This window comes from Limanda limanda, chromosome 3 (assembly GCF_963576545.1).
Source record: "Limanda limanda chromosome 3, fLimLim1.1, whole genome shotgun sequence".
Lineage (NCBI taxonomy): Eukaryota > Metazoa > Chordata > Actinopteri > Pleuronectiformes > Pleuronectidae > Limanda > Limanda limanda.
The window spans coordinates 15,359,487-15,503,665 of record NC_083638.1 but is presented as its reverse complement, the minus strand read 5'-3'; the positions used below and the strand labels follow the sequence as shown (position 1 = coordinate 15,503,665).

At 41.1% G+C, this 144,179-nt stretch overlaps 3 protein-coding genes across 5 annotated transcripts; 1 reads left to right on the top strand and 2 right to left on the bottom strand.

Annotated features, from left to right (window-relative positions):
• Positions 1-23,441: 23,441 nt before the first annotated feature.
• igdcc4 (immunoglobulin superfamily, DCC subclass, member 4) lies at positions 23,442-84,993 on the bottom strand. Of its 2 annotated transcripts, XM_061067551.1 has the most exons (20): positions 84,675-84,993; positions 62,042-62,353; positions 55,577-55,718; positions 53,719-53,852; positions 48,590-48,724; positions 47,555-47,707; positions 43,233-43,643; positions 42,991-43,155; positions 42,116-42,253; positions 41,393-41,575; positions 40,180-40,395; positions 39,343-39,444; positions 39,047-39,233; positions 37,729-37,856; positions 35,222-35,392; positions 34,982-35,116; positions 33,399-33,501; positions 32,455-32,686; positions 32,200-32,328; positions 23,442-31,196 (listed from the first exon to the last, which is right to left on the bottom strand). In XM_061067551.1, the coding sequence occupies exons 1-20, from the start codon at positions 84,820-84,822 to the stop codon at positions 30,675-30,677; spliced, it is 3,846 nt and encodes a 1,281-aa protein (XP_060923534.1). In that variant the 5' UTR covers positions 84,823-84,993; the 3' UTR covers positions 23,442-30,674. The 2 variants fall into 2 exon arrangements, with proteins under 2 accessions (XP_060923534.1, XP_060923535.1); XM_061067552.1 differs by lacking the exon at positions 42,116-42,253.
• A 10,787-nt stretch (positions 84,994-95,780) lies between these two features.
• scamp5b (secretory carrier membrane protein 5b) lies at positions 95,781-100,215 on the top strand. The gene is made up of 6 exons (XM_061068640.1): positions 95,781-95,787; positions 96,144-96,263; positions 97,907-98,063; positions 98,678-98,779; positions 99,576-99,693; positions 100,033-100,215. Exons 1-6 carry the CDS (start codon positions 95,781-95,783, stop codon positions 100,213-100,215), a joined length of 687 nt encoding a protein of 228 aa, XP_060924623.1.
• A 14,703-nt stretch (positions 100,216-114,918) lies between these two features.
• Positions 114,919-130,040, bottom strand: loxl1 (lysyl oxidase-like 1). 2 transcript variants are annotated; one of them, XM_061068652.1, is made up of 7 exons: positions 129,956-130,040; positions 128,825-129,847; positions 124,214-124,322; positions 122,600-122,737; positions 115,914-116,070; positions 115,415-115,510; positions 114,919-115,038 (listed from the first exon to the last, which is right to left on the bottom strand). In XM_061068652.1, the coding sequence occupies exons 1-7, from the start codon at positions 130,038-130,040 to the stop codon at positions 114,919-114,921; spliced, it is 1,728 nt and encodes a 575-aa protein (XP_060924635.1). The 2 variants fall into 2 exon arrangements, with proteins under 2 accessions (XP_060924635.1, XP_060924634.1); XM_061068651.1 differs by having other exon boundaries at positions 128,825-129,872; positions 129,975-130,040.
• Positions 130,041-144,179: the final 14,139 nt, after the last annotated feature.

Genomic DNA, 144,179 nt, shown 5'->3' with positions numbered 1-144,179 from the left:
TAAGTCGCCACAGTCTGGCCCTGTTTCCGTTTTATGTGCAGCGGGCAGCGGAGTAAAGAGTGAAACCCGGTGGCAGATGGTTACAGAGTGCACTTTCATTGCTTTCCACCAAATAGCTTAAGTGTTGTTCTCTAAATGGACATGTGGCGTTACAGCGTCCCGAGCGGCACTCTAAAATCTACATTTCATCCAAAAAAGAAAAAGCGATTGTTGCTCTGACGGTAGGTCTGTGATCCGTCATTAAGTGAAATATCTGGACAACTACAGGATGCATTGACACAAAATGTAATTAAAATGTAATAAAAAATGAAATGTCACATTATGTTATTATTCAGAACTGAGCTGTTGCTTCTCTTTTCCCCATTTTTCATCTCTCTGGTTTAATTCACAGGACTGCCTCATGAAGCCAAATTATTATGAAAATTTTAATCTGAATGAACCTTGGGCACATTTTCACATCAGGTGTGTTACCATGGAAACTTATCCTGCTCAAATAACCTTCTCCACTGCGGATTATCTCTAAGCTATGGGATCCAGATGTATAGAAGTATAAATCTAAATTAATCAACTCTGGGGTCAACTTGGACTCATATGGAAAAAAAATTAAAATTATTTTCCTGGAAAGAAATCAGACACTCTGCAATAAAAATGTCTGTCACAGTGGCTACGACACCAAGTGTAAACAGCTTACAGTACATTAGTTGACAATGGCTCTCATGCTGATGTGTACTTTACTCTATGTAGTGCACTGAAATTCATTTTCCTGACTGATGCAGTAGATTGCATCCGGTTTCCCATCCACCACAGGTCTGGCGAGCCTGAGGCCAAGTCCGGGAACTGAGAGTAATGTCAGTCCTAATATGAAATGATAGGACAGTATTTTATCAACAGGAAGTATCTCTAACTGTGCCTGGGGAGCTACACACCTATTTACTTATGCGTTTACACTATCTGAACTTTACCACCAGTAATTCTCTGTAGGCCTCTGCTCTAACAGTATTACCACTGACTGTCAGTAATGTTTGTGTTGCACTTGTATTGGATTCCTCTTGAGAGAAAGACATGGGTATTTAATAAAATCATGCTTTTCCTCTAGAGGATTCCAATACAAGTACAATACAAACATTACTTCATTTCATATTCTCCTCTGAATAATTTTAATTTAAATGCAGTAATGACCCCATTACTACCTCCACCAGGGAGGGTATGTTTTCATCAGGGTTTGACTTGTTAGCAGGATTTCACAAAAAACGAATTCCAAGGGTCAGGGAAAAACCCATACATTTTGGTAAGACCCAAGTCAGGGGATAGAACCAGGATTTTTTTTACACCTCTTTAACATGCTGAGATGAGAGGGTGCTTTTCAACATTTTCGTTGATTTCTCAAACAATGATTCATGGATCTTGATAAAAAACAACCCGACATACTTACGCAACTGATATTAATGAGTGTATTAAATTTGTGGCAGATCCAAACTAAAATCTAGACCTAGTGAGTTCAAATGTGGTTTCGTAATGGGACTTAGCAGAGGTTTGCACTCTGACTGTCATTCTGCTATATTTACTAAATTTTTTTGCTTTGCATCAGCGAAACTACTTCTCACATGTTTTTGTTCAATAGGAAAACTCTTTGCCAGAATGGAGGTAATGTACATATTTAAAGGTTGAATGTGAACTATTTATAATGCACATTTGTCAGGCCTGGACTGAAATGAGGACTCAGATGCAGAAGATTACACGTACCAGCACACTTTATTGAATTCAGATCCTCTATGAAGAGTGACAAACAATTGGGCTATGAAAAACTCCCTAATAAATTCAAAACACACTAGAAAAAGAAAAAGGTTCAAAACATAAATAGCTCCGGAAGGATGACAAACAAAAGGCTAGAGCAAGAAATCAAAAGTGCTCCCGAAGGAGGAAAACCAAACTACTATGAAACGGGACAAAAGAAAAAGCTCACCTAAACAGGAGGCTCAACAAACTAACTAAAACTCTCTAAACATAAATCGCTCCAAAAGGGAGGAAGAAAAACAGATTACAAACACAAAACGAAGCTAAACCCGAAAACTTTAACAAACGAAAAATCACTCTCAAGGAGGAAACAGAAAACAACTTACGTGGCGTAGCAAAGCTCTTAAGGCCAATTTATGCTTCTACGTTTTTTCTAAAACGGATAGATAAGACCGCCCTATCCATCATGGAACGCCCTCTCCGAGCGCCTCGGACAGCTTTTCGTACACCTCTGATTTTTCTAACTGTCCGTCTTTATTTCGGAGACCCCACGGACAGCTCTTGGCTGTGATTGGTCCGCGAACGACATCATTTCCCTACGACGTCATTTCCGGATTTCACATTTCCGGACCTCTAACTTCCTGATTCACAATAAACACATACACAACTACGATTCTACGATTAATGTGACGTGTGTGTTAAGCCAACGGAGTTGTCCAGCTGACGGTGGCTCGTTAGAGCACTGACGGCATGTGTGCACGGTCACATACGGTTATAACGAGCTTTCAAAACGGCGCTAGCGGGCTAGCCACCATGCTAACTGCGGTGGTAACAGTGCAAAAACCCGCCGTCACGACTTTAATTCCACTTCTATCATGACACTGTTTCTATAATACTGCCAGGTTAGAAGCAAACACTGGATAGTAGTTAGTGCCGGGAGTCCTGCTGACTGTGTGTGGAAGCTGGGGATGAGCTCGCTAGCTGCGTGTAGCTTCAAGCTACACGGAGCTTTAAGCTGTGGAATTAGCAACAGAGTTCGGAAACAAGACCGGGGAACCGCTTCGCTAAGAAACGATAACATCAGCATTTTGACCCGCTGGGTGTCACTTTATTTAGTTCTGTTAGTTGCCATGGTTCATTGTGTGGGAGACCAGCCGACAGAGGTAAACAGACACACGTGGACTTCTTCTTCCCAGAATTGGGGTAGGCTTCTCTGAGCTCGTCTTCCGTTGCGCCACCTATGGGTTTGGCGGTGAATTGTTTTCAACGTACAGTCGGAGGAGGAGTAAAAATCAAAAAAACTCTCTGCTCTCGGTGCAACCCTCTCCGAGAAACGGATACGTAGAAGCATAATGGAGCCTTTAGGCAAAAACACGACAATGACTGTGGAAAAGGGCTTAGGTGCACGGACAAGGACGAAACACTTTGGCACAAGACAAAGGGGAGACGCAGACTATAAGCACATGAGGGTGAAGGGAACAGGTGGAAACAATCTGGGATCAGGGGAGACAATCAGACCGGTGACACATGAGGAAGGGCAAGTGACCTGAAACGAGAGGAGAGTAAGGATTTCAAAATAAAACAGGAAGTTACGTGACAGAAACCCAAGGCAAGACAAACCTCACCGCGGTGTGACACATTTCTAGTGTGAACACCCTCTCTAATCACTCTGTAGTAGAGCATCCACCCAGTCATGCACACATTCACACGGCACTAATCTTATCTAGCACTTTTGTCTATCAGTCATTCACATTCTGCCGGCAGCATGACTGAAAGACTGAATCAACAGACAAATGTGGGATTCAGTGTCTTGCCCAAGGACACTTCAGCATGTAGATGCTACCCCAAAGCCACCAATTGCCAGCAATTGCCAAGATACCGTAATCTCTATAAACAGATTGTGCATGTAAATATACAGAATCTGTAGGAGAGGGACAAGATGTTGGTGGCAGGACCCTTCTGGTTTCTGTTTCTATTCGACCAAGGGTACGAAAGAGAGAGAGAAACAGAGGTGGAACATATTGACTGAAAAGCATCAGCTGTCGGCTTTTTTATTTATTTGCATTCATTTACAGATAGCTGTTAATAGAGGCACTGTCTGGACCTAAAACACCAACCAAAAGTGTCACTGTTTGTGTCTTCGACTTGAAAGAAACACGTGGGACTGTAAACAGTGTGAATTGAAGACAGTCTTGGCCTGGATATCCACTGTCTACACTGTAAGACGATGGCTGATGGGCTCTGGGACTGAACATACCCTAACTTAACCAAAGATAATTACTCAGGTTTCCTTAAATGTTGAATTTGCAGTATAAATAGTTGACTGCAACATTATACAGTATATTATGACATACTAATATATAATGATGCTAAGCAAGCTGAAAAAGTTTGGCAAGGCAGAAATACCATAAGAATATATCTTTGCATTAAATAAAATACGAAAAACTCTGCGCTCTATTAGAAAGCTGTATACACCCCAGTATAAGTGTGTCCCAGTCACACAGCGTTATGATGTAGGGGTCACATGTCATTAAGTTGATCCACATTACACTGTCTAAAGAATGAGGATGAGTTGCCTTTACCTGCAGTGAAAGGCTTGATGATTTGTGGCACGCTGTAGTCCAGGCTCGTCCATTGGCTTAAATGGATGTCTGGGTCATTAATCTCGATGAGGAGAGGAGATGGCGCTGGTACACTGGCTACGTTAAGGAGCTTCCCTCCTCGGACGATGTACCATCACCATTACCCCAGCTATCTGCTGACTCATCTTAGTTTTCACATGTGACAGGATCCCTGACAGTGGAACACATGCACAGCCTCAGGAAACCAGAGAAGGTATAAAGTACAAAAATGCAGAAGTCACTCTTTGGCTGATTAATTCCTGTGAAGACAGATGACAGCTTCCAGGATCGTTAGTTTTTATTGCATATGTAGTGAGTAATATCTCCAAGGAGAAGATAAGTAAATTGTCTCGAAGTGATTATAAGATTGTCTTCTTCCACTTTGCTTTATTGAATTGACAGAAAAATCAATGATCAACAAAGATCAGACTGTCGAATGCAGCCGCTGTCAGCAATTTTCAACGCTCTCAACTTATAGGAATACCGAATGCCCATTTTGAAATGGAAATATGCTTTTCTTTAGTGTTATTGCTGAGAGTTACATTACCCTGACTTCTGGTTTATATTTCTCTTGAGTGTTTATGCTGTTTTCCCTCCCTGCCTGAAGGTGGTGCTGCTCTATGTGTTTCAACTGGTATGTTGGGTGCTGGGAGAGGGCTGGTGGTTGGACTTGGAGACTGATGCAATTTCTTTAAAATTAACAAAAGCTAGTGTTTTGCCCCATTCTCTTCTTCAGAGTAGGTCTGTTACCATCAAAAAACCCATTTGTTCTAGCCTAATACCAGAGGACTCCTTACTATGGTTCAGGAAAGAGTTTGCTGTCTTCACTCTGCCCTCCCATGGTAAAATCCGACAGAACTACTTGCTCAATTTGTGCTAAGCAAAATGAAAACAAGCAGAAGTCCACCATAGCTGGACGGACATGTAGACTTCATGACAGCTTCAAAGGTACAGAGTCAGCACCATTTACTTGCTGATTTACGATGCCAGTAAATCTGATTTAATCCTACTTTAATGCTTATGGTCTCTTTAAATTTAAATGAATTGTTGAATATACCAGTTAAATTGAACTGATATAATGTTTTGTAACATGTCAACATCGATGAAGTAAATGCCGCCTTGCCACACTGCTTCTTGATACCAGGTAGGTTTTAAAAGATGTTTTATTGTTCCATCAACTTGGAGCTTTTTAACAGCTTATAACTTATACAGCTTCCCATCTTGGAAAAGTCAAACCAATTTTGATTCTCGCCTCATCTCTTTCATTGTCGGAGGCCCTTGAGTCAATCAATATGGTTTGTTTGGTGGAGAAGATCCTGTAAGGTTAGTTTCACCTGAATGTTTCCTAGTACACCATGGTTTACTCACACAGAGGGAGTGTAATTGTACTTTCCTCTTAGGTCAAGATGTTATTATTACACTAGTAAATTGAAAATAGCTGTTTGCCGTTATATTAATGTTTAAAATCTAATCTAACCTGTAAAGTCTTACTGTTAGCTGCCAGTGTAACCTTAAAGTGGTACTAATAATTCCGAGAATAAATAAATAAAATATAAAATTATTTCTCTATAACTCAAGTCATCAAACCAGCACACATCCAACAGAAAAAAAAAGTTTTAACTTCTTTTGTATTTGTTGATTCGAATGCCAACATATCTTTACTTCAGAAGGACCTGTTCATTTTGTTCATGCCTCCTTTGTTTGTTCACCTTGAACTGCACAGAATTCAATTTTAGGTATTGGCTGAGTTATGCAAAGAGGAAAACAATTGAGATAATGGAGTCTTTGAGGTTGTTACATCTTGAGCATTTAGAGAGAAATTGTCTCTGCTAATTCAGGAATAATACATCTAAAATCATTAACTCCCACTTTTCGAATTTGGGCTTTAAAGACGAGTAATTACAAAGGTGTTCAATGTCTTCTCACTAGATTCACTGTCACATTCTAAACCACCTAAAGAGCAGGCAGTGAAAAGGGAGGAAGTTAAATGTCTGCTGATTATTCCTTACAAGGAGAAAGAAATAGAATAGTTAACCGGAGCTGGGATCTATTTAATGTCTTTAGTGAATATGGAAAACAGCGAGCCCTGATGGAAAGAGTGAAATCAGGTTTAGGGAGGGACCAGGCTGTTCTGACGATAGATGTGTTTAAATATGGTCCACATGAAAGCCCGAAAATCAAGCCAAAGCTTTTTGATTCCCCCTTGGTGGCTAACTGCAATATAGGTCATAACCCCTAATTCATGTTAGTGAATGGGACATTGGTACACAATCAGACAATTCATCAATCTCAATGATGGTTACTGTCATTTGAGGTTTGTTTCACACTGATGTATGATTTAGTTCTAATTGTAATGTTAGGTTTGGTTTTAATGAGTTATTTAAGGCCATAACAATGGGGTCATAATTAACAGGCAAGACTTACCCGTGATTGGTCAATTGTGTGTGTCAGACATCGATCACTCCTCAGCAGAATCTGTCTTTAAATGATGTTGTCGGCAAAGTATGGCAGTGTTCATATTCTGGGATATTTAAGCTTAATTTCTGGATAGTGGGAGGATGTGGAGACTCGTCATCCATCTTAATATAAAGTCTATGTTTCTGACATACAGTAAATGCCGGAAGGTTATAGAGTTCCCTTGAAAACTTATTTTCATCTGTGTAATATACATTTTCTGGAGAAAGACATTGGCAGAAATGTCGCCATATTACAGATAAAAGCACAATCTGCTGTAACAGGACAATTAAGGTTTACGTAGGGCTGTAATATACTGACAAATAATAGATGATTAGGTAGACTCTCATATTATTCTGTCATTTCAATTTTTCACTGTAAGTGCTAAGTCATTGCTACTGATTGAGAATCTATCAGGAGGGTTTAAAATGTTTTATGGTTCATAAAAATAATATTTTAATAGCATAATGGGGGTGACTGTCCTTGATGTAGTCTGTGCTCTGGTGTGACGAAAAAGGACTCCTCTGGGCTCCTTGTTAGTGGTGAGTCAGCATCTCATTTGTGTTTTGTGTTGGTGAAATTTGCATTCATTTAATGTTAAGTTGAACGTAAGCATATGGCCTTAAAAAGGATGTGTTTGATGTTGGAATTTAGGACGGGAATAAAGCAGTGGTTAATGGCATAATAAAGGACAGACTGGTCTTAATGTGACTGCAACAATTACACCATTTACACCTGGTATTACCATATGTTTTAGGTGATCAGATTGCAGTTGGATAGTGCGTGACCACATGAATGTACAAGTGTAAATGAACGGCTGGGACACTGGAGAAACAAAATAATACTAGACTGGCACTGACTAGAGCGCATACCTCTGCCAGGGCCCAACATGGCCCTTCAATTCGATCAAGCTGCAACAAATTTCACACAGTCATGGATATCAGTTCCCTAAATATATCTGATTGTTTTCGTCAAGATCCGTGAATTATTTACTGGCAGGACTGTGAAAACTCCCTGCAACGTTGAAAAGATAAGTGAAATTAATATCCTGGATCTGTGCATTGATCTGGAGCCACACTAAAATTCTAAATTTTTTTTCCTGACCCCTTATGAATCCTTCCACGGAGTATCGTTGAAATCCATTCTATTGTAATTGTGACATTTTACGTATACACCAACAAACATACAAAATCTGTGACAGGGGTGAAATCATAACCTCCTTGGTAAGTGTGTCATGGCGAAAATTGTATCAGGTTAAAATCATATGCAGTGTCTGGATAAGAGAAACGGTTCAATCCCTGGTGCAAATGGAATCAATGAAGCTATTCATATAAATATTAAATCGGTGGAAGCAAACCAGACATTTAGACTTTTTAAAAAGCCTCTAGTGCACTCTGTTGCTTGTATGCATAACCAAGGTCCTTGCTACGAATATAATCTTAACTGTCTGATTCCATTAAAAGGCAGCCAGGGAGCTTTACGCAGGTTCGAGTCCATATCCAAACAGATGGGACCCTAAAGAGAGTAGGCCGGGTAGGCAACCTCACCATCTGTCAGGGTTAGGCTGCCTTCTCCTTGTGTTTTCATCTCACTCTACCGCCCCTAGTGGTTTATGTGGTTTGTCTTTGTTCCAGTATAGGTGTGTGAATAGATGTGTGTGAGGGCCAGATGGGTGTGGCTACGTGATGCATCCCCTCGCACCCCCCCCCCCCCCCATTAGAGCTGCAAGTCTTCACCTATCAACTCCACCACGACATCCATTTTTTCAATACCACAATACCGCGACCAGTTGGTCTGTTCCACTAGCCTCTATCCTCTGATGGTGCAGCATATACAGCATTACAATGTGAATTGAGCTTCCGGGTGTTGGCACATAAACAGCCATGAATGTTCGTCCACTTATTGTTTTTCACAACTCGCAATCGGTTTTTTTGCATTGTGCAAGATGCAAAACTGACATGATGCAAGTGTTTTTGTAAAGTTGAACACGTCTCATCATGGGAGAAAAATACTTAAAATCAAAACCATCTACTAGTAATGGGAAAGGAGTCAATCACTTTTTTTTGCAGGTTTACAATATATATATATTATATGTTATACATTAGCCTGTCTATTTTGGTGTATAGAGGTATTTGTGATCATATGCTCCATCCTATTTACCTACCTTTACGCAAGTTAAATTTGACACCCACTACTTTTCCCCCTTTTTCATGTTTTGAAACCCAAACTATTGGCTGTAGTTCATCCGATCCTAAGACTCCATCATCTACCCCACTAGACCACACCTGCTACTCCGAAGCTTCACCAAGCCACCTCCCTTTCTCCATCTCTCTCAAGAGCATAACTTCCTGACTCTTGTCTACGTTCTACGTTCTGGGTCCAAACATGTATTTGACTATAACACCATCAGAAATGGTATTCAACAGAATTACAAATGAGAGAAACTGCTTAGAAAAACCTTCAGAAATCTCTATTGTAGTTAATGCTAAGAAATGCTGATGTGTTCTTAGTGGGAAATGAACCCTGGCACAGTAAATCCAGGCTCATTGCAGAGAAGAGTTATGTTCTGCTTAGCCAACAGGAAATGTCAGCTTGAATTGTTAATGAGGGCTGATTGTTTGTTTCAGCTGGTGAAGTGACGACACATTAGAATGTCGTTAGAGATATCGGCCGTATTCAGCTGGGGCTGCAACTGCTGTGCACTAATAAAATGTTTTGAAATGAGGCCATGATGAGTTGAAGAAGGTTAGCCCGAGGGAGGACAGCTGGAATATCTCACTCTGATGTTGTTGTGCTTTCGGAGGAGCTGTTGTCAAGTAAATCTCACGGATAGACGCCTAGTTATCGATTACCCCCCCATGTTTATGGGTAATAAATTGATCCAACATTACAAAGTATACAGAGCCAAAAAGAACGCGGTAACGTGTTCTTTAATTTTCCGTAATGTTCACATATTGCTTTCAGGGTCATAAGGTGACAAGATCATTCGAAGCACCAGGTGGAATAAGTAAATTCAAGTCCATAATGATATGAGTGGTGAGTCTCTGGTTCACCTGATTTACAGTCTTGAGACTCTGGGAGCAAATGGCCGACATTCACAGTCAGATTTCATCCTTTCAAACAAATTTTGTGGTAATTCATGGAGTAGTTTCGGACAAACAGGGACACAAATCTCGAAAACATAATCTTCTTGGGGGAGGTAATAATGCCAGTGATTACTGACATTACATAACCTCACAACAAGACCAAATTCAGTCTTTTTTGAAACCCCTATTTCTGATCTTAACTGTCCACATTTGTGATTGCATGTTAGGTTCACCAAATAGTTGCGGACAGGGCACAGAGGTTGTTCAGATAGAGATTCATTGCCCCTTAGCCTTTGGTCATTTGTCTCCCAAATGAAGATTCCTTTAACGCGCAATTGCGAATTCCTCTTGACTTATTGGTCCAGGCTGACCAGCAGTGGGCTGCACTCCCTATAAACACCGACATGGCAAAGAAAACGACTTTACATGTCTGAACCAGGGAGGATCAGTGAGAAGGAGAGAGAGTCAATCCCGTATCGATTTCCCTCCGTCTCCAGAGGCCCTGCACACAGTTCTTTGGCGAGAGCTACTCAGATTCTTGGTGGGAACCACATATATGGGCTGATAGTGGCTGCGCTGTGAAAAGGCAAAGCTCAGGCTGAGATTAGAAACTTGTATAAGAGAATGTGAAAGTGTTTGTGCTGTATTGAATTCTGCTGACTGGCCGTATAGAAGTGATCCCGACCCCTTCTGAGGGATTGGCTCCACAATACGGCACTTAAAATCTCATCTGTCCACGGTCTCTTCCATATGGCTGCGTGTGGAGTGTTGGAGCACCTCTAATAACCTTTATGGTGCCGCTCGGGTCCCAGGGAGCTGCCTGCATAATCATCTCAGCTCAGGGAGGGCGCTGAAATCGTACAGGGCTGTATAGTGTCTTTCTGGCCTGATTCATCTGCTTGGTTCTGTGTGTCTTCTGTCTAGGACAATGACAATATCAATTTCCCCAGCCGGAAAACTCAGTCTGAGATGGGATGCTCCTAAAAGAAATGAAATATAAATAGATCCCTTCAACATGTCGTCGTGTCCTCCCGAGCAAAGTCAAATAGTTTTCATAAATACATCATATGACTTTGCTCATTCTGTACAGAGAAATGAAAATGGTGTATCATCTTAAAACATTTTTTTAATTCATAATACAAAAATGAAGTGAAAGGACACTCTGAGAGTTTGTACCTCTGCCAAGGCTAATACCCTATCTTGACATGTCAGAGCAGTGTTTTCCATTAACTATCGCTGTGGCGGCGGCCAACTATGATCTAATTTGTCCTGGTTCAGTTTCATAATGAAACAAAAAATGTTGTACGCTTCTGATAATAAGAAACAAGATCTCGAATGTGGTGTTTTGCTCCACTCCTGCATTGTTTATCTGTGTGCAGTACTATTCAGTGTCCATATAGTTGTTACTCTCCATACAGACAGTCAGATCTCATAGTTTCAGCTGCACTTGTACCTGCAAGTGGCAGTTCTCTCTGTGATACAAGAATTGGTCTTACACTCTTTAGTCTGTGTACCTGTCACTTGGAATCTGTTGCGTGTGAGAGTGACGTTTGTGTGCATTTGTGTGACATTTGAGAAACGCTGACTAGAAAGTTAAAGAAAAATTCCTCCCATTTTTTCAGATCAACAACAAAATGTAATGTGTTCTTTTCTGAGCCTTTCGCACTCTTCCCCTAAGTTTCATGTTGATCTGTCCAGTCGTTTTTTTGTAATCCTGCTAACCAACAGACAAACCAACAAAGCAAAAGCATAATCTTCTTGACAGAGGTGATAGTAGGTGAAGTTTATTCGACTTGACATTAACAAGTTATGTTAACACAGCTGGAAATGTTTGTTTGAAAAATACAATTAATTTTTGTGTTACCAACTTATGTAATGCTTTTTAAAGTAGGTCAACAGTTTTCTCTGTTTCATCCTAAATGAGCAGGGACCTCTTCACATAGCAGGGTAAAGGTTCAATCAATATTATTTTAAAGCAAATTCCATGACTGTCAACTGGCAGCACTGACCTGACACACATTACTAACGCCGCTTTTGGCGGTTTGACACAAACTTTGCTCTGGTTGTTTATGTTTCCTATCAGGACTGTGTGTGCAGTGTGTTGCAGCAGCCTTTAGAAATATGCTTGCTCTTGTTTAGTGCTCATATCAGCAGTGACAGCGATAAATCTGCAGTGAAAACCAGCTGAGGCAGTGATTTATGCTTCAAATTGGCCAGCGATGCACCACGGAGCACATTTTGCACCTTTAGATTGTGTATTCATATCTTCAACTAGACCATAAACTTTCATTCTTCTCTGACTTGAAGCAGAAACACAGATTGCTATTTACCCACAATAGCAACCGGTGTTGATGCTTTCAAATGAGACAATTATTATTCTAAAATAGAGGGAAAAAAAGAAAAGAGGGGCGTGTATGTTCCGTCAGTAATAGAAACACCTCTGATCTGCATATTCCGGCCTCAGATCCCTGTTTCTTGCGACGCTGGAACCTGGAATTGACATCTAGAGGATGTGTAAAGCTACCTCCCTAGTAGATCCGTTGATAAAAAGGTGCAGGAGATTTCTCCAAAGGGCTGGGCAGGATCCAAACCTTGGCTTTACAATGCAAACAGAAAATGAGGGTCAAGCCCGGGCTGCTCCTGCAGCAAGCCTCAGTGAGATTGCAGGCAGACGAAATCTGATGAAGAAAGAAAAACAGCGTAGCAGTTTTCTGTTTTCTTTTAATTGTTCTGCTCTTCAGATGCTTCCAACTTGACCCAATAACCAGCAACCTATTATTGGCTGAATTAGAATGTGAAATAATGGAATTGAAAATGACGTCTGAAGGCTCACGTGTGCACTTTCTTCAAGGTTTCCCCCAAGATTGCAAAGATCTCAAATTGATCAGAGAGTTGCAGAATGACTCAGAGCTGGCAATGAATCTCAAACAGGTTATTAACCTCTGCCCCTTGTTTTCTGTATCTTTCCTCACAATGTACCAGCTGTTCCTCTCAGGCGAGTGGAGGGGAAGAGGTGCGAGACCCATTCTTTTCCCATTTGCTGTGCTCTGTTGTCCACACGTTACCTCTTGACTGTGCATTTTGATATCCCATATTGAGAAGCTTTTTTCATGCTTGCACTATTATTGATTTGTTTTGAACTTCATCTACTTGCACAGTACGTCTCTGCATCTGACTTTCAAGCATGATGAAGTGCTGTCAAGGTCTCCTGTTGAAGTGACTGCTTCGTGGTGAAATACTTAGAGAAGACCTCATCTCGATATTCCCAGTTTAAGAGCCTCCGGTGTAAACTCCACAAGGTGGGGGCTTCGCATGGACCCTCTCGATGAGTGATAAGCCTTTAGTCAGCATGGATACATATGTCATACTCCGTCCTGACAGTCATTTGCATTAGCAATGTAAACCATATTAGTGATGCACTCTGTATATCACACTAATGAGCTGTTTTCACTGCAGCAGTTTCCATCTCATACATCAAAACCTGCAAGCTGTGATTTTTTATTTTTACTATAGCCGTTATGGCTGCCATTATCGCCAGTGACGGATGCAATGACACACAGAGGTTGCCGAGTAACGAGACTCTCCTATGCTGTTCCTACAACAATGCTCACTCATAAGCCTTGTGTCTGAAGCGTATGGCTATAACAATAAAGGGTCGGAGAGCGCTGCAATCCCACAACACATTTTACAGGAATGTGGGCCCAAAAGCACCTCAAGTATAAATAACCCTGGCAATAAACAAAGCATGCATAACTCTGAACAATGTTCTTTACTGCTTTGTGCGAAACCCTGGGGTCACTGCTGGTTCAGTGCTGCTTACAAATTGAAATGTAAATGTGAAGTTTACTGTATAGTTACATAATATGCTGCAGCTTGACAATGAGAATGATAATGATAATGCAGAGGTGATGCAGGGAGAATTAAAACAGGTGGCTGAGTTTGCAGGTGGGAAGCCAGCGAGGGTCCACAGCATACTTGTCATTGGCTCTGCTCCTGAGCCTCCTGCCTCATGGAGGAAGCATCTGGCTAAAGGTGGAGTCAATGTAGCAAAGAACTGCACTGCACAGTGAGGCAGTCATTACTGAGTGGGGAGAACTGGAACAAAAATGACTGTATATTGTGTTTAAAAAACACTACAAACAGTCACTGTTCCTTGTTAGAGGAGATAAGATCATATCAAATGAGACATCAGTAAAAAATCATATTTAAGTAAGCACAAGTTATAAAAATAGAAAAAATAATAATACAATGCAAACTGAATATGAAAGGATTGCTCATATAAGATATTGAAACTGCACAGAGAGGAAATTAATATTACACAGTTGAACCTGAGTGAGATATATTTGGTGCCTGTGGGCGTCTGGGAGCAGGGATAGTTGTAAAGACTTACAGCAGCAGGAAGGAACGACCTGTGATGCTTCACAATTAGGGTAACACTTAAATTGACAATGACAATTTTACTTTTAGTACTTGACTGTTCTTTAGCCTCTTTCCCTCTTGAGGCTAGTCCTCTGGAGCACACTTACTATGGCTGATTACAATTTAAACAAACTTATGGTGCAAAAATTTTTCACCACTTTCTATTTTTTGAGTCTGTAAACGGATGTGTGTGGGGGATCTTGTGTATTTACACTGTCCCAGTCTATGTGATTTGTGTATGTGAAGATCAGGATTTTTAAACAATACTGATAAGAAAATTAGAGTAACAAGCATGGAGCTCAAAAGTGTAGCATTATATTTTTTGATGACCTATATTTAGCTGGCCACTCACTTTTTCAAGATTCACTATGACTTTTTTTGTAAAGCTACAGACTGATAGTCGATCCCCATTCTTGTTTGCCAGTAGCACCAGCAGTATTATTTTGCTGTATGTCGAGAGTTTCTATTGAGATCCAGAGTTTGACTTCTTATTTCAAGATAATAACTAGATTGTATGAATGTATACAAAATAAAGAATATGAAAATATGGACAAAGCCAGGGTTTGAGTTTTAGGACTGTCACTATATGGTCATTGACGTGTAGGGGCTGATTATCATCACATGTAGTTGTCTAAAGTTTTCAACTACATGTTGTACACAGTGATAGCCAATGGATTTAGGGGAGGGAGCTGTCAATCAAATCTAGCCTATGCCTACCCAGCCCTGATAAGAAAGTTAATAAAGCCACGTAAGGGAAAACGTGTGCATGGACCTTTGCTGGATTCAGGCTTTAACAGCCCTGAACTACTTGTTGTAATGAAGAGTCCTCATTATATGACATCATGATGAATTGAACTTAATGAAGAACAACTGTAAAGACGAATATGTAATTTATCTATCTATATCTGCTACTTAATATATGTACGTCCTGAGCTAAATGAGGACAGATATAGGTGAACTAACATGTTCCAGGTTCATATAATTTCTGCCCTCTGCTGTCCCCTTAGGTTAACACAACTTAATTCATTTTGTTGATTGAACTCAATTAAATCTAAAAAATACAACATAATCAATTAAAAGTTATGCAATTGAATTCATATTTATTCATTTTTTTAGTTGTTTTATATTTTAATGAATTTATAACAAAGCATTTTAACCCTTTTTAATGCTTTTGAATTTGCCTTTACATACTACTTGAACATGTTTACCATTACATTGTTTGTTATCATTTTTCAGCTTAAATTACCAGACAAATATTTTTCACATGTAAGACACAAAACATATACAGTAAACATAAAATCAAATATAGAATATTATGTTGTACTTTAAAAACTACAAACATGCTCTACGAATAATTTTTACAGTTGAATTTGAAATAAAAAGCATCTGTGGCCATAGAAATTTTTTTCTTAATGGGTTTACAACTCTTCAAAACTGTTTATGTACATATTTAGGTACATCACCGCCTGGGCATTACCAGAGGGAGTGGAGTTCCCCAGTAATGCAAATATAACATTTGTAGAGTCAAATTTACCCAATTAATTCAACTTACTAAATAAGTTCCTTCAATAGTTATATTGTCTTAATGGGTTTTTTCTTGTTGTTGAATTGAATGAATGCCCCCAGCTGCCCGTTGTTCCCCTGAGCCTCTCTCTGTCCACAGCACTGTTGTCCTCTGCTCCTCTCTGGAGTAATAAGGTGCAGATGTCAGTCGGTTCTTAGTGGAATGTCACACCTCAGTCCACAAACGCCGGGCTCATGTTGTTCACTTCAGGGTCCGTGAGCAGGAGGATGATTATAGTGACCAAAAACAATTTCACTTCATGTAAGCATTAAAGTCTTGAAAAACAATAAAAGTTTGTTAATTACTTGGCAATATGTGAACACACAACATTTTGCATGGTTTTTAGTTAAGCTCCTTATGGACACTATTGCCTCAGTTGTTCCCACATATCTGACGTAACCACCATTCGGCCAACACTAACAAACCTTCTTCAGCAGGATTGTGATGGCTGAACTACAGCGACAGTCTATGTAAATTGTACAACACATTATTTTTAATCACATTCTTGATGCTCCTTGGGACATGACGTGAATGGCTGGCATGCCTCGCTGTCCTCTCCGCCTTTTGCCATGCTGGCAGTGACTCGTCAGGGAATCTAGATAACGGCCGAATGCTGTCTGATGTACGGAACACTTGCACATTCTTGACGAAAAGTGGGTCACCCAGCCCACTGAGATTCAGCTTGTACCATTCACTGATGTGGAAATAAGTCTCCTGAATTAAGCCCAGCTAGTGAGGCTGCACTTTGGTCCATACAAACCTCAATAGAGAATGAGTCATGTTTTATAACATCATTGTTTATAATGCAGGACTACCTTTATTATTTGTTACTTTTCACACAGGCTTAACTACATGTTGTGTTGAGAAATATGCATGCTGCATACATTCTCCTCAACATATATATGATATAGCCAACGTGCTCTGCAGACATTTCACTGGTAAGTGCTGACAGGTTGGTGAAAGAATCTTGTTTCTCAATCATATACTTAATTATATTTTAACTATTTTTTCATGAGCAGAAAAAAAGGAAAATATTTTATTTTATTAAAAAATTTTGTCCATCTGTCTGTCTGTCCCCACAAAAAAATACGGACAGACAGACTGATGAAAAAATAAATAAATAAAATCTGTCCGTCTGTCCGTACTTATAATTTGTTTTATTTCTTTGGTCCATATGTCTATTTCTTTTGTCTTCCTCATGTTCGTCTCGCCAGTGTTTTATCAGTTTAGCCTCTTTTTTTTGTTTCCAGTGTTTTCCTGTTTTTTGGACCCTGCGTTTTTGAAGTACCTTAGCATTAATTAAAGAATTTTTGTTGTTTTACTTTGCTTCTGCATTTTGGGTCCACCTACTCACCACAACTCCGACACTAATAGTGTCTTACAATATCGGTGTGTCAATGCAAGATGATAAATAGAGGTCTTAGGTCCCAATGTCCCTCCACCTGATGCTGTCAATTATTGTTTATTTGTTGTTTTCTGCTCCTGTGATACACTTAGCAATAGTGAATTTCTACAAAGTCTCTGTGTGAATACTGCTGAGTATTAAGTATTTGCTTGAGTGTAGACACTCCACTTTATGTTAATACCTCTACAATGTAGAGGTATTAAATTAAAGTGGTGAGTAAGTCAGAGATGTGCTACTGTGTTTAACTTTCTTTTTAAGATTTTGAAAGGTTTCCTTTTTCTAACTTGAGAGTGGGATCATCTGTGGCCTGTTTTGAAAGTGTTCATTCTGAACCATTAGTCATTCGATTAAAAAAACGTATATTGTAGTTCCTCTTTTATGGCTTGAGCCTTTGAAACCAGTGACTTGTTTAATATTCTGCCAGGTGAAATGAAAGCAGTGGTCTGTGCTCCTGCAGCAGTTGAATAAATGTAATGAAAGGTAAAACCCTTGTAGGACGAGTGATGGCCAGGAGCCACCACTTTAAACTGAGTGTGCCTCACTGGCAGGCACCATGCAGGCTTTAATCCACGTGCACAGGCCAAAGCTGAAGGCTTTCATGGCCATGGTTGGCTCACAGACAGAGATGGGCAAAAGTACATCAAAATGTATTTTGATACAAAATACAAATTACCCCTCAAATAAATGTATTAAAATAAAATACAAAATACTGGTGCCAGAAAATGTAACAAAATACAATACATGTATTTTAAAATATAGGAAATACTTTTTCTGGATTTCCCACGCTTTCTCACAATTTGGTATAGCAGAGCATTCAGGTTTGGGTAAATGTCTTTGTATTTATATAGCGCTTTTCTAGTCTTGATGACCACTCAAAGCGCTTTACAGCACAGTTCTACATTCACCCATTCACACACACATTCATACAGTGCATCTATTTGCAGCACTTAGTTATTCTATGGGGGGCCATTCGAGGTTCAGCATCTTGCCCAATGACACTTCGGCATGCAGATGGGTCAGACTGGGGATCGAACTGCCGACCTTCAGGTTGGAGGACGACCACTCTACCCCTCAGCCACAGCCGCCCACGCATTACAGTGTCTCCTACAGATTCACACTGACATCTTTATGACATAATAATCCTTCCATTTTGGTTCTTGAGACCCAACAACTGAGTAGCCAATTTAGTTGCCTTTAAGAACAACTAACTTTTCAAATATTTCTGGTGTTAACTGCCTCCTGTGCGGATGGAATATTATTCCTGCAAAGTGCAAACGAGAACAGCCTCTCAACTGGAGCTGAAGAGGGGAGGGTTGTGTTAAAATGAACAAAAAGGAGCTTGATGAGTGGTTACTACTGAAGAGAAAGCAGGTATTTTCTGGTGACCTCCAGAAAATGAAGGGTCTCTAACTCCGCTTTGCTGTGGCGTGTGATCTCCTGTCTCTCCTGGACTTAAGTTTCTTCAGCTGAGAAAGCAAAGAAGACATCTTCCTCATCATCTTGGAGGTTGGAGGAAGCCGTTTCACTCTCTGCCACCAGGCCAGATCTTCAGCTGAGTGGAGCATAAGCTGTCTCCTTTCTCCTGACAATCGTGGTGGTAGCCAGCGCATTTTGAAGAATGGGTGTGCTTGTGAACTGTTTTTTGATTCGTGGAGAAAGTATTTTGAGTATTTTAAATACAAAATTACTCCACTCTAAAGTATTGTTACAAATTAGGCTAGATTTTTTATCAGCCCTATCAAATACAAATTACTTAATACTCAAAAGTAATGAAATACGTATTTCAAATACAAGTAATAGAAAAACTGCCCATCTCTTCTCACAGCTATAGTTGGATCAACTCACTGTTGGCCCATTGTTAAGCCATGTTGTCAGTCCATTAAACATTGAAAGGCATCCCCCATAACTAAAATCATAATGTTTATTTAGTGTAGCACGGAGTAAACAGCAATGTTAAAAAAAGGTTTTAAAAAATTCTGAGATTTTGAGCATAAAGTTGTAAATTTAGGTGTTTATGTGTAATTTCAAAGGGTTAAAATCAGATGATTAGTCTGTCGCCTGTATTGAAATCAGGAATATGGATTATGTTAAATTTTAGTATAGGGTTGGCCTCACAAATAACTCAATATATTGTCTCATCAACTCCACTTTATGATAGGTAGACAGTTTTCTTTAGAATTATGACTTAATTCTCGTAGTAATAACATCTCAAAATGCCATAATGTAATTCAGTCAGACAACTCATTCACATTCAAACTTTTATTGCAGCAGTAGAACAGGTTAAGTGTTTGGCATCTAGGCTCCAATTGAATCACTCCTCCATATGATTTCACAAGAATGGAGTGATGAGCAAATACTTGTAACCACCAGTTGAAGCCTACAGCTGGATGCTAGGGTGGCGGAGGGGCTGAAGCAACTGGAGCTGCAGTGCGAGCAAGAGGGGATGATGTTAAATTTCTCTCTTGAATAGACCACCTGATAATGTGGGTGTGTATTAAAGATTGTCGCGGAGAATGATATATGTCACATGATGTATGTCACATGATTGGAGCAGCAGAGCTCGAGTTGGCTGCCTGAACTATAGCTTGCAGGCGTCGCTCCATTAGGTACAACAACAACAACAATAGTCTTAAAAACTTGAAACCTCAACCTAAAAATCTTTATAAAGGAAAATGAAGGAATGATTAGTAAAATTAGTAAAGTAGAGTGCATCTGGTTGTACAGGGACTTTTAAGGCTGCTCTGCCTCTGGGTTCCAATTGATGCCATAAAAAAGTGAAAGGAAAGCACCACCATTGATTTTCCTGTATTTTTTTGCTATCTATTGGGTATTTTTCCAATAATTTGGGGTCATTTTCAGGTATTTCACTGGTAACCTTTTAGAAATTTTTCAGGCAATTCCTCAGTGATTTTCCAGGATTTTTCCCAGATATATACTGATTATAGTAATTATCCGTATAAAGGTTTTTTTTAGGATAATTTACAGCTATATTTCATTTTTGGGGATTTTTCTGTAATATTCTAGTAATTTTTCAATAATATTTATTACAATAAATTAAAATATATTTCTTCTGAAGACATTTGGGTCAACTTATGATAATTTTCCCAAAGCTTTTGTTTTCTAGGAATGTTAATGGCTTTTGCACTAAGAAAATTCCCATTTACACTTGAATAGTTTAAACAACAAAATGAAATTCATGCCTCCTTCATGAACCCTCCCTCTTGCCCATGGAGAAAGGAGTGAGAGATGCATTATTTCTTCACTTGTAATAAGAGTAAAACACCGTGCCTCTGCTCTGGTTGTAGTGGTATACAGTGAGTTTTAAAGCTGCTCTGCCTCTCGGGTCCTATTGTGGCCAGCGACCGGTGAATGGAGAGCGGCACACGGGACCCAGGGGAGAGAAGAAGCTGGGGCAAACACTCCACAGCCATTACAGCTCCCTGGTTTCTCTGGCAGCTATTCCCCATGTGAGCTCACCATTTACCGCCTCTTCGTCTGGTATATTAAAGCTTATTGTTAAGCACACAGGATTTAATATAATTCCAGATATACACAGTCCAAATAAAGCTGATGACTTCCTCCACATTCATCCTTTTTCTCAAATCCCCCTCTCCCTGACTTCATTCATTTATCTCCCACCTTATCCTGCTCCACTCTCCCTCTCCTCAGGCTCCCTCTGTTTAGTTTGGGGAGCATTAGATAGGCAGGTATGGCCGACATTGAGAAAATGTCTTATCTGCAAGCAGGTTTATTCCCTATAGTCATCTCAGAATTTTGAATGTGGGCAAAAACAGTGGATTTCATTCAGATAAAGGATAAAATTGTTTGAATATCAAGTTTATATAGAGCAGAATATTGTACATTTTACAAATCCATTGTTTCATCAGTTTTTTCAGGAAAGACGAATAAGATGAAATGACATTCAGTTATGGTCATGCACCAGACCTGTACGCATGAGGTCATCACCACATACTGTGTAAGACACCAGCAGCTTTTTCGCCTCAGTGCTCCTGTATTATCTCTGTATCCCCCCCCCTTATCTCGATCACCTCGTTTTTAAGATAAGAATTTTATTTTCAAAATTCTCAGAAAAGTATAATAATTGGAAAAAAGGGAGATTTGGTCAATATAATGCTTTTATTGCAAGGGACACATATCCAAATACAAACTCTGGCATTTAATGCACATAGCATTTGTCTCCAAAGAAGCCAGGAAGGATTTTACGCTTCCACGCTGGGCTGACATTTGCAGAAATGTAGGATATTGTTTTTAACGTGTGTAAACTGGATGATGAAAGAAACAGAAGACAGCGCCGGAATATAGCTGTGATGACCTCTGACATTAATAACAACTTCATCCTCCTCTTCCTACAAACACAAAGATCGATTTGCAAATACTTGCCAGTCCAGGGGCTCCACTACTGTACACTGTGAACTGTCAAAGGGCACATGCAGGGAATCGAGCAGGGCTGAAGGCGGAGACTGTAGTGTGGTAGTAGTAGTAGTAGTAGTAGCGGTAGTAGCAGGTGCAGGAAGAGGCTGAATGAATGGGCTGATTCAAAAGCTCTACACCGTTATTTCCCCACCGGCAGGGAGATTTTCCTCATTAGCACAATCCTCACCTGGCTCCGTGCTCCACCTGCGTTTCCAATGATATATGAGGCACGCCAGACGAGACCTCCTCCTGCTGGAGGAAGGAAACACCATATACACACACTAACAGAACACATTATGCATTCAGACAGGCACAATGTGTGCACATTTGTTTCTATGCTTGGGCATGGTTTCCTTTTCTTTTTTTTCTTCTCAGACCTCTGCAGAGGAGCCTCGCCCTCTGATTAACAGTGATGAGTGGCTGGAGATAGGGAGGCCAACCCCCCCGTCGCTCAGCAGGAGCTTTTATCTGACTCTTCAGGGGATTCTGTCATGTGATGTCGCCTCAGTGCTCCTGTCTTAACTCTGTGCCCTCATCTCCCCGTCTCATCTCCATCACCTCCTTTTTTCAATATGTCTGTCTCACTCCCCTGTGCACGTACACACACACATAACACAAACGTACACTATACAATTCCCCATTCATCCAAGATACTGAAACGCAGACAGGCAGATGTATGCAAACCAACACATGTGTTATTTTATATTGAAAATGTGCATCACATGTGTTAACTAAATATGTAAAAAATATTAAAAAGACTGCGAGTACACAGCTATCTATACATCAGCACACACTTCTACATCTGAGCAGATATGAGGTCGAAGCACTCCAACACTCAGCAGCAGTCTTTTCTGATGGGAGTGGCATCAGGTTACTGTGCTCCACTTTTTGAAACACTGGGAATGACCACACTGCCCTCGAGTGGTCAGAACAAGAACAAGAACGGTGTCGTTAAGTATGAGGGATGATTGTCCTAAGGCTGTGCTGGAATGGAAAGGGTGGGGCATGAAGCAGCTGAGGACACGGCTCCCACAGGGAAGCTGGGAGGCCTGTTTATTAGCAGGATTTATTTAACTGTAACTTGCCCTGGACAAATCAAATAATGTGTATATAACCACTATCCTACAGTGAAGCTGGGACTTTCAGAGTGACTCCATTCATTCATTGCATTTTATATCTTTTTAAGAAATTAATACGATTATGTTAATAGCTGTATTATGTAAAATTCCAAACGGTCCCTTGTAAAATTTTTTACAAATCCAGTATAAAGCCAATAAATGTGCTTGACTCAGAAATAAAATTGTTGCCAAGAGTTAGATGAGAATGTTGATATCACTGGGCGTCCACTTACCAGAAAGGTTGTTGGTTCGATCACTGGCTTCTCAATTCCATTTCCAAAGTGTCCTTGGCAATAACTTTAAGTGACAGCCTGAATGTATGGGGGAATAGGTGAATGGCAGAGCGGCACTCAGAAGTGCTATATACATTCTGACCATTAACATTCTCCTCATGAAGCTAGAGCAGCTGGTTATCTATAGCTTAGTTCGTTAGCCAAGTGTTAAGCCCTGGGGAGCAAGGAGGGGCGCAGCCATTCAGGCATAAACAAAGGATAATACAGTCAAATTCTTTAATTGAATCAATGTTTTGTTGAATAAAGTTGTGCATTGCATGCTTGAGAGTGAAAGCACGATGAAAATGAGTTTGATGGAGAAAGAATCACACTCTTGCTTTTCTTTGATGTTTATTTACAGAAGAGTAGTTTCCACAGACATCTTGAGAGTCGCTGTGAGAGTTTTGACATTTTCAACACAATGGAAATATTTCTACAAACCACGAGTTCTACCTGTACCGTGACAAAGCAATGTTATATGGTGAATCATGGCCACAGCCGCAATGACTAACACTGAGTACTCCATCTGTCGGTTTACAGACAGAGAAAATTGCACTTCTATAAATGTAAAGATGAGAGCTCATGGCCCAAGAAGAAGTGCTAATCTATTACTCGCTCCTACAGTAGTGTCTGACATGAATGAGGGGTTGTTTGGCACACAACATTAATTACAAAGGTATCTGAGGAGCTGCAGAGCGCCTGCTGGTGGCACACGACTGCAGAGTCCTATAAGTCTGTGTGTACACATTCTGAGAAGCACAGCTGAGCTGGTAACACACATAACCAGAGGAAAAGAGACGTACAAAAAAAGCACAACAGCGTGACATCACCGGACAAAGCAGCTCACCACAAAGCACCTGAATGTACAGAGAAGAGCCAGAGAGACAGAAAATACACTGAGCGATTTGTACAAAAGAAAAATATCATCTGAGCATAAGAGTTTCCTTGATTTGCTTTTCCAAAAAGGACAAAATGAGGCTTTGTTTGACGACAAATGACATGTATCTGAGTCAGATATGCTGGCATGATGCTCTACAAAGTTGGGGCACCTGAGTTGAGAGACAATTATTTCTAAATGGCTGCATTGAGAGGTATGATCTGCTTGGTGAGGTCGCCCTTCAGCCCTTCTCCCTGCTTCGTACTTCAGTCACTTGGGTTAAAGTTGTAAAATTGGCCTTAAGCCTGTTAATCAGGTGTATTCTTGTTTTTTCCATCGGATTTTTATTTAAAACAAAAACTGAAATATGTACCTACTCATTAAAAAATGTGCAGAATCAAGAAACCAAACAGAATGAAATCAATTTACCGACATGAGGTATATTGTTTTAATCAAACCCTTACAAAAGAGGATGAAATAAACATAACAATTGAAGTAATCATCATCTCTATGGAATAAAAACATGAAAAAAATAAAAAGGTATTAAAGAGACAGTGGTTTCAAGAGTTAAAAGAGCTCCTATAAGGAGATCGTACATCCTCTGTGCTGGAGGCAGGCCTCATGAGAACTCTCCTCTCAGCTTCGCCCACCATAATAACCCACTACTGCATCAGGACTGATAACACAGGCAAAATCACACGATTTAAATTAATCTGTGGGAAAACTGCAAGAAATCCTTAATTTTAAATGTTGTATACTACTCATTTTAACAGATTATGTTATATTAGATAACTGTAGCTATAAACGTGCATCACAGATGTAATAGTGTTTTTGTTACAACCAAAAACTGAAACTTGCTGGCACAAATCAACCAATTTCCAAATGTGTTGAACGTCCATTAGAGCAAATGTGTGCACTGGTGTAGATAATTTATTCATTCAGCTTTTACTGCAGACAGAGTAGAAAAGCATCAGCAGAATATGTGCTGTCTAAATCTTCTGAAGTGCCAATTGGCTGTGGTCTGTATCCACCAAATCTTCCATAGTGGAAAAATAAAACCGGCTGCTATGTGCAAAGCAAATTTGCTTTTGGTTGTTTAAAAAAACAAACAAACATATTAAATAAAATCTAAACACTATGTAGTATTTATTATTAGCAATAATTTGTAATAATAATTTTACAATCTTGGATGTGAGACTTCACAAAAGACAGTACTATGTGAAAAGCCTCTAAAGCGTTGCCTCAACTGCCCTCTTGAGTGATTGTTATTTACTTGATAGCAAACACTGAAGTTTTGGCTCCACTATGCTGATCTTGATGTGAAAGGAGGAGCTGAACCGTGTTCCAGAGCAGCCGGAACACAGTTCGGGGCGTTTGAGCACTTAAGGTAGCATGGCTAATCAAGGCTGACCCACCTGGACTGAGAGAGAGGTATGTTTAAGATATCAAACTGGAATGTTTTTGAGAATATTATGCTTCCTTCTGGACTCAGGACGTACAAGCGTCTGATGATGATGACAATGATGAGAGATATAGAACAGTATCAATAAAGAACCTGGGTCATTGAACAGACATAGTTTTGGTGGTTTGCTCAGAGCAAGTGATAATCAAACCACACCACACTGCTCTGTATCCAGTTAAACAGTCACCAGAATCAATGATGGCTCAACAGGTGCTTCACTTTCACAGTGATGGAAACCTGAAGTGACATCACTGATTTGTCCGTGGCCACAAATAAAACATGAAGCCACTTCAGATGGGCGACTCGAGTGGTGCAGCAGCAGTTTGCTTCCTCATTTGAGCCTGCTCTTAACTTACATTTTTAAGTGTGGCTTACCAAATAGAGCAGTGTGCTGACTGCTGTACATATCAAAAATCATTCACAAAACAATTTGAACATTTCTGTAAGTGACCCAGCACAGCCTCCTGTCCCTGTATGGCTGCTACTGCAGTGAAGGAACGTAACAACCTTTCCTGTTAAACACTAGACATGCAGGGTCAAGAAAACATCCTATGAGGTACCATACATACATGCATTTTTGATTAGTAGACCAAGAACAATAAAGGCTGCAAAGCAAACACAATCACGAAGATCTTGAGATGTGATACATGTGACGTGGAAGCGTTTACATTCCTGTTTGCTGATGTTCTGAGTAAAGCTGGTGAGATTTTTGACAGTTTCATGGGCATGGGTAGAAAATACAGGCAGGATGGAAGAGGGTTCGTCCTGCCCTTTACACTGATGGATGACTAGAAGAGAACCACCTGAGAGATGAGACATCATAAACAACAGGGCCTGAATTCCATGCTCTAATGAGTTGTGTGTATATACACTCATAAGAGCAACACTTTGCTTTCCATCATAAGTGAAACTAGTTAATAGTATTAGCATCCTTAAAATAGTCTTTGATGTGAAACAGCTTGTAACTAACTGCCAGTTTTAGTGTTGAAGCTGCTGTAATTTAAATATATGTGCCACCTGCAGGTCAAAACAGTTATGGTTCCATAACTTGTGAGCTTGTGGTTACAAAGTTGGAAATGTGCTTGAGGTTGAAGTGTTAAGTCATGAGAACGATCTGAGGTAACAGATTCCTGGATGCTAATATTAACAGCACTGTTGGTGCTCAGAAGCCACAGAGGCTAATGATAGCTAGCCATTATTCACTCAACTTAATGCATTCAAACCACAGACGTACAGGATGATATATTTGGGAATATCACCATTTTCCTTGGATGCGTAGTCAAATCTTAAAGGAAAACTCTGCATGACAAAAATTGTAATATATTCAATTATTCCAGTGACCTGCCATGGTCCAAAGTCGTGAACGCCACACATGGGGGTGTTCATATGGACTCATGGTGAAAACAATAAACACAACCCCATTTGTCGGCAGCAACAGTGAATTATTGCACGGCTACTTGTTGAACCGATTGAGGAAGATGATGACATGGTGTGTCTCATGCTGTGTTTGTTTTTCCTTGTCCAAGCATGGACATTCAGAACTGTTAGATCAAATAGGATAGTTTGCAATATTTTTGCCTTTAATCTCACTTTGATGTTTGTGAAATTGTTGGACTAACACATTCAGCAGGAAAGAAAAACTGGAAAGAAGAAAGAAGAGCTGGTCCACAAAGACCCTGGGGACACTGTTTATATGAAGTTACATTCTGTCTGTGATTTGCTTTCCTTTTTTAATCTCCCATACTGATGGTTGCAGAGATCCCTCCTAAAGTCGGGTCTACAGCTGATTCTTAGCAGCTTTCTGTCCATGTTATGGAGATTTAAGACAGCCGTTTAATTTTGATATTGCGTGATTCCCTTTTAGCTTAAGCATTGGGTATAGATAGGAAATATTAAGCTACTTGGGGTGAAGAATACTCAAACAGTGTTTTGTGTTATTTCATGGGTGTTTCATACTGCAGGGAGAGCTCCCTTTGGGGAATCGGACCTGAACGCTGTTTTTCTGATTCCCTAGTATTATCAGAGCCTGTAAGCCATGAAACCCTGCAGGATAGGACCCTCCCTGAGTGATGGATATTCTGAGACATGTTTCAACGGACATTGAAGGAGTCAAATAGTGATCTGGCAAGATTCAATTCAATTGTCAATTCTTTTTAAGACATCTATAAAAAATATGTGTCATATCTAGAAATGGCAGACTGCAGTTTTATAGAGCAGCAATGGAGGGAATCCTAACTCAAACAATAACTGAGTGGTTTGGCAACATGACAGTTGAGGACAGCAAACAGCTGGGCAAAGTTGTGCATACTGCATCCAGAGCTAGTGGACGTGATCTCCGACCCCTAGCAGAAATCAATAGGTTCTAAAGCACCCATCACACCCGACTAACAGCCTTTTCAATTTCCTCCTTTCTCACAGAAGACTAAAAACCATTAAATTCCAGAGTGGCACAAATCCCTGTGGGCCTCCTTAACGCTCTAAACTCTGCATGCCACTCGGCAGGTTTAAATTGTGCAATAAGGCAGATGCTTTAAATGCACCTGACACACTTAATCTAGTGGGGTGTTGGATGACCCTACTGGTGACAGGCCCAGGTTTTAACTGCAGGATTTTTACGTCTGCCACTGAAGTTATGTTTTTTTTTTTTATCAGTGTTTGTTCATAAGGTTGTTAGCCGGATTACACAAAAACGACTGAAACAATTTCCAGGATTTTTTTTAGATAAATAGGTGGATTCAGATTTTTTTTTTCACTTTCATCAATTTTATTTAGTTTAATATTTATTATACATAAGTGAATTTTTGTACATTTTTTTTCTGTCCTTGTTTAAGCTAACTGTTTATTGGTGCGAGCTGATTGGCCATTCAAACACGAGTCAGTTCCCTCAGCTTCTGTCTCTATCTTTTTGTTTAATATTGCACAATACATTGCTCCTTGTGTTGCTAAGGAGACAATAAGGTCACTCAGTTTATTCAAAAGACGTATTTAGACCATAAACTCCAGTTTTATAGCTGTCATCAAACCACTGCTCAGTTTTTTACTCTTGACAGAGGGGGTCAAATAAAAGTTAATGGGGCGAAACAGCTAATATGTGATTATAGCTTCCTCTCTGTCCTGACAGGCCCACACTGCAGAGAAAGCTAGCCATCAGTCATCTGTGTAAAAGTTCACCCGAGATGAACTCTTTAAAGAACATTTTGGGATGGAATTTACTGCTTTTGTCTCCAAAAGGTTTAAATGCTGCTGTGAGCATACATTTTTTTCTTTGTTGTTGCTCTTTTCTTTGTGGTTGTGCATTTTATGTATATATTCCATAAAACATCCATTAATCCATTAGGGCGCACAAGTGGCACATGTGTCAAATGGCAGCAGCTTTTTATTTCCTTGTCTGTTGTTGGCGTCAGTGTTACAGCAAATGAAACTGGATGAAATCGGCTCCAACTAGTTTCACAGGATTTGCCTGTTCTCTGAATGGGTTCGACCGTAACATAATACTGAGTGAGACAATCTTTCAATCTGACAAGAGGCTGCGATGCATAAAGCGACATGATATCCTGTTGAACGTAACATGAGAACATTACAGTCAGTGTATAGACCAGTAGTTCTGCAAGGAGGAAAGGCTGACAAATCAGACATATTGAGAAAAAAATATCTTAAAAGGTGCTAATTACATCAACACTAATAAAACCACACTGGAAAGCATCCTGAAAAGAAATGAGGTAGTGCTGTTGATAAGGAGAAGGGATGCACCAGTTCCCCCTTTTAAACCGAAAAGCATACATCTTCAATTGTATATATTGATCCAATACGTACTAAAGAGTACTAAAGTATGGGGTCAAAGTAAAACAAAAAAATGGCAAATTGACTTATTTTTCCTGATCAAACTCTTTTTTATATGTGGGCAGACTAAAGCATTGTGGAAATTTTCCATACACCTGAATCAGGTCAGTAAAATCAAGATTCACTTTAAAACCTTTAAAAACACATTGAATTTCCTTTGAAAAATACATTCAATTCTTATACTGAGCTGAAAAAGACAACTGGCTCTAATTAACGGCAGAGTATCTCAACAACAGTGGGGACAGTGGTGCATACCTAACTGGGATCCAAACCTGTAGAGTGGTCTGTAGATTGGTTGTTGTTACATCTTGTCTAATCCTCCCGCCACCGTACTTAAACCAACATGGTGACTAACGTTTCAACATGAACGTGTAAATACTACTGATTCCAGAATGAGATATCCACCATCTTTACGACGAAAACATCACTTCACTTTTCAACTGAGGGTCCCTGGTTTACAAATTCACAACACCTGGATACATACAATTTTGGCCTGGAAAACTTAATGTGTACCAAATCTGTATACTCAATATCTTTTTATATTTTGTTGTTTGTTTTCTTCCTTAGTGTTGACATGTTTTTTGAACTTGTTCTGAATACAATAATCTATATAAATATACAGAGACTATAAACGCACCAACAATAAGTAGGCCCCTGAGACCCCCACACTCCAGTCAGGAAATGTGTGTGTAAATGTATGTGACCAACTGAGTTTCTGTGAAATACCGCACAACCAGCCATGCTTTTTAGCTTTGTGTGTGCTTCCGTGTATGTGTGTGTGTGGACCCTGAGACAGCAGGAGGCTGGAGACAGACACAGGTGTTCTGCACTCTGTGTGTACGGATATATACTCTTCAAGGCTTATTCCTCAGTGCCACAGTAGAGCAGCATCCACGTGACGAAACCCAGGGAGACCCACCGAGCCTCCACTTGTGATCCTCCCATCCACGATAACAGCCTGTTCAAGTGCTCGCTCACTCGCTCAGGGAACGTTCCAAGCCTTTTCTCATTCCTGAGTGGAACAGAACGATGTGTGACACAGTGGGAATAGCCTCTTTCATTCCACTCCCATCTGGTTGGCGAAATATTTCTTTTCTCTCCTATGGACAGAAACGAAACCCAGAGGACCGCACGGTTGCAATACTAGAGAAAGCAAATATACAGTACTCTACCACAAAAAATATACTGTATATGTATACTGAATACACACGTATGAAACAATGGATTCAAAGTACTTATAAAACTTTGCAGGGAAGAGAAAGAAATCCAATAATGAGGTGCATAAAAATAATCCTTCAACAATCTTGCTGGGTACATTCGTACTTTCGAAAGGGAATCAGTCTGGTGTCTCTGTGTTTGACAAGGGGCCGATGCCCCCTATGCAAGCGCTACGGGCACAGATAACTGTGTGCTGCTGAGGTAGAGTGTACAAGGCCGGAGCTGACAAAGGGGGAAGGGGACAGCCCGACAGAGATGACCTTCACCGGTGCAGGAGGGCGGTGTCTGGAGTCGCCGTTCTCCAAATGCTCTGACCTCAGCACAGACCTCACAGTCTTCGGGGAGTGGAAGCCATTGGTTTGCCCCGTGTCCTGCTGGGGCTGCATGTTCACAATCGGCTGGTCTCCTGTGGCTTCCAGCTCCCCGTTGTGATTACCCACCAACTTGATTGAGGGAAAACTCGAGGGTCTTTGGGCCAGCGATAGTTTTTCTAGAGGTACCTCCTCTGCTGGCAGACTTGGCTGGCTCACAGGGTAATGTCTGTCCTCTGATAATGAGGGTCCCCTGGTGGTGTTTGAGTCCCCCTCCCTCTCGCTGCCCTCCTCCCCTCTCTCCCTCCCGGGATCTGACAGCTCTGAGTGAACAATCACCCTTGCCTCGACCTGGTTACTGCACAGATGACCGTCTGAGCCCTGCAACAAAACAATGTCTCAGTTACTTCAAGCATTTCAGGAATGAACAGTCATCACACAGACTATTCACCAAACCCCCTACCCTGAACAGCAAACATCCAATCATAGCTTTAGAAACTGTAAGTGGCCTGGCCACCCTTGGGTTTTCCCACAAGCTGCAGAGGTGTGCATGGGGCAGTGGTATAAGTGTATTAAATATATACATTAAATATATACACTCATACTAGAGCCCTATATTATATACTATACTATATTAAAAATAACTTTATTTGTATAGCACTTATCTAAACATGCTTAAATAGTGCTTTACAAAATACATGGCAATAAAAACAAATGAATAAAAAAATAAAGATAAGGAGATATTTGGGATATTTTCAATTAAATTAAATTACATTTTAAGCACCAAATCAAAGCATATTAATGTCAAGACCTTAAAAATAAATTCTTGATCATGATGTAACATTTCTGTCTTGTTTTACCACAAATCAGTAACTTTCATGAAGTGACCTGCAATATGTGTGCCCTTGTATGCCAAACACAGATGATGCTTTGGTCTTGTAATATCAAATGTGAAAAGATAATGCGATCATGAACATAAGTATCAGCACTCAAACAGTGTTGCGTTGTTCGGATCTTACACATTTCCTATAATACATATTGTGCAAGGACTAACAACCTCTACACTTCAAAAACAAGAGTCTTGCTCTTTCTTAATTTACGTGTTTTCTACTTAAAATGTCCTGCTTGTAAAATAACTTACAGGAATGTCAATGCTAAACATGCCATCATTATCATTGTCAAAGATGTGCTGTGCATAACAAAGAGCTTGACTGGCGTAGTGATAGTTACTATACTGAATTTCTGTGGGGTGAGAGATTGACTAGCAAGCATCAATTCAAAATGTCATTTGGCTCAGTTCAGCTAAAGCTAAAGCTGCTTATTCAGACAGACTGGTACCTAAAATCATTTCAGTACAAAGTCATGGTTTAGTTCATTCTTTTACCGTGCCGTTATCAGTAATCAGCATGTTGACAGCTCCATTAATGAGTGCTGGACAGTCCTCTGCTATGGTGTCTCTGTATCTAGTGATTCTGTTGGCCCAGTTATGACTCACAGAGCCGTTCCAAGCCGCCTGCAAGATTAACAACACAGCAGATGCATCAGAATTATAACTTTTATCCCTCTATCAACACTTGAAATAATAAAAGAGTATTCAAGGCCCATCTGGAAAAGAGTTTCCCCCCTTGCAGGTTTTGACCTTGGGCTCAGGTGCAGGGGCATCCTCCCCTTCCACAGGATTAGCACTTGCCATCAGGCTCTGCTCCTCTGGGGCGTCTGCGAGTGGTTGACCAGACTCTTGGCTGCCTGGGGGCATCAGTGTCTCCAGCTCGTGGCTATCGCTGCACTCTGGCAAGTTGGAGGGTATGGGGAAACCTCCTCTCCTGTACTGAGGGGACACAGCTGTGGAGTCCAGCCGCCCAGATATCTCCCTATGTAGAGCAGAGATCGAAGCATGCAGTTCATTACAGTCGCTTCCTGTATGCTGTTTGTGTTAAGATCACGGCGATCTAAGACTTTTTACCTTGTGCCTCCTGCATGTGTTTTGTTATTCCATGTGTTTCCCCCTGTTTATTTATGTTGTCATGTGCTTGTTGTGTTTATGTTATCAGGCCATGTGTGTTCTGTTATTGTCCGGAGACTCCGCCCTCTGCTGCTTCCCGCTCTTTTTCCCCCTCATCTATTCCCTATCATCAACCTGAGTGTTTGCCTGATTTGTTCACCTGTGTCTTGTCTTTGTTCCCCCTTCTATATAAGCCCAGTCTTGCTGGTGTCCCCTGTCGGATTGTATCGTTTTTGCCTGTGAGAAGCCATGCCAGGATTCTGAGTTTTTGAGGTCTGTTTATCTGGTATGATATTTGACATTCTGATTTTTGATCCTCTTTGTTTTTTCCCTTTTTCGGAATTCTGTTTTGCCAACTATTGGATTTTTCTGTTCTTTGCTCCTGTCATTTTTGCCTTTTTGGCTCCTTGGTTTTTTCCTATTTTTGAAATAAATAAGTATTTTTTGCATCTTGGTCTGCGATTGGGTCCTTACTCTGAGAAAGCCTAACAGTTTGTGTAAGTGAAACAAGTGGGATGGACCTGGAAGGTAGATGAGCTTGTAGGTACTAAACAGGCCCTGACACGGTGGTGTTAACATACCTGGATTTGCCGTTACGAAAGCTGAAGCACATGCAGAGGAGGATGCATATCAGTCCCAGACACACGCCTACGATGATGCCTGTGACCGCGTGGATGTCCAGCTCTGTTACAATATGAAAGAACAGAGTTTACACAGAGCAGAAACATGGCCAATCTCAGAAATACATTGATTTTCATATTTGATCGAGTGCCAATAACTTGACACTAAGAAAATATGAATTATTATGACACATGGGGGTTAAAATGTTACTTGGCTCGGGCATGATGTCAAAAGACTGTGGGAATGTATTGATTTCTTCATTTACGACAAAGTTCCTTGAGCAAAGTGATATTAGGAAATGTTCGACTAGGGAGAGCAAAGCTTCATTGGTATTCATTTATGCTGGTATCTTTGGCTGCCTGGCCATGGAGAGGAAACAGATGCCTGCAGCTCTCACCACCCACCAGCCACCTCAGTCCCACTCACACTGCATACTGGCAAAACTGTTAATGCCCATGTGCACAAAATAAAACTGACTGACTTTCTGAAGGGCTTAAAATAGTCATTTAAATGGTTTTTGCATCAGGTAAGTTTTACGTTCATATATTTTGGTGGGGAAAAAGTCTGCCGTCAGTTATCCATTTAGTGTGTCAGACCTTTGGATCTGTGTGTGTGTGAATACTATGTATGGATATGTAGGTTGACGGATAATCATCTCATGGGGGAATAAATGGCTCTGAATTTATGTTGCCCTTTGTTTAAAGAAAAAAAGGTCTCTTAATTATTACAGGTAAAAGCTATACTGCTGACTGATGGAATTAAAATGTGAATAATGAGGTTGCATGCTTAAACACAAAATGACACGAGAGTCAAGAAAGTGCTTTTCACAGCAATTCTGCGAGGCACAGAGCAGTAATTCAAAGAGGTCCCCTGAGGGTCAGTGATGACGCCGCCCCTTTGATATCACCATGATCCTTATTGTGCACCAGGACAGAAGAGTGGTAATACCAGTGTTGTGCAAAGCTGCACTTTCAGGACAAATTACTAACATTATAGGTGATACAAGGTGTGTGATTAGTGCACAAGTACGTGCGTACACAAGGTATGTGGGTCCTTGTTTTGGTATCTTGGTGAGGACCATATTTAGTATTATTATTATTAGAGTGGTTTCTTTTGAAATGAAGATGTATCAATGTGAGTGTGTATTTTGTGTGTGTGCAAATATTTTTTGTACGTGTGTTTTTGTGTGTGTGTATATATGTGTACATGTGTGCAGGCGTTTCTGTGTTTTTACATGTGTAGGTGTGTCTGTGTGTGTGTAGGTTGCGTGAATGTGTATGTATGGGTGTGTGAGTTGGTGTATGCGCGTGTGTTTTGCTTATGACAATGTGAGATAGTCTAATGAAAATAAAGACTAAAAAAATGTTTTTGTATGTACTGACATAATTAGCACTTAATTAACTATCAATAAAGATTTTCTTAATGCACATAGAGGTTAGATAAAACATTTAGCTTTCCCACAATGTTAAATATCCTCTCGTACTGACTTCCTAAACATAATATAACTTATTTTCCACGTATATATGTACTTCATGATATGTACCATATTTCTGAAGGGCAGTGTGAACATCCTTTACAGGTGAATAAGGCCCTGACCCCACCACAGTAGAGGCTCCCAGCTTAAAAAAGTAGTGGGTGCCACTTGACAAACCCTGGACCTCCATGCTGGTAATGCTCCCTAAGAAAGACAGTGACACAGAAAAATGTTGTCAGAATACACCATCAATCATACCGACCGTACTGTGTCCAACACACAAGTCATGTCACGCCTGCCGACACCCACCGTCCTGAGAGAGATTGTTCCACAGGTGCTCAGGCTGGCTGAGGTTGCCACTGTACAAGACCACGTAGCTGATGATGACACCATTAGGCTCCAGTGGAGGGCGCCAGCTCACCAGCACAGAGGACGAGTCCAGAGCACTCAGCTGCAGCTCCTCCGGAGCTGTGGAGGGCCCTGGAGGAGAGAGGAGGGCCAGGTCAGTAATTAGAACCCAGAGATGAGGCCACCCAGCTGGGGAATGTATATTGCCTTTGTGAAGGATTTGACATGTTGTGCGACAACCATCTGCGTCCTCATGTCCCCGCCACCTGGGTACAGGAGAGAGGGGAGGAGCAGGGCAATGGGGGAATGGTCTGGGGCTCAGGTGATAATACGAGGTAGCAGAGAGCATGAAAGGGTGACGGGTGGTAATAATGTAATTTAAAGCTTCCCACTCTACACTCACCAGCCAGACTTGGCTGCCAAACAGAGCTGCCGGCCAACATGAGAGCACTACTACACCTGGGTGTCTAGTCCAGCCAGTTAGAAGTGCTCCATGCCAACCACTAATACTCATGTTCCCTGGCCACTGGCCAGCCTACACTCTGATCAGCATGAGTGAGCATACATTAACATGCACAAATTGTATTACAGTATTTGGAGTCAGAAATTGAGCACCTTGCTAGCTAGTGAACATGATTTAAAAATGCATATGTAAAACTGGTATAATGAGCCCTGAGCTCATCAGTAAACAATTTGTCAAAGAATGAATGTGCACTATAAGAAAAAGATGAAACTCGAAACTGAAGAAATCGTGGTGGGATTGCTGTCGTCTTCACTAGCTAAAGAATAAAGTTGAGTGAAGATCTGGTTATAAAATAAGGATGAAGAATGTAAACTGGTTTAAGCAGTGTATGGGGTCAAAAATGGGTCCTTAATATTTTATTGTAAAGATTTTTCTGAATTCAAATTTGTGAATGTTCAGAAAAGTTTTCCAGCTGTAGAAATGCTTTGTTAAAAATAAAAACTAAAAGAAAAGCCGACTTTTTTTTATCCAATCAAAACTAAACTCCTCAAGCACCACCTGTTCACTTAAGCCTCTGGCCTCAGTTAATGCTCTGCCCTGCTTCTTATTTCTATCCTGTTTTGTGCTAATTACTTTTTTTCTTTTCTCTTCTGTTCTGTCCTCACAGACATATGTAAAGCGCCCTTGGGTCTCTTGAAAGGCTCTACATAAATGCACGCTATTATTTTTATTCTTATTATTACCATAAAATGTCTTTACCCACAGGGCGGCTGTGGCTGAGTGGTAGAGCGGTCGGCCTCCAACCTGAATGTGTGTGCGAATGTAAAACTGTACTGTAAAGAGCTTTGAGTGGTCATCAAGACTAGAAAAGCGTTATATGAATACAAAACCATTTACCATTAGTTATCAATAGTGACTCTTGCATTGTTCGGTAATCATACAACATGCAGCACATTTTTATATTATACACACTCTTTTTCAGTTTCTAGCAGGACCCTAACTACTGAAACTTAGGGACAAACAAACTTTGCCTTAAATCATACAAAAAAAATTGAATGAGAAACATAAATGTCGTTATATTTTTGTGCAAAGTAACTGCAACAACCTTGTGTATTTGTACTTGTTTACAGGCAAGTCTCAACTTTAATGTAAAATCCAGCAGCCAAAGTAGTGTGGATGTCTCTATTTATGCCTGAGCTGACTAACCAGTCAGCTAAGGACACTGACCATCCAATTAGACAGAGTTGAAAGCCTCATCCTGTCTTTAATTGGACCAGGAGGGAAGCAGAAGAGAGCAGCTCAGCCCCGGAAGTATGTTAATGTTAACTCCCCCATACTTCAAGCAATCGGGTCCAAAAAGTCGAGTCAAGTCCAGTCAAGTCAAGTAAAGTCAATTCATGGCAGCTAGCTGCGTCCCGCCTGGAGCTAGTATGAGGATCGGCACACGGCCAAGCGGAAGCATCCAGCTTCAGAATGTGATGTCTCTCACTCTTACCTGCTGTAGACCACAATTATAAAGTCAAAACCGATCAAAAAAGATATTTAACCATCAAATTATCTCCATGGCAAAAATTAGAAGGACCAAGAAATACTATAACATTTGATTTGTAATGCTTTTTTCCTTTGACCCTAATTCTAACAGAATAGCCTGTACCCCATTTGCCATTTCCAGAAATGTGTTTGAACACATTTAAACTGACATTTAAATATTTCAAGTTCCTGTATTTTTTGGCACAGTGAAGTTTCTTTTCATTAGCTTACGTGACTTATTCAAGGACACCCTGCAAAGGATGTAATGGAAACAAGTGTTTCAATTCAACCCAAGTCCCTATGATTCAATTGTTTATTTTTGAATTTACACTGAATGAATTCTCCAACCATGTAATTTCAAGAAAGCTCTCCCCTACTGTGAGTAGATTGCTGATTAGTGAGCATGTTCTCAAACCTGGAGGGAAACCAGGAGGCGTTTTAAAGGTTGGGTCAATGAACAGGGGCAAATACTCACGGTCCGACAAGGTGGACTCTTCAACCGTGCCGCTGAAGGGTCCCACCACGTCCACTGCATTAGACTGCACGGCCAGCTCATAACGGGTGAAGGGCTTCAGGGCCCCGAGCAGCATCTCCTGAGCAGAACTGGATCACATGAAGAGGAGAGACGCATGTTAAACTCTGTCATAATTCTACAGTTCGTATTTCCTTTTAAATTGTTACCTCTTATCCCACTGCAAGACCGTTAGACTTAGAATAATTATTGAATAAATCTGACACAAGTACAGAGAATAGGATGATAAAGTTTATCCCTTGATATAAAGTAATAAGCCCTGTGTAAGTGTACAAGGCCACATCAACACAGAGACAAAATGATGTGCTTGTTGTTGCCTCGTAGACTCTTCACATTGAACACAATGGCGGTACTCAGCACTATAGGGATATAGTGTAGAATTCACATGGGAAATTAATTCATTAGTTTGTTCAGAGTTGAACATATAAGGTGCTCTTAAAGATGAAAAACAGCAAACGTCTGGCCCTGTGAAGCAGAATAAGAAAAAACGCTGACATTTACTGGAGCAATTTAATGAAAACAACAGATTAGTGTGAGAAAATGAACACTGAACTACACTATGGCCTTAAATCATACACTGTGTATAAAAATGGGGGACATGACAGCTCCCCAAAAGTGAGGCCAAATCATTTTGATCACCCCCTGGTGGCTGTCTGCAGTGTAGGTCATAGACACGGCTTTGGACATGGACTCAACGAAAGAGTCAAATAACACAATCCAATTTTTAAGTAAACTAAAGTAACTTAAGTAAAATCTGTGGGATAAGAGTTAAGTAACAGATTTTTGTCCAAGGGGTAATTTTCTGTTAAGTTTGGTTTTAATTAATTATGTGATGTTGTAAAAATAGGGTACGACGTTATGATTGACGGCTGAGTCTGACTGGTCGAGTGCCTGCATCGGCAAGACCTCAACCCTGCGACTCCACACCAGGATCATTCCTGCACAGAGTCTGGCTCCAAATTATGTCAAAAGCACAAGATGGCTGCACTTGTATTCTGGATAAGTTGGCTTCATGTTTGAGCAGTGGGAGGATGTGGAGATGTATTGCCCCTCTTTATATTCAGTCTATGCATGAATTACACAAGCTGTGAAACATTTCGATTTGTTGACCGTTTTTAAAGGGTAAAATCAGAATTTGTAAGTTGTCTATTTCCTCAATGTTTGGGTTTGTATTATTAATGAAGATATGTTTGCTCTAAAACACTGTGGAGCTGAGCCTTGCAATGCTGTCCTTATTCCACGGAGGGTTGTGAGCTCTGACCTGGTGTGATAGGAGACCAGGGAGGCGTTGGTGGTTCCCGCTGGGCTGCACCTCACTGTGTAGTTGATGATTCGTACATTGCTGAAACGAGGTTTCTCCCAGCGCATCCAGATGGAGGTGGAGCTGTTGGCTTTGGCCTGGATGCTGCTCGGGGGCATTGGAGGGGGGCGCATAGGAGGCGAAGATGCTTTGACATACACAGAATATGATTTGTTATTATTTATTACCAAATGATTGTGGAAGACATCCATTCATTCTCTCATGTGTACATTCCCACATGCATGGAGATATCTCACTTCTGTCATGGGCCTTGTCTGTTCTTCCCTTCCACATCGCAGCTGCTCCATCGATGTGCTTGTTGAATGCCCAGAGCCTCACCTCATACTGCCGGTCAGGGGCTGTCTCACACACACACACACACACAAACACACAAACACACACACACACACACACACACACATACACACACACACACACACACACACACACACATAGAGAGAAGAAAACCGAGTGAGAGGAAGAGAGGGTGGAGGCTACATGCAGAACATTTGAACATGTAAACCCAGGCAGCCTCTTGCAAAGTCAGACAATTGAGGTCTGTTTAGATTTGGTATTCCAGTCGGCTCATTCATCCTTTTATTCATTCACTGATTGTGGACACATACTCTAACTCTGCTCTCACTCCTTCCTGATATCTCCTTCCTCCAGTCACCTGACCTGCCCCTCATCCCAACTCACCTACTCCCGCTGCTGAGTCCCTCATTAGCTCCCCAGTACATATACCTGTCCATTTCCACTTGCTCTCTGCCAGTCTTTGAACCTTGGCCTATGTACCTTTTTTACGGCTTGTATATTTGAATCTTATTCACTTGTACATCTCCCTCCTGACTCATCATCCTGGGTCCATTTTCTGACTATCATGACAATGCAAGACAGTTTTTGACTAAGATGCTAAATTATTAATGATAATCTTTAATGAGAGAAGCCCTATTTTGTCTCAAAGAAATATAAAACCATGAATAGTGTCTGTGTTGTTATTGCATTTATCTGGAATTTTTCTACATCTTGAAATTTTTTAATTGGAATATACTAAGGCAAATTACATTCAGATGGCCGTTATGGTAACAACTCACCCAGTCCAGTGAGCAGATGATACCTCGCCTTCTTTCGGAGCCTGATGGTGTGGGTTTGTGTCGTCCTCTTCTCACCAGTGGCTGACTCCTCAGTCTCGACTTCTCGGCAGGACAGCTTGTAGCCAGACACCAGGGTGTGATTGGGTGAGGGATGCCATGTCACATTGAGTGTGTTCACTCTGGCTCTGATTTTCAGCTCAGTGGGGGCAAAGATCACTAAAAAAAAGGATTGGAAAAGAGTTAGATAAAAAAAAAAAAAGTTGAAGTTTAACGTTCACTTACTGTCTAAATATATACTGTACTGCAGGCTGATTAATTGAAATGCCAGTTATATCATAAAGTACTGTATACCTGCATTTTATAGTAATAGCAGTAGCTAATAGTGGCAGTAATTCATTTGTGAGTTGCCATCTAGGTAAAAATGTATTAGATTATACATTGGAATTTACAAAATCTGTAGATCAGGGACAAGATTTTGAGTCCGAAACCTTCTGGTTTCAAATTCTAGTTTGAGGAGGCTTTAGTCTCCCATGGGTAAACAGTTAGTGAGGAGAGCCAAAGAGGTGGAACTTTGACTGATACGCATCAACTGAGTTTTTTAAAAGGTATCTGCATTCACATGAAATCGGCTGTTAATACAGATTAGACAGAGTGTTGCCTTGACCTAAAAAACAAACAAAAAGTAAGAGAAATTGTGTTCTGTGTGTTGAAATGGGTAAAAACTTGTTTAATAAAAGGAAGAAATGAGACTGTAAAGGCAAATGAAAGACAGAATCCTGGCCCAGATATCCACTGTCAACACCACAAGCTCCAAATGTTTGGCTGTTGCCCCAAGAGACCAATTTTTAGTTACATGATAACTGAAACTGCAATGGAGGTAACCCCAGTACTTGGGGCTAAACGTACTATTGTTTACAAACTAATACTGTCTAATAAAGTTTCTGTAGAGGCTTTATAGTTACTATTAAATAAACATTCAAAAACTATTCTTTAAAATGTCATAATTTGAGTCACAGATATATATATATATATATATATATATATATATATATATATATAGACATTATAGTGTTAAATAAAGGTATTTTCATGTCCATTAGTCTAAACTGCACTGGATCATACACAGGACACAAATATTATGGGTCGGACCTGACAAAAATGAACCACAACAAAAGAAAAAACAAACATTTCAGAACGTGGTTGAGTTTCTTACCCATGCTGTGGTCACTGTGGTTGAAGTGAGCTAATGTCTGGTGTTGGGCCCACTCTGATGGGACCCCGAAGCCAACGCCTGTTCCAGCTGCAATCCTCAGTTGGTACGCCTGGTTGGGCTGCAGCTCTCTCAGTGTAAACTGAGTCTCATTACCCCCCACCTCCACTGAGAATACAGTTTCCACTGTGGGAACACACAACAAAAACATAAATATATTCTTTAATTAAACTTTCTTTGATTTTTTCTAATGTGATGATTCAACAGATAATATGTATCACACAGGGGGAAACTGTGCTCTGTACTGAGATGTGTTTGCAATAACTCCATTAAATTGCTGTTTCTCAAGGACAACCTGTTATGACGCAGCTCCTCTCACAGTGAGCTGGATCTCTCCATACGTTACAGAGAGATGGGTCTTCAGAATAGATGTTTCTAGACTGCTAGCGCACAAAGCGTATTTAACCCTTTCATACACATCTGCAAAAACACCTGTACTCCTAAACCAGTGTAAACCCTGTTCAGAAACAGAATATAACATTCATATTAAATAATAATATTTCATAGAGTAATGGAGACTGTCAATACATTTTTACACTTGTTTACCAATCACTTGTGTCAAGACACAAATTGATCTGAAAGTGCTCAGTGTGTGTCACAGAGATGTTTTTTCCCTGGCAGCTGAAATCAGCTTGTTGTCAGCTGTGTGCAGCAGGGATGACTAACCCTGATCCAGAGAGCTGTACTCGATGCGGTAGCGGGTGACGGCTCCTCGACTGTACTGTGAGGACAGTGGGTGCCACATCAGCCTGATGTCTGTAGGGGAGGTGCTGGCTATGGAGAGCTGGGGGGGTGCACTCGGCACTGCAGGAGGGAATGAAAACAGAGACTGTCTGTTGATGCATATTCAAGCCAAATCCTACAGATCTTCGCCGTTGCTGGACAGCTGTAAAACACACTGTATCTGTCATTAATCTATCAAAGACTGTAAATAAATGTGGACGACACGACAGCTCCAAAAAAGTAAAATGAAAAAAGTCATAGTAAACATTAATATAAGTTTGGTGTTTATTCGTTATTTGAAGGTATTACAACAGGATGAAATGTCGAAATTGACAACTGATTCGCGTTTGGTCAAGTTTGGTCAAGACGTCGCTACAACGGCTCCATCCCCTGATCTCTACTCCACAAGCACAAGATGGCAGCTTTCATATGCACAAAATCCTCCATGTCCAGATAGTGGGAGGAAGAGTAGGAAATGGGAGACGTGTCGTCCATCTTCATATACAGTCTATATAATCTATCCATAAATCTTTCAAATGTGCATTACATCAGGGTATTTCTACAATAAAATGTTGGCCAGCTTTTAGAAAACCGCTGAACGTAAATACTCTTGTGTTATGTGTTCACTTAACGACTACTAGCTTTTAAATTGCGACAAAAAACCCTGAATGGGTGACAGTGGTGATTCATGAGTACTTAAATTAATTTACAAGGTCATGAAGCCAACAATGTGTGTTTTGTGAGGTAGGGAAGTATCCAAGCCTGGCCTGATTTTACCTGTGTGGCCTGATTTTACCTGTGTTCCTTTGATAACTCACCATCCTCCAGCATCTCTACAGTTATAGGCAGAGATCGTGAACTGGCCCCCATGGGAGAGTAGGCCACCACAAAGAATCTGTAGGCAGTATGCGGGAGGAGCTCTTTGACGTGATACTCTGTGGTGTCATTGTTCATCGCAAACTGGTACTCCACATTATCTGAGCCTGGAACGAATAAAAAAAGTATTCAAATCAAATACTTGTTTAGAAACTGAAATGCCTGCTGCGTGATAGAGGCATACCTGCAGCACGTTGGCAGTGCACAGAGTAGCCTATGATTTGGTCCGCGTTGTACTCCGGTTTCTCCCAGGTGAGCAGGGCAGATGTGCTGGAGTAGGGTGTGGCAGACAGGTGACCTGGAGGGCTAGGCAGACCTTCCCTCACAATTACAGTGAGCTTGGCAGTGGCACAGGCCGTGCCCAGCCCGTTGTCTGCTATGCACTGGTAGTAGCCTGAATCATCCGGTGCCAGCTGGTTGATGAGCAGGACTCCAGGGCTTTGGGTCTTCACTTGTCTGAATGGCTTGATGGGTTTGCCATTCTTCAGCCAGTGCAACACAGGGGGAGGCTCCCCTGAGCTGTTGCACACAAACCGGGCTGTGTTCCCCCGGGACAGGGACGCTGTCTCTGGGGGTTGGAGAATCACTGGAGGGGCTAATGGAAAAAAAAGTATTTTTAATTATTCAATATAATAATTAAAGGTCCTATATTGCAGAAGATGAAAATACACAAAGCTCCTTTTCATAAACTGTGTCTAGGGTTGCAAAGGGGCGGAAAGTTTCCGGTAAATTTCCGGAAACTTTCCGGAAACTTTCTGGAAACTTTCCATGGGAAGTTAAGCTCTAGAATTTTGGTATTTAAAATACGCAAATTAAACGCTGAGCAACAAAAACATCATTCAAAACTCTATTTTAAAGATGTATGGAATGCAGCACACGCTGCATGTTGAATTTCAACCCTCCACTGTGCATTCTTCCATCACATGCACAGATAATTCCCAGCATCCTGCACTCTACAGCAGGGCTATTTAGGCCTGTTGCAGAACTAGTCAGGTAAGTTATGATATTACTGGGGGAAATATATTAGCATGCTTATTGAGTTCATCTGTTCATCTAGCCTATTTCTATTCATTTATCCATCAATTGTAAAATATTTTTACAGACGATTCCAATTGTTTGGCTAACTATTTATATATCTAGCATTGCATTAGTGTTTTTTTACAAACTTTTTTCTCATCTCATTCTACAGAACAATGCCACGTGCATTGTTGTCATGTTCTCAAGTGTGGAGACATTTCACCCCAAACAATGTAGAAGGAAAGGCTTTGTACATTTGCAAATACTGTGCAAAGACCTATGTTAAGAATGACACAACAATGCAGAAGCGTATAGTCAAGTGCCCAAAGTTTCCTCAGGGCTCAAATCAGCCTTTAACAAAACAAAATGTTTAAATTTATGACTGTTTATGACAAGGTAAATACAGTTAGTATAAATTATCCACAAAATTTCCAGTTTATTCCTGTTAATTCCCGTTAATTCCCGTATATTCCCGTATATTCCCGTATATTCCCGTTAATTCCCTTTAATTCCCATGGAAAGTTTCCAACTTTGAATATTCCCGGAATTTTGAAACCCTAGTCTTAACCCTAAAATGTCGACGATGTCATACACGACAGCAAAGGACATGAGAGGCTTTTATTTTTTAACTTGTCTTCTCAGACGGATTGTGCCGATCCATTAAGGGCTTCATGAGGATCATAGCCCTTTCAGAACATTTTTAAACCAGCCTTGAACTGTACTGTCTTTTTGGAGACATATCCAATACTGGATGTTGTCTGTGACTATTTATCCTTTTCTCTGTGTTTTGTTAAAGCAGTTATTGTTGTTGTTGTTAGCATGGTTGTTTGCTGCCAACCGGTTATCCCACAATGTCTTGGGTTAAGTCTGTCAACCAATCAAAGGCTTTATTCCTGACTTGTCGAAGAATAAGAGGCTGTGTTTCTAACTGGGCATGTGTGTGGTAGCTCTGTATTCAAACACATGGTACAATGGAAGAACATGAGATTGAACCCATCCTGGTGTCTATAGTTTAGTTGTCGTAGAGTTGGTGCAGCTGTGATGTCTGTGACGTGGCCCTTTGTCTCATTGCAAACAGAAACATGGCATGGCACAACTGTTTGAATATGAACAGATTTTTTGATGCGTGTGGGTTAGAATGCTTTTTTTCTTTTCTCCTGACTACCCAGACTTGGAACAATTTTTCAAAAGCCGAAAACCTTGTTCATTATTGTTCTCTCTGTTATTTGAGTAAATGTTTGTGAGATACAATTTCAGGTTTTTTTCTCTGTTTTTATGGTCATATAACTATCAACATATTCTGACAGCCCTGTCCTATGCATTACAGGGTTGAGGTTATACAAGCTATATTACACAAGGAGACAAAGGGGATTTTGAAAGTAGACAGAAGTAGGTTAAAGTTACTAGAAGGCATTTTAAACCTTAAAATTACAGCTTTTTTGGATGGAACACAAAATTATAATAGCCACGGCTCTCCCTTGAGGCCTGGAACTGCTACCACTTGCTTTACAGGTGTCACACACCAAAAACCAGAGCTAGCAGCTAGATATAGGAGAAAACAAGCAAATCATGGCAGAGACACCGTAGAAACCGAAGTGGACATTGTCAGAGGAAGCGAAGGAGAGGAAAAGAGAAAGTAACCAAGTAAAAAAACAAGTTAATATCTGATCATATTTTACTCGGTGGGAACTAAAATAGGCCAAAGGATCCAAAGGATGCAGGAGAGATGGCAACCTGGTGTTGCTGTTACTGGACAAGTCAGGTCATAACGTTTGCTTGTTTGCTATGTATTGCACTGTTTTGCTTGCTTGCAATGGAATGTGAAGTTGTCGACTAGCAAGTTTATCAACAGATCCAGGTAAATTAATTTCGATGGAGGCTTAGAGAGTTAGCCAAACAAGCCCATTATGTTTGTGTACAGCTCTGTGCATGCAACTCGTATTTACAACAGTGAATTACGCATCCAACATGTAGGGGGATCCCAAGTATGGCCAAGAGCAAATCAATAATGTCATGATGTCGCAACTATACTCCGCCTCCAGCCATGTGCCCAGCGAGGCCCACCTGGACTCACCATTTGCAATGAATCATTGCCCAGCCTTTCCAAGGATAGTAAACTTAGAGACCAATGACCAAGTAAATGGAAGGGACTGCATTTATATGGAACCTTTCTAGTCTTAACGACCACTTTAAGTGCTTTACAGGTCACATTCAGCCACTCACACACACACATTCACAAAGCACTTTCCTATCACATAGACACTGACTTTGAGATTCAGTGCCTTGCCCAAGGTCACTTTGTCCTGCACACACCTTGTTCTTGTTGACATGCAGACTGGAGGAGTCAGGGGGATCAAACGACAGACCTTCTGGTTAGTGGGTGACCCACGCAACCTCCCGTGCCACAGCCGCTGTTAATCCTTCGAACATTTTGATATGTCTTTTCAGCTCATTTCAGCGCTGACTCACCATCTTTTGAAATACCACTGAGGTTTACCAAGCTACATTAGTAGGTGATAAACTATCAACTGTGATTGGCCTGGCTGTGTCTTGCCTCGAAAAATGTTCAACCAATCAAACCACCAGAGAAGTGTAAAATAAAGTGTGGCCTTCGCAGAAAGATTTATCATTGAACTTGAATTAATGGTGAAGCTTGTGAGAGAGATTTTAAAAGAAGGTGTCCAAACCGATGTAGTAAAGGAAAAGCCTTGATATCGTCTTAACATAAATCTCAAGTACCATTTTGATATGAAGCATTATACCATCAAATTGACATGAAAAAAAGGAGCAACTCCCAGGACCTGATCAGTATTTATCCCATCACAAAGGTTTATCAGAGAACCTGGTGAGATCAGAACACGAGAAAAAATACACACAAGGGAGATGGTGTGAAAAGATCAATCAAGCTCATTCTACAACAAAAGACAATGTCACACACACACACACACACACACACACACACACACACACACAAACACACACACACACACACACACAGTCATATCCCCAGGACTTCAAAGGAAATTACATTGATTCATATTAATCTCCTGGAGACTGACTCTAACCTCAACAATAGTTACTACTTAACTAACCCTAACTCCAACCTTACCTAAACTAAACCTACCCTAACCTAACCTAACCTAACCAAACATAAACTAAACCTAACCTTCAAACATGTGTGAACCTTAAAATGTAATGATTTATGTTATGTGAACTTGCTTTTTGTCCCCACAATGTGACTGTGAACAAATGTAAGTCTCGACAACATGAGTAATACCTGGACCACACAGATACACACACACACATACACACACACACACACACACACACATACACACACATACACACTCTCCCAAACTCTCAGATAGCAGACTCATAAATTATGCTGTAGACCAAGACTGATTTGGAGTCTGGTGTCCTCCTCCTTTCAACACGTGTCTAAAATAACCAGAAAAGATCTGTTCAGTAATCCTGCTACTTGACTCTTACCAGGAACGTGCAGCTCAGCGGCAGCAATGACAAACTCTCTGGTCTTAGGCTTGTTGGCTCGGCAGACATAGACGCCGGCATGGTGACGTCTCGTGTCCCTAATCACCAGGTTTGTTGCAAGGACGACCACATCAGTGGAAATGGGCTTTCCATCTGATCAAAGGGCAGAGTGAAAAAAAAAAACACAAGTACCAGATCATTCAGTTAAATAAAGGACAGAAATATACATTCGCCCTGAAAAATCTGGAGATCCTTCCTCAGGCTTTCAACTGCCCGAGAAAAACAGCAAAAAGAGACAAGCATGTCTTTTAGCAGAAGTGGGGTTTGGCTTGTATTTACTCAAGCTGACCAACAGGTGGCTCTGTGCTTTTTCAGTCTGGGTTCACTGAGCCATCTTCAGCTGTGGGGGAAATCACTCACTGTTCACCCTATACAGTAGATCACTATTTAGCTGATCCGCCATTTAGAAGTCTTTGTTGTAGGATTTTCTACAGACAATGATCACATCCTGCAAATTGAATTATCTCACCACAGCATGAAAATAGTGAATAACATGATAACTATAGAAGCACCAATTAGAACTTGGTGATGGGCAGTTTTTGACATCTGACATAATAAATCTATCCTCTTCTAACGCAGATGAATAACAGTATGGAGAAGAAATTCCAAAAGTTTCCCAAAAGTATTCACACCAGGACTTAACAAGTCCATATGTTTGCATCTATGTGTGTGTATATATGTGTGTGTTTGGTGAATCAGAGTTGTGGAGGAGGGGATTAATCAACGTGAAAAATTATTTGATGCAAAGCGCGGCTCAATGTACAATAGAACAAGAGACAGCAATTATAGCTGAGAGCAAAACTCCACAGCCACAGGTAAGCAGTTATGACTTATCACTGTGTGTATATTGTGTGTGAAAAGACAGATCAACACACAGATAATGAAAACACAGAAGTTGCAGTTAAAAAAAACAGAAAACAAATATGATTGAACTGGGTAAGGATGAAGAATGAGTGAGAGCATTTGAACTGTTACCTTGTCTGCTCCAGGACACCAGAGGCTTCGGCTGGCCTTGTGCCATGCACTCCATCACTGCGGGGCGGCCCAGCACCACCGTGGCATTCTGAGGTGGTGCAACTATCACAACTCTGTTCAGGGCTTCAGTAGAACCTACGACAACAACAGAAGTTAATACTTAAAGGTTCAGTGTGTAGAATTTAGTGAAATCTAGTGACGAAGTTGCATGTTGCAGCTGAATACCCCTTGACTCACCCTCCCCTTCCAAACATGAAAAAGAACCTGCGGTAGCTTCAGTTGTCATAAAAACTCAAAAGATGTTTAGCTTGTTCAGTTTGGCCTCCGTAGAGAGGACCCACTCCTGAGTTAAATATAAAGTATTTTTATATAAATGGCTATATCTAAGGCAAAGGAAATACAAATTCTGAAAACTTAGATGAAACACACTAGTGAAAACATGACTAGGATAAATTCATATTCAATTTCTACCTCTGCCAAAAGTTCCCTTTAAGCTAAATCCATTTCTTACACACTGGATCTTACACAACAAAAGACAGGAATGAAAACATAATCTCAAATGGCAGGGTGATTAAATGTACACTATATATACCAATTTCAGAATATAATACTGTAAATACACACACATATATATGCACATCCATAATATATATAATATCTATATAATTATATTATAGACATTACATATATATATCATTTCTATAATATTGCAGCTGGTATACATGGGATTAATTTGACAGATTTATACACTGCTAGATAGCTTTATGATATAAAATAATTTAGAACATTTTTGGATTGTATTTACAAGTACCACACATTTGTATTTTCATGAAGTACTTGAGTAAATGTACTTGGTTAAAAAGCTCCCAGTTCTCAAACTCAGCAAAACATTGCTGACAAATGATTAGGTTAAAAAGAGAGAGATAAATAAAGGAGGACGGTCAGCGTGATGATACTGCTCCACAAATATCCCTCACAGAGTTGTGGTGAGAGTTGTTAGAACTCATTGCCCACTTGGTGAACACATTTAAATTCTATTTTTGTATGCACACTTCAGGTTTAAGTTACGCAGCTCCACACCAGACTGAGGATCTGAACACACTCGTGCCCAGTGGGTGTTGGCATACACATCTTGTGATGGCTGACTGCCAACACAGAGTATTCAAGTTGTGTATTTGGTAAGATGGACAAACAAGGCGCTGATATTTATGTGTGCCTTTATTTTAGCTGATACAAATCCTATAAAGAATTAAATGCTGATTACATTGTACTACATACTTACACATTTTCCAACCAAAAAAAGATCTGTTCATTGAAAACTGTTTATTTGTTGCATTAGCATTTGCAAGCCTTTCCTACACAACTGAGCGGTAGTCAGTATTTATATACCATATCGTCAAAATCAATGTACTGTATCGTATTTGCAATTCAAGCTGAAGATCGGACAGGATTTAGAGCGCTATGTGAGGATTCTTTAGTGACTGAGATTGACTTAATTTCTAACACAGTGAGTCACTTCATCATCAAAACTGTCTCCATAGCCTGCTGATTGGTATCTGGTCGAGGTTTCATCAATTCTTATTAGATAGCTGATGTGGCTAGGACCTGAATGTAACAGGGAGTCTTGATTAGAGAGGATTCTCATGCGAGAGGATTTGCCAGGAGGCAATGTAAGCTCTTACATCACAAAATGATTATTTACTGGCAGTGGTGCAGGGTCTTTCACTGAAACACACTGTACAAAACATACTGTAGAAAACCATCAGCAACAGAATCGGCTGAGGTGAGGTGGAGAGACAGAGAGAGGAGGTGGTTTTCTATCTAATGAAAAAAACACCTGATAGTGCAGAGAGGGCTTTTGGAAATGAGAGCGAGAGGGAGCAACAGAGAGAATCCTTTTGTGTGAGGAAAGGTATAAAGCATTAATTCAGTTGACAGAATGGCCTCAAATTATGTAAATAAGGTGCATCACTGACAGGATCGTAGGGAACAGACATTTATTTCTCGAGTGTGTGTATCAAGGTACTGCTGGTGTGAGAGGTCCTTACTTCTGTGCATTTCTGCTCAGCCCAGGCAGTCTCAGCAGCACGTAATGCTAATGCTCGCCAGGAAGCAATATGTACATACACGCTTGGCATTCTGTAAACACATTATAAATTAATCATGGAGATTAGATACAGCAGCCCTGGCTGATGCATATGGCTTTAAGTGTGTCTGTCTGCCTCTGCGAGGACTGCACTGCAGGGTGCGCCTTTGTAGGGGTCTTGTTTGTGGAAGAGATGGGTGTGTTGCAGCGTGTGAATAAAAAAGGAGAGGGTAAAGAAAATGGAGGACACTAGATAATGTAAGGTTAAGGCAGGTGAATGTCTCATATTTTCTCCAGCCTTGCAAGTTAAGTACATGAACTCGATGACACCGACGTCAAAGCTGTCAAAGAGATACGAAGAAAAGAGTGCAAGCGAGTGAAGTGATAGCATTAGATGTAACAAGTGAATCATGTAGTAGCCAGAGACTGTATGGTAATAGCTGACAATAGAGACTCAAGCCGTTTCCTCCAAGATCAGCAGGACTAACATAGATAGATGATAGAGAAGGAGAGATAGACAGAGAGGGAGATGGATAGATGGATAGATGTATAGATGGATAAATGGATAGATGGATAGATAGATATTCTGAAGCCAAACTGATAACTTTATCACAAACAACACTGTATTTCATCCAAATATACTGTATATTTTGAACACAATCCAAATAATAACTACATCAGAGCACACAAATGTCCTATATTTATCTATAATTATTGTTCTAAACATTTTTTTTCACCTGCACTATAAGTACTATTAAATCATTACAATTCATCCTCAAGATTGTTCCACACATTCAGCAATTAACTTTATAAATTGCTCCTCCATCCATCTGTTCTCTGTAGCATTGCACTTATCCTTTGAGGGTTGATAGGGAAACTGGAGCTAATTTCAGATGGCGTTGCACAAAGAGGAAAGGTTCACCCTGGTCAGGTCGCTAGCGTTGCACCGGCCAATCAGTCACACCTTCGGTCGATTTAGAGTCTCCCTGTACCTCATTCTGCATGTCTTTGGACATCAGGAGCATAGATATATATAAAGACTAGATATCTCGCTCGACGGAGCCGGACGTCACCACATGGCGGCCATCTTGTTGCGGGAGGCTCTCTCACCCATAACATTGTGTTGGTAGTTGTAAATAACCATAACTTGCTCAATTTTCAACCGATTTTGAAACGGTCTGGTTTGTTATAAACGTCAGAGATGTAGTTATGACACTGCATAAATTATTATTTTTTTTTAGAAAATAACATAATTATTCATAAGTACACAGTGTCATATCTACATCTCTGACGTTTATAACAAACCAGACCGTTTCAAAATCGGTTGAAAATTGAGCAAGTTATGGTTATTTACCATTACCAACACAATGTTATGGGTGAGAGAGCCTCCCGCAACAAGATGGCCGCCATGTGGTGACGTTCGTCTCTGTTGGCCGGCAACGCGGCCGAGATATCTAGTGTTCATATCTGTGATCAGGAGGACACCCACACACAAACAAGCAGCACATGCAAACTCCACACAAAAAGATCCGGGCCAAACCAGGGGCCTTCTTGATGTGAGGCGTCAGTGCTAACCCCCATGCTCACCTGTTTAAACAGTGGGGAAGCTGCTGTGGAAATTAGAGAGGATATTTGTTCTCTCTTTTGCATTTTGGAGCAGCCATGTCGTTACACTGAGCTTCAAATTGAGGTGAATTTTAATCTTGCAAATGTGCAGTTGAGGACTTGAAAAGTGACAACAACTGTGTGAAAACCTTGAATGTAGTTCTATCGCATCTGACTCAACCCCTGTCTCCCTCTCCCCTTCCCATTTGTTTTTCTTTTTTGTCCTGCTTTTGAAGGACACAAAAGCTGTGATTCAAAAAGAACACAACAGGTTTCCACGGAGCTGCCAATTAAAGTTGACCGATCTCTCGCGAGCTGGTGGCAGAGGCGCATTATGCGGCATGGCTCTACCGTGGGCAGCCTAATGGTGAAATCTCTGACCTCACAATGCTGATGAAAGATGCAATGTGTCATGTCGATCGGCCTCAGCAATATGCGCCCTGACAGTGATGACTGTAGTGCTTGAGTACTTCTATGCGGTTCTATTAGTGCAATATTTTGATCACATTAGAGTTACTCTGTTCTCCTGTGTGTGGTTATATTGTGAGAGAATGAAAAGGGAGGCTGGTCTGGATACTGTACGATCCCCATTCAGCTACAGCTGCTGCTGTGCATGTGAAGCATTGTGTATTTGTACAGCTGAAGTGACTACAGTCCAGGAATAATCAGAGTAAACACATCCCTTCTAAACAAATTCTCAACTACAACAGATTCAACATATTCTTTTGTATTCTACTATAACGTATCTCTAATCACCTGTGACCAGAAACCCATGATTAGGTATCTACTATTTCCAGAAATCTCTGTCGGTGTGTATGTGGCTTGCAGATCTCGGGAACCGCTCATCTAATAAGCTTCTCACTCGCCATTAGTATTGTACAAGGCATACGGAAGTGCAGTGTCGAATTTAAGTAAAACGTTTAATATTAATAACCCCTGAATAAAAACCTTGGGACTCAATGGGACAATGTGAGCGACGTTGCTGATCTCTGGTTCTCCAGTTCAGAGTTGTGCGTCCTGAGTTGAGCTGAACTTTGCAGCTCCTTTACTGCGGGTCAATTTTAGAGTTTCAGAAAGAAAGCTGCACCACAGGACAAGTAAACAGCCCATTCCAACCCCTATGTTTTGAATAGGGACTTCACTGGTTATAACAAATAATCAGTCACATATTTTTTGCAAAACTGTTTAACTCATACTTAAAATAATGATGGTGAACTATTTCTTTGCAACAATTTTCTTCAGATTTCAATTAGATGAGTCAGGACAGTTTCAAACCCACAAAGTGCAATACAAACACAACATGAGGGAGAGACACCTTTTGTTAGCACCAGTTGTTGTTGTCCTAAGACTGAAATTAGATTTTTCAGACTGGTGTGGCAGCTCCCAGTGGAGCCCGGCCGCCTATTCAGACGTTACAAAGCACTGCAGCAGACATCACCTGTGGTGACAGTGAGTAGAGCGTCATGACTGATGTCCTTCCGGGCAGAGTTGGAGGCGACACAGCGGTAGGCACCCTCATCTTCCTCGGTCACCTCAAGGATCTGGAGCACCCCGTTAGGAAGGGAAATGAACCTGTTGCACGCAGGGAAAAAACAGAGAGGAAGAGATTGGGCGAGAGAACCAAATAAATGGCTTAGAGTCCTGTAACATGGATCAAAAATATATATCTTTGTCTTTGTTCTACTTGCACTGTTGATATTATGTTGACTTGAATGTTCCAGACACATTGAAGTCCAGCACACTCTTATTGCCTACTATATGACATATGACCAATGTTCTGAGAGGAGGAAGGGGAAGGCACTGGAGGGAAAGAAGAAGAAGCAGTGGATGGGGGGGAAAAAACAATAAGAAGAGAAAGAGATAATGAAAGGCCGGCTGTGAAGAAAGCGTGGATCAGGAAAGACACATAAATAGAGGTGGAAAGGGCATAATGGCGAAGAAAAAGAGCAAGACATGACTGCAAAGGGGCCGACAGAAAGGAAGAGGCAAATTAGAGTAAAGAGAGAGAACAGAGGAAAAAAAAGCCGGTGATGTATCATCTGCCTTTATGGTTCATCTTTGTGAGAGGCCATTAACGGCGCCTGAGGTGGGAGAGCCACATCCCGCCAATGAGACCTTATAAGCAGCGAGTTGTTTGCGGGTCACACAGGGCTACAAAAGCCATTAGCGCTTAGTCCTGTGCAATACGGCTTCAGCTTGAAACAAATTTCAAGGCGACGGGGCCAGTGGAGCCACAGTGAAATGTCAATACTGTTAAGTGGCTGAGTAAATGAGAATAATGACAGCAAAAGAGAGAGAGCGTGAGAGAGAGGGGATATGAAATTTTATTTTTTGGAATTTATAAAAGTGCAGAAGGTTTTCAATTGAGATCTTGTTTAAAACTCAAGGTGATTTTCAAGTGCTCTTTTTATAGTTGCTAAAGTCCTTAATATTGACTTTGAGAATAGTTCGAATAATTTGAACATGTGCTCCAACCTCACTGACAAGGGCATTATTAATTGTTATTTGTGTAGTAGTACGTGGATTATAAGCTCGTTGACGGATCATTGTTTTTCGTTATCACTGACCTCTGACCTCTTCACTGCAGTGTGCTATTACATGCAGTATATCTTCCGGGGAGAATATACGATGAAATGATGAGGTGAAAGTGAGGCTGCAATTAAAAGACATTGTAAAGATTTGCATCTCCATGTATGTTTCACATCTTGAATGAATGTCGAAGTGATGTTTAGCTGTCAAACTTGGCAAAACTATTTTTCTGAGTTTGTAGCTACAGCGACGTAACGTTCAAAATTTTGTTGCAGGATAAAGTTTGTGTCATGATGTGATGGACTGAACAAGTTTGTTTATAAGGGAACACAAAAAGAGAAAAGTATCAGTTACTGCGAAGATTCTACACTGAAAATAGTTGAATGTTGAACTCCTGAAATCAACCAGATGTTTTGAACTGGTGGTGTCAAATTATTAAAAATTAACGATCATAAATAAACATTGGTGGCCGGCTGGGTGACACCAGGGCCACGTCACTGCAGATTCCGGTGCGTCTCGGCCAGTCAGAGGTGGGAGTTTAAATTCAACTCAAACTTCTCACGTTGCTGATGATGGTGGGATTTGGGCAAATTTCACAAATTATCCCAGAAACATCTACGAACCCTGATTCAGGCTCTATTGATCTCAGGATTTGGCAGGAGAGCCACAGAAAAATCATACTGCTTATTCATCAGAAGTAATGAATAGACAAGAGAAGATGGAAAAAGAAGAGATGAGAGGCAACAACACAAAGAGAGAAGGGTCACCTGGTCTCCTCAGGGACAGCCACTTGGTTCTTTTCCCAGGTTATAACAGGTGTGGGTACACCCTCAATCTGGCACTCGAAGCGGGCAGCGCCCCCTGCAGGGACTGTCTGGGGTGACGGCTCTTGGTGGAACTTAGACAGACCTGGAGGCATAAAGCAGAGTTAGAGATATAACAGTGAACAGACAAAGCATAAAATACAGCCCACATCCAACTAGCATGATCTGATAGTCTGCAATAGTATTGACGCCATTGTCCACAACCGGTCTACCGCTCTCGTAAGATGATGCCGACAAGGACGGTGTTTGAGCAGTAACGTCCCAGTTACAGTTCAGGGGATGAAGTGAATCAAAATAAGAAGAAAATCTGTCTTTCTGTAAATAAAGAAACTTGGCTAAAGTAAAACACAAATCAGGAAACAACAACTACAATAAACACTTTCCCTTCCAAAAAAGGGGAGTATTGATCTCGGTACATTATAACTCTAGTTGACAACACACAGCCTGCAAGTTGCCAAATGCCCCCCTGGCACTGCCTGCATCGCCTCTCCCTGATTGTGCTCCCGACAGCAAACACTCAACCACCCGCTGCAGGAAGAGTGAGTGGGGGGGGGGTTACCTGCAGGAGAACACAACAACAACAAACACGCAGCACTAAGGCTGTAACTTTAACACATATCAGATACACTAAATAACACTGACCACCAATGAATCACGGCTTTGGTTTAAACAATGAAATTAAAGTGAGTTTATTCAACTTACGTCTCGAGGAGAACGCTCAGAATACGTGCATCACATTGCCATAGTCTCTATTTCAGACTTCTAATAACTGTATTCAAACCGTTTTGAGGCTTTTAAACGCACCATTCTAAACTTGTAATTTAATTACAATCCTACTCAGACCATTTGAATACCCTTGAATGTCCTGATTAAGGGAAATCTGGGGACATAATCAGGCTTGGCTTGGATTATTCCTCTCTCCAGGTTGATTCTTGGCAGGCCTCCAGACTTCATCGCGGCCTCAACACATTTCGCACACAGACAGGGGGGCTTCCGACTGTAGGTAACGCCGAGCACCAGGGGCCAGCACTGAGCACTATCTGAGGGCCTCTAACCTCTGACCCCCTGAGCAGGCTGCAGGAGACGAGAACAAAAGTGGTTGGCTGTCCCAGCCACACACGCCTGCAGCTCTGACTAAAGGAGCAGAGAGCTGGTAGGGGAGGGGAGGAATCAAAGAGAGAGAGAGAGACCGAGAGGAGAGAGAGAGAGAGAGAAGGCAACCAGAGACAGGACGAAAGCGGGAAGGTAGACAGAAAGAAGCATTCGAAATTTAAAGAGCTGGACCAAAAAACACAGTGCATGCTGCATGGAGTAAAGCAAGTAAACTAACATTAACCACATCGTAACTTGTAAAGTATAGTTGAATGAATCTGAACACAAAATGATTAAGTAATGAGCCATTCCTCAGTGTTCTGTAACATCCCCATGATCCACAGATAATTGCACAACTGAGATCAGCACAGTGTGACAACGTTTAAAGATTAACATGCAGTGCTACATATCATACATCCTCCATGCAGCAGAGACAAAGCTGGTTCAGAGAGGTGCTTCCCCTATAGATAGATGTCCACATGTACTTTCTTTATGTCAAAGATCCCGGATGGTAATTGCATCAGTGAGACACTGCTCCCCCCACGTTATGATATAGTATCGGTAAGATCTGACCATACTCCATGCTTGATATTTAGGACTTACAGTTTCATATTTGAATGACTGCTGTTTCAAAACTTAACGAACTGTGTTGTATTGTGAATTTGATTTATCAAACTGAGTTTTAACACAGGGCATATTCTAAGTGCTGATGCCAAAATACAGCAGAGGCTGCAGTAAATGTAAAATGTAGATATTACCTGATAATGGCACCAGTTGATATTAAATGATACATCCTACTTGTACTGATTTTAATTTCAGCAAATGGACAATAGTTTTAAGAACAAGATGATATAAAACAAATGTCAATCCAATTGTGTAGCTATGCAGATAAATCATTAGATCTTAAAAAATATTGGGGAATCATTAGTGTCTTTAAACAATTGTGTTTAGTAGTTAATGGGGTACTACACTGGATAAGTGGAAACTTTGATTGGCTGGTGGCAATGGATGAAAAATCTTGAAATCAATCCATGATTCATCCTCTGGAAACCATGATTGTACCAAATATTTTATGGTTACCAATCCTGCACCTGTTGAGACATTTCACTAAAAAATCTAAATGTTAACCTACTGGCAGTACGGCCACGTACTCACCATGCTTCATCCTCTGGAACAATTCCTTTCTGTACATAATAACATCGATCCCCTCAATCTCACATTTCAGTCACAAAAAGATTAATAACAATGACAACGTCGTCCATAGAGTTGGAGTCACTACTAGCATTAAAGTGGACACATGTTATCAGACTTTAAACAAACAGAACTGTTGAAAGGAGAACTGACTCTAGCTTGTAGACTGAAGCCATTTTCAGATTTGGGTGTTTCCAAACTTGCATTCTATCAAATATCTGCGTAAAGATTTCCAAAGTTGAAAACTTCCAAAGTCTCACAATCTATTCCCTCCAAGCCACAGTGGGCTGGAGGAGTCACGGCGACTAACCCCTATCACACCAACTGTTAGTCATGGCAACAAACCGACCATCTGTGTTTTCCTTCTGTACGGAGGGAACAGAGTTTCTCAATGGGCACACAGAGCCTGACACACAAGCCTGGCCATAGTAACAGAAAGCATTTGATTCATTTCAGGAGAAAAAAAAAAATCTTGGAATGACTTGCACAGGCAGCTTTGCAGGAGGAGTTGATGATTAACCCTTGCCTCTTCCAGCCATTACACACTGTGATGCCCTCATGTAAACACACCACCTGTACCACTGCCAGCGAGTGGAGCGCCTGACTGGGTGCCAGACTCGCTCAGAGTGTGAACCTGAGTTTGAGAGCGTGCGTGCCGAGCTACTTGGACCTCAGTGATTATACGGTGTGTCTCGATGCCTCCACACAGGCATCTTGTGATCACGTTACTGGATCAGCGTGTGAATTTATGTGCACGTCTGTAAATGGGAAAGTGGGAGCGTCCACATGTTTGTAGCGGACAACAGCTGATCAACGACGCAGACGTTAATGAAAGGGGGCAAGGGGAAGGGGGGGGGCTGCTCAGAGAACACACTTTGCCCATGCTGCGATGGAACAAAGGCAAATGGCCAGGCTTTCACCTCGGCTCTGTCAAAGCATAATCATATTAGTCTTTTCCCAGGACTCTGTGAGTGTCCCCCTGGCCCGCAATGAAATTCCACGGCAGATCCGTCCAGCACCACGCCGAGCACACACTCAGATTTGAAAAAAGTTGACACTGTTCTGCCCGCCATTGTGCTGAGACGCCACTGGCTCTCCCAGGAAAGGTGACATATCCAGCCACAGGTTCACACATAAGTCCAATTGTTTCCTAGCAACAGGGTCTTCCCATGATTTAAAGGAACATTTTCAGGCGGCTCCTCGGGCACTTCTCTGTGTAGAGAGTGTAACCTTTCCCTTCCCCTTCCTCCATATCTTGTCTTTCTTTGCTACACATCTCGTTTTTCTTTTCTCTCTCTCTCTCTCTCTTTCTCCCTCTCTCTCTCTCCTGCCCTTGACTTTACCCCAACTCTTTCTCTGTGTGTTTGTCCGTCCCTCTATCTATGCCCCACTCTTTGGCCCCAGAGCTATCAGATTGCAGTGTTTTTCCCCTCCCCTTGTGCGAGCAGATGATTTTACCCGTGACCTCTTTGCTACCCAGCTTTCAGGCAGAGTATCAGTGTGAAAAACCAATCAGGCTTGCCCCCCCCCCAGCACCAACACATATTTGTAATAGCTGCTGGATAATAATTGGGCTGCGTTTAATTTTGCCCGTTTTTACAGTATTTCACCCCTTCTAACTTTCAATTGTGTCAGTGATCATTGACAAAGAAAAGGCCATTTAAGGCACATCCAGATACAATTCCCCTCATCCTGTTCCCACACCATTTAACTGTGTAATTTGAGACCAGAGTGATTTTACCTATCAGAGTAGATAGATAGAGTGGCATAAAAAGACTATTATGTTGTTGTGAAAGCACCAATTATAAAAAGAAAATCAGTTTGACCTAAACAATTCATAAAACTGCAATGAAGAGAAAGCAGCTCTGACATCACTTCCTTTATTGAATTTGCGTTGCGAAAGCTGCTAGGAATTAGGAAATATTGACATTCACTTCAGCAGGCTCATAATCAGAAAGGTTAATTGGTTTAATTAACACTAAAAGCTGCGTTTTTTACCCCGGCATCATCATTTACACATGGATGTATTTGGGTAATGTGATGTGCACGCTCTGTGCCGCTTTGGCATTCATCCGAGAGAAGAGTGACTTAGAGGCTGTAAACCTAATTACATTTATTTTGCTTTGCATTTCAAAAAGGTTCAGAAACTCTCTCTCTCTCTCTCTCTCTCTCTCTCTCTCTCTCTCTCTCTCTCTCTCTCTCTCTCTCTCTCTCTCTCTCTCTCTCTCTCTCTCTCTCTCTCTCTCTCTCTCTCTCTCTCGTGCCGAATCTTCCACATGCTTTTAACAAGGCAACGTGCATCATACACCGAGACAAACCACTTGGACTGGACCAGGTGGCTTTCACAACATGTCTTCCCAAATGGGATCTCGCCTGTGTTCTCGCTTCCGTCTCATTTCTGGTGGTAAGGACACGCTCGGAAATCAGAACACCCGCTCAATGTCAATGTCGAGGCGCTTCGGCTCCGACCTCGTACACACGGGCCACATCTATCTCATAGCCTCTCACTGCTGATTTAATTCAAATCCTGCACACAACCACAGCACACAGACACACACAAACTGAAGGTCATTCCTAATGGTCTCTGAAGCCTTTCCTTTCACCATCACCGCAAACTCTCTTCAGCCTTTTCCGCCCTTCCCACCATTCATCTAACATCCTCCCTCCCTCCCCTCGATTCCTTATTGTCCCTCAAACAAGAGCTCCTCATAAATAGGCATGTGACAGCAGACAAAAGTGGGGGCATCCAAAGAGGATACTGTCTCATTTTACACAAAGCTAATGACTAAATAAAGACTACCACTTAGGAGTGTGAGAGAAAGAGGGCTCCTTGGAGGGGGCGACTAAAGAGCTGCAGCCCGTCCCTCACATCCACGTCTTCCTTTTTGCGTCTTTCATATCCGCCCACTCTTTCTACTTCACTCTAAATAACTCTGAACAGAAGACTGTTGTTAAAGCATGTACCTGTTCCCAAGACACTTGTTAGCGCTCCACCAGAGGATGAGTCTCTAATCTGCAGCAGAGGAGGAACCAAGTTCATCTCCATCCATGCGAAGAAAACCCCCACCCGGCAAACCTGACGATTCACACTGCTCCGTGTGATGAGCACACACGACTGAATGTTTAAAATCATAACAAACAATGTTTTGATAACCCAAACACAAACAGACGCATTGAAATGACGTTGAGGTAATTATGCCAGATGCGGAATATTCATAATTGTCAAATCATCACCTTTGAGGCAATGGAACAGTTCGGTGAGCAGATTGATTCCACTCTCAGGCTACATCCATACTTGTAAGAAAATGGCATTTTGAAACTGAAACAATTTCTGTCCACACTAACATTTTGGCTCTGTATTACGGTATCGTTCAGAAAAATACACCTGAAACACATATCAAGGTGCTGGTGTCACCATGGAGACACGTGCTGGACAATAACTTTTGTATTTCAGATTTCTGACATAATACCTCTTTTCATTGCCACACATTATTTACAGAATTTAGGCACAACAGCTGGAAGCAAAGACAACAACAACTCCTGTAGTTGTTGCTTCTAGGCTGGTAGCCAAGTCTAATGTCAGTTAGTCCCAGAAGGGGGTCATGTGATCGGAGCATGACGAATCAATGAAGCATAAGTCGTGAATGAAAAGATCCAATCAGCAAGTGGTTGTGAGTCTCTACGTCAGTGTTTCCAAACATCTGTGTTTCTGCCCGGCCAGACATAAGTTTCTAAATTCTGGAGTAGGGAGGAAATCGTGCGTATTTGTAGCAGAGTTGATGAGTTTTCAAACAAACGTATAAATATGGATGTAGCCTCAGTAGCTTAGCTATAGTATATATGCTGGAAAGGGGGAAGCAGCTAGCCTGTCTCTGTCTAATGCTAAAAAAAAATTTTTAATCATCTTACACATTATGTCTTCTAAGCTTGACCCAAATAAAAAATGTAATCTTTGTTAAACCTTCTCATCAATCTATCGGTGAACTTTCTATTCATCCAGTTCACGGTCATGAAGACAGTCATTGGCAGCCCCAGTTCAAACCTAAACTGCATGTGTTATAACTGTGGTAGAAAACAAAGCAGCCAAAATAAACCAGTGTGCTCTGGGTGTTGCTGGACACCCACCTGCCAAGAGTACATTCACGGTCCTGCTGGTGAGGGCTCCAGCGGCACTGGCACTCACGCAGCTGTAGCCCCCCTCCAGCCTCTGGGCAGGCTGGCCGTCCTTGGAGGCCGGCAGCAGGAGGAGGGATCCGTTGCCCAAATACTGCAGCTGATCCCCCTCCGGAGGCAGGGTCCGGCCATCCTGGAGCCAGGTGACATTGAAAGGAGTCTCGCTGGCCCCCAGATTGCAGTCCAGCAGGAGGGGCGAACCTGGTTCCAACACTACATGGCTGGGCCCAGCCCCACAGCTCAGCTCCACGGAAACAGGCTTTTCTGTGCGGGAGAAAGGAAGGAGAGTTTGTTAGCTGTGCCACAGTGTAGGTTCGGTTAGGGTCATCTTCACTCTTAAACATATGGCCCTCTAATTTCACCATCTCTGTGTTTGTCAATATCATTTGATTATGATATGAATGCACTGATCGTCAAAGTAACCCTTTTTTTTTATAACTCTATAAACACTATCACAGTTCAACTTTAAATGTAACATTACATGCTTCTAATACATAGCTCTGATTATTGTCTCTTCCTAACACCTGTTTCATTTGTCATATTTGGCTTTTTTGCCAACTTTATCCGTTTCAGGCTTTGGCAATTTGTCATTTTGCAGCAGAAATTCCATAGAGTCAATAGCACTGGCAGCACAGATGGACAGGGGTGGTGCATTCCAGGCGCAGGGTGTTTTGGGGACAGAGAGAGGAGGCCAGAGGAGGAGGAGGAGGAGGAGGAGGTGGAGGAGGAGCTCTGCAGATGAAATGAGTGCAGAAGCATGAAGGGATTTGTGTGTCAGCAGCAGGACATTAAAGTCAGAGGGAGAGGGGAAGTCCTGGGGTGAGTGATTGATGAGCTGGTGTGAGATGAGCAACAGCGTGCTACATAAACTGCAGTCCAAGGAGACCACAGCAATTTAACCCTGCACATACTTGAAGGTGGCTTATTGATTTAATGGTTAATGTTTTTTTTTAAATCCTATTTAATTGAATGCAAAGATAACCTTGAAATAAAGATGCAGATAAATTAATGGAAATAAATGCACTTGCAGTGGTATCAGACAACACACGATCACATTATTATTCCTTCCGCACGGTGCATCCAGATGTTTTAATACGCTCCCAGTTCTCTTGATCTCCTGTCTTTATCTTCACATGTACCTCACCCTCACCCTTTCTGTTTCCCCCCCTATTTTGAAACAGTAAATGCTGTGAAAAGTCTGTTTTAATGTGTTTCTGTGAAGAAAAAGATGGAGAGATCTTAGGAAAGAGAGGATTAAGGAAAAACAAAGAAGGAAAAGATCAAGACAGAACCAGAGATGGGAGATAAAAGGACTGGACTTCAAATCTTTACTGACATGATGGTAGTTTATCCTTCATGAGGCGAACGGACAGAATTAGAGTCATTAATCATTTCCTTACTCTTGTTGAGGGTTAAGGGAAGAGGATGTCACACCATGTTTAAGCCCTATGAGACAAATTGTGATTTGTGAATATGGGCTAAACAAATAAAATTTGATTGATTGATTAGGAAGCATGAACGTGTTAAGGCCAATTTATGCTTGTACGTATTTTTTAAAACGTATAGATAAGACCAGCCTATCCGTCGTGGAACGCCCTCTCCGAGCGCCTCAGAGAGCTTTTCGTACACGTCTGATTTTTCTAACTGTCCGTGTTTATGTCGGAGAGCCCACGGACAGCTATTGGCTGTGATTGGTCCGCGAACGACATCATTTCCCTACGACGTCATTTTCCTACGACGTCATTTCCGGACCTCAAACTTCCTGTTTCCTTCCCTGTAGCATCAAACCCATCACAACTACGATTCTACGATTAATGTGACGTGTGTGTTAAGCCAGCGGAGTTGTCCGGCTGACGGTGGCTCGTTAGAGCACTGACGGCATGTGTGCACGGTCACATACGGTTATAACAAGCTTTCAAAACGGCGCTAGCAGGCTAGGCTAGCGGGCTAGCCACCATGCTAACTGCGGTGGTAACAGTGCAAGAACCCGCCGTCACGACTATAATTCCACTTCTATCATGACACTGTTTCTATAATACCGCCAGGAAAGAAGCAAACACTGGGTAATAGTTAGTGCCGGGAGTCCCTGCTGACTGTGTGTGGAAGCTGGGAGGGGAGCTAGCTCCGTCTAGCTTCAAGCTACAAGCTGTGGAATCAGCAACACAGTTCGGAAACAAGACCGGAGAACCGCTGCGCTAAGAAACGATAACATCAGCATTTTGACCCGCTGGGTGTCACTTTATTTAGTTCTGTTAGTTGCCATGGTTCAGTGTGTGGGAGACAGAGATAAACAGACACACGTGGACTTCTTCTTCCCAAAATTGGGGTAGGCTTCTCTGAGCTCGTCTTCCGTTGCGCCACCTATGGGTTTGGTGGTAAATTTTTTTCGACGTACAGTGGTCGGTAAGTAAAAATCAAAAAGACTCTTCGCCCCCGTGGAGCCCTCTCCGAGAAACGGATACGTAGAAGCATATAAGAGCCTTTAGGGTCCAGTAGACTACCAATATTATTCTACATATGAATTTTATTTTTAATGTTTTAATGTGCACATATTTCATTACACATGATGCAGTAACAATCGTTTTGTATAGTGGCTCGGACGTCTCACATAAAAAACGGAAAAGTTGAATTCTGAAGCCAACACACAACTGCAAGTGACAACCAAAGGGGAAAAGTTTCAATACAACTGCAAATCCACAACACAACTACCAGTGACAACACAACTGAAAAAAATCCACAACACAACTGCAAACGCTACAACACAATTGCTTAGGGCCACATTGAGCAAAGTGCAAAGGTGACAAAAAACAAAAACAACACAAACACAGACGATGAAAGAAGATGATAACGAGGATCCCGGAGTGAAAGAATTGGATCTAAACTCAGATGTTAGCTGTGTTGTTTTTTTGTGTGGTGGAAAACCAATTGAAACTTTTATTTGATATTTGAATTTTATTTGACTTTTTGCATTTTGAAGGTTTTTTAGGTTCTCTTAGTAAAAGTTCTCATTAGTGTAATATGTTGCAAAACATACCGTGTAATACATGGGTTTATAAATTAGTTGCAGCAGCAGAAATGGCCGCTTGTTTATTTCCTCCTGCAAAAGCGGATTTTACTCTAGCTGACAAATAGTGTGAATTGAAGTTAAAGGAGACCTATTATGCCCATTTTACCACAAGTTGATATGGTTCCTTGGGGTCTTAATGAAATGTCTGTAACATTTTTTGGTCAAAATACCACAAGGATCATTTAAAACAGCAGCCTTTTTACCCTGTCTAAAACAGCCCTCTTCAGATTGACCTGTTTTGAGTCCCCCCGCCCCCCCCCCTCTCCTCGCCCCGCCCCCTCTCACCACCCCGCCCCCCCTGCCAATCACACACACACACACATCCACTTTCACGTCTTAAATCTCTCCTTAGCATATTTAAGGTTGTTAAAATAATTTTAAGTCACTGTCCTACACATATATTTCTGTATTTGTTTGTTGTGTTTCTTCATTGAAGCTACAATTTTAAAACTACAACACCTGATAAGGATGTACATTTATTTAAATACATGCATTAGATATGTGTGTATACAGTATTTAATTGTATGTGTATATTTATTCATACAGGGCATATATACACGCACACACACAGACACACACACAGATAGACACAGACACACACACAGACACACACGCACACACACAGACACACAGGCAAAGGGATGTGGGGGCTAGCTTTGGAAGCTAACACTGCTGCAACTTTTGCGGCGAAATGCACTTAAAACCCCGGGTATGAGTCTATTATAAAGCGAGCGACGGAGGCGGCAACGAGCTGCTGGTGACCAGCACCGGTTCGTGCAGCTGGGGCGGCGTGGAGCAAATCTGTAAGAGCCACAAAAGTTATAAGGCTCAGCTCTCCCCCCCCCCCCCCCTCCTCCTCCTCCTCCTCCTCCGCTTCGCCACCCGGGCGCTGAACGAGCCCCCCGGCACCGGTACAATGCAACCGGAGACCGGGGGGGCCCTCCGGTGGTGGCGCCAGGCTCCGGGCTACGCGATGGCTCCGGGCTACGGTGGTGCGAGGCAGCTAGTGGAGGCAGCTAGTACGAGGCAGCTAGTGGAGGCAGCTAGTACGAGGCAGCTAGTGGAGGCAGCTAGTGCGAGCCGGAGCGCGGAGCGGAGGTCCAGTCGGAGCTCCGGCCGGCGGAGCTCCCCGGCGTAAACAAACACATCCACCAGAAGCGAGCAGCCGACATGGATCCAGCAGCAACTCAGCGAGCCCGAGCTGAGGAGGGAGCTGTGGCAGGTAACTCACCCCGACCGCAGGCTCTGTTTCCTCCGCCTCCCACCCAGCTGATCGTGAGATCGCGGCTTCTGCGCCGGCAGCCTCCTCCGTGATCACGGAGCAGGAGCCGCGGAGCAGGAGCTCCGGCTCCGTGAACGCGGAGCAGGAGCCGGAGCCCGAGCTGAGGAGGGAGCTGTGGCAGGTAACTCAGCCCTAACGCAGGCTCTGTTTCCTCTGCCTCTCACCCAGCTCCCTGGCTGGTTAGCTCTGTCTTCTGAAGCTGGACTCACATGAAGACATTTGTGCTGATTTGTGCAGCCCAGCACTGAGCATCTTGGGTGTGTCGACTCATGCTGCAGTTAGCTTATCCGAGTGTTTCCAAGGCTTGCAAGACTTTAATGGCGGCCGGCCGAACTCCGATGGACTGAAAAAGTGGGTGGGTCGAGGGGTGGTTCCAGTGGTGGTTCGAGTGGTGGGGGGGGGCGTACTACATGGGCATTTTTGACTAATACGTATTAGTTTGGTGTATTCCCATTCGAGGACATCTAGAGTATAGTTTCTGACATAGAGGAACCACAACAAATCGCGGGAGTTGTTTTTTTCCAGAGTTTCTGGGACGTTAGACATGCCAGATACCCAAATTAACATGTAGAAGCACAACAAAAGTGAAATTTTCATAATATGTCCCCTTTAAGTCATATCAAATGTCTTTTGCATGAAGTCATTACATGATTTCACATGCGCCCGTGTAAAGACATCGCATTTAATCTACCCACTCTACACTTCATTTGACAAACCGCTTTGTGAATCCAGCTTAGGAAACACTATTTTCTCACAGAGACAGACACACACACACACAGACACACACACACACACACACACACACACACACACACACACACACAGGTTTCTTTCAGCTTCTCTCTCTCTCTCTGGCGTTGGATTAATTGAGTTAATGGGAGATGGAATTTTTCCCTTGATTAAATGAGGCCTGACCCCCCACCATCACTTCCTGATGAAGAGGCTGGTTAATGCTGAGAAAAGCTGCTGCACTTTTCTCTGGGCACACACAAAAACACACACACATACACGCACAGACCCATGCAAGTAAAGGACTCTCAAATATGCACGCAATCTTGTAGGAGCAGAAACACCCAAAATCACACACACTAACACACATCACCGCCATGGCTCCTCTCTTCCTCTCTCCTTATTTCAACTAATTAGCTTTCATTAACTCATTAAACCGTTAGCAGCCATTTCCCAGCCCCCTGTCAATGGTTTCACTTAGCAAGAGGTGGGGAGCATTCTGTGTTGGATATGGGAGCCATTATGTTTCTGAAAATTGGAAAAAGATGTGATCATGTAAAAGCAAAACAGGGGGAAAAACGCAGGAAAGCATTGATTTTCTTTTTATTGAGACAAAGAAGCATGATTAGAAGCAAATGGTGGCATCACTATCCTTAATAAGAGTTAAGGCAAGCACATGGTATCACATATTTCAAGCTGTGGTCTTTTCATATGGGAATATGATATTCACACACATTTGCACCGGGAGCCTCGACGTGCCCTAGATTTGCGGCAGCACACACAGTAAATTACATACAGGCGGATGTGTACACACACAAACACCCATTTCACAAAGGCAGACACATTCACAAGCGCACCGTGACTGCCGGTGTCTCATGAGGACACGGTGTGGTGAAGAGGAGGGGATGTGTGAAGTGGCCATTTTGCCATTTAACTGTACAAGTGGGAGCCGATGGAAGGACAGGGTACACACTCCGGGAGACAGCAGCGGCTGTGCGCCCTCGCTGAGCTGTAGTGAATGGATTGGGATGGCTCCGTGCCAAGAGGTGCATAGCTTCCTCTGGCTGGAGAGAGGACAGCGGTTTGCAAAAGGGAGAGAGGTTGAAATAGAGGTGAAAGGACGAGAAGAGATGGAATCAAACACATTCAAAGAAATAAACTTGCCGATGATTAAGACACTGGCTCTCTCCCCGATCTGGATTTCTAAAATCTCTCTAATTGTGCCAACAGCAGTAATGAGGATTAGGAAAAAATATAGCAGTGGTATGATCCCATTGATTTTATTATAAATCACCATATTGCGGCTGGATATCAGATGGATACGTGGATGGACTGCACACTGATTTTGCAAAACAAACTTTTGCCTTTAAACAAACAACTTCCAGAGAGACGAATTTCTAAATTGAGGTTTGTCCGTATCCATGTGTCCATGTACAACAGAGTGTTTGGGAAATGATGACATCACAGCTTTCTTCACAAATCCAATACAAGACAACCACGATGGCGGCTACAATGTTGACAGGAGAATAAGCTCAATGGACATGCCCACAATGTTGGTCTGTAGTATTTGACGGATAGTAGGTGTCCCTTGTTCTTGTCTGGATGGAGACATTTGGAGTCATTTGGAGGAGGTGTTTTTTTAAACAAGAGGAAAGGAGAAGAAATATCTTTTATAAAAGATCTGTATTGAATTGTAGACAAGACCTTGCTATCCTGGGCACAACAAAAAACACATAAGAGATACAAAAGAAAAGCGCCTAGGCAAAGAAACACCCTTTGTCACTAAGAGAGTGTTTTCTTCTTTAAGAGTTAAAAGAAAAGAAAAAAAGAAAAAAATCCGGGGCAGGTGGAGAAACAAGGATGGCAGACCTCTCTTTTCCATCTACACATAGTTCGCAGCTCCGTTTCTGTTAATGGATCACCTATTCACAAAAATACATTTCGGGAAAAAAGGAGAAAGAGGAGGAGCAGGCAGGAGAGTGACCCAGCACAGAGAACATTTCTTCACCAGGTCCAGCTCACTGTCATCAGAGAATGGACGCCCCATGACCCTGAGGCCACAGCTCAGGTTTCCACAGCCTCTAACGTGAAGCGATACAAAAGCTCATGTCTGTCGGGATGTGGAGAAATGCACAAAGAGGCTCTGCTGAAAGGGTCCAAAAACGGGTGCTTCAGGAAATAAGGTGAAATTTTTTCCTAGGACAACATGCAGTTGTGCTTTTACTTGGGTAGTACAATTATGATCATGTCCTGAGGTGCATAAACCTGTTTTTTTTAACAATCGGGTTTATTAAAAGGAAAATGTACGACTGCAATTTCAATAGATATAAATTAAAAGCAAATGGTTTGAAAGACATCCCAGCTCAGACACTATATCTGTTAATGTCCAAATGCTAGGATGCTCACACGTTGCTTGGCAGGTAATAACGTCTTATTTCAGCACTTTAAAGAATCATCAAAATTATTCATATCCCCAGTTATATTTGGAACACTTTCAATCAAAGGTTCCAGTCTATTTTGCGTTGCCTTCTTTAGGGAAAGTAATAACTTCAGTGTCATCCAGACTCATTCATTTGACAAAAGTAACATGGGGAACTGTTCCCTTTTTTTGTTGTGTGTGAAAAATGTTGACACCCCAGTCAAACACGATGATAATTAAACTGTTTTAGTATTCAATCATTTGTATAATAACACTTAACACAATGTACAGCTGAGTCTGACACGGATGTCATGAGATTCATAGGTCTGTGGCTACAAATCACAAAAGTACAACATTTCTGTACAAATTAATTTTGAACAGATGTTGCAGTTTAAAGAAAAGTTCAAGTCAATTTATCCAGAACAGAACAGAAATAAATTCATGGTAATCCATCCAAGAGTTATTAACATGTCTTTAAAGGGAAATCAGGGGTACTCCTTTGGAAACTATAAAAACTTGTACAAGACATCATGACAATCTATCCAATAATTGTTATATTTCTTGACTACAGTGATCTGATTTTAAAACCTCCCAACCAGGAACTTTGCACCCATGCATGCACTCATATGGGAACCTATGCATGCACCACTGTTCTCATCAGCATAAGCGACAGCTGAGGGCTTTCTCTTTCACACCTACGCAGTGAAGCTTTCATTCATTCCATCCTTCCATGTCATGTTTTTAATGGGATTAGGTAATAATGAGTGGGACAGAACATGATAAACATACGTAAGTGCTGAGGTGTAACAGTACAATATCATTATAATTTGGATTGTGGTAACACTGAGACAGTTCGGCAGCAAATGTGGAACAATTTGAAGAGTTTTTAGATATTTGTCAGGACCTTTTGTACCTAGCTTGAAACTGAGAGAATAATGGACAAACTGGAACATCTGGATACCACGGTTTACACCAAGGTGGTGGACAGACCACCACCACACTGATATTGACATCCATGAAGGAACAACTCTAGCTGGACTGGGAGCTAACAAGAACTAAAGTATTGCATGAACAAGAGCCAACTACCCTGGAAGAGGTCACACATTTGGAAAAAAAGGTGGAGAGTGTGAGTTAAGAAATGGAAAGAGGGGAGACAAAGAAAGGGACCAAGCAGACTGAGCAGTGCAGATAAGATTAGAGCAGCCTTGAGACGCAGTTGAAAGAGAGCAGCGAAATGTGATTACAGACACTTTTGTGAAGAGGGACCACTAAGCACTCAAACCAGTGATAACCAGATTGCCTTGTACATCTGCTAAATTGACATGGCGGCAGTAGATAATTGCACAAGTTCCTGCTGCATGATATTCACAATGTCTTGTATTGTGCATGAAGGTTGTGAGTGTTGGAAGAAATGGGGTTGTAGGACATCACTTAAACCTTAATACAGAGTGGACAGGGACAGATAGTCTGAATGACAGCACTGACCAGTGTGCAGCAGTGTGTGTCCCAGTGTTTGCCTGGAGGCCACTGACCAAACCTCAAACCAGGCTCAACAAGTGTTCAGCTGTTGTTACGGCCGTGTTTTCGTTTGAAAGTTCAATTACCAAGCATTGACAAGAAAGTAAAAAAAAAAAAAAACCCTGTAATTTGCTTGTGGCCGAAAAAACAAGCCGGTGTGTGAATAAATCAATATTGTGAAGCCACAGTTGTGATAATCTGAGAAGAGAGGCCGCTTGCAATAAAAACCCTGCAGGGACATAGAGACTCTTATGTTTCAGTATTTGAGTGGAAATGCCTGAGCAGCAGCAAGAAACAACTGTTTATATTTAGACATTTATCTCGTGTAGCTTCGTCTCGGGATTTAAAGAGCTGTCTGAAATGTGCTGTACATTTAACCCAGATTCGAGCTTTAATTGCATATGACGCCAAATTAAGAAAAAGCGCTCTGTTTACCAGACGAGCAGAGGGATTCATACGGAGGGCGAAACATTTCCCTGACTCCACAGTGAGGCTGTGAATCACTCAACAATCCGAACAGCTGTGGCGTTGGTTGTTAACCGTTCCAGTTGTGTTTTCTCCCATGATGATAGGCTACTGCAGAGCTCCTCTAACACCCTGTCATTCCGACCACAAACACACAATCACTTCCACTATGAGGGAGCTTCTTGTTTTTTCTCTGACTGAGTTTTATTTTCTCCTGCAGGGTTCACAGAGTTTACACGTACAGAGCGGTACAATTAATAGAAAAGCACTGCTTAGGTGGCTGCTAGTTCATCTCTGATGGAAAACTGTTGCAGGCATTGGTCTCAACTGTTTTGTTGCTGCTTTAGATTCCTGACCTCCAGATAATTTTCTCACTTTTAATTAAATCCAAACAAATCACGACCATGACCATCTAATTACCTCCTTAAATCATTTTTATTGACGTTTTCAGACGTTATTTTCACAGTGGATTAATCTTGTGAATATTTTATTACCTCCACTGAGTAGGTTATGTTTGGACCCCATCCATTTGTTGTGTCATATGTTTTTTGTTTGTAAAACGGATTACACAAAACAAACAATTTTGTTTTTCCACTTTCTGTAACATTGCAGCGTTTTTTCAACATTTTCACCCATTTCCCAGTTCATGGATCTTGGTGAAAAATAGCACATTAAGAGGACTGATGTCTGAGTGTGTGAATGTGTGGTTGTATTAAAGGGAACTGTTGTGCCTTGGCTGAGTGCCATTCAAAGTATAAATTGGTTGTTTTCCCTTATAAAAAGATGGCCATCACCAATTCTTAAAGCAGTAGTTGACTTATTCATCTTTTATTTGCGTATCTGTCTTTGAAACTCGCAGAAATTCACATTTGAGAAATGGAATCTATACATTTTTGGTGATTTTGCTCAAGTAATGAAACACTCACAAGCTGTGACATCATGCAGAGGCCGTCCTCTTTCATCCAGAGTTACACGAAGGGACAGGAAGGAGTACAATGAAAAACGAGGTGTTGTGGTGAGACAAACATGGCTCCTGGGTCAAACTAGACTTGTGTGAAAGAGAAAGGGAGCTGAGGGTGAGGAGGGAGAGAGGGGGGAGCACCAGTGCAGTCCCTCATGCCTCCTGCTCTACGTACACTGCTCATTCATCCCAGTCCTCCTCATCCAATCACAGAGCAACGTTCCTGCAGGAAGGACCTAACAGCAGCGTGGGGGCCTCCACATGGCCATGTCAAGTGCCAGGCCACTTTCATGAGTCAACAAAGCGAACAATAAAAACTAACACGAGAGTAAAACGGGAGATCTGAGTCAGAATCTGTGTATTCACGCAGCAGCACAATGAACAAACAGGAATGTGTGGCTGGGGGGGGGCACTGGTGCATGAGACTGGGAACACACTCCCAGTGTGCAGGGCAGAAAGACATGCTCGGAGGTATTCTATGGAAAAATAGACCAAAGATAGGAGACAACTGACAAGCAGAAGAGTCAGAAAAAAACATCCTCATCCTTGAATTCTTGTAATGCTTGTATTTTAGGTTCAGGGTTGAGCATCTCACAGAAGGTCATGATGATAAATTAAATAATCGTAAGTGTTAGGCACTGAGCAAGCAGGCTTTACATATTATGCTCACACTAGGTTCTCAATAATTACATTCTTACATCATTGATGTTAGGGAGATGTGCTAATCTGTGAGTATTTGTTGAATTCATATGTGCGTAGCTGTTGATAGAGCATAGCCAAAATGTTGTCTGGACCTAGAACACCTTTAAGAAGTATCGCAAACATTCAACTCATGTGATAAAATAAACTATAGTCAAACTGTAAACAGAGGCAAACAGAAGATAGAGTCTTGGTCTGGATATCCGTTGTCCACACCAGACCATTGTCCCTTGAACCTAATTCCTTGCCTGACAATAGAGATTGGCTCAGATTGCCTGATCCTTAACCTGAACAACAATTCACATCTTACCCGTCACCATTAGGACCTCGGAAATTAAGTTTCACCTCATTAGGACCAAGCTATGGTCCCCATTAAGGTCTACTTGTACTCAGGGTTTATGCTGGAAAAGGTCCTGAAGATGGAACAAAATGAATATACACATAGATCAAACTAATTTTGCAGAATAAAAGATTAGTTGAACATTTTCAAGAAACAAAATTAATTTGTGGGTTGACTTAATGATCCATCTAAGCTTTACTGTAATGTTCTGTTTAGAACACAAAACAGTGCTGTTCCTTTAACTGATCCCTCTTAACGTACAACTTACATTTAGATAATGTTTAAAACTGCCAGCACTGTCAATGAAGTTGGGTCTATGGATGGAGCTTGTGCTAGAATTCAAATGAGGGCATGATTAGATCAGGCGGCTGCTGGATAAGTCTCGGATAATACAGAGTGAACCACCTACGGTGTAACTGTGACCATGCCTCGAGGATCTGCTCAAAATCCCATCATGTACAGTTATCAGATACACTGTGTGGCAAACCTCAGTGACCTAGTAAGCCAACAGGAGGGAATCGCACAATCTGTCTGAATTGCATCATTGTCATTTTGTAATATTAGTTTGTGCTCCTGGGATTAAAGAGCTGCTTTACCAAACAACCCAACCAAATCAAGGATATGTCATCACACATGAGTCAATGCAGCTCCATTGCCAGAAAAGACTCACACAAAATTAAATTGCTCTTTCATAAAGCTTTTTTTTCCCACAAGCTATGCAAGCTCGAGTACTAGTTTTATCAGATGGCAGAATTATCAACCTTTCATCCCCATAGAGGAAGGTGGCTTAGCAACATGTTGCAAAATCAATCTTCACCTTATACATGAAACGTAGCTCGACTTGTCAGATGGGCTAAATTCCAATCATCCACACGCCCATCTGTATAAATCCTCTCATGATAACATGATTAACCGTGAAGAGTCAAAATGCAACTTTTGTTGATCTAGCACCCCCATGTTAAATCAAGTAGGCTATTATTGTTATTATTTTAGATAAAAAATGTACATTAAAAACCAATATAAGCTAGAATGTGAACAACCTCATCTAAAAAAGAATACAAATGTAATCATTCTTTTCATACTTGTATAATCTCTGTCGAAGGATTTAGATGGAAAGAAGAAATGCATTTCCTTTACCACAGATCTGACCCAGGCAAGTCATGAATACATACAGTTACAGAAATGAAACACTCATTAGCTAATGAGTGTTTCAGATATTCAGATATTTTGTAGCAGTCACACTCTTTAGAGCTGACAAAATGCTCTAACATCCCATGAGAGTAAATCATTCGATTTCACTGCAGACAAAATGGAGCGTGAGACTTCTATTGCATTCACACAAACACCCCTGTGCTTAAGAGTGCCTCCCTGGCAGCATGAAAATGCGCACACAGGGCACCATCAAAAATCAACATATTCACTGCACAAATATACCCAGCTGAAACTCAGCCCAAGGCATCTTTAAATAATATGCATCCTAATTTAGCATGGACTCTCTGGGGAGCAGATCAAGATACACTCACAAATCACAGCTGATGCACCAACACTAATACACAAGCAAGCACACATGGGTGGATGTACCTCTGCAAACACAAACACACACACACACACGCGCAGATAATTAATGTATGACTAATATGTAATGAGCTATTCTCCACAGGTGCTGCTGTCCAGCGAGCACTGGTCTCAAGTCTCAAGAGATGTGAGGATGTATGTTCGCATAATTACTGAGTGAGGAAGTGGGATGAGGGAAGTTTGATCACAGGGAAAGTTCAAACGATGCTAACAACTAGAACATAGTAATTAGAGGCACTGTTTACAATAGTTCATTGTTTAAAAATTGAATTGCCTGAGGTCATTAAGTTGGTGTGTGCAGTACAAGACATTGAAGAATAGAAGCCAGCAATGACTACATTTGGTTGGACACCAATATTACAACAATTGACCTTATTCAGTCATTGCATCCACCACACCCTTACGTTCATTGTTACTATGCCAGTTTTAAAAACCCAACCTGGAATGGTTTAATGTACGACATTAACGTATATCATTTGGGGTGTTTTCATTGTAATTTTGCAAAAAGCTACAACTCCATCCTGTTAACACTCAGACTGTCGTCAAACTGTTGGTAACAATCATATGTCGATGTTGCAAACTGCTGTAAGAACTCCAAGATGACATTATCATGTGATTAAGATGTATACATGTCTGCATAATGTAAATAGGGTCAGAATACTCCAAGTCTTAATAGGATCACGATCCTATTCAATGCAATTGTATTTGTATAGCGCCAAATCATAATATAGATTTAAAACATAATGTACATTCTGGTCATCATTAAATGCTGAAACAGCACTGTCTTTTTCAGACTATTGGCTTAGGGAAAATATTGTAATAATAGTGACCATGTAAGACAGGGACTGAGATGAAATCAGGCACGGAATCATTTATTTATATCAGAACTGCATCAGGTATTAGCTACATAGAGCCTTTCTAAAGAGTAAGGGTCAATGCACTACAGTCAGTTTACATCCCACTACAAATTCAATGTTTAATATTCCGTAGCTGCTGCTATACAGGAGGTTGAACAGCTGGCCCTGTGCTGTAGACACAACATCCTGGAGCCGAACCCAGTCTGAACATTCAGAATGACGGTACAGTTCAGGAGGAGACGTACACAACGCTAATCAGGTGAGCTAAAGGTGGAAGTTACCATTTGACTCGCTCATTAAAAAGTGGATATTCGGTCTGCAGTGGCTGAGGGAGTTCAACCCACAACAAAAGCGCCATTTGTTAGTCTTTATGTTTTTAAGTACACAGACAGCTCCCGAGCATGCTGGGCATGCATCCATGGCCAATAAACTTAATTCAAATGCTAGTTATACGGATGAAAATGTTTGAGGATGACCTCCAAAAGTACCTCCAACGCAATAGGAGGTGTACTCCTATTGCCGGATTAAATAATCAGACCAAAGCAGTTAACTGAGACATAACCAGAAGAAACCGATACCAAGCAATACAGGAAATGTATGAAAGCAGCTCCTACTGCAATCATTCGGTTTACCAACTCAGAATAACATGAGCTGTCAGTTCACTAATGTGATTGATATAAACAGCGTAAGATGTTGGACACCATGTAGATATAAAGTAAATGTCTAACCAAGGAATATAATCCATCATCTACGAAGCCAAATTAGTTTTATTCAGATTATTTGGCAGGCTTATCCGAGATCAACAACTAAGAGAATATAGAACTTATATTCAAACGGTTGCATGGAAAGAAAAACTGCAAAGGCCCATGCTGCTTTGTTTCTGCTGCAAGTGTTACGCAACGTAAGCCATAAATATATGTCAGGTTTGTCAGTTTATTGCTGAGCACAGCCACTTTCTATTTCAAATGTCAAGCTGCAATGATGATGCAAGTGTGTGATCACTCAGGTTTGTATAGGTATATTGTTGGAACTATCCGACAATCAATTATTTATTAAGCACATTTCAGCGTTTGGCCTGCTTCACTCCACATTGCCCTAGTGTTTTGACAGCCCTGTAGCTTAAAGGCAGCATAGTGTAAGAAAACACAGTAGGAGAAGATTATTAGAAAATAAAGCAGTTCCTTTTACACATCAGCTGTGAAACGTTTGTTCCACATCTGGCGAGTTACAGCACAGGTAGGAGTGTCATACGTCATGAGCGCGTTCCACTTTATCACAGTTAGTGATGCAAGTTTTGTAACAGTGAGACGACTTCCCTGCGCTGGTATTTTGGGCATTTTGTGCTTAAACTTGCACTTTAATTGTCACGACAAACCACCGTCTTCAGACTTGTTTGCATTCTAACACACCAACTTCGCTTTATTCTAAATATCTTTATTTGAGACGGTGCAGAGTCAAAAACGTAACCCCTTGTGCAACTTTACATCTCCATGATATATAAGCTGGAGGATGGACTTTGCCCCACAGCACCCTGTTGGAGTGTGTGGAACAAATGGTTGACTGAAAAACACAGTTCCCTCCCACCACCATGCCTAACGTTGCACGGGGTCATTTCAGCAGCTGGATTCCTACAGGCTCATTTTCCTCGGGTGTTCCATGGAAATATTAACTTTGTATGAAACAGGCTGCTGAGATGATACTTTCTGACCTCAGAATACTGGAGGAATCACATTGTAACAAACTCAGAGATAACGTGAGGAGCAAAAATGACCCATGTATGCAAGTGTTAATTTGATAGGAACCTTTGATCTGTAAATGTTTGTAGTTAGGAACATGTTTACTGTGGACAACTTTTCACATGCCACACTGGTCAGAACTATTTGTCAGAACTAAACGGGCTGTTATACCTAAGAAAATATTTGATATCTTGTGAAAAGATAACTGCACATAACATTTGAACATAACTTCCCTCTACTGGTGGGAAAGATAAATATGTCCAATATTATTAGCTAGCTGTTAACATATTCTCTTTTAGCTAGCTAATGTTAGCTTATGTAAGCTAGGTCAATTCTAGCTAACGATAGCTAGGTCAACATGATTTAGTTCTGACAAGAAGTTCTGACCAGTGTGGCATGTGAAAAGTTGTCCAGAGTAAACATGTTCCTAACTACAAACATTTACAGATCAGAGGTTCCTATCAAATTAACACTTGCATACATGGGTCATTTTTGACCCATATGTGTAAACTTGATGTAGTAATACAAAAACTATTTTAGTTCAAAAATTAAGACAGAGAAAATTAAAATAATGATTTGTGGTAATCAAAAACAAGATATTTTAATGAAATCTTTGAAATATTAAATGATTAAATAAATAGGTTTTAAAAGATATAGCAAAGAAGCACAGCCATGCATGAAATAACATGTGAAATGAATACGGGTCATTTTTGACCCATGGAAGGGTAGTAATACAAAAATGTTTTTTATTAAAAAAGTAAAAAAGGACAAATGAAAATAAGGATTTGTGATGATCAAAAACAAGTTAATTGAGGAATTCCTGAAATTCTGAATGATGAAATAAATGTATTGCAAAGATATTTACAATTTAACTCCATCGGGTAATTTTTGACCCATGTGTGTAAACTTGATTTAAAAATACAAAAACTATTTTAGTTCATAAATTATGAAAGATAAAATGAAAATAATGATTTGTGGTAATCAAAAACAAGATATTTAATGAATACTATGAATATTAAATGATGAAATAAATAGATTTCCAAAAATATAGCAAAGAAACACTCAGGCGTGCATGAAGTAACATTGTAAGTCAATACGGGTCATTTTTGACCCGTATTGACTTACATGTTACATGTTACATGTTGTGCCTTAGAAGGGGTTTGCATAGCTTGTGTATCAAAGGGTTAAAAAGGAATTTAATCCATCACAGAACTGATCAAGCAGAGGTAGTCTGAGGTGATTTCAAAGCTAGCTAAAAATAAGACTTCAGCAGCGTGGTGTCGTTGACAGGCAGGTTCAAACTCTTCACAGGCTCGTCGAGAGCATGTGAGCAAACGCTGCTCATTTAGATATGAGGATATAACTTTGTCTGTCTGAACAATGCTATGTTACAAGATAATACACGGACGACGAGGCTACGATGAAAACATAATCTTATCAATTTGTTTTATTTCCAAGCTCAGTTCCTAACTTTTCAAGCTCTTTTCAAGGTCCCCATTTATTATTAGCCATTAAAGTCACAGTCTACTCACGTTCTTCACTTTTACTCAATTGAATTTCACAAACTAAAAACAAAACAAAATCAACTGTAATCGTTGCTTAAAATAAAATTTCATTAAATCAACTGTAACAGCAAAATGCCAGTGGGACTCGAAAAAAAAATGTAATTGAGACTCATTAAGGGATAATTCACTATTAATATCATTATATTACCATTCATTACAGTAACTCATTGAAGTAATAAAACAGTTCTGTTGAACTGGTTAAAGAGTAGAAACATTTACCATTGCACATATTTTTAAGTCAGCCCATCTTTTCCTGCACACACTTACAGAGATATCTGTCCATCAGTGTGCTAAGGTGTCAGAGGACACTGGCAGTGATGAACCAATAGAATTATCAGTGCATTATCGCCTGAATCTGAAAGCTCCCCTTGGCTTTACGGAGCTTCACAGTGCGTTTTAGCTGGTTGCCAAGGCTAATGCCTGTTGTTTTCCTCTGGAAGGGGCTCATGTGAAAGAAGCCTGATGAATCAGGGAAGGTTGTGACGTGACCAAAAAGACCCAATCAGCAAGCAGTTGTGCTGGTCTACGTCATTGTTTCCAAACATCTCAAATGTCTGCCCGTCTATATTAAAGCCCAGCCCTGCAGTTTCTGAAACAATGCTTCTGCAAAAAACTTCTGCATTTTAGCAGCTCTAAAAGTCTGAGTGGTGGAGGAGCCAGGTGGATCCATAGCAAAACTGATGGGGTTTTCAAAGAAAAATGTAGTAGCATATATGTAGTCTTAAATTCACCACATGGCATAAAATAGTGAATGTTAGCTTTGCTGCATAACTGCTGGATCTGTGAATAAGGACCATTTTGTTGGGTGTGGTTCTTTTGTCCCAGTTCTCTCTGTGTCTGTGGTTTCCTGTAGGTTATCTGGAGTTTTGCAGATTGACATTCACAATAAGCAGTTCAAACAATGGATGGTATCGGTACAAGGAAAGATAATGAATTTGAAGTGCTCTTCGCCCTTAATCAAGGCATATTACACTGCAATGGATATCTCACAACTACACAACTGGGTATATAAAGATGGACAGTCCGGAAATAGCATCATATGAGCTCATTCAACTTTTGCTGGTAAAGAAAAAGTGACACAAGACACTACCAGAATGCCACTCATTGCATTCTTCCACCTAGGACCAAAATATAACAGATTTCCTTTCATCAAGATTCATGAATTATTCTCTGGGGGAAATGTTGGGATAAACCCTGTTTCATAATGTTAAAGCAGGTAAGGAAAAGGTCCTGGATCCGACCCCTGATCTGGATCCGCACCAGTTTGAAAACAGAACCTCCCTGGCAGAGGTAAGCATTAGAACTGTACAGTTATTTATGGGGACAATGAAAAGAAAAGCATCTTTAGTTCTGCAAAGATTTTAATCACAGAGAATCGAGAATAATGCAGGAAATGTGGGTAATGGACTCATTATTGCCATATCCCCGCCTCCACTTCATCATGCAACTGTGTTTACAATTTTCATGTGCGTATAAAAAAAAGAGCAAAAGGTGATAATCCCATTCATTTGCTCATAAATCCCAGCAGGATTACAGATGTTTTTCTTTTTATTGTCTCCATTAATAACTGTGCAGTGCTTCCTGGGATGTGGACACACAAACACTCACACTCACTCATTTGCCAGAGATGTGTTAAGTGAGGCTGACATATTTTCATTTGATCTTTAGAACGGACAAGACAAGCTCTTTGTTTGTGGATGTAGCCATGGCCCTTGCCCTCGCACTCGCCCCACAAGCACCCGTCCAATTCATCCCTGTCCCAGAATCACCCCCAGCCCCCACTCACTACCAGCTTCAGTTCCCACCACCAGCAACACCCACGACATTCATGCTCCAGTTTCAAAACCTGGCAAAACACACAACCACACACACACACACACAAATAGAGCACAAGAAGAGGGACAGCAGACACCACGTCGCCCTCCATGACTGTGTTGTTCCCTAGTCTTGATGAATAATAATAACCAATGCAGAGTAATTATTTGTTAATAAAACATACTAATTTGTTCATTTGATCACAAAGCATGATGCTGCTGTCAGCAGAGCTCATGAATACAAATAGGATTTTTTTTTTCCTCTGAAGCAAAACACTTAATTATTGCAGTGTATTTTAATCTGAATTGTTTACACTATTTGGAATAATCTTCTCTCATACAAACGCGACATCTCATGAATTCCAAAGCGTCTAGTTCGCCGAACAACCTGCCACAACTGTTTGATACCAACTTTTCAGTGATAAATCTCAGTGCAAATAAATCAATTTCCTCTTCGCTCTTATCGCCGGCAAACCTCTATCACAATCGCCATTTACCTGCCAGTGATTTCATCATCTGGATGCGATCGCCCCCAGTGTGGCACTCACTCTCCTGTCAGGAGGATCTCAAGGGGAGTAATTCCTTATTCTGTCTCTGATGGAGTCTGCGGGCCATCGTAATCTCACTCTACATAAATTGTATCCGCTGACCTTCTGCTACCATACAGATGGAAATCAAGGGGGCTTTACCTCTAGCTGCTTCCTTCTTGAGGCCTTTATTTGCATAATTGAACAATGACTAAGGGAACATAAGTGAAAGGATGGCACTTTATATGTCTGTGAGAGGTGGTGTCTACCTGGATGTACTTTCTCAGAGACTTTATCAGACGGATGCTGTTTATCCATTCTGACACATTTGACTTTTCAACAACACCACAGCAACCCCTGTGCACAGTATTGCTTCATTTCTCATCACTGTGGGTTGAGACCACTGCGGAGCATGACATATACTGGGGCTGAAGCAGCAGCATAGCAATGTTGCCAGTGAACCCCATGCAGACACAAGAGGAGGGTAAGATGATGAATGAAACACTTTGAATAGTGCAACAACTGTATTCACTAAACACAACTACTCAACAGCTTTTAAATAAATATATATCACACTGAGGTTGTTTAGCCTCCACAAACATGTAGAGCTGCAACCAATTATTATTTTCTTCATCAGTGGACCTGCATATTTTTTTTCGACTGAATAATATACGTGTTAATACAAGGAGATTATGTTTTCATCTAACACTGTTAGGAAAAAAATCAACAAATTGTCCGAATTGGCCCAAATGAGAACACAGCAGAAGATCCACCCCCAGGATTCAGCAGTGTGGATGTGTTAAATACAACAAAATGAAAGATTACAAATATGTCAGGATGAAAACAAAGCTACCACATAAAGAAGACACCAACAAAGATGTCAAGGGAGTTCATGGTGATAAGGGCTGACACCCGTGTCTGTAAACCAAAACACGTGTTCTCAGCAGTTCTCACCCCCCCCATCCCCAACCCAACCCTCACCTGAACGCTCCTGAGATTTCTGTGTTGATGTCAAGGCATCTGAAGTGAGAATCTACTGCTATGCTTCTTAATATGACAAAGGCTCACTCCAGAGAATGTCCGGATCCAATCGTGCTGACATTCTCCGGAGGTTATGTCTCACAACGGCTGTAGTTAGAAGGATTACTACTCAGCAAGTTCTCATAAAATGGGAATTTGTGGAGGGGTGGGGCGTGACCAAGGCAAGAACCCATTATATTTTGATGCATATCTGGATCAGGGGCTGGATCCAGGACTTTCTTTAAGAATGCAAAATAGTTTCATTTCAACATTTTCCTATTTGATACAAAATTAGTGATGTGGGAGCAGCTGGTAATATGTGTTCATCATTCCACAGCAGCTGGGGATGAAAAATGAGAAGCAGGGAAATTAGGGCTTGACCACAATCACAGAGGACACAGCAATGCTATTAGTTTTCCAATGCAATCACATAATCTGATGGCCCGGACATGTGTTTTAATCAGACACCAAAATCTTGATCTAGTGAATGTTTATGTGGTTTCATAAACAGACTGTACATTGCATCCTCAGAATCATGTTTCATTTCACAAAAAACAATAGTAGTGATTGCAGGGCAAACAATAGCAGCAAATTCAAGAAGATATTCTTTGGTATTTTTGCTTGAAAAATCCCCCAGACAATTAATCAACAAGCTGTAAACCAAACAGCAACGATTTAAAGATATGTCTTCAGCAGTAATCTCATCGATCCAACTGTCTGAGCAGCCTGAGTATGAACGCCTGCTCTTGGAGCGTTCAAACCAAAGGAGATAAATCATGAAGTTTCATTGTGTGTTCCCTCTCTCTCTCTCGCTCAACATATACACCTGTCAATGCTGGGTTGCACTGTGATGTGAGAGTTGAGCACAGTTTGCAGAGTGCGATGACAGCTGGTTGCATTTCACCCGTTTCTATTTCTACAGATATAAGCAAATGTCACTTGGGCAAAACGCTGGAGGTAATTGGTCCATTTTGCTTGTCTACATCACTTCTGTTACTTCTAATCTGCCTCTTCCCCTGTAGCCAGGTTCAGTGATTTCTCACTGCAATGCACGACTGTTGTCAGGTGTCATTCCACAGGACAAACAATAAGCAAGGACGATAGTTTCATGAAGTTTTCGGAAATGGAGAGCATTGGCAGACATTCCAAATATCGCACCTTCTTTGAATCATTTCCTACATTCACTGCGTAGATTCCACTGATATTCTTCATGGGTCTCTGTTGTGTAAATCCTCTGGCTAGTCTTTCACCCACTCCTTGTCTCCTGTGTGGGCAGACTTTCCTCTCTCTCCAATCATCATCTCTCTGACACATCCCTGTGTGACTTTATGATTTGGGTTTTCACACATTCTTGACTCTCTGAGCCAATGGCCAAAATCAGACGTCCCTGGAGCAGAACAGCTCAAGAGTTCGGTCTATATTTGTGGGCAAAGCAACACTTTAAAGACTGTTTCTTCCAGGAGGCTCCACACCAACATTACATCCTATAATGAGCTCTGTTCCTGCTGTTTGATCCCATACTTCCCCCCTGGCCCGGTGCAAACCCCTCTGGCCGGCCTGTGGCACCATTCAGAGGCTGCTCCCTGAGCAATGTGCTGCAACTTGGTATAAAGCCTCGCAGCGCGTCCTGAGAGAGAGGGAGGGAGAGAGAGAGAGAGAGAGAGAGAGAGAGAGAGAGAGAGAGAGAGAGAGAGAGAGAGACCCATGGAAGTGACAGCACTCCACTATAGCCCATAAGCCCCGGAGAGGCCACATGAGGTGAGCCCGGTTTTATTTCCATACACTGTGGATTATTCCACGGGTAGATGAGCGGTGGTCGGTATCGGACCGTGCAAGGTGCAAACCCCCCCAGTCGAGCCGCTCTCCTCTCCTCTCCTCTCCTCCCCTGCCCACTTAGTTGGGAGAAACTGCACTTTACTGGCCCGCCGTCTCACACCCATGCACTCCACTGTGAAAGAACAAAAAGAAAAAAAGACCCACACGGGATTGAAAGTGTGCGCTTTTTTTTTACCTTGCTCGGATGGACCAGAAAGCAGCGAAAGAAGACAGAGCAGCCAAATAGTCTCCACCGCCATGTACAGCCTCTGATTTCCACCAGCGGGGCAGCAGCGTGCGTCTATACAGCGAGCGAGCGGCTGGACCGTTACAGCGACATGCATATGCAGGAATCCGCTATTGTGTCCTCCGGTGGTGCGTAAAGGAAGAAACCAGTCCAATGTGCTCTCTCTGCTCCGCGCACTCCTCCGGCTCCTCTGCCCACAGCACGGCCGCGTTGGTCAGGGGCAGAGCCGTCGTGTCTCTCGGCGCTCCAACGCCATGTTGCGAACGAATGTTAGGAGTGTGTGTGTGTGTGTGTGTGTGTGTGTGTGTGTGTGTGTTGGCTGCTGGTCCACACACTCACATGCATGCGTGGACGCGCGCACGCACGCTCGCCCGACACTGGCTGGCTGCTCGTCGCTGGAGTCCTGAAAAGCTGCTGGTGATCCTAACACACACCCCTCCTGCTTTTTGTTCGGCTCCATGCCTTCCACCAACAACTCAGGAGGGGGAGCGATGCCAAAGCTGCTCACACACTTCATATCAAATTTGGCAAAAATGTGTATTTTACCCAGGCGCCCCCCATCTCTCTTTCTCTTTCTCTCTCTCTTTCTCTCTTTCTCTCTGTCTCTCTCTCTCAGTGTGTGTGTGTGTGTGTGTGCGTGTGTGTGAGTGTGTGTCTGGGACGATGGATGGCTTATAGCGTAATGTGCTTCATTCTGTGCAAGAGCAAAAAAAAAAGCAAGTGTGGTGAATGGTCTCTATCTGTAATGACTGCTAATATGTTGCCCTGAATGAACCCTGCAGTGCTGGAGACTGCGAGCATCACACACACACACACACACACACACACACACACACACACACACACACACACACACACACACATGCACATGTTTCATTGAGAACCCTGTCTTCACATCATGCTAACACTAGTTCATTCATATTTTTGTCGATTTATCTTTATCCTGTGTGTGTGTGTGTGTGTGTGTGTGTGTGTGTGTGTGTGTGTGTTTTATTCCCTCTCTGTGAGTGAGCCTGCACCTTTGTTTGTGCACATACATCCATGCATGGCTACATGGATGCTCGTGTGTGATTAAGCAGTTCTGGGTAAGAAAAGAAAAAAAAGCAGGGGAGGCACATGTTCTCCATGAGCCAGAACAAGCAGGAGGAGGAGGAGGAGGAGGAGGAGGGTGTGTGTGTGTGTGTGTGGAGAGGGGGGGGGGGGCGTCCCAATCAATCAACCACCTCGCCTCCTGCACCAAGTGCTCAGGGACCCACTGACTTTTGCATGCAACCACATAGTGTAGGAGCCAGCTGCAGCCCAGCCTCCCCAGACTAGACAAAGACTTGTGCAGCATCACTTATACCAGGAGCAGCACGATGAAGCAGGGGAGGGGAAGGCAGAGCTGCTACTTGTTACACTGGAGCTGTTCCAAAAGTGCAATATCCAGGCTTTGATGATGTGACCTGCGATCATAAATTGCCTGCTGGGATGAAAAGAACATGTATCACAGCTCATCAAGGAGTCATCTCGCACCATTTGAATTTTAAAGTGTGTTTTTGAATACAGGCTCCTTTTGTGTTTTTTGTTTGTTTTTTTCCTCTACAGCACTACACGCGTGCATGGAATGCTTTGTATATCGCCAACAACACCCAGTAGAAGAAGACAGCTCCTCATATTCAGCAGTAATGAAGGAGATACCTTTGATAATAATAGCTTGTCCACCAGATTTCCCATCGCGGTGTGTTCATTTAATACTGATATATAAGATTGATTTGAGCTGATGGAATGAAACGGGATGGATGCATTTCCCAGGTGTCTGATTAAAGCAAATGTCTGGGCCATCAGATTATGTGATTGCATTGGAAAACTAATAGCATTGCTGTGTCCTCTGTGATTGTGGTCAAGCCGTAATTTCCTTGCTTCTCATTTTCCCTCCCCAGCTGCTGTAGAATGATGAACACAAACTACCAGCTGCTCGCACATCACTAAAAGCACAATGAAGTCAACGTGCAAACCATCTGAAAGAAATAGCTTTAGTTCAATTTTGTCATAAAATGTTGTCAATACTTGGGCGAGTTGTTTGGCTGCGTACCCCGTACCATCACATTGTGTGTGGCTACTGTAGAAAGTGTGAACAAATAAAAGACGTACAAGTTGTGCAAAGCAGGGTGTTATTATACAGTGTAAATCTAAGTTTACATTGCAGCGACCACAGCCCAGACGGCCAGAAATTAACAACTTGTGTCCTGTCAGAACCTCAAAGGCTGAATCCAGTGGAGCCATGACCTGCTCCCAGTCATGTTCTTAATTAGAAGTAGCCTGATTCCCTTAAACCTGCCCTCAACACAGTGCAACAACACGTTGAAACCCCATCTGCAAATTGTTCCCCCCAGCAGACATGGCCGACCACTTGCTCCTGTGGATCATTTGAGATTGGGGTTTTTTATGATTCAACACCAGACTCTCATTTCCATACTTGAAGCAGATTTCTACAAATTCAAAAACAAAAATGTTCCAGGAATTCCAGCCACGAGTGGAGTTCCAGCAGCTTTCTTTTCACCGTCAAAGGGGGAAAAAAAGCCACGGTAGCCAAACAGCGAGCAGGCCAATAGCTGAGAAAATTATTTACACATTTGATACTCTGCCCACGGAGACCAATTAGTACAGTAAACTTGTCTGGCTCGAGTCAAAAAGCAAGAGGTTTTAGTGGTTTCTCCTGGCAGTGAGAGGTAGGCTGCTGTTGCTGTTTTTCCTCTCCGAAAACAAATGAGATCTTTTTGACTATAGACAATAATAAAATTGCTGGATGAGGAGCTGAGCAACTCTGCAGGACTCCAGGAAGTCCCTCAGCCCTGGTAACCATTTGTTTTCATGTTTATATAAAGATTACTTTTTTTCTTAAAATAACTGCATGGGATGAAATTAAACACGAGTGATTCTTTGTGCATCTGTGCTGTTTAAAGAATATTATCTGATCAGCTTACAAAAACCATCTGCCATCGTCAAATTAATGAGTTTCTCTTTTTAAGATTGTCAACGCTAGTGTAGTGGTCGTTGTAACTTGTCCGGTTTTTAAGCTCTGGAGCTACTTCAGAATTATTTCTTGTCATTAGTGAGTCCTGCTCACTTTTACAGCTTTTTAAAAACAGGCTATGGTGTGAGTGAAGTTAGAACACGTTGTTTTCATCTTACCTGGTTTATCTGCAATAAAGATTTTATAGTGAATTTCAAAGGTCTGAAACCGTACGAAGCATTACAGCAGCAAAACAATCTTTATGCTTTTTACTTTGATGACAAATTACTTAAAGGGAAGTGATTCTATTAATATTGCTGCCACTACAGAGATCAGTACCATTGACTCCAGAGAATGTTTCAGTCCGATACGGTCAAATTAAATAAACAAAGTATTGACATGATCTGGTGACGACTTTGACCTGTGGCTTGACCCAGTCATTCACCACTGCTGTAAATTATCAGAGGACGTAGAAGACCTATTCCACTCGTTCTACAGACTGACTGCTAGCGCGCTGCTCCGCCCCCAGACTTATATGAGCACATGCAACTGTTTATTAAGTTTTATGAATGGTGAACCTGCTGGGTGTCCAAATTACACCAAATCCGAAACTCCCCTTCCCTTGGCCATTCACAATACACATGCCAAGTGTGAAGTCGACAAGATGAATGATTTGTGTGGAATCTCATGGGAAGACTACTGTTAAAAAAAACTAACATTAAAATGAAATTATCACTGATTGTAAAAACTGAATATTTCACAGAAGGTAATTTTGCTTTGCATGATTGCATAACAAAACACACATGACACTATAGAATGAATTGTTTAACTGTAATAACAATGATTTATGGTGTCCTTCTACGAGCTAACGGCACATTATGGGTCCTGCCTAATGGTGATGACACACTTACTAACCATTACCACCAGTCATAAAGAACCCATACGTCATACTCAATGCAACATTCCAGTCATCACCACAAGAGATTGTGGGTGATTGAAGCAGTCGTTTAAGTAAATCGTCTGTGGAGAACATGAGATCAGACGAGTGTATTATTCTCACAGGGACCGAGAATTGTGATGATATGTATCTTGATGATTTTATTACAAGGTTCATTAGCCACCCTGTGGTGCATGGATCATAAAGTAGTCATACTGCATGACAGCAAGAATAATAATATACTGTAACCAATACATATCAACCACAGCGTTTTTGTGTAAACTAAGTTAGTAAAGACAGGGTCATTAAATTCCTATAATACATATATGTTCATGATTTCCTATGACGAGTTTTCAAAGGGCATCTAAATGATTATAAAACACAGATTTTCTTTCTTGTCGGCCTCACAGGAGTTTGAATCTCTGCTGGATTAAATAGCAATCAGTGTGTCTATGCATGGAAGTCAGTCACTGCCACAATTACTGCCCCCGTAAAATATGGTAATGACGATTATCTGCCATTCGCCTTTTTGCCTCCATTGTTATCTGGCCAATTATTTGGTAGCTTTTCAATCATCTAAGTCTGCAAAAGAGAGAAAAGTCAATTAGGCTTATGAGCTTTATTTGTATTTGTCAGATGTAAAAAGTTATTTCAAAAGAGTTAGCATGGGATTTCAAATTTAACACAATGATTATTCACCAGTGTCAATCATTTCTTGTCTTTGATGATGTTGTATTAATCTGCTTCTTGTCTGCAATGTTTTGGTTTCTTGTGTATGTTTGTCCTCTTTGTGAAGGAGTTTGTATTGTCTTTTTGAAATCAAGTTATTTATAATCATTATTAGTATTAATATTATCAAAATACAGAAGTCAATATTTGATGTAGTAGTCCAGAAATGATAACAGATATGATTTACATTATTCGCCTCACTTCCCCCCCTTTATTGTTTGTGTCCTTGTCTCCAGGTCACGTGTTACACTGGTGAGTGTGTGAGGTTTGCGTATTTGAATGCTGAGTACAGTAGCCTCCGTCGTGGCTGTCTTTCATCTCCCTCAAGGTCAGAGACACCTAGTTCCATCTGACAACAGTGTGTCTACTGAATTGGTAAGGAAATACCACCCACTCACCGGCATGGACAGATAGAACAGTGCCCCCTGCTGAAGGTGATGAGCAACGACCACACCAGGCCCAGACAGGAGCATGCATCATTCATGTCAACTGTACAAAGGGAGTGATGGTGATCAGAATGCTAAATGCAAGCTGTGTACCAAGACAGATATTTCTACGCTGTGCTCCATAGCTTCCTCTTCATCTGAGATAACTAAAAAAAAATCTGTATTCACGCACGACAGAACCAACCTTTGTGTCGTTAAAAAATAATTATAAAAAATCATAATACTGTATGTGTCCTTCGTTTCCAGCTGAGTTGAATCAACTGCAGTGATATGTTTAGTGGACAAACACTGCATGCTGCATGTCCATAGTTCATGTTTGTATATGTAAATGAGCTTGGTGTATGATTGCCCTACCACAATGTTATTCCACCTCCTTCCGCTGGAGGGGTGCCCTCCACATGCTTGGCCTGGAGGAAAGGGTCTCCATAGAAACTAAGACAACGGCGGCACATGGGCTTAGAGGGTGAGTGGGCAAATGCTTTTTTTCTATCACAGGACAATGACGCCGGGGTGCACTGGCACTGGGCCACAACTGAGAGCATCAAGCAGGGATATTGAGTGTCGAACAACAGACACTTATCTTTCCCTAATTTAAAGTGCATTTACTCACCCAGTGATGAGGATTAATAACTGTATACAATATGAAACAAGTGGACTAGTGTGTGTGTGTTTTTGTTTCTGTAACCTCTTGTGCAAACACCAACCTTGTCAGGACCATTGGAACCCATCCGGATCAAAGCCTGGTCCCGAGGAGGCAAATCTTCCTTTCTGGGGTCCTGCTTAGAGTTAGTTGTAAGATATGAATTGTGGTTAGGTTAAGGTTAATGTTATGTTTGTTGTTTGTTAAGGTTCTGGATACGGTTGGTGTTTGTTTGTCTATAATCAATGGAAGTCAATACAATGTCCCAATAAGGATAGAAGTACCTCCACATTTTACTGACAAAAATGTGGTTGACATTTTTTAGTTGAATAAAGCAATAACAAAACGGTTGTTTGTTTAAAATTCTTTGAAAAATAAAGATGTACTTTCAATTATGAATTTGCCTCCCTTCTTTGCTTTACTTAAATTTGGAATTTTATGAATCTAATTTTATTTACATGTTCTTAGATTATCTGTAGGAAAAATGATGCAAAAGATGTGAAATAAATGTTTCTGACGTTAGATAAATGCTCTCTCATCCTTCACTTCCTCTATTCTTCACCCTCTTTTCCTTATTTTTTCCTCCTACCCCTCTTATTCTCGCTCTGTCTTTCTCAATACTTCATTTCCTGCTTTCTGTACACACCCCATCCAGCATAATGACAAAGCGCGCAGCAAAGAGGGCCCAGAAAAGACCCATTGTGTCGCATCAATGCCGTGTTGGCAAAGCTCACGGGAGGGAAATCTGACTTTCCCAAGCGCTGCTGGTGAGCCGGAGGGGGGAGGGAGTAGGTGGGCTCAGTATGTATAGAGAACAGGCCATTACCGACTGAAAGAGGCAGCTCTCGTCCTAATTAGCTTAAAAGTAGCTTCTGAATCAGAATCTCATTCCGAAGGTGTGAGAGAAAGGAGCAAAGCAATGGTCCCTTCGATGGCGCCCGTGTTGGCTGTGGAGACGACAGAGGCAGAACGAGCAGAGGGAAAAAGAAAGAGAGATCACTTCGGACCAACTCTTCTCTGTGTGAGGCTTATGACATGGTGGCCTTCAAACAGAAGTTTGTCTAGACTGGAACTACCTCTGATAAATATTAATGGAGAGCGGAGAGGGAAAATGAGTGGAGGGACTGACAGTGTGAGATAATGGGAGAGAGAAGAGACAGCTGTAGCAGGCTTTCCATCCCTAGTGGCCTTGATACGACAGACAGTAATATGATGATTGAGAAAAGATGTATTCTTTTTATTGTCTGTTTCTAGAGAGTTGTACAGTAAAGCTAACATGTATTCCTGTTTTGGCTGCACTGAAACACTCTTATTTCCGGTACCAGGCAGGTCTCAGTGTGTTCAGACTGTAAACTCAGACATTCTGTGTTCTCCTGTACGTTGACTTCCACCTCTAGACGCTTCCATTACTGATTTGAATTTGTCTGTCTGTCCTGGGGAGAAGGATCCCTCACTTGCGGTTCTGTAAAAAGTTATTTTTCCCTGACTCTTTGAGGATGTCGCAGCTTGTTAAACCCTATGAGACAAATTTGCAATTATTTTGGCTGTACAAAAAAAAAAATTATAAATTGATTGACTGATGAATTTCAGTGCCAGGCCTGATGAATGTGCATTCTCCAGGGAATACCTGCCTCAGTCCGATATGAGCTGGGACACCTAACAAAGAGGTCAGGATAACTGTGTATCTGTTTGGATAATGGACGTTTGGATGAATGGATGCTCACAGCAGCCTTGTTTACATATGTAGACACATGATAAGAGCGATCAGCAGGTTCCACTCGCGGATGTCCATTCTACTTATCAAACAATTACCAGTTTATTTGCATCACAGCCTTATTTATTAAGTTATTTATTGTCATTACCTACCCAAGAGGTTGTAGTATCCTGCTGTTTGTCTGACTGTGAGCAGGATTCGCTAAAAACGACTGAACCTAAGATTTGGGAGAGATTTAATTAAGGGGCAGATACAGTTTTTTTTTCTTTCACCTCCTTAAACATTGCGAGGTCATGTGGTTTGGTTGTGGATTAAAGTATTTTGTATCAGATAATATTAATATTCAAGTACCTCAATATATAAGTAAGTGTTTGTAGGTACCACACTGCTCTTCAGTCCGCATAATTTCTTTATTTTGTGGCTGATGTCATTTATTTCATGAAACTATCTAAAAACAAAAAAAATTCTGATTTGCATTAGCATACTAATATTTATTCATCATCAAAGGGGCAGATCCCAATTTTGTTTTTTAATTTTTCTTGAATATTGTGAGATATGGTGTTCTTTAAAATGTTTGTGAATTTCTCAAGAAATAATGCACTGATCATGATAAAAATCAAGCACACTTAGATGAGTAATATCTGTGAGCGTGTGTGAAATTTGGTGCAGCTTGATTGAATGTAAGGGGACTGTTGAGCTCTCCTGAGTAACATTCTTGTTTCCACTATTTGACTTCTTCTGGCTTGCAGTTGTTTTGCTGAGGAATTTAAGACGCACATCTAATTGATACATCAGGCTCCAACAGACCTTCATCAGAGAGTGTTTCGTTCAAATGACAAGGATCACACTGCTGCATAATTGCCTTGCACTGCTAAAAGGTGTGAAATGAAGTGAAGACACTGGGATGACACGTCTCCACATTTGGTTAATTGTTGATTTCAAAAGAAGTCTTAATGAATACACCCTGGGAGTAGTTCATTGCTGGTGACTACTCCTACTTTGAAACATTTAAAACCTACTAACATCTTGCTTTTGTGAAAATGAAGAAAGTATTAAGCATTACCGTATTAACATATATTGCCATTAATCTACAGTTAAAATCTGAGATTTTGAACTTGAACATGAAGATTTGTTATTAGCAACACTCATCACCTCCCTTGAGGTTTCTTCACACAGGTTTTGCAGCTCAGTGGCACATTTATGTAAGAAAGACAATACCAATCCAAATAGCCTCCTCCTGCTTTGGCTATTGGAGCACCTTGCAGGTACAGCTGATCTTATAGCTCAGGTCAGGTGATATAGTTAAAATGAAATTGTTATTGATAAATAAAAGACTGATTGCTTCCAATAAGCAACTGAAAAGAGCACCCACCTAAAACAGAAACAACATCTAAAACACTGGTGGTGTGTTATGGACTTATTTATTGGGAGCTAACCCATCAACTTGTGTAGTAGTGTAATCTCATGTATAATATCCTAAAAAAAAAAAAAAAAAGTGTTACTAACCATTAAACCTTCAGTGTCTGATATTTATTTTTTTACTTATTCTCAGTTGGTGAACTTGCACTTGATTAATGTCACTGTAACAATATAAATGCTGTAAAACTACCAAGGCATTAATCCTTCAGTTATATCATGAATTACAGTTCAGCAACTTGCTTAAAGTGTAACAGTGAAACAGCATCACCAGCTGGAGTCCACACAGTATCTCATATTCAAGTTTGCAAACCTGGGCAGTGACCTGACCTGATAGCATTTTTTTATTTAATGTGTTTCAGCTGAACTCGCACACAGGGATTTGGGATCATAGTTCCAGTTACGGAAGAAGGATTCAGGTTCTTTACTAAAGAGTAATTACAATACAAAAGTACTCCATTACATGTATTGGTTCAAGAAAACTACTTTACTTTGTACTTTAAATATAAAACACTCATGATGATATAGATATTATATAGAATATCCACTATCAGCGGTATATTATCGGATCATTATTATTGATGCATGTAGTTGTGACCAACAGAATTATGTAACGTATAACAATGCATTTAGACTCTGTTGCCTGTGTCAGCAGATGCACAGTTTACAAAGGCATAGAGGTAATGATGTCTGATCTGCTGAGTGGGCCACATGGTTTTCATAGTGCTGCCATACAAGCCAGGAACCAATCAGATTTACCTTTGGCCTCAGCCTACCCTCAGGTTTGGCTCGAAGCACTATTGCGATTAAAAGTTTGAGACACCTGCTAACGCTAAGGTACATCTGAAGGCATGTCCCTAACATCATCATGTGGTCGCTAACATTCGCTCACATCAACTGTCTGATGGTTAGCATCTTAATGAATGCGGTAAATCATCAAACGTATAAGGGATGTTCTAAATCTTCGTCCGATGTTCTAAAATAAAAGTCAAATTTTTTAAACCAACTGTATTTTTTTACCACTTTTTAAATCTTAATGTGAAATGAGACAACGGAGGAGTACAATCAGCTCTCTAATGTGGAGAAGTATTTTGTATCGTTAAATCGAATACTCCCAATACAGCCTCCATAATATTAACTCAGTGCAAGAGATAAGCAAATTATTTTCTACACCATCACCATTTTACAGTCTTGATATGTGTGGCTGTTAGCTCCGATGTACAATATAATAAAATTACTTGTATGTTGTATTTATGCAAATCTTTCGTCAAAATTTCCAAAAATAAATATTAAAGTTTCAATCACGACAGAAATATACTACAAGTGTTTGATAGGCTGGTTTCAGCACCATGGACAGAGAGCTGAACAGTGATTGGATCAACAATATACCGTCAAGGATTAGAATAATCCGCCTATTGGTCTGAAAAGTGACAGCAGCTTTACGCACGGTGATTGGCCCACGGTCGGGATACTTAGGATTTGTTGCTCGTGCCATAGCGTCAATAAGAAAATATTATTATAGTCTCATAGTTTGCCTGCAGAAATCGTCCGATTGCCTTAGTTATAGTTCGTTCAACACGCAGCTGACGCTCTGAGAGGAGACCGTGCGCAAAGAGAAGCGGCTGCTCTCTGGAGGAGGTAAGCAGATTATAGGTTTCCCTTTGGAATCCGTAATTCCTGCCTATGATGGCCAGCTCTCTGTCAAACTCTCCGCACATGTACATGAATATCTCCGCCTCATTTATCCATCAAGTGCAGATTGTGAATGCAGCCGGCGCGCGTTTTTAGAGGTCCGCAGAGGCGTGCGAGCGTCTTCTCCCCTCTGTGTGTGTCTGTGTGCGTGTGTGTGTGTGTCTGGTGTGTGTTCTTGGTCGTTAAAATGTAATCACCACCATTGAGACGTGCCTGGAGGGCTATCTTATTAAATCTCCCGACAGAAAGTCTCAGTTTATCGTATAGCTGCCTCTGTTAAATGTTTTATTCCCTGAAATTACTCTGCTCTATTTGGCAACGGAAAAAAAAGATGTACTCACACACATATGTAAAATAAACTGCAAATTAACACATGCATACAGGAGCTATGGAAACTAGTCCCAACCCGCAGTGTCTCCTTGTGTTACAGGATCAACAGACTGAAGAAGGAGCGAATCTAAGCTGCAGACTTGAGAGTGTATCCACATGGCAGGTCGGTCCTCTTTTCCCTCTCACCACCATGTTTCTCCTATTACCCCCACACACACACACACACACACACACACACACACACACACACACACACACACACACACGCACACACACAAACACACACACACTGACCCTGGTTCTGCTGGAGGGTTTGTCCTCTTAAAAGAGAGCTTAAAGTGTTTGCTCATATTTACTTGTCATTTTTTAAGTTCTTGACATTACTGTGTGAAGTGCCTTGAGAAATATATGTGTTATAATTTTAAAATGCTGTCATATAGAATTTGCCTTATGTATGCATGGATTCATGTATATATTTATGTATATGTGTATATACTATACTGTACTATTTTTTTGCAGAACCCAATTTCCCCCCACTGCCCGGATTCATTCCACTCAAGCCATGTTTCTACCAGGACTTTGACGAGATCCCTGAGCAGCATCGCAACATGTGCAAGAAAATGTACCACCTGTGGATGTGTGAGTGGGACATTCAGCACGTCATTTTTACAATGCAATGTATGTGATGAATAGATAGTTAACTGCAGGACTTAGATCACAGCTATGAAACATTAAACTGATTCTTTCCTCAGAACAACGGCAGAAATCACCTGGGTTCTCCTGGAGGTCCCACTAACCTCTCCTGCACGTTTAGCTCATGATAAGAACTACGTAACAGAAGGCTGGTGGTTTACAAGGATTCTTTTACTCCAAAAACATTTTTACTTTTATTGGCGCAGGCTGTAACATCCTGACTGGTTTATTTGCTAATGAGTCATGGCACTGACCAGATGGCATTGGTTTGAGCGGAGCAGTTAACTTTAAAATTGTGTTAAATAATTTTCACCAGAAGCACTTTCATCAAAGTTTATTACACCATAAACAAGCGGCACAATGGTGTTTGTGATGCTGCTCTGCTCTGGAGGCTCCCTGCCCGTCCATGAAGGCAGGTGAGGGAGGAGAAAGCAGGGGAAGAGCAGCAAATTAAAAGCCATGTAGGTAGATGTAGGTGCCATGACGCTTACTTAGCATGGTAGAAAAAGATTAACAAGATGATTAACTGTAAAGGATGGCATGAAAATAGCGTAAACAAAGGAGGGGCTGGGATACGGATGATGCAAAGGTTGCAGCTCACCACAGCTGATTTGATCTGTTTGCAGGGTACAGTCAATAATATGTTTTCCATGAGGAATAATCATATTAACACACATGTATTTGTTAACTCTCTGTCATTACCTCTTTTCTTTTTGCAGGTGATAAACATAAACAGGTTTTCAAAGTCTCAATCTGCTTCTGGATGTGCTGCTTCTCTTTGCCCCTCTTGTTTCTATTGGTCATTCTTGGATGTGCATCGCCATATGTTACACTGCACTACATATTGCATGCACATTGCTTTTTCATCAGTTCGTTTCTCTCTCATGGCATTAACAGCCTGATTTGTTTTGGGTTACTGCCATGCATCGGGGAAATTGAAGTGTTTGTTTAATATCTGTCATGTTGCAGCTGTGTTAAGCTTGATAATGTTCCTACGAGGCACTTTACATTTTCTCTGCGGACCACAGTTTGAAACTTTGCTAGTTTAGAGAAGAAATATGGAAGCAAAGCACGGAGATTCAATTAGCACATAAGTGCAAGTTATGTAGAGAGGACAGTCGATTCATAACATTACTGAGAATGACTAGAACAGGAAACACACAGAAAGGCTATTCAGGGAACACAAGCCGTCCTGCGTGTCTAATTAGATATTTCACAGTATGTTTAATGCATGCTCCCTGCGTGGGTTTTCTCTGGGTACTCCTGCTTCCTCCCACTGTCCAAAGACATGGTGCTTAGGTTCATGGGAGACTCTAAATTGCCTGTAGGTGTGATCCTGGATGGTTGTTTATCTCTGTATGTTGGTCCTGTGATACAACGGCCACCTGTGTACCACGCCTCTCACCCAATATTGGCTGGGATTGTCTGCAGCTCCCCTCTGACCCTTAAAGGATAAGCTGCATGAATAATAAATGGATGGGCATTAAGTTAAGGCTGCCTGTCTTCATCTTCGTGCATGTATTTGCGTGTATCAGATATAGATGATGTGGTGCTTCTTTGCCTAAAATATCTCTGCTGCGCTCCCACAGTGAACAGCGCCACACTCGCAGTAAATCTCGTGGGATGCTTCGTCTGGATGTTCGGTGGAGGTGGAGTCACCAACTTTGGACTGGCCATCATCTGGCTCCTCATGTTCTCTCCCTGCTCTTACGTCTGTTGGTTTAGGCCCATCTACAAGGCCTTCAAGTAAGTCACATAAAAAATCCTGACATTGTAGTTGTTAAGTTGTTTAACTGCATTTTGCTGGTGCAGTTGTTGTAAAGAAGGAATAACTTAATGCCCCTTTCTGTATCAAGAGTTGTGCAATGATGTTGGACATATAATTGGTCCCTGATTTAGAGACATCTTACATCACAATGCATTTTCTTCTCATGTCATGTAGATAACCATGGATCTGATCCTCATACTTTACAGCTGAGAAACTCAGGAGCTTCACAAATTTTCCACATCTTCTCTAAAGCACAAACAATTTTTTCTGAAGATTACATTTGTGTTTTGTTATGCCTTACATTGTACTTTGTGGAGACAATGTGATAAGTAACAGCTCTGCCCTCTCAGAATGTAACTATGGAAAGGCTTCATTACATCTTCCTCTCTCTTTACCTGTAAAAACAAATTTGTACGCTTTGTATGGTGGCAACCTTGTGCAGTCCAGAGTTACCAGAGGCTTCTATATTAGAATATTTAAATTAGGATCTTGTGTTTGAATAATGTCTTTATCTCTCAGAACTAAGCATTTCTGTTGTGAGTTGGGGGAAGCCTGTGTGTTTATTATCATTATTATTTTTTTTTTTTCTCAGGAATGACAGCTCCTTCAACTACATGCTGTTCTTTTTTGTGTTCATGGCCCAAGTCGGCATCAGCATCATTCAAAGCATCGGCATCCCTGGCTGGGGAGTGTGGTAAGAGAAGAAAATAATTATCTCTTTCAAATTGTTTTAAGAGCTCACAATGCTGACAGCATTAAGAAATTAAATTATTTAAATTGATCATTTTTATATGTTTAGCAATTTTTCCATTGAAGTCATCTCTTTTATATTTATGTGGTCTTTCAAGTCAAATCGTTTAGAAGGATTTAAATACATTTCTCAAGTATAACAAGCTATAGAGTCAGTGTCTTTGGAGCCAGTCAAGTGCAACTCAAGTGCTTCAGTCACAGTTAAAGTTCTTTCATATTTCTTCGAGCATTTTTAAGTTAGTCATTAACTTTTCTGCTAAAAGCTAACAATAAAAATCAGAAGTGGTTTTCTGTAGAAAGCTAAGTCAGTCTTTGAGAGAACACTTCAATGCAGACAGGTAGACTGTCCTCTTTCAACGGTTTCATTAACATGTCAATGATGGGTCGTCAGAAATTACCCTCATTTAACATTTATGATGTTCCTGTTATTAGATTTTGAGAGGCTGTTAAAGCCATCCTCGAAATGTCACCTGACTCAGGCTGATGATCAGGAACGAATGTTATGACAGCCACCATAAGGTTTATAAATGTCACCATGTGCAAATGGACCTCCTCATGTATGAGCCATAAAATTTTTAATCTTTATATCTCAGCAATTTAAGTCCACAATTATTGGCATTTAACGTCCAGATGTTCATTGGAAGTATCCTGATGAGGTATATAATATAATGCATTCAAGGTCTAAAATTCAGTACTTTTCTGGATGAAATTTGGTAAATGCAATCTCTGTCTTTTTTCAGTGGTTGGCTGGCAACCATCTCCTTCTTCAGCTATAATATTTTTATTGCACTGGTAATGCTGATCCCTACGATCATGTTCACGGTTGTGGCCACGCTGTCCTTCATCGCCCTCACCAGGGTAAGAATTTGAACTTTTAAAAAAGAGAAATGTAGAGAGGTACTCTGGAGTGATGACTTTTGGGATGTTTTATTCAACAGATGTGATATCATTTCATCAAAAGCATTTCTGGTGTTTTAATCCTTATAATATAATCTTCTGCAGATGTTACAGATTCCTTTATATTTTGATGTGAGGGAAAATAATAAATGGGCCTTTATCAAGTCCAGAAATCTAGATTGATTTAGATGATTTAAACTAACTTGGTCTAATTGAAAAAACTATTTAATACTATCAGCTAAAATTCATGCAACCATAATGGTTTTGTTGATAATAACTTGTTGTTTTACCTTGCTGCAGATCCATAATTTCTACCGTGGCAGTGATGGCAGCATGTCCAAAGCTCAGGCGGAGTGGGCCACTGGCGCCTGGAAGAACCCTCATGTCCAGGCCGCGGCCCAGGAAGCCGCCATTGGGGCCGCGACCGGAGGCATGCAGCAGGGTCAGTACTCCAGCCCACAATATAACGACAACCAGGTGTAAACGCTTCAAGAGAGGAGGTGTCAAAGAAATGACGTAACAGTGATGCCAAAGATTGAGTGGCAGGGTTAGGAAGGATCTTAGCACGTATGTATTAAGTTAAGAAATGTTACAGGAGAAAATACTGGCATATTTGAACATGTTCAGGTTTTATATCTGATTCAGCAGAAATTATCAGAAAGTATTTAATTATTTGGCAGATAAATATTTCATTGGGACGCTGGTTTTCACCTTCCAGTGTTATGCTGACTATTTGTATATGTTTTATGATATTTCTAATGTTTATTTTCCTGTTTAAAACGTTGTAACTAGTTTTGAATGTGCATGATACTTTAGAGGCTCCATTATGAGAGCACTGTGTTTTGTGTTGAGCTGCAGTATGAGCGGTTTTCCAAAAAGGAGGGAAGGAAAAATACAAAAATTTCCTTCAAAAATGATTTGCGACAACCTCGATGTCATTAAGATTAAATTGGTTTTGACTCATTTATAAATGTATCTATAACTGATATGTTAAATTGATATGTAATATTTTAGAGAGACTCAGGGTAAATTAATTGCGATTTTGTGATTGTATTTAAAACGATGCCACTTTCTGTGACCTCGGCAAGATTTAATCATGTTTCTATGCAGTTTATCAATGAGTGCACTGTGAAATTAAAGAGGGTTGCAATGTGGAAAACGAAACGTGTCTCTATTACAATATGAAACATTGTTATTATAAGACTTTGGCTGGATTTAAATTGGAACAGAAAGTTAAATCTTACTTGAAGCGGCCTCTATGATACCTCTTGAAAACATTAGATGGTCATCACACAGGAATTTACTCAGTTTGAATTAGCTCCTCGTAAATTAGAAAACAATAAAGCAAAAAATATAATAGGTTTTATGTTGATTTTCAGTTTAGCAGCTGCTTTCTTTAGTAAATCTGCTGCTGTGCGGCTGATTGACCACTGAGAGGCGCTGAAGGTTTGTAGAAAGAAATAAAAATGCTGTAATTTACACAGATTACCTTCATTCATCCTTCACAGATCGTAATCTGCATTCACTGTAGTTCCTTTTATTTCCAGTTTCTCAATATTTTTCTTTTTTTAATCACTCGTTCCTCCTTGTTCTTCCTCCCCATCACACGAAATGGGAGCTACGGAAATCCAGCACTAAACAAACACCCAGAGAAACAGATATAACGTATTGTGTTATCTTATTCTTATATGATGTTATTTTTTCATCACAAGGAAACTGTTACATACATATTCATTTGTAGCCATTGTGTTATACATTATAACAAATAATTTGTTTGCAAATATTTATTGTATTATTATGGACTCACGCAAGGTAGTTTTCTTTGCATATATCATTCTTGTTTCTTGCCTGAGTTTTTGATATACTGGCTCCATTAAATTAAGACACATCACTCAATCATAAAAATGTTATTTTAAAATGTTTCCAATACATTCCACATAGCAAATGTTACAGCTGCTACAGTTTAAGACTGTTTAAATAGAAAATGTAAATATGAGATGCATTCTTGTCCTGCAGGTGGCAGTGTTGGTCCTTTAAAGCCGTTTGCACACGTCCTTCCACCAGTGGCACTACATGACATTTGTTTTTCCTCCCATCTGTCTATTTATGAAGCCTCTATAAGAACACAAGGAATCTGAGATAGTTAAGGTGATTGATGCCACTTGCCAAACTAAAAATTGTGTTTTTTCTATGCAGCAAACACAATTTCTCACTTGACGTGCTGTGAGCAGGTGACCATCATAAATTAGATTCAAAATACACTTTAAAGGGATTCATCGGTGGACGTGCTGCTCCCTTCAGTCTGCCTCTGCCTGCGTCGTGAGAGTGATAGAATTACTCGGAGGAAAGGGGGTGAAATTATACAGCGATTCCAAAACCCAGAGGACCTTCCAACAGCCACCAACAAACACTGTAATTGCCACACACATGGAAATCTCCTGTGACAAGCAGTGACAGCAAAGGCACGCGCCTTCAGGTAAACAGGAGTGGTTGTCAGCTACAGAATGCACTCATTGATCACAAGAGATAGAGACTGTAAAATTGTTTTCTCCTTTTACCATTATATGCTGTCCTTCCGTAAAAAAAAATATGATGGGGATAAACTACAAACCTCCAGTCATTTCTTTCTGCGGATCTGACTTGGATGCCAACTGTGTGTCGGGATGAGCCCCAGTGGGCTAGAGTAACTTGGCTAGTGAGGGGATCCAAACTGGCCATGGTACACAGTAGAAAGGGCCTACAGAGCTGTATTGGGGCTGTACTGCAGTTGCTTGTTTGTGGTATGCAAAACGGTTTATCTTTGATGGAAGATGGAAAATGCCTCTAGCATAAACTAGACCTTGGATAGGTCAGATGTGGAGTTATGTCTTCACCCACCTGATGAGTGCAATTACAACTCTCAAGTGCCTTCTTACTCTGGTTTTGAACTCCACCACTTAGGCCTGGGAAATACTGTATCTGCTGTTAAATGTTCCACTTTGTTCTTCAACTAGCAGCTAACTTTGTTACTTTATAGCTGCAACATCTAGGAAGTGAACAAAAACAGTTGTGAGCTGCAAAACCATAAACCAAAATGTGAGAAATACCCTTAAAAGGATAAGTCCATGTGTGTGCTGTTTCTTGTGGGAATCAAAAAAGTGATTTACTTAATTTAACAACATTAAGAATTTAATGACATGCAACAAGGTTTGGGGAACAGAAAATGTGTGGGGGGTCCATCTGAGGGGAACCGTGTGAGCTAAAGTAGACAAGGGACACAAGATCTCTCCGTTGTATTTGTCATGCAATATGTTGCAAGAATGCCACACACATACCATCTGGTACACATGTGGAGTTATGTGCTCACACACTGATGTTTGCAGTTATGCTTGTGCATGTATAAAGGAAGCTGGGGTCCTAATATGACCTCTGAGGTCACAGACCCGCAAAGACAACCCGTAGCTTAAATGTAAAATAATCAAGACGAGCAATTCCATTAACAAAGAAGTGCACTCTTCCTAACATAGAAATTTACAAAGATTCAAAAAATAGAGCAAACTCATTAGCCAGTCTATATAGACAAAGTGGACAAAGATTAATGGTGAGCACGTGACAAGAATCAAGATCATACTGTTTAGACTGAGTTTACCTATAGAAACAGGCTTGGATCAATGTGTTGGTGTGAGTCGTTAAACTGTTTGTGGATGTGTATCTGCAGCCTGAGGTTAAGCAAACTGGGCACTTAATGATCAAGCTGATTTAAGGTAGAATAAAAAGTACAATAGTAGAATGGAGATTAACTAAATGAAACTATTTCACTGACATCATCAAAAGTTTGTCTTGTTTTATAATAGGAATTAGACGTGTGTCTCTCATGTGGAAAAACTGAGGTAACGTGGTAATGGTTTACAAGCTATATAATCATGGGAACATTTTGACTTCATTACAAAATAGTTACACCCTACATTAACATAATGAGCAGTGCTTTAAGTTAAGTCTGGCTGCACACGTATTAAATCCTGCTAACTATCCTGAAATGCATCATTATTACACTGCTAAACTGAAAATGTATGCGTTTATATTAATGTTATTCTGAAAGATATAATTTTAGGAAACAAACCTTTTGCTTTTATTGTTGAGAGTTAGATGAGATAAATACCCCTCTGATATCTGTAACACTAAATGTTGCTCCTGGACAAAGGAATCGTTTGGATTTCCCTTTTAAACTGTGACTGTAGCTTCATATTTACCAGGCAGATACTTTGGGAGATTGTATTGATCTTTTCTTCATAATCCCGTGAGAGAGGGTAAGAGAGTGTTTCCCAGAAAGTTAAACTATTCCTCTAACAGCAAAGTGACCTTTGAGGGTGCAGCCCCAGCTGGACTTTGATATTTCGTGTTGACACAGACTCAAACAAACACACAAATCTGCAGCTCCACCAAAGCTATTGGCATCACGCAGTAAACCATCCCACCCTTGATAATTTTTACATGTGCATGATGATGAGGAGTCACAGCTTCCAGCCAAGTCCTAGGGAGGGGTCACCCACTCGTCTGGAGCTGGGCCATGCTAGTCAGCTTCAGCAAGGGAGCATCCCTTCCACCAGTCTGATGATGGCAGTCTTCCCCCTGACGGCGCAGGAAACTGGGACAGTGGAGGCTGGAGACTGAGTCTGGTGAAATATGGGCCTGTCAGAGGGGAGAGAGGCTGAGCAAAGAGAGAGAGAGACTGGCTCCCTTCGGAACCAGTGGAGTGCCTGGTGGTGGAGCAGGGGACTTTACCAATTAAGGCCATATGCCTAAGTCTCCCATCTACAAGATCTCCTCCAATTTCCTGGAACTTTCCACATGAACATCGGAACTTCAGTTGCTCACTTTCAAGGAATGAAAGCCTTAATTAGAATGTATTGCCCTGTTCTGGACTCCCAGGGATCGGTTTGCATACCCCTTCAAATTGATGAGCAGGGAAATTGAAAGAAAGTAAGTTGTAAAAATAAGGATTTTTTCTTTTCTTTTTTGCAGCAGATACCAAAAAACAAGCCAGATGTTTCCTCGATGAGGCAGGTGGGTATTTAAACTGTCAGGCGCTGCTCTCCCCTGTTTGTTGGGGCTGCGACACAAGTTTCCTCTTTGCTTTGTGGAACGGCCATCCCTTTGGAAGTGGAGTGTTGAGGCAAGTGAAATGTTTAACTCAGATTTATATGGCGGCAGCAGCTCCGCATAAAGTCGGCAAAGGAAGAGCTATTATCAAAACAAATGAGGCAGAATCTGCAGCTGCATGTAAATCAGAACACGTTTCCCCCTCCTTCACTATTGAAACGGTTTCAGCCATTCACTATCTCCCAGCCTGTGGTTTCTCATCTGTCTCCTTTCTTCCTCTACAAAGCCAGCCTTTCCTCTTACCTTCCCCGTGCAACAATGTGTTTATCCCTACGGAAATGAAGATTTCTTCACATCTTTATTCATTTAATTAGGTCTCAAAGCAGAGCCGGAGCCAGAAGATGAATTACCTGTGGCCTTGATATTGTGCCATAGAATCTCTACACAGTAGGCTCTGCAGAAATTAGACCTTAAGTCTGGAGGTGGGCTTTTTGGCAATGTCAGCTCACTAGACAGTCCCTATTTTCTCTTTCCACTAAATTCAATTATCCTCACATAAACCTGCTGCAGTGAAGAATGGGGGTCTTAAGTTCTGTCTTTCAGCTCTGTCTCATTGTAAGCCAGCTCGTCAAATTAGGGTGGAGTCGCTCAAGACTTTGTCAACAGTTAGTCTTTTTATTGGAGGAAAGTCAAAGTCATGTCTCTGAGAACTTTGGAACTTTGCTGGAGCTGAGCACTCTGCTCTAGAAGAATTAAATCTTGCAATTTAGCATAAACAAATAGCAAACTGCCTGAGAGATATTACAAACAATTAAATAAAGATGTATGCATTCAGAAACAGCTTAATTAAGCTCTTGCACATGCTACAGAGACAACAAGCCAGATTAAACACAAACAATAATTATAATTATTTAAATACAAACACATGTGACCTCAGCACGAACTAATATAAAAGTTGGGTCCCAATTCAGGGGCCACCTCCTCAAGAGGCCGAAGTCTTTCCTGCACATGAGGGAGGTGGTCTTTGTGGCCACGGAGACTGTGAAGGCTCAAACTAAATTAGTCTACAGAGAATTTCATTGATCACTGTCACCTGCTTGTTGCATCCTATTTGCACTCGTGTTGCAACAGAGCTGCAGTTTGACAAGTATTGATGCCCCTTGGTTTTTTCACGTGTGCACCTTAGGTTGAGTCACAGGGTCCAGTTGCCTACAACAAAGCCTTGGATAGGTTGCAGCCTCATTGGAAGGAAGCTACGGAATGAGACCATGGAGTTGTGCAGCTGTGATGCATTTGGTCTTCAAATGCAGCCCCTAAAGGATACAATCTCTGAATGGAGACACAGACTCACTAGCTGTGGCAAAAAATGGATAGTTTAAGGATGGGATGGCAAATTACTGAAGCTGAATGTTGTCTCGTTGTCATTGGTGGCCCTGTAAAGTTATGATAATGCTCAGCATGAGTTAAATCAATGTTTGATCAACTCAACTAGCTGCTGCACAGGGGAATAGAATAAGTAAAAAGAATGTCTTTTAATGTGTTTGTTTTTCTTGTTATTTGTCCCAGCCAGTTGCTGAAGGCATTACATTTCTTCAAATTGTTAAAAATGTTGATTAAGACTAAAAGATAAACTGATAAAAGTGGTCACAGGTTACGATGAAGACAGCCTTGTTAGTCTTATGAATTAAACATCTCAGAACCACCATCTGGGAATTTCTTCAATATCGGTAAAACATTTTTCATTTGGACTCAGAAATAAACTGATTTGATTTGATTTTGGTGGTTGAAGGTCAAAGATTGATGCCATTGTGACCTCACAAAACTCTTTTTTAACCTTGTGAACATATAATCTTAAAAATGCCTCAAGAGAATCCCGTCAAATTTAGCACAAATGTTCACTTTTACTTAAGGATTAACTGAAATAACAAGATTTGGGTGTTCAAAGGTCAGAGGAACTAATCAGTCTCAGTTGGTGTGGACAGGTCATAACACCCTCCACAACCTGTCTCTTTCCATCAAAGATCCCTGAGGTTCAATCTCTTCCACTTTCATGTACAGGCGGTACAACTGTAATAGCCCACCGTCATCCCACAGCCCTCGTTTGGTCATGACTGACAAGTTCAGACCAAAGAGCTGGTGTTTCTACGTGTTTTTCATCAGCAGCATAACTCCCATGGCTTCCATTCCTGTCGGGGGTTTGTGTATTCAATGACGTCTGGCCACTGAGAATGCTGGAAGATCTAATCAGTCCTGCTCCACTTCACTCGATCTGTTTCCTCAATTAGGTTTGATGCTTCCAGCTGTGAAATGCTTGTTGCTTAACATAGGTTCACTGCTAAAGTAAATGCAACTTGTTGTCGGGGGGGTATTTGTCTGGAGGGTATTTATTGGCCCTCCCGACAGATCCTCTCCTTATCGACAATCAGACATAACATTTTGCAGCCCAGAGCAAAGTATTTACATATGCATTGGATTCTTGCTGTTATCGTGTTGCAAGCCGATATGTGTGCAGTCTCTCATCTTTGCCGTTTCTCAGGATACTAATACACTATCTTGTCACGTGGTCTTTTGATCAGGTGCCAAGCTGTTTTTGCAGAGCTCACGCATTGAATGAAAGTAGGCCTGCAACATTCAAGGGGAATTACAACACGCCTGATCTTGCCCTGGTTTAACTCTTGGATTCGGGAAGAGCAATGACGCTGCACATCCTGCCAGCTAATCAGCAACATCTGACTCGTACAATCCCCTCGTAATCAAACAAGCATTTATACCAACACTTCCTCTTGCTACTTGCTGCTAGTTGTGTTAATTTGTCCCTCATGCCTCCTCCTGTTCTACTTTCTCAGTACCATGCTTGTGCTGGCACTGCTGGCAACGTGCATCATGTATATTCCATATCGCAGCGATACAGCGTGTGTCTGGCGGGCTTTGTTCCGTACAGCCCCTTAGGGGTGTTTTTATGTGCTCCATTCACAGTCTCACACTGTTTGAATTCACTCGGGAAACACCCCCTAGCACATTTGTGATAAATACAATTGCATATTCATTTGTTGCAAGGAATGGGCCTAAATCATTTACATGTCTCTAATTCGACCGCTTTGACAGAAATGGCAGACGCTGCTGTTTGGAAATGGAGTACATCTTTTTCATTACCAACAGCAAGGACAGAAAGCCAGCACTTTAAAAGCCAGCACAAAGTCCTGGTGGACATTGTTCAGTTTTGGCTGCATCCCACTGAGGAATGAATATCAGACTTAATTTATGCTACTTAACCAGATTGCATGAAAATATGTGAAAGTAGAACCGGCAGCCTGCTTGTGAAAAATGAAAACCTTTCAATAGGACAAGCAAAGTCTATGCAGTGTTTTTTTGGAAAAGTATTACCTCTTAGTAAAAAACAATTTGACGAATCATTTGTCTTCTCCCTCATTAGGAGTTGCCCATCTGTTCCCGCTCCTGTCTGTCTATCTCACACACATACACAAACAAACATATAGAAACACACACATGCAGCCACATTAACACAATAAACACACATGGTTAAAGTCGAGTAAAGCGGCACGTACTGCATCACTTTCACAAAGCAACACAATGTGGCACAGAACACTGGAATGGGCCGATTCTGTGTGAACAGCCTGAACAAACAGCCCATAACAAGAGGAAGTCCCTTCACTGGGGTCAGAGTTTTGTTAGGACGAAATATGAGAGTGAGAACTGCGTATCAAAACAACCAGATAATGGATTCTCATTCCTCCGGGCGACAGGAAATACTTCAACAAGGAATGTCTCTGTCTCTTCCAAATAGGATATTTCACAACAGAATTACCACCTAGCAGCTGTATGCCTCCACCAGCCAGTCACAATCTGCACATTGTTACCATTTTATTAGGTACAGGGCAGAGTGCAATGCAATACCATGGAGTATAAATGTTATCTCTGCTAAAAATCCAGTTTTTGCCAAGAATTTGTCAGAATGAAGTTGATTCAACCATTGTTTTCCACCATAAGGTATAGTTTCAATTCAAAACTAACTTGATACCTTGTCACCAGCCCCTTCCACCGAGGAGCCCCATAGGGGTCAGGGTGAGAATCTTTTGGAAGATTACTCTGCCGTCCCCAATATGTTTGGCGTTCTCCCATAATAAGTTTGTGTTACCTCAAAATGCTAGTTCCACTACCTTGCAATCATTTTGCATTCCCCCCTCAGTACAGCTCAGGTCGCACTTTTCTGTTTGACTGAGCCCGACCTAAACCCGAAGGGCTTTCTGTTTTTTGTGTCCGAACCCAAACTGAGCCTCAGGGCTTTAATATAAGCTGCATTGCTTTATTCTGTCCCAGACACCCATGGTAATTGATTGTTTTCCCCAACTACAGACACTTGGAGTGTAATAAATTGGGTGTGGGCCACTTCAGGCACTTCGGACCTTCTTTTGACCTGTGGCTGTGAGCTTGAAGTTAGCAAAGTGCAATCTGGAACTGAACCTGAACCTGCCTATGTGGCAAATGGAGAATATGGCCCAAATAGCACAAAACTAATTTGGCCAACTTCATAGCACCTTTAGTTGACATTGGGTATTGCTATGGCTTACTTGTGGCCCTCATCTACCAAACAGGAGAGCAACCTCCCAAGTGCCTCACTCCACAAGGTCAGTTGGCCGAATGACAGTGAGACAGTGAGACAGTGTTATAGTGTGGGCCAAATCTGGGACTAAACAAGAGTATTGTAAGTGAATGCAACATTTTGAAAAGCCAACACAAAAAAAAAATCTTGCTGTGATAATAATTGTTCTTCACCTTTATTTCTGAGATGAATCCTCATATTGTTATGTTTATAGTGTATTTGTGCTTTTGTTTACACTTGGATGAGGTGACACAATATTATCTTGACTTTTGAATCATCAAAGTGTGATTGAAGCTAGTAATAACTCTACAAGTGCTCTTCCCTGGTTCACATTTCCACATGACAGTGGGTCATATCATCACCATTACTCTTCAAGTCACTGGTACTATTAGATAATGAAAAGTGTGCAACTGCATTGAAAGCCTGTAAACGATGCATTAGCTCTGATAACATCATAAGCTCCTCTCCCATTGTTGCAGCACAGCATCCTGCTCCATGTCATGTTCAGAATCAAGATGTCACGGAGAGTAAACCTGCAGAGATGAATGGGTCTGTGGCTGTGCTGTGACAGTGTGTGACAATAATGGAAATATGAACCAGTCAGAATATTTTTCAGCGTCGACACAGCTCAACATCAGCCAGAAACTCTTCAACAGCATCAAAAACTGGTGGGATTGATTTGTGTATATACAGCACCTGTGCCACCTGTTGTAGGCATATTACTATATATGCAGTGTGGTTTTATTCTATATTTGTAAAGATCTTATTTGCATCCATGCCTGAATCATGCGTAGAAGAAAATCACACACAGCACCTGGGAAAATGCCTTAATGTATTAAACAAATCTCACCTAATCTTATATGGAGCAGATGGGTCCAATAATTTGTCACACTTTTCATTTGCCACTTCTTTTGGATCTACTTGACATGTATTCAACGTAAACCTGTCGATGTGGTCTCATCTGAAGAATGAACCACCACTGTAAGAAAGCTGAATAGCATTCGTATCCCACTCTGAGCGCAGCAGATGTGTAAATGCATTTATTGTAGCCTATATGACACTTTGACAGGTGTTGAATACAAATTCCATCACTGCATGTCAAGGATGCTGCTTAACTGTCACCTACGTTTGTGTTGTTGTTCCACTTGATGTCAGAGTCATATGTTGATGCATCTTTCTCAGCGAATGTGCAGTTTAATCTTAAGCTACCAGAGTGGATCAAATTAAACAGCTGACTTTTTACAGTACAAGATGACATATGTATGTACTAGGTGCAATAGGCATATTCTACATTAGAAACAGAACGCAGAAATTGCAGAATGAAAAACCACATTTAATAATGTTGGTGGTTTGACAATGTTTGATCCAGATTATTGCTGGGAAATGATGGTTCAGTAATCACATTCATACACATTCTGAAAGTAATAATCCTTAAGATTGTCATGTTGTCAAATCCCATTTTTCTATGCATTACACAACAGTACAGGAATGTAAATTAGTGCTGCTGTTGGAAAATCTCACTGATATCATCCTCACTCTTTACTGTTTGCTTCCTTTACAATGTATCACTGCTGCAATAACAGAATGCTGATGCTTCGGATTTAATATACTCAGGTAACTCAGATTAGCTACAATTTAGGACACCATTGGCTATTGTCTGACGATAAATAAGCTTCCGGGGATAAAGGCAATGGAAGTTTTCAGTTTGCCACACACTGTTCAGAGTTCAAACTTTTCTCCACACAAAACACAAACTATGATACTTTCTGTAGGTGTTTTAGGTCCAGACAACATTTTGGCTAATCTCTATTAACAGCTAGCTGCATATGCATTCAGATTGATCAGGCTTTGATTGTCGCAGTCAACTATTGGCTTTTTTAATTAATCTGCATTAAACGTTATTGGTGAAACTATACACGGAAACCAGAAGTTCTGAATATTCACATGCATTTCCTCAGTTTGGAATATTGCATAAAGGAATATGTTGAGAAAGGACCAGGACAGGGATGTGTTACATGAAGAGCTGCAGGCAACTGACTACAACTCCTCCTGTTACTGTGTCCTTCTATTGGGTGGAGAACTACTTGTAACATGTGCAGCATGAAAACGCACTGTGGGATCTGTAGTATTAAACGGAATGTGTCACCTGTGACATGTGCCGCAGCAATACCGGGAATCTTAAAGATTATGACTTTAGGTTGGTAGTAATATAGGTAAGTCATTGTCTGCTGTACCAGATCATGTATACATTGATAGAAGCAGTAGTGTTGAAGGTTTCCTGTGTGCTGTCAGAAACAGCCATTGCAAGGTTCTCCAAAGGAAACTAAACAGTTAACAGTAATCAACAGCTCACTCGGTTGGAGAGGTAGGTAGACGACATTCTGGCACTCTGCATTAATAATAAGTCTGTAGCAGTAGTGCTTTTTCCTTCCAATAACACACACACTTTGTATAATTCAGATTATCAAGAAAATATATAAGATTTCACAAATTACAGTAACAGGTCAGAATGGATAAACAAAGTACAAACAGTTACAACAAAAATAATCTCCACCGTTAAAGTCATGCATGTGTGGAATATTTGTATATACATTCTTCGAAAGGTATAGATGACATATGTGCCATCTGACCAGTGTTGGTAGTTGAAGAAAAGACTCCAGGACAGTGTAAACACAGAGTTAACATACTGCCAGTCTTGTTTTCTGGAAAGCACCATTTTCTGCCAGCGGAGCTTCCTGTTCCTGTTTTACTGAAATAAGAAAAGGCGAATGGGGACACAAGGGTGCAGCACGCAGCATTGACAGTCCGTCTTTATCCGGACTTTACAATTTGATGGAGCTGAAAAATGAAAATAGGACTTGCTGTCCTCTTTTTGCTGATAACATAACATTAAACAGCATGTGCCCAGAGAATCACAGTATCCCATCCACTGAGGCAGTGAAGACAGAAAACAAAGCTAACACATTATAGTTCTTCTGACTCACTGGGTATCTTTGTCTGTCCCCACACTGCACGGATGAGAGGACTTTGTCTCCTAATTTAGTTTTTGGGGGGATTTCATCTGAGCCCTGACCTGTTAAGAGTCACTCCTTAAAGCACTAGCACAATTTTATGCTTTATTTAAAATTCAAGGAGAGCCACTGTGTGGGGGGTGTGCGTATAGATGTATGTGTGCAGATACAGTAAAGCTGTCTTTGACAGTCAATAATATGTCCAAATGTGTGTCCAAACCTGATCGATAGGGTTGCAATATAGTTTGTTGTTTGCAGGGATCTGAATTGTTGGTTCATTATTGTGATATCGATGTATAATATGTATTGTGTGTCTAATAACCCTCTCCCCCTGACATTCTTCTCAGTGCCGGAGAGCACTTGTTCAGCACAGGTGCAGCATACCAAAACAGCAAAAGAAGAGTAGAGACAAACAACATCAACAATGAACTAACAACAAATGGATTCCATTCACATTTCAACGGAATAGCAATCAGGGGCACTCTCGTGTGGCAGCCTCCCAGTGCCTGTTCAAGACCTGTGAAATAAACAAAAAACACTCAGAGGAGATGTAGGGCTCCAGATTCACTCAAGGATTTTTACACAATAGGAAAGAATGTAACTTACATACAGTGATAGGTAGGCCAAAACCAAATAGTATACATCACATAGATCTTGTTTAACACTTAGATCTGTATTAACACACAATGTGTTTCTGTTTGGTCCCTTTGGAACATTTTAAAGAAACTGTTTACACACTGTTATCCCTTTAATGCACATTTGTGAATTATCCCCACCATAAGGTAAGAGGCTTGGCTTGTCTAAACTGAATGTAACAAATATGAACGGATACCCAACTCTCTTCTGTTGCCTAAAGCATTATATTTTTCTATGTAGCTGTTTATTTTGTATGTGAGTTTGACTTGACAATTAAATTTTGTTCCATAAATGTTTCTTGCTATAATAACTTGTATTTTTTTTGTGTGAGCTGAACACAACCTAAAATATAGATAATTGAGCCTTCTAAATTAAGTTTGCCCGCTCAGTTGCATTAGAAGTAAGTTACTTAGCCAGAAATGCTAATGACTGGAGATTATATTAGTCTGATTACCACACTGTGGTATTTAGATCTTGTCTTTTGTAAACCTCAACACCAATAGGTAATTTGTCTGAACCCTCGGATACAAGACTTTGGATCATGGCAGTAACAGCAATGAGCCTTCATCCTCATGGTGATAATAATAAACACATATTTTAGGTTGTGGAATAGTCAAATTTGGTTTGATTTAGGCCCAAATATTGTTGTTTAGACTAAAATATTAATATGTGCTTCAGGTAAGAGGATCTTTGGTAATAAGTTCTGGATGTGGAACAGTTTTTTTTTCGAGGGGGGAAACAAGAGAGTATCACTACAGCCTCATGCAGGCTTACTTATGTTGAGTAATGGTTTGCACACACACACATTAAAGCAACATCTAATTTCAAATGTAAGCTAAGCTAAAGTAAACAAAACTAAACTATATTAAGTTATAATTTAATGTTTATTGTAAAGGTTTCAATTTTGTTGAAAGTCAAAACAAATTGTTGAAATGAAGTCATGTTAGAATAACTATAATGATATTAGGCACGGGCTCCAGGCAAAAGTGACCTGGGGACCCTCCATCAAACTGGGGGGCCTCGTTAGGTGCTTTAAAATCATAGCTTCTTTGCAGTCTCCTGTACGCAGCTGATGATAGAATTTAAAATGGTTCTCACAACATTGTCGTTGGTGTAGACTTTCATAATTAGCCATTCATGGTGCCCCCTCTAAGCTGTGAGCCCGAGGCAATTGCTTTCTTGGCCTACCCTGTTGCGACACCTCTGGTAGTAAGGCTCTTAGTATTTGCTTTGCATATAATTGCTGTATTGGCAACAGTACTTCGAAATCTAACCACTATATCCAGTTTTCTGGATCCCTGCTAATGCTTTGGCAGCCATATTTTTTATTTCACTGTACCATTGACTAAGACCGACTGGAGCACTTGAACCTACTGACGTTCTGCCTGTTTGTACCCACTCTCTATATGAGGTCATATAATAGTAAAAAGGATGTAATAGTAATTCTGAGTGCAATCATGTTCAACACCCCTTCTTCCTTTGAGGAAAAATATGAGGGGTTTCATAGGCATTAGATTTTAACTGGAGACCATAATTCCTGTCATCAAATATTTCAGCCAAGGAACCCATTAAGTCCTCTAAGTAATTCAAAACACTGTGAGGATCTTCATAAAACTGCATTTAGCCTTCGTCTTGTCATGTGGTTCACTGTAACTCATCTTCGGGAAAATGACACAAGCCCTGATTTCAAGTTTGCCTTTTAGTTCTGTTTCTGTAAAAGAACAATGTCTATAAATTGCCCAAGAATCAAAACTCAATCATTAACGGGAGATTTTTAGAGTTTTTCTATTATAATAATCAATGACTAAACATGAAATGAAACTGTACAAACCATGTTACTTACTGTGCTATCTTGCAGTTGGTTGTTCGAACAAACCGTCCTGTATAGTGAATGTTACACCTGACCACGTTGTTGGTGAAGTCTGATTCCTTTACCAAGAATTTGGGATTAACCTGGAGCTGGAGACAAAGGAAGGACAGCAAATTACAATTCACCATGAATCTCAACAAACAAATAATTGGCCCAACGATACTTCACAAAAGAATGTATTTGGGAGAACTAACACTGGATGTAATTGTGAATAGATTTTTTTTGTGTGTGCTTGCTATACATCTTGCAAGCATATTGACCAAATCAAATATGCATGAAAATAGACAGTGTGTTGGATGGGGATGCAGAGCCACTGAGCCACGAAATGCTGCAACTTGAAGAATGCTTAATAACTAGCAACATAACAACTTCTGAACTTTATAACTCTTTTAAAACCTGGATCAATTTGTTTTGGTAGCTTAGACCCCCACGGTCTTCCATGAGCCATGACCCACACAGTCTTACCTTTAGTATGTAGTTTCCAGGTTTGATGTCTGTGATGTCGATCCACTGGCAGTCGATATCAGCATTGTATGTATCGTAGCAGCCGGGGCTCAGACCCTGAATTAAATAAGGTGGTGAGGGAAACACAGGTGAGGAATACTGATCTGAGCAACAAACAGTAGGAATTTTAGGTCAACAAACACAAGTAGGATATTAAATAAATCCACCTCTCGCTAACCTAACTCTTTACTTAATTGCACTAAACTGTTGTAATCTAATGAAAAGTTTGTTCTGGCAAAACCACAGTGGACGGATATCACTATGTTGTCAATAAAGCATGTAGTGTAAAATAATATCAATTTACAGATAAAACATGTGAATATGCAGAATCCATAACTGAGGGACAAGATTTCGGGGCAGGAAGCTTTCTGGTTTTTCGTTTCTAGTTCAACCAATCACATTTATTATTAGCCTCCAAATCACCATTTGACCCCATTTCCTCTCATGTGGGCTGTATTACCTGAGTGTGAGAGGTGCAGGCGTAGCGCTTCAGGTGACCAAAGTCGCAGGTGGTGTCCTCCAGACAGAAGCTCGCCTTGTGACCCTCTGCCACTTTACGGCCAGTGCTGGCCTCCAGTAAATCATAATGGCTGAACTCATCCATGCTGTGGTAGTGCCTGTCAGAGTGATCAGAGGACACGGGTTCAACAATCAGAAGAGTATAAGCTTATTCTAGTGTTATTCTAATGTGTCAAGTTTGCCTTCTCAACAATAATCAAGAGGAAGTTAATCAAGTTTATTATACATTATATTGTAATGACATGTTAACATGTGGATTTCAAAAGAAAAGTGCATGTTTCTATGTATTCAACCTGCTGAACTCATTTGTTAACAGGTTTGTAAGACATGTTGCACCTTGAGTGAAAACATCATTTAATATGAAAGGACAATGGATAATAATTAATGGCAACGATAAAGTATAGCTGAAGCACAAAATTAACACACTAATGATGAATGAATGTTAATAATTAGCTCATATCAAAAGTGTGTGTATGTGTGTGTGTGTGTGTACAGCCAGGTTTGCCTGAATAAAATCATTACTCGGACCAAAACCTACGCCACAAAAATGTGTTGACTCTCCAGACTGATGCTGGCCTCATCAATAAGGCCCGGGAGCCTATCACTGGACTGCAATGATGACACTTACAAAAGTATTGCACGATTCCTTCCTTGGCGCATAGAAGTTTTTCATATTTTATTTTGTGTCCTATTTTTTATATTTATACTTGCACAAACACACCACAGCAAATTCCTTGCATTTGTAAAACTATTTGGCAATAAATACTGATTCTGATTACTAAAGGGAATGTGCACTGCAAATGAGATAGTAGCAAGTTGTGTGCGATGTGGTCCGAAACTGTATAGGTTAACAGATGGCAGAAACTACCCAGCAGTATGAGCAAACAATGGTTTTCTCCAGTATGACACTTCATCTGCTATAAAGTGAATAAATACAGGCACAAATCTTGTGGACTTAGGTAGGGGGAGGCTGTGGAGCAGCACTGAATATGAGGCATGTCTATCAGGTTTCTATCTATGACATGATTTGTCACAGGCACAACAAAGACAGTATGATAAGACTGTGAATTCCCAGATAGCAAAATCTATTGTAATCTAATTACAGCAGCTCAACAAATAAATCCAACGTTTATGAAGCTCAGAAAGGTGTTCATCTAACTCAATGGCCATTATGGAAAGAGTTTGTATTGAATTATTAGATTGCATACTGTTGTTGTATTGCACTGTATGCATCATAATGCTCAACCCACACAGAAAAAATGCTCAAGTCCAGGGCCCATAGATTTAAAAAAAACAAGTTTATCTAATTAACTGTCAGTCATTGTTAATAGCGGAATACAGTATCCCAGAGGTATGAACAAGGCATGTCCCCAGCTAACAGATTTGTGATATGTGAACACACTATGGTGGCACTCTTTTTTAAATTAATACAACATTTAATAAGAAGGTAACATCTCAGCTGCCAAGTGGGAATTGCTAGAAGTGTTTACATGTTAGTTTAATGAGGTTTCTACTCTCAAATAATGTATGAAGGCGGAATCTTCCCCTTTAAAAAAGTTTAAAAAAAAATCGTGTCCAATAAAGGGATTTCCCTTCTTGTTACCAAAGTTACTTATGATAAAACAACAAATAAGAGTTTGCACAATAATGATTTCTTAAGTTCTGACAACACTTGACAGCTGACAGCCTGTTTTTAATTTCATCTGCGAGAGAGGTTATGTTTTCACCCCTGTCTGTTAGTTTTTGGCAGTAAGATTACAAAAAACTTCTGAGAGGATTTCTAAGAATCTTGGTTGAAGGATGGTGCACTGGAAAAGGAAAAAATCTTGGCGCAGACCCAGAAAAAGAAGCAAGTCCTGGAATTCTTTCTATAACTTTCTTGTATAATGTTCTTTCTCATCTCGTGAGAACCTTCATTTTAGCTTTTAGTCTTTGTACCTGTCACTCCAGATCTATTGCAATCAATAGTGGCATAAGAGTGACATTTATGCCGTTGCATTTGCAATGGGTGTTTTCCTGACCCATACCTTATCTTTCCACTAAGTTTCTTTGTAATCCGTCCAGTATATTTTGTATAATCTTGCTAACTAAAAGACAGAAAGGCAACAAAGTAAAAACAAATGACCTCATTGCTGGAGGTAATGATCAGAATTAAAGCAAATGTTGATCAGAATAACAAAGTTAAAATGTTCTTGAGGGGCTTACCCAAATTAAATTATACAACACACAATTTAAAGAAACCTTTTGGGGTTTACTAAAGGGTACACTTCCGTTCTTCAGTGATTCTTAAATGGCGCCATACAGTATACTTAAGTGGTGTTGACTTTAGTTGTTGTAGCATGTGAGGTAAGCACTGGCTCTCTGACAGTCGGACTAACTCACACTATATAAATATTGTCCTTTCGCGTTACCTCATGGCCCAAGTTTCAACATAGCAACAGCTTTAACTCCAACAGTCATTAAAGACTGAAAGACGACCTGGATGGAAAAGTGGGTACTTTCCACTGATGAAGTGAAGTGACCATTCAAGGCCTCGTTCTTTCCAGTGGAAAGGAACGCAATTAGAAGTAAGGCTCAGGTAGACACCTGGGAGATGTTATCTGGGGCTAAACACATTTTTACTGTGACTGTGGGCATGACTTATTCTCTTGTATTTGTTGACATGATAATGTATGGATCCATGTTCATTCATAGACTTCTATATACCCTGTGGGGCACATGGGTACACATTCATATTGAGCGTATACAATCACATATTTGTACAAACCAGGGAGGGAACTGGAGGGCCTTTGTGTTCCTGAACCTGACATTCATTACAGTGGCAATTTTGAGATGATTATCTACAGTATGTGATGGTGTGTGTGAAACAGAAAGACGGAGTATAGGAAGCAGAGGAAAAGAGTGGGAATGGGAGGAGCTGGACTACGAGGTGCCTGGAAAAATCCCCGGCCTCCTTGGATTCCTGGATTCTCCCTCACTGACGATGTCAGCTACAGAGAATGTGGTGTTGGAAGAACACATAAAAGGACTTAACAAGAAAAGCTTGTAATCGTAATGTACTAAACATTCCAGGTTGTGTTCATAGACATGAGTCATTTTCTACTTGTGTCGCGACAAACAAGCTCAGATCACAATTCCGGTTGTGAAACTGAAAACTACAGTAGAGAACTATGCAGCTTTTGCCTGATGTTTGTCCTTCATGAAGTATAATCAGAATATGAACACGTATGTCCAAGCAACTGCGCAAACAGCAGCCATGATCCTTTTTAACAAAGGTCACTTAGCTCAAAGCTAGGATTAGTAAAAATGATCCTGAAAAAATGAAACTGATACATTTCACTCCCTCCAATTGGGTCTTTGGTCAAAGCTACGCCCCCAAGAAACATGAAGGCACACTGCCTGACAACTACCGGAAGCTCACTTCTCAGTAACTCACTCACAAACTTCTGGCTATCGTCCCTGCCTCAGCAGTGTATGTCTCCGGGGCTTGGGAAGACTCTGTTTGACCAAATAAGAGCAAGGGCAGGCAGGTTGGTTGGTAACAGAACGTTAAACCATTAAATCTCAACCAAATTAAAATATTGGTCCAGATTACTGGAAGGGCCACAGATATTGTTTATTTGTTTTTCTTTCAGACAACTTTATTTATTGATGGCTTTGAGGACGTGAGGAGAATGTCAACAAAGAAGATTAAAAAATGTTTCTGAAACAGATAACTATCTCTACATTTAATGAAGTTGACTATTACATTGGAGTTATAGATGAAGAACTATTTGAATAACTTTTGAAGTGTAGAAAATAAAAGTTAATTTCAATTACGGTCATGCTTCCCACACTAATTGGTATGACAACAAAGGTCGATGTGGAATTCTGTTTCCTCATATTGGTTTTTAAAAAAATATATACAGGATTCCATCATCTTCACAGCCTGTGATACACAAGAGGAAGCTGTTCCCCTCCCTTCCTCTAATTCTCAATAGTGAATGTAGGGAGAAGTAAAGCTGTCAACCACACAGCTTATTCGACAAAAATGTGGGGCAGCGAAGTTTATTGTGAGAATCTGAGCTCGAGATTTTCTTCCCCCTAAAGAGATCTCTTTGTAACCAAACGCAGCGTCCCAGTAACCCATATCCCTTAACAGTTGTTTGATCTGGTGTCACAGCCTGACAGGAGGAATGGATTGATTTGTCATTCCGATCACACAAGCCAGTGGAATGATTATCCTTGGCTTTCCGCCCCCTGGGAACTGCTGTGTAAATGCAGACTGATGTGAGACAGCAACAACACTGCCAATCTCCAAACGGCCAGTCGACATTCCTCCAAGATGAGGACAGTATAGAGCACACAGCCTGGTACAATAAAGCGTCAGTGCACGGGCGGACTCTCTGGAAGTGTGATAAGAGCCCAGTCCACATGGAATATCGTGTCGTAAAACAATGACGATAGCCTCTGAATCACCTCATCAGCAGTCCCTGCAGAGCTGCTCCATCTGAGCCAGTGCCGCTCCGGCTCAACCAACTAAAGTCTGTCCACTGAGGAAGACACAATAAGAGAGAGAGGGAGATAACTGCTCTCTGAATTGATCAAAGCCACAACGTTTAATATCATCGTTTTTCATGTACAGTGGAATTGGAGAGTGTATCGACCCGTTGTTCTATTTCACGCGTGGTTGACTCTCAAATGAACTCCATAGGTTTGACCCCCCCCCCCCCCCTTTAGAGCAGCATAATGAAACATACTGTGTGCAAACTTTCAAAGTCAACAACCTCACAGTGCTCCACTTCAACAGAGGACTCCAACTGCCCTGCAAACCCACCATGAACCCAGGCATTTAAAACATTAGTGCCGAGGTTACGCCTTTGGGGGTGGGCACTAACCAGAGAAATGACAAGTAAACGCTATAATATTTTATAAACCGCGTTTTTTCTTCTAGTGTCCACTGGATATAATGAGGCCAGCTGGGACCATGAGGGCTGAGTTACAGTCATCTCCCAGTGATGAGTGGGTGAGAGCTGCTGATCTTGTTTTATACAAGGTCAGTTAGTTTGATCTAGAGGTGATCACTGTATATAAAAAACATTTTTCAAAGGTAACCACTCCTGTCATCGACTGAATCAGTAGTTTAGAGCAGTGGATCATTGGAAACTCACCTTACTACTTCCACTACAGATGGTTTTCACTCGCGTTTTCACTAAAGTCTGCTACTAAGCAAAATCACACAAAAACAACAGAATGGATTTCCACAAAAGGATGACAAATGGACCAAAGAAGAACCCATTAAATCTTGGTGTGGATTCACATTCCGTAACATTGCGAGAAAGGGCACTTCTGATCTGATACTTATGTCAGTAATAATTGGATGCTGAGATATTAACCCTGGGTTCACTGCTTGTATGTCGTAGTTTTGCATTGAATTGAATGTGACAGCTTGGACTACCAGCGTACTGAATGAACAGAGGTACATATTTAGAGCTAGGGTGGTAAGCAAGAGCAGCCTACAATTTGAAAATACATAACTGATACACCCAGCCCCCTCATCAGCCCTGTCATCTAAGCTATCCCCTCAAAACACATGAACATGCACTGCCTGACAACTGCTGGAAGCAAACTTTTCTGTGACCCTGGCTTATGGCTATCATTCCATTTAGTCAGAATGAAATGAATCCTGCAAGGGCCACAGACACCATTAAGGACAACAAACTATTATGTGTGCACTGAAGGTGATGCAACTGATTAGCTCAGGAACAAGACCAGATCAAACAGTTCCAAACAGCAATGTGCGAAATTGGAGATGTAGTTGAAAGGTGTTGGAGAAATGCTAAAAAGCAACTCCGTTCAATGGAAAGTAAATAAAACCTGAATGAAAGTCAACGCTCACATATCCACTGAAATGAATGGAGTCTTTTAAATCAGCAAAGTAATTCATGAATTCCATATCCAGTTTGAATTTAAAGCTTATTTCAGCTTCCCATCGCAGGCCACGTAATATCGTGTCATGTTGGTGTCCCAGCTGTTTAGACCTCTAGCTATTAATGCTGCCTTTATGCCCTTAAAGTTAGTGAGATAACAATATTGTCCAGAAAAAACCAGAGTAGTTACATAATGTACCTTTAATTATATCTCTGCATTCACTTGCCCCTTATTCCACCTATTTACAGCTTTATTGGTTCATAGGTGATGATGTTAAAACCCTGAAACTTGTGTACCAACATGCTTGCTTGCTTTTTCACCCTATATTTCTACTTGCTGTTGCCTGGGTAGATGTTAAAAAAATAAAATAGTCAAGACTCTTCCTGACTGGAGCAAGAAGTGCAAAACACCATTTATCATGATTCAGTAGATTATTTAAATATTATTCATAGAACATTATTATTCACAAATTCACCTCTAACAACAGCTACATCAGGAATTTTACAACCTTTACAACTTATAAAACCAAAAACAGCAACCATCTGTTTGTTATGTACCAGCAAATATGTACAGACATAAAAAATACAATGTGTAAGAATAAAATCAGACTGACAAAGAAGTGCTTGTCGACTCCCTGGTTACCACAGCAGATGATATTATTGTGAGCAAAGCCCGACAAGCTGATAGGATAAAATCTGTTTTGTATTAAGCACTTACTGATGACAGCTATGCCACTCCCAGGTATGACGTGGCCTGTTCGGCATGAAGTCGGCAGTGCCCTTGTTTTTCACCCTCTGTGGGAATCGCAGCAAGACCCTTACATCGTAGTCACTGGTCTCAGGGCCATAGGCAGAGCTGAAAGGCAGAGACATACAACAAACAAGAAAACGGTGAGGGGAAACTGCACAAGTGGCTGCAAGAAGCATGTCTGTTTCTCATAACTAAGACAAGGAATAGGAAGGAAAAAAAGGATCAGATTTGAAAAGGCTTGGAAGCAGGAGGATATTTATTAAATAATTCATTTTACACATAACAGCCATTTCTCGACATTTCTAACATGGACACAGGGAACACTCGATTTTTTTGCGAAAAAGGAGGCACAGGACTTCAATACCACCAAGATGTGAGGCGTGTGTCTTGTGGCTGTTGACATTCGAATGTAAGGCAAATTACAACAGCCCATCTGTATGTGATTGCTGCAAACTCAGACAGGATATGAAAGGGCTTTGAGGGATGGCTGTGCTTTTGATGGGAAGAGGGCAAATAGAGCAGCAATGGGGACAGCACACTTCCATCATTTCAATAGTGTCCTTAGTGCAGAGACAGTCAAAGGGCCCAGGGCTGGGGCTCAGGGGATTCTATCCACAGACACAGAGCAATGAAACCAAAAGCAGCCTGGATCCCTGGAGGTGACTAGTATTTTGGTTTACTGTTATGCTGTTGGTGAACATAATGCATGACCTCTTTCAGATATTATTTCATAGAATGGATATATTTCTTTGGGCTATTTTTGAATTGTGAATGGTTAATTCCATGGGTAAAGGTACTCAAAGGGTACATAAAGTTCATAAAAACAAATGTTTGTAAAGTACTGAAGCAGAGTGCAACCTGAACATGGAACCAGTCTATCAGAGACCAAGACAGGAAACACAATTTATTGCTTCAAATTTACTTGTCCGACTCACCAGATGTAGACAAGAGGTAAAAACCTGCCATTCAGGACCTATTCCAGGCAGATTAAGCCCACCGCTACCGGCCTGTTACAATTTTCTAAATCCCTTTCGCTGCAGAAAACACAGCAAGTTATGCAATGGGGATTTGAAAAAATTGCCAAAGATCTGGATCATGCAACCACTAAGTCAACATATGTCTTTAACTGTTTTAATGAGAATTTCATTTGAAGAGAATAAACCAATTTAATAACATGCATCCTGGGTTTAATGTGCCCCCAGGTGACAGTTGTGATTGGTCAAATAAATACAAACAATACTGAGAACTTATATCCCGTGTAAAGGAATGATAATTGGTGCAGCCACACCATTCTCCAGCACTACGACAGTGTTGGGGAGTTAGGTCTGGTTATGTGATACTATTTTGACCTAAATTTGATATTTTCGAATGGATCTAAACACTGAGCCACAACTCTGCCCTGAAGATGCAGGAATAACCATTACAATGAAAACAGTTGTCACAGAAAACATAAAAAAACATAACCTGTAGGTGCAAGAACATTCTAGATGCTGCGACATGAGAATGAACCCACTGAAAAAGTAAAGAAATGTATAAATAAATCAAAGCTTGGCGGTAAAGGGCGACCAGAATTGAGTTTACCTTGACAGACATTTTTCCTCTGCAGCACAGCGGAGAGAATACATGTGCGCTCTCTGGATGTATGTCGAGGCCTGGACATAATTGGGATCAGGAACCAGGTCAGGAAAACCTGAAAAGATAGAAAGACTGTTCATATATCCTATATAGTCATTCACAACTTCTATTTATTTTTTATGAAGAAGAATAGCAGTTCGTTCACACACGTTTGTGGAATTTCTTAAAATAACAACAAAAAAAAAAGTATAATTACTTTAACACCTCAAAAGAAGTAAATAAGCTCATAAAATGTATTTATAGCAACGTTTTTATGATTTCCTTTACAATTAGACTGGCTCTCAATAGACTGCACCTCCACCAAGTCCCAACAGTCCCCTTAAGATCCAGCATTTAAATCTGCTGGATCTGGATTTCTATTTGGATCCACACTCATAGATACTAGTTCACAAAATAGGTCAGATTTGTATTTGTCAAGATCCATGAATTATTCTCTGGGAAATGGGGGAGAATGTCAAGAAACACAACATTGTATTTGCCCCATTGACTGGATTCACCCAGTTATTTAAGGGATTCTTTTTTGGTTAATGTCCCATTCTCCCACCAGTTTGGTGAAAATCAGCTCAGTAGTCTTTTAAGAAATAAAACAACAGACGGGTGAAAACATAACCTCTGTGGCGGCGGTAACTAAAATAATCCAGCTGTCAATGACTGATTTTTTTGTCACGACATGTCAACTTTTAATTTCTGTATTTCAGCCTGAAACTGCACATTTCTTATAAATTTTTTATAACCTGTGAAATATATATGGTGGTGCTGATGGAGGATTCGATGGCTGATGATGCAGTGACAGGGCCTGCACTTCAAGACCGGGTCAGAGAACACCATTGGGCACTAATCAATGTGCATTCCTGATTATTATCATGTTTTTTTAATAAGAAGCTTTTCGCGAATGTGCTTCTCAGACAGGGATGATCAGGGTTAGAGAACATCATGGTAAACCTGGACCTCTCAATAGTTAAAGGCTACATTCATACGGCATTTTAGATTGATAACGCATCAACTCAACAATATGTTAGTTCTAAATATATTTTATCATTTGAGGAAAACAGTTCTTGCTTTCTTGTCAACATAACGTGAACCTTCACGACTCAACTTTAACATGTATGTGTTATTTCAGACTAAACTTTAGCAGACTAAACATAGCATGAGAAGTTGTAATCACAGGGGCCCAATCTGTTGGTAAAAAAGGCAAAACTTTGAAATATCAAAGCTAAATCTCCAAGTCATCACAGGAAGGCTTGATGTAATGCAGCCAGTGTTTCTCATACTTTGCTTTCTGTGATCGAGTGACTGAGATGAAGAGATGGAGAGAAGCAGCGGTGATTCAGCAAGTGAGGCAGACAGAAACACAGACCCGGAGAACGTGCGTGCCAGGGTAAAACAACAGTGATCTCACACTACTCCAGTTTTTAAAGTGGGCCGCTGACCAAGACGTCGGAAAACCTGAGGAGCAAGTAAAAAAAAAAAGGCGGGACTGACTTGTCAACGTGGATGTCTTTCTATCTCATTCCCATTAAAGGCCTTGCCAGCAGGGGTCTCTGGCATGGCTTATCACCCCTCTCTGTTCAGCTCATAAAGGCCAGACATGTTTTAATGTGAGATTGTTCAGGCAACTCAAACTCAAACCATCTGACCTCTAAGCCTGGAAGCATTAACATAATCACGAAAATGATGTACATCCTTTAGTTTCTAGCCTTTGCCCTGAACAATATTATCTTTTATTTTAGGAAACATGAAGGGCTATATTCATGATGTGTTTATGTAACCCAGATAGGAAGTATCCCTTCTTTTTTCCATTCCCGGCTTTTGACAACCAGGTGATTCTTGCCTCCCCAGCTGCAAGTTTAGATAAATGCCTTGCCTTTTTGCGGGTGTAGTGTAAACATCACATCTGACAGCTGTCTCACTGAGGCCGACATATAGGACAGCGTGAAGTTTCCTGGGCCAGACCATGTAAACACTATAAGACCAGTGTGAAACGCTGAGGTTTTCCAACAGCACCCTCAATTCCATTTTTTCCCCGGCCGCTCTCCCTGAGAAGGCTTTGTTCTCTGCCCTCTAATCTTTTGAAATGGGAAATTGGGTCTCTTTCAGAGAGATAAAATGTATTGAGAAGCCAAAGCTGATCAGCTCTCGACAGCATGTGACAAAGCCACACATTACACTCTAAGTGGGGCACAGAGGGAAGGAAGTGGATCTTGCCAGGCTTTTTAAACTACATAATATAGCGTCATAAAAGACATGAGGGCTCCCTCTCTTGATGCTCCTGCTTTAAGCTATGAGCTATGAGGACTGACAGATTTGAATTTATTGAGGTTATCTCACAATGAAAAAACAGAAATCACATCATCAATACTTTCACAACTTCCCTCGTCAGACAGTTCATGCTCTACCTTTTCTAATTACAATAAACACGAGTGAATCTATTTTTCGGCTTATCAACCTAATGATTTCTGGTGGTCAATTGACATATTATGGATCAATATATTTAAGTGTAAAGTATTTAAATCTATTCTTTGTTTTTGTATTTTTTTCCTGTAAAGCTGTCTTGGATACCTTGAGGTGATATATAAATGCAAGTTATAATTATTATTATAATCATTGTCATTATCAATATCAGTAATTGTTTACACTGAAATGTTTTTTTCAGTTGAAGATATGAAACTGCTCAGTGAAATAACTGGTGCTGCCTCGCTGCTGCCTTGATGAATTATTCACTCAAACCTATGCTGCTGAATTTGTCAGGGAGTGTGAGAGTAACAAAGAGTGACATGAAATGATGATTTGCTGCAAGATGCATAGCTTGGCCATTATGCAGACTTACTGAAAACCACATCTTTCTTTAGCCTTAATGAAAGTGCATTTGATGCTTAAAGCAAACCCTGACCTTTGAACACACACCATCCACATTAATTGAGGTCATTGTCCCCATTAGTTATTGGCTGTTGTGCCTGGCTGATGCCAAATCCAGAAAATGCCATTTTTACATATGGTCTAAATGTGTTTGTGCTTTTAACACATTACATGTTTTTTTCTATTTGGGTAACACAAGGAATAGGATGGAACTATGTGATGAATCTTGTTTTTCGGTCGTAAACTTAATTACTGCAGTTATCTGCATTGTAAATGTTAAGTCCATACCCAAATTCTATGTACTCAGTAGCAACAATGATGAAATTGACAGATTATTTCATTAGTATTCAGGACACGGATATTGATTTTAATTTTGATATTTGCCTCCTGAACCTAACTGCCTCTGATACCACACAACAATATATTTAAGATAATATTGTACAACCTCTGTTATTAGTCAGTTTAAAACTTGGAGATCACCGTAGTTATTACAATACTGGAATAGCTTCTGTGCCATGAGGCAGTGCAATAAAAATGTCAACTCTTCAACAGCTCCCAACAGCTGAATCCTTATCACAATGATTACAGAGAGCACCAAGGCATCTGCAAATATGTTGGCTTTCTGTGCTGTATAAATGGTTCCAAGCTCTATAGAGTCTAATAAATGGTGTTTGCAAAACATACAGCACAACAGAGATCACAACAGAAAATCTAAATTTGCATAATTAAGAGTTTCATTAGAGGTCCTCGTCTCCTGATAAATTGCTAATAGGTTTACAGAAGCTGTCTGCTTTGCTACAGAAAGAGTTTATGTGATTCCACACTTTCATTCACACACCCCCACCTCCAAATAACTCTGCCTAAATATTTCTTCGATTTACTGTAGCTGAAGCGATGGACCCCACGTGTTACTGGGACTTTCCATGTTCTCCCTCGTCCTCAGGGTATGGTGAAGAGCTGTAGCCCCCCACCCACCCCCCACCCCTCATCTTTCCTCTTCCCTGTCCTCAAACCCGAGAGGCAACCACTGCCCACCCCCATCCCCCCGTCACAAGCCCCACTATGAGGTCACCCCTATTGCAAAACTCCACACGCCTTAGAACCTCTTTCTTACAGAACAGAACCTCCCTCACAGAAACACAGTGGTTTGTGTGTGTTCTCTCTCTCTCTCTCTCTCTCTCTCTCTCTCTCTCTCTCTACACTGGCAGGGCTCTCTCAACACCTGGTTCTAATAACCATACATGTGGGAAAAGATGAACCTTGCGTCCACTTCACTTTGTTTGCAAACGCAATACACGTCAGACTTTTGAGCGTCTGTTTCATTCTGATTACTTCATATATCTGACATGAAAGAGATAGAGTGAGAGTATTTGAGGAGGGCTGGCATCCCTCCAGACTCCTGGGTTTCGAAATATTTTGAATTCATATGTCCAGCAATAACAGAGATCACATAGTGGTCTCTTGATAATCTGCCTCAAAGATAAGACATACCTTTGGTGAATGCCGACAAATAAACTCACTCCATTTTCCCCCTGGCAATTTAAAGTATTTCAAGTGCTTCATAACACATTCCTCAAAATCAGCATCAACTGTCACTCCTCTCATGTGTCACAGACTTTCAAGATTTGGTTAGACTTCCAGAACAAAATAAGAAATAAAGGATACATTGTGTTAGTTCACAGATATCCAAGCATACTGTACCTATCTGTTCCTGCCGGTACACACTTCCAACATTCATATTGGGGTTCTCAACGGCAGAGTTTGGAGAATTTCTTCCTGCAGGAATGGGTTGTAGGAAAGGAGGTTGGGGATTTCCAAATGGAGGAAACTGCTCATATTGAGGGCTCCTGATTTGTGGTTGCACTGCCGGTCCAGTCCTGTCCTGTAACATCGGTGTGGCCTGGTTGGGATTGGGGACAGGGACAGCAGGAGCACTGTCCCCATTGAAGAGACTGTGGGTGTATCTGCGGTCCAGACCATCTGCGAATGGTGGTTGTGCGGCACGTGCAGGAACCGCAGGAACAGCAGGAACCGCAGGAACGGGCCCGTAGTTGTAAGACTGGAAGTAGCGGTAGCCATCGTCAGTAAAGTCGGATGGGGAGCCAGGGAGCACTGGGGCTGCACCACCTACATACCCTCCTCCAGGATAAGCCGGGCCACCACCGTATCCTCCAACGGGATATCCTCCACCACCAACAGGCTGAAAGGGAGGCTCATAGCTCCTGACTGGTGCCTCCACATAACTAGGGTCATAAGGCACTGGTTGGAAGGGAGTCTGTTGAGGATACTGGTATTGTGGGTAGGATGGTACATTATAAGAGGATGAAGAGAAAGATGAGGATGATGATGAGGATGAAAAGCCCGTGGATGGCCTGAAGCGAGAGGCAGATGATCCCTGGAACTGGCTCCCACCTGTGCTGCCTGCAGTTGATCTCCAATTATCAGGTACTTGCCCAAAGCCAAAAGGATGTCTTGCCTGGCCACGGACAGTCTCAGAGGATCCTCTTGAAGGGGCCTGTCGGCGGACATTACCTCCCTGGGGCCTGCTTGGTGAGCGCGGATGAGAATCTGCCACAACCACCCTCGGAGCTCTGTCCTGGGCCCCTGCTCGAGCAGGGACATATTCAGCTCCACTGTTAAGAAGGCTAAACACCCGGCCATTGTTCTCCCACTGAATCACCTGCCTCCATGGAGTGGCAGAGCTGTCCTGGCCCTGGCCCTGGCCCTGGCCCTGGCCCTGGCCCTGGCCCTGGCCCTGGCCCTGGCCCTGGCCCTGGCCCTGGCCCTGGCCCTGGCCCTGGCCCTGGCCCTGGCCCTGACTCTGGCCCCGGCTCTGCCCCTCAGTCTGTGCAGCAACTTGAGCCTTCCCTGAGCCCAGCAGGGTGAACACCAAACATCCCACAACAGTAGACAACATACTGGTTCCAGAGACACTGCAACTCACCACACTGGAAATAAACCCTCCCAGTCCACCAGAGGCTAAAACTCAAACCACCTGTAGCTGTGTCAATAAAACATGCGGGTTGTCTTCCCACAGCTTGAGAGCGAGTGCTGAGACAGATGCAGGGTTGAGAAGCAGGCCTGCGGTTGAGTGCATCTGCAGGGTTTCACTGCCAGCAACAGACGAGGATGAATGTGCAGTCAGGAGCAATCACACCCAGGAGAGTCAAAGTGGGCTTCAGGAGACCCACTGGTGGTGTTACCGTCTGTTAGTGCTATGAGAATATGTCCTGAATTCTTGTCGGTCTGCTGGCTCGCCTGTCAGTAGACTGAGCATTGCTCTCTGCCTTCTGAAAAGAAGTGCCTGTGCACTACAAGACTGCAAGCTTCTATTTGCCTGATTGCTTACAATGGGCTGTGAAAAAGTCTCAAACTTTTTTTTTTTTTTTAACAGTGGTCTCACATGGCCCTAGTGCGAGTGATGTTTCCTGGCCTGCAGCAGCCAGAGCTCCAGAGTCAACATTACCATCTGTGAAGGCATTCAGTCATACTGTACAAGACATCTCACGTTCAGCGGCTGGAATTCTTTGCTCATCTTGTTGCAGGCACAGACACCATGAACCATATTTTCATACTTATTTCAAACGCTTGTTATCTCGTTGCTTTTCCTTTAAACCTTTAGCAGTTACAATAAACATGTGCAGATGGAAAATTACCTAATTGGTAACAGGGGCATCCTGTCCCAGAGATCCACTGATACAATTCACACAATACACAACACTTTTCTTTTCAACTGCATCCTATGGTAAAATATAGCATAAGGCGTTGTTGAGATAAGTCATGTGTGTGTTATTTGCAAACAATAAGTAAATAAACGGAATGTAGTCCCCGGTGATATGAACTCATGTCAACGAAAATAATGTCAGCCCTTCAAAACAATTCTCTGTTTGTGTGGTAGATATGTTGAGAAATGTGTTCTGCACACCCCACCCTAAGAAATATCAAACTGTGGTCAATTAGGTAAGTGTTCAAAGCCCTCCCACACACAGGCACGTGCACGCACACACACAAACACACGCACATACACCTCTCCACCCCTCGTTCCCCTAGCTGCCTGTAGTGCACTGAATGCACAAAAGACATGCATACATGCCTGGCTCCCCGGCAAGACAACACTGTGTGTGTTGTTGTCTGTGAACACTGTCAAAGCACTGTTGCTCCATGAGACCCTCATTTACACACATGTTCTGAGAGACAAGTCATTAGTTAGCACAATCCCGGTGGGATTTGAAACAGCTCGGTTATTGTTCCCCTTGATTGTGCACGCAGACACAACCAGGTCTCACCGTTGCTATCAAAGTCAGTAGTTTCCTTGGACTGGTTTACATGGGCAACAATCACAGAGCAGAGAAAGGACAACAGACCCACGGGGCTGTAGCAGTCAGTGTTCACTTTGTCTCACTGAAACAGATCCCTGAAAAAGATCTGGCTCTACAAACTACAAAGGGAAGATTCAACATCAGTGGAGCGCATGAATATGGATATGGTATCAATATGTATATATTTACAGTATACATTACATCTGGCTCTACTGCCATGAGCGGCTCCATCACACTACGACGACTAAACTCACTTTTGAAAGACACATTCTTGACTGAAGATAGAAAATGTTTACAACTTTGCATAACCTTTTTTTATATTTATTTGATTTTGACAGTGAACGACATGTTAAAAATGTACTTTGAAGTGATAATGGTATCATCTGTGTAAAATGTATATAAGATCTTGCATCTTCCTCTTACAAAATTCATCCATCTATTATCTATACCACTTGTTCTTTTGACGGTCGCGGGGGGAGTTGGAGCCAATCCTTGCTGACATTGGGCGAGAGGCAGGATACTCCCTGGACAGCAGCCTATCACAAGGCTTGACACTAATAGACAAACAACCACTCACACACTTTTTACTTTAAATGATAATTACTAGATTTATTGAGTTCATTTGTTATGTTGTTAAGTTGTATTCATTCGAGAGGTCAGCAATATCACTTTTAAGATTGTACCACATATTTAACATTAACTGTTAATTTACAGAAGCAAATATTCTATCTCCAGGTGATTTACTGAAACTTTTTTTTTACTGAATTGTTTTCTGTACCATCTTGCAGTAGATGTTTTTGTAATACTTTATGTTGAGAAGTGCCACAAAATGGAGAAACGGTGTCAAACTCTGAGCTTACACGGTCCCACTTTGTTTAGTTCTTTTCAAAGCCTGGATTCTTCCTTTCTTTTTCCTATTTTTTTTGACGAGGCCTGGTTTCATTTCATACTCTTTGCATTTGTCTTACATGCCCTTCGACATTTCAGTGGTTATATTGGGCTTGAGGCGTTTCTGCTTTAATTACAGATTGATCCCAGGAGATTATCCTCTGAGATAGAAGTTGCTGCTTTACAGAGGCAGACCGACAGAGAGCCACGGAATTCCTTGAAACGCTGTCATTGAAACATTCCACAGAGATTAGACTAAGTTGTGAGGCAAGGTTGGTTGTTTTTGTGTGACTGCTGTGTGCGTCTCCTGTGTGCAAGAAACACCATGTACCCTGTGAAGTGCGGTGAAAGAACGCATTGATCTGAGTGACTGTGCAGCACAGGAGGAAAATCCAGGGAGTGGGTATCCTGCTGCGTGCAACCTTTAGCTGCAGAGCTAGAGATGCTCGCTCCATACTGAGACCTACATTCAACCTCAGTCAGTCAGAGTCAACACAGTGTACAAGCTCTCACATGTGATCATAAAACTAACTTAACACTGTTTAAAGTCCAGACTTTAACAATTTAATGTTTTGTTTGATTAACAAATATAAAATTAAAACTTATTCTGCATCCATAGAGTATTTTATTAATTAATCTTTAACTGAAACCAGGGAATGGGTATAATCAAGTGATCGTAGCTTTGAGATTGATTAATATCAAGCAGATAGCACATTTGTGTCAAGAGATTCCTGGTTTCCAAGGAAACATGGTTTTGCACAGTGCAGTGCAGATGCTAATTTCAACAGCTGACTACACATTCTCTCATAAAGAGAAGAGAGATGAAGATTATGGAAAAAAAATCTATTTAAAATGTGTAGCTATCAGATGTTGCAAAGGTTGTGTTCTGCAATATATATTTTATATATATGATCCCTCCGTATTTCAAAAATAAAATGATCTTATGAGAAAAGTTATATTTAGAACATCTCCTCTCCTGCACATTCTTTATATGCCCTCCATTTGTAATCGAGGATTTAAAATGGAACGAAGTAGATACTGTTCAGGGAAAAACCATCGAGACTGCTGTGATGCCTAACTTTCAAACATGACATGACAATAAACCACTTCCTGAAGTCTGATAAAGAATTTGACGCATTCAGCGTTTTGTTGTCCTGCAGCTTCCCTCCCATCTCTAATCTGGTGGAAAAACATTAAAAAGATTGCTGTGGCTGCATTTTGTGTGGAACATTTCCAGCTATTTTGCAAAGATTATTTGGGGTCATGGCAAGAATCCTTTATTGTTATTGTTATTATTGTTATTATTATTATTACATCCAAACATTAAGGAATGTCACGCTTAGGAGCATTGATTTAAGATAGCGTGGAGTTAAAGTAGGTCGGATAAAATAATCCTTGTTCAAAAAAACACAAGGATACAAAAAAGACACAATAAGAAGAAAATTAGGTATTTATGCAAAAAAGCCCAGACTCATATAAACATATACATTATTTCAGCGCATGCTAATGAGTACTTTCTGTACCAGATATGAAAATACTAAGGCAGAAGCACAATCATTATCTATTTATTCTTTATCTTAGAGATACAGAGATACAGTACAGCAGCTGAGGTTGGAACTTGCGAGTACATGTGGTCATACCGCTGGAGCCGTCCGCCTTTGAAGTACCCACCTGCTTTCCATTAATTTCATTTTCGTTTAAGATGAGTCATCAGGCACCTGCACTCTCTGCTTGGCTCAGAATCCAGGATCCACATGCCAGGAGACAAAAACAATTTAAATGCCTTCAATCATTTAAGCAATTTTAATCCTTTTTTCATAGCACAACATTAAAATGAAGCAGCAATCCTCTAATTTATAAATTAAAATAAATTTGACGGACTAATCGACCAAACGTTTATTTTTCTAAGGAAAAAAAGCTTTTTTATGTTGCCCATGAATTTGCATCATATTTGTAAAGTGCAATTATACAACATCAGGACTCTTTTACTTGGTCCTGAATGCCTGACGTGAATATGTGTAATGTGTAGAGTTCAATATTATAAGGTATAATAAAAGCTAACAGGGCTGCAGCCAGGAAGTTTAGGATCTTGTTAGACATTACCACCTGTTTCATAATGCACAAGTGCACATTATAGCAAACTACATGATTTTGAAGTGCCAGGATTGAAAAGCCCCAGTGTTTTTTATAATATTCATATGTCTGAGTCAATTAAAGTAGGTTTCTAACTCCCTTCTCATGAAGACATAAATGCCAAAATGGTCTTGATTGTTCCCAGTGGGATCTTTTTGGACATAACAGTGCTGGTTATGTAATTTCCTTTGTTCTGATACGCGCAACTGGATCATCAAGGAGGAGCAAGAGAATGAGCAACAATAAATGGGACATTTATATCTAATCAGCACTTTGTCATTGGCCAAACATCATGCAAAAATGTGCATCTGTTTTTAATAGTGTCCTCAAATCTGCGGACCTTTGTTCATGGGAAGACACGTTTCCTACCTCCTTCCATGATGATGGCACTGACTTCACAGAACCTTCATTATAGATTTTACCAAGGGGGTAAACATTTTCCATCCCTGTATGCCATTGACCTAATGAGGTGTAAATTAGAGGATACGGATGGAGGAGGGAGGACACAGAGAGATAATTCTCCAACAGGTACTGTACATTGCCATGACAATGGCGGCCCGTCCCCACAGTCTGGGAACATTAGTGAGGGAAAGTGATGTAATTGATGTTAATATGTGATTTGGTTTAGCCGAGGGTACCGAGAGCTGTGTGGAGAAATGTGTGCTCGTTTGGTGCTGATGAGAATGTTACACACTGATGAAGATCCCACCACTGTGTAACAGGCTCATGAGGAAAGACCATGTGATTAAGCAAAGCAGACACACATAAACATGCACCTGATAATAGAGTTGATAATATGCACTTGAGGATCCCAAGACTTTATCATGCTCCTTCCATAATTAAGTCAGATAGGATGAGAAACAAGCACTTTCATGTCTGTCGTTACTATACAAGTGTCCAGATGGACCTTTAGATGTTGACCTTCGCTCCTCACACCTTGTGACAGAGGCAGAGGGGCTGGGTATTTATCTGCTCATCTGATCGGTCTGTTTAAGTGCGAGTTCACTGCTCGTAACCCTTATCTCAGATGCAAACTTCAGAGGCACGGGCTAATTTCAGCTCGGATCCCGCAGACCGTCGGCCTCTTGCACACGCAGCTCAGCCTCGAGGGAAGGACAAGGAGGCAACACACAATCTAAATCAGAGATTATAATGCAAACAGCCCTGTGGGGCTCACTAATGACTAAGGTGAGCCTGAGATGCAGCTCCAACTCGGCTTTGGAATATCAATTAGGTCTCTCAGGGACACGGAGATGGAAGGAAGTGACTGGCATAGTAAGCGCCTACCGCTCGGCTGTGGGCACCACTAGCACACACCACGACGGTGACTGCCGGGAGATATTGAGCAAAAAGGGAAAGGAGGGAAAACAAAGTATAAATGGGTAAAGTGGTGTGGCTGGGGGCAAGTGATGCAAGAGGGAGAATTCCATTATCTTGTGTTTCCCAAAGAAACGGGAGCCTGTAAATTTGTCGGAGCCGCCTTTTCAATTAGCTCCAGAATTCCACAGCTGGTCCCCAGAGAGTCATCTCGACGGATGTGCCATGCGCTGTTGTGGTCGCACGCCCGAGAGCTATACCCTTCCTCTGTTCCCTCTCTCTCCCTCTCTCCCCTTCTCTCAACTCTCACCTCGCCTCTTTGTTGCATTCTCCAGACAACACAACAAGGTCCTGGTAATCAGATGCTGGCTGAGCCGGGGAAACAGACAACAGGCTGAATCTGAAATCATCTCACACCTCCGCTTGATATTGTTCAAGGAGAAAGAGTCATCCAAGGCGCTGCTCTGTACAGACACAAAGGCAGGCGCGCCCACATTCAGAATAATGTGCAAAAATAATGGAGACGGCCGGCGTTTGCTGGATTCATGGCTCAGGGAGTGAATTATGTCTTAGAGCTGGAAGGAGATACGATGCCTCTCGTGTGATGCTCAACCTGCGCTGATAGCAGTTGAACTCCTGGAAAACATATTTTATATCAAATCTAAATCCGAAAGACTCAGCTGCAGCTGTTGGTTTTCTCCAGTCTGCTCTTTAATGTTTCCAGCTGACATATTGTATTCTGACGTAGTCCTGTTGTCACGTTGAACAGAGCCAGAACTGTACTGTTACATACAAATGTGTTTGGCAAATGCAGTGCTATCTGAGAGTAGAACGTTTCATGAGTTAAATCCAATTACATCTCAACAAAGCGGCTAATGTAACCCCCCCAAACAAATGCTATTAATAAATGGGATGCTAACTCTCATCAGGTATCATTTGAATCGCTGCACCGTGCTGTATGAAAAGTCCACGTGGAGAAGAAAAGGGTCAGTCTTGTTTCTCACCTCACTTCTCTCCCTCTCTCCAGCCTCACCCAGACAGAGTGATTGATCTGATACGCCATTGAGTCCGATTACATTATGCAGTTCTCACTGATAAGAGAATAGCGAAACAACTATTTTCTTTCCCCTTATCTGCTCCAAGAGGCTGTGTTTCTAAAAGGAGAACTAGCCTCCCCGGCCAGATATCATTATTCATTTTGATCCGAGGCCTTCAGTACTGATTACATTTTACAGGCCCAGAAATTTCACACCGACTGTCAGCACTAACGCTTTCGCTCTCTCTTTTTTCCCCCCTTAACCAAGAAATATCACATGAAACCGAACTACATCAGAGGAGAATTTTGTTCAGAGATTTGAAGCATATAAATTATTTTTGGTCAGGTGTGGAATGTGGAGCTTCTTCTAGAAATTCCACCTTTAAAAGCTCCCCCTGTTTAAAGTCAGGGGTTAGGACAGTGAGTGTGGGAAATGACGCCTGACCACACCCTCTCACTCTTTGAGGAAGTACCCATGGTTTTCCTCTGGTGTCTTGTTCAAGGCATCCTGTGTTTGTTGTTATGACAACAGTAAAGAATGGCACTCAGAAAGCAGATAGCTCTGCCAAAACCCAACACTCACCTTAAAAAACCACATTAAAATTCACTAGATCCAGATTTCTTATTTGAATCTACACAAAAGTACACACACTAAACTTGTTTTTCTTCTCTTGGAAATCAGCACCAACATTTATTGGGTTTCTTCCCGGGCCCAGACCACATCCACTTTTGTTTTAATCCGCCCGGAAGTTTTGGTTTAATTTTTCCAAAAGACAAACAAACCATTGCCACTTAGTAGAGCACAAACAGCCTTACCTATGAAACTATATGTTAGTTAATTTGATTCTGGATTTGTATGTGTACCTTCAAAAAATTCCAGATCTAGATCCACAGTTACTTCCTTCAGAAATTTACAAAAATTAATTTTGCAAAGTTAACGAAAGTGCCACCAAAAATCCTGGATCCTCCCCCTTTCTGCAGACCTGTACCCACAGTTAAGGACCAAAACTTGCCATAAAGTGTCATGGTAATCCATCCAGTAGTTTTTGTGTGATCTTGCTAACAAACAAGCCAACCAACAAACAAGCGTGAAGACATAACCTCCTTGGCTGAGGCACAGTAATAAACATCACCACAGCTGAGAATGAGATCGACTGCATGGAGCTAAATTACTACATGGTACAAAAATCAAATTCCACATTGATTTAAGACCAAAATAAGAGCATGTGGAATAAATCATAGACTAATAGATGCTGGAGAGTCCCAACAGGATGACAGAATATCTCTGTTACATGTTCTGCAGTCAGAGGCCAATGCTTAAGTGTGTTTTCTAGACCTTTATTTATCCTGGGAGGGTTGTGCTGAGAACATGTGCTCTTTCGCAATAACGCCCCACTGCACAGTCCCATGCAGTCATACCTAAAAGTCTGCCCAGTCCAAACACAGCCCGTCCACTGTGCGGCGTTACTAAAGGGTCTGGTGCCTTGCTCAGGAGCACTGAAGTTGAAGTCATGGGCGTGTTCCTCACTGTAGAGTTTGATGCATGTCATAAATATTTCATAAACACATGCTGCTTTGGCCCATTGGAGAGGCAGAGTATTTCTGTAATGTATGCTGCTATGCAGGGTCAATGCCAAAGTGCTCCAGAGAGAAGAAAGAGAGAGAGAGCTGTGCAAACTCCAGCAGCTGAGGCCGGGCCAAAAAATGACTGGAATATTTGCTCTGCGCCGGCCTGATTTAGTGTTGTGGCATTTTGGATTAAGATGGGCAGGTTAAAACACTTCCCAGGCATTTCCTCATGAATACACTGTTGACGTACACATTTTGGCTGCCAGAGAGACCTCTGCACACAACCTAACAGAGATGAAGCCGTGAGGTCATGCTCTCGGACCTCATCTATTTATTTTATGTAGCTGTAGTTAAATTATATTAAGGTCATTTCAGTTGTTGCACATACAAGTTTGAGATAAGTGGAGAATTACAGTCAAGTTTAAAATTGACTCACACTACATGTGAAGGGACAAATGGAAACAGCTCTTTTCAATAAGTTGCCAAAAACTCCTCTATGAAACCGAGGCAAAGAGAAAAGCTTTGTTGTGGAGAAAGTAGCTGTCAATACTACGCCTGGCCTAATGCTGAGAGTGTTTAATAGTCTTGTGTGGCTTTGTGTCTCCACCCATTACTGGTGCAAAGGAATGCACCTCAGCATTAACTTTCCCTCTCAGCCACATCTAAACTGACATGGACATCCACAAATTACTGCCCTCTTGTGGGTCTCTTTATGGGTAAAAGCACAGCACAACACCGAAGCACAGACACTAATCCTCCCTCCTCACATCTACAAATGTTAATCAAGGTAAAGACGCCTGTATTATATTGATTTCTAGCAGTTTTGAGGAGCATAATGGGGTCTAGCTGTTGTTCTTGGTTCCTGCTATGTTCACCTTACCCCTGTCAAAGCATATGATCTTAATCCTTGCAAACAGGAATTTATTACGTTTGTGTTAACTGTTGTTATGGACAGAAAATATACATTTGTTATCATAGATAATCTCAAAAACTAGAATTTTTCTCATTTTGGATTCCTGGTAATGCAAAACTCTATTCTGTGAAATGCACTGTTGCATTTGTTTGTTTGAAGACAATAAGTTCATATTTTGCTTTTGTTAGTGAAAGAAAAGCAAGATAACAAAGATAAAATGGTTCCCTGCTGCTCTCTTTTAGGTGATAGTGACTGCACACACTGAGGATCTTCAGTATCACACAACCCTGTGTTTTATGTGATAGCTATTAAATGTTGTTTATCGTATAAATGTTACTGTTTGTAAACACCTGCCTGGAGATGACTAACTGATTTAGCACTTTTTACCACTTTTAAGTTGTATTGCATATATATAGGTTTCTCCTGACAGGCATAATAGACCTGGAATGCTGACTTAGGATCTGCTTTGCCAGACTTTTGTACGGTGGCCCTGAGAGCTCAATGTACTGCAGCTTCGGAAACACATGCAAATAGAAAGAAACACGTGTAAATGTAGTAAACATCTTCATCAATTTGACAAGACATTTGCTGCAATACTCACAACACAACCAAATACTCACTACACAACTAAATACTCACACCCTAAACAAATACTTACAACACAACCAAATATCACAACACAACCAAATATTCACAACAATGATAAATAGTCACAACCTAAACAAATACTCACAACCCAATCAAATACTCACAGCACAACCAAATACGTGAAAAATACTCACAACCTGATCAGATACCAAATACCAAATATCCCCTCACATGTGAGTATTTGCAGTGTTTATTTGGGGGGAGGATGTTTGCTCCGTTTGCATGTGTTGTGTTTCTTATTTATTTATTTTAACAAATCAATTCTGTCAACATATTTAATTTGGAGCTTCTGTTGATACCATGTATTTGTTTTTGCAACTTTTATAAATGCAGAAATAGACTAGTATGACTAGTAGACCTGTTGAAGATTGGATTTGATGATCCATGACTTCAGTTTCTAAAAGTTAGAAAGATGATGTAACTTCTGTTTGGAGTTTTCAAGTACGTTTGACCAACTGCCAGCGTTTGATGCAATATAAGGATTATTTGTGCAATTTCAGCTTGCCCATTGCAGCAGGTGGGATCCTCAAGCAAATTATAAATATACATACAAAGGAATCAATAACAGAAGCGACTTCTTATTCCTGCCATGGCTCACTTCTCAAGTCTTTATCCGGCTGCAACCTCCCACCCCTATTTTCCAATACTGTATCTCTGCTCCTTTTCAGCCCTAGTGGCTGGATTCTCCTCTTCTGTGAGATAAGCAGACTGCCCTTTCTTCACTGGGGAAATGCAGGAATAAGAATGCAGGATTTGTCCTCTGCGTCAAAAAAAAAGAACTCCAGCTCCTTGTCCCAGAGCTGAAAATGTCATCCAGGCCCTGCAATAAATCGCACGGGGCTGTGATGTGTTTACTTATTACAGTGAGGTGCATCACTGTCATCCACGCACGTCTTTACTCCCCTGGCCCTCTACACCCCCGCCCACAAACCACTTCATTTCTGCTCTTCTACCTCACCTTCCCTCACTGTCCCTCTCATTTACTGTGGGTTCATGTGACTTTATTTGTAACCCAGAAGGGTTGGTTTGGCTTGCAGTAGATGAGGTATGCATGTTGACACATACTTTAGATAGAGCACAAAAAATAGATTATAGATAAAATAGTTAATTCTCGATTATCACTACACTACAAAAAAATAATAATAAACACTGCATCCATAGCATTTGGCTTATATGGCTATAGGAGCCAGATTTATCAGTTGGTCAATGAAAAGCTAGCCAATTTAGGCCTATCAGAAATATCAGTGTGTTTGCGGATTTAAAACATTTATTTTACCTTTTTTACTTTATTTTATTATTTTCTTAATTTAAGTTTAATATGTTTGACTGTATTTTTTTTTAAATTTATTTATAGTTATTTAGAAACAGTTTATGGTTAAACTGTAAACGATCGAGCCTTAATTATATTTATTTAATAATGATTTAATAACAACGTCTTAGGAGTGCCAATTTTTGTTTTTAAATATAAACATATATTGGCAGATTTATCTTTATAGGATTTTTTTGACTCGCTAATATTGGTATCTGCCCCCAATAATCCATTTCGGTCGGGCTCCAGTCACTCATCTGCTGCTGGAACAAAAATCTTTTCACACCACTTGGTTCTATACTTTGTGATGGCAAAAGAAGTTACTTTCATTCACATGATCCCAAGCATTGGTTTCAAATCAAACATGTACACCTCATATTCTGACCTAAAAAGTCTAATCTAGGAAACTCCAGACACTAAAGCTTTAGCTATAATGCCCCAATGAGAATGCGCAGAGAACGGAGCAGCCTCAGTGTAAGTATCCTAATAAATTGGCACCAAAACCACTTCATTATTGAGGGAGTCCGGCAGACTCTGTTTATTTGATGGAATAAGCTATTGTCTGGCAAAGAAAATACAACATTTACAGCAATAAGCACAAATCCACATTTCCGAAGAAGATACAATGATTGAAACGGGTTTCACAGATCATTATTGATCAGAGATGATGTCACTGGATGAGGATCATTGGTAGGGAACACAGTCCTCTCAACAGTCGCATTAGTCGAACTGCACTGGTTAACAAACACTGCATCATGAGAACATAAAGTACAAAATACATAACTCATGCTCTCTCCTGTTGAGCTGCCTTTAAATGAGGGACCTACTGTCCTCTTGCATGTTGATGGTAAACCCTTATACACCCACATTTGCACCAGACTGCAGGACATGCTGGTGCTTGGCAAACAACTCCCCATGGTAAGAAGAGACAAAACGACTGCATCGTTCATGTCATTACTGTCTCCTCGGAAGAGGTTCTCAGGGGATGGAGTAGGGCAGGAAAAGGAAGCTCGACATGAAAGTGGCAGAAGTTGGATAAGAGCAACAGCAGGCAATTACACTTCAGTTGCTCAACCGAGAGTTGGAGACTGTGACCTGTTGCTGGGACAGAGCCATCACTTCATCTGTGGCAACAGACAACGTTGCCTCTTCTTTTTGCTGTTTACGTTCAAATTTTTTTGCCAGCCTCTCCGAGCACCACTCAATTCAGCGAGGACATACTTTCAGTTTTATCCAGAGTCCCAGCTTTGTACTTAACCTGCAATTTATATAATCAAAAATATGCATAGAATTATCTGGGAGTGCAATCAGAGCTACTTTTTTTTACTGTAACAGCAGGTAATTTAATGAAATTTAATCTCCGTCACTCAGAGCCTCATGGTAGCATTTATGTCTGTGTGTGTGTGTGTGTGTCTAGTGTCTAGTGAGCACTATTTTCTCTTTCCATTTGAAGCTACTCTAACCCTTGTGCCCTCCCTCCAGCTCATTTCATCTTGGATTAGTCATGGCTGCTGTTGCTGAAACATGCTGCAATACTGAGAAAAAGGAAAACATTTTTTTTTTCTATAGCCTTTCATTTTTGTGTGTTAATATTGAAAACAGTACAGTTGTTTACAGTCTCCATCCATCCATTAATCCATCCTGCATAACCTTTGAGGGTCGCAGGGGGAGCTGGGGCCAATCCCAACTGACATTGGGCGAGGTACACCCTGGACAGGTCGCTGGCGTATCACAGGGCCAACATACAGAGACAAACAATGATTCACACTCACACATTCCCACTGTCAATTTAAAGTCTCTAATAATAACCCCGGTCTGCATATCGTTGGATGTGGGAGGAAGTGGGAGTGACAGAAAAAGAAAGAAAATGAGGCAGAAAGGGGCAGATTATGCAAACTCCTCAGGAACCCTCTTGCTGTGAGGCTGCAGTGCTAATCACAGCACCACTGTGTCGCCCTATTTTACATACTGTTAATTGCAAGTAGGCAAGTATTTTCCAATCTCCAATCTGCAGAAAACCCGGTGACAAAGGCTTACATCCACCTGTCTTCCTTTATACACATTTGATATAACCCTTTCTAAATGGTGACATGGCCATCCGTAAAACCTCTATTGGTGTCATATAGAAAGAGAAGTAGGGTGAACCAAAGCTGAGAACAACTTCTGCAAACATTTGCAGAAATGGACTGTATGAGCCCTGGGAGCAGTTGATGAGTCCTCGGGGTCCGAGGAGCAGTGACAGTCCCCTGGGCTCCTGCTCAATAACCTGCATTGGTATCGAGCCATGTAGGATCCTTTGGAGGGTGAGGTGAGAGTGAAGGGATATGAGAAGGTAAGGGGGAGGATGCTCTGCTCTCTAATTACTCAGAGTTTCCTTTTGGGAGTTTAGTTATGTCTGAAAAGAGTGAAGTTAGGTAATAGTTGCAGTTCTCTAAGAACTTAAATTAAACCACTAGTTTATAGAAGGACATATGCATTTCATGGTATTGCAGTACAGTCTGAATAAAAACCCCTTGATGATAAACCATGAGAAAAACTCAAACGGTAACTATATGTGATGTGGGTGCAACTGATTTACTTCTTTTCTAGATGAAGGTAAATACTGCAGTGGTTTTTACCTCATGAATGGATTACTGAATGGGTTATGGCTCAGGGGCCCCCCACGCCTTTTGGGCCCCTAAGCCTAAGCCTCTGTTTGAAGTGAGGCGTTAACATTTCTTTCCGTGAAGTCAATCAAACAACTACAAAGAGACATAAAACAACCACAAGGAGACCGTGAATCTATGGCTCTTGAACGAATATGGTCCTTTTGCATGTCTGTGCCCAGGGGCCTGTTATCTTATAATGTGTCCATACCCTTAATGTATGGAGAGCTATGTTTGCCAGCATGAGCCATATGAATAAATATGTGGTTACTATAGTCA

Coding starts and splice junctions, on each gene's coding strand:
- loxl1 (XM_061068651.1), bottom strand. CDS start 130,040: ATGTTGTCTACTGTTGTGGGATGTTTGGTGTTCACCCTGCTGGGCTCA. Junction 124,323..128,824: donor GTACCGGCAGGAACAGATAG/GTACAGTATGCT, acceptor CTATCTTTTCAG/GTTTTCCTGACCTGGTTCCT. Junction 122,738..124,213: donor GAGGAAAAATGTCTGTCAAG/GTAAACTCAATT, acceptor TCTGCCTTTCAG/CTCTGCCTATGGCCCTGAGA.
- igdcc4 (XM_061067551.1), bottom strand. CDS start 84,822: ATGCATGTCGCTGTAACGGTCCAGCCGCTCGCTCGCTGTATAGACGCA. Junction 62,354..84,674: donor TTCTGGTCCATCCGAGCAAG/GTAAAAAAAAAG, acceptor TCTCCCGCACAG/AAAAGCCTGTTTCCGTGGAG. Junction 53,853..55,576: donor GCTGTCCCTGAGGAGACCAG/GTGACCCTTCTC, acceptor TGCGTGCAACAG/GTTCATTTCCCTTCCTAACG.
- scamp5b (XM_061068640.1), top strand. Junction 98,064..98,677: donor CCCATCTACAAGGCCTTCAA/GTAAGTCACATA, acceptor TTTTTTTCTCAG/GAATGACAGCTCCTTCAACT. Junction 99,694..100,032: donor CCTTCATCGCCCTCACCAGG/GTAAGAATTTGA, acceptor ACCTTGCTGCAG/ATCCATAATTTCTACCGTGG.